Raw genomic sequence first — 113,756 nt, forward strand, 5'->3', positions numbered from 1 at the left:
AGAGGTCATGGCGTGACCGAATCACACAGCGAGATGATATCTTGTCTACATATTTCTGTCACGGTGACACTGGTTTCGGAACTTCTAAGCCGTTAAAGCGATGAAAAAGATAAAATTATTGAAACATATATGTTTTTTCGTTCAACAAATGATCATTAGTTCTTTCTTCGGTGTGAAGAATGTGTTTAATTAGCCTAAAATCACGCTTACCTTTTTAACCCGAAATTCCTTTGAAGGTATGTAAACTGAAGACAATACCACCGCTTTAAGAACTCATACAATAATAGTACGATTATTCTCAGTAGCGATCATGGTTTTTTCATTATGAACAGATATTTCCTGAACTGGACTGCTGAACATCAATGTAAGTATTCAAATGTTGGAGCGAGGCGAACTCTCACGACCAAACAGCTTCTAGGTCATTGCGCGTCACAACATAGCAATACGGCGGGCCGTTCGTGTAATAAATGCAGTTCTTTTAAGAATTTTCGTCTCAAATGTAAATAAAAGTAATAAACAACAATGTTAAAAAGTTCACTGGGAAATGAACTTGGTTGGTACGTGATCAAATCTTCTGAGAAGCCCTTCGGGCTTCACAGGATTTGATCACGTGACCAACCAAGTTCATTTCCCAGAGAACTTTTTAACATTGTTGTTTATTTCTTAAGAAAAACAAACAAACCATTCTCCCAAAAACATGACACTTTGTTGCCACTTATGCTATAAAGAAACTATTTAGAATCTATCTCTAAGGAAGTGGTAACCATGGGTACATTTAGAATACATTAGATGCTGAAAAATGCTGAAAAACGCTCAATATTCACAAATGATAGATGTTACATGATTAAACTCAATCAACAACCTAAGAAAAACAATGAAAATTTTTGACCTTATGTAATTAGGTATTGGCAATATTATTCTAAAAATAACTTTCATGGTTGCCATGGTAACACAGTGGCACCATGCAAAATCTGTTGCTATGATTGTGTTAATGCTACTATCTTGAGGAAAAACAATAAAATTCATGACTGGCACACATACATCCTTAGGACCTTGCGACACCGACTACATAAGAAAAAATCGGATTAATTGTTACTTTGCGGTGTAACCATGGAAACAATGTACTAGTTGTTTAAAGTGATATTTTTTTGCTGCTTTAGAAATTTACTAACCTTTTAATCAAGAAACATATTATTTGACTCACCTTGAATAGTACTTATCTGGTAGAACTAAAGATGAATATCATATATTGATAAAGTTTGTTGAAAAATACAACACTGTTGCTATGGTTACCAAGAAAAGAAAATGTTCGATTTTGTTAATTTTAAGTCAATATTAGACCCTATGTGCCAGCTTTTTGCATCCAGTTAGAGATTGGGTGGTAGTCAAAATTGAAAGTCAGGTTAGTTGTTCACATACATCAATTGTTAAAGTTTTGGGAATCTACATACAAGGGTACGTATCCAAGGAAACAGAATATTTTTTCAGATTTTTATGCATGTTTTTTCGCCTTATTTCCATAGCAACGCACAATTTAAAGAATTGAAATTGAATTTTTGAAATGTGAAAATTAGGGTCACACCAACGCCTTTAAAAATTGATAATCAGTTTTATAGAAATATGCTTTTTAAAAAGATGGGATAAGATTAAAACATCAAGAGAGTAAATTTAAAATCCATTCGTGGTATCAAAACCATGGCAACCATTGCCAACCTAAAAGAAATATCATATTTCGTCATTTGTATATGTTACAAGGATCTCTTGTCTATTATTTGCTTGTATTTCAACTTATAATTATTTTTATTCTTAAGTGTATGACTTTATGAAATGAAATGAAATGAACAAAATTATTACTTTTGAATACTTTGTTTCCATAGTAACGTATGTTATTGTTGATTTACCAAACATGTTTATCATGCATTTAAGACATCAGGCCTTCAACTTTCAGAAACAGTCATGTCCACTTGTTTGCTTTGCTGCAAACGTTAACTGTGGGACTCTGAACATGTTGAAAAATGTCATTTTTTAAACTTTAGGACATGTTGCTATGGTAACCATGACACGTAGCAACCAATTTTTGCCTGATTTGAGTTTACGGTATCAAAGACTTTTATCATAGAGAGTTTGGAGAAATTCTGAGACTATGCGTGCCACAGCTCCTATATAAAAGTTCAAGTCATTACAGAGAATGGCTCTTTAAAACATTGCCCATAACTTTTGATTGGTTGGAACTATGCATGGCTTTCATATTTCGCATGTGTATTCCTTGTGACAAGATCTTTCTTTGGGTACCATCATATTTGACCTTGACCTTTGCAGTTTGACCCAGTTTTGCAAAATTTTACCGAATTTTAACCTTGGCAATAATTTTTTATATTTTCATACTTCACATGTGTAATCCTTGACAAGACCTTCATTTGGGTATCAAGAACTTTGACCCTTTGACCTTGACTTTGGAGTTTGACCAACTTTTGGAAAACCTTAACCTTGGCCATTAACTTCTGAACGGTTGGTACTAGATTTTTCTTACTTCACATATGTATTCCTTGTGACAATACCTTTCTTTGGATACCAACAACTTTGACCCTTTGACCTTGGACTTGGAGTTTGACTTACTTTTGGAAAACTTTAACCTTTGACATAACTTTTGAACAGTTGGTGCTAGGGCTTTCATATTTTACATGTCTATGTTGTGACAAGACCTTCCTTTGGATAACAACAACTGTGACCCCTTGACCTTGACCTTGGACTTTGACCTACTTTTGGAAAACTTTAACCATTGACATAACTTTTGAACAATTGTACTTTTGACAAGAACTTCCTTTGGATACCAAGAATTGTAATCCGTTGACCTTGACTTTGGAATTTGACCTTCTTTCGAAAAACTTTAACCTTGGGCATAACTTTTGAACGATTGGTGCTACGGTTTTCAAATTTCACATGTGTATTCCTTGTGAGAAGGCCTTTCCCTGGGAACCATTAATTGTGACCATTTGACCTTGACCTTGATGCTTGACTTACTTCTGAAAAACTTTTACCTTTTCCATATCAATTCAATGGTTGCTGCTAGGGCTTTAATATTTCACAGGTATATTCCTCGAGACAAGACCTTACTTTGGGTACCAACATATTTGATTTGCATTTGAGAAAGTTTAACCTTTGCCATAAGTTGCCATACGGGGGCATCAGTGTTTCACGAACACATCTTGTTAATCCATAATATACTATGGGTTAAAAAAAATATTATAGAAATAAGTACTTATGACAACAAATTCAAAGTGAAACACTATAAATAACTTTTTTTATTACTTGATATTTTTTTTTCATTCTGAAAAAACATCGCTAGAAACATAACATGTACTAGACCGGCAGTATTCTGCCTTAACATGAAATATTTTATACATGTATCATTTTAAATAAAATCTTATAAAATGTAATACTTAGCAAATATTTCTAATGATTAGTTTATAGACATTGTTGATGAATCTGTAATCAATGTATAAAGAAAATCATCCATCTAAAAACACTCTAATGACAAGGGACAACATCGCAGACGGTAGAGTCTATTACTTAACCAGTCAAGCAGTTCGGGAAAATTAATTCCGGTATGGTTTCAGTTTTATATTACGTAGCTGAGTACATCGATCCCGAAGTTAGTTTAGCGGCGGGAGAAATAACGTTTGGCATGATTAGCAAGAACTGAAAATGAAACGGAAGTAGAAACGAAGAGGTCACAAAGAAAAATACACCGAAACATTGATGCTACATCAATTAGCTGTGTTATGTGCATTGTATAAGAAAAAAGAAGAGGACTGGCGGCCGGAGGGTGGGGTGTATTTTTATGGTTTATGTTAGAAACCCCACTAGAAAACGTAGGCCTAGTATAATCAACATCTACCCCTCTCATTTTTCAATAAAGTTAGCACCCCACACTCTTACACAGCTCCTTATTTTCTTTAGAATTTAGTGAATTTATTCAAAAGTGTGTATATATATATTATAAATGTATAGAAGTTTGAAGACTTTCAGTGCGAGAGTAGGGGAATTATTTTGTCATTTTCGAACGTACAATGTCTTGTATATTTTTAATATGTTGACGGTGCGACCATAAGGGTGAGCGCAGATACCTATATTCAGATTTAATTTAGATCGGGCTCTTCAAAGTTATCAAACTGCACGAGATCGCAGACTGTTGGTTATGGTATGAAAGATAACTCGTGTTCGCCTACCTGTAGCTGTACATTGTACCATCTAGCGTTAACCAGCTGTGACACCCCACCCCCTTCCAAGTCTTCAGTTTGAATACCTATCTCTATATACTTTACTGTCGATAACTTAACCTTTTTAATGAATACAGAATCATTTATGTGACAATTTTCCCATATTTTTCATACATTTTTAACCCAAACTAGATTGATTAAACAGTTTTTAAAAAAAACAAACAAATTTTATATCTTAAATATGTAAGACTTGTTTTGATATTTATTTATCATTTATTATAAAAATAATTATATATATATATATATATATATATATATATATATATATATATATATATATATATATATATATATATATATATATATATATATATATATATATATAATTTTGCATTCCAGATGTTCTCGAATCGTTAATATTACTCTCTGAATAATTTTATATGATTTCATTGATTTCAATTCAAAACACGAAGGGCGATAGCTCATGGTTAAAGCGATTTGGATTGATCCAGACCGGGAAGGGGGGGGTCAGGGATATTACAGTTATAAAATTAAACTAATCCTAAAATGACCTTGTAACCCCCCCACCCCCCACCCCCACCCCCGTAAATAAGTTTCTAAGATGGTTCATAAACATGAAATATAGTGCAATGGCCTATTCATATGTGAAGTGTTGATCCTCTCTCTCTCTCTCTCTCTCTCTCCCTCTTCTTTTTTTTTTTTTTTGCTTGTCAAAAAATAAGAGAAAACAGAAAATAGGTAGGTGTGGATCCCCAATCTATACCCAGAGCTCTCGTTCCCGCTACGCTCCGTAGCGTAATACGCCCTCTGGTGAGAGATCAGGATCCCCCCGGAAAAACTCCTGGATCCGCCCTTGGTGCCCCTGTAGCACGCAATAGAAAGAGAGTATTCTAAATGACTTGTAACACATCACACTAAGTAATGAGAAGTACATTCAAGCAGGAAAAACCTGCTTTTGACCTATCATTATAATTTTCATAATTGAAATATTTCCTGAGTCGTGTAATACATGGGTGAACAGAGTTTAAAAACGGTCATAATTTCAAGTAAAAATCTATCAGTCCCATGGCACATTGAAACCTGTAAAATGATTGGAATGGATACAAGATGTAAAATACCGTTTTAAAAAACTGGTCTGATGTAGCGATCTCTATATACCCAAGAAAAAATAGAAAGTCTTTCAACCAATGAGTAATGTTAAAACTTATGAGAATAGCAATGGCTACTTTCAAACCAGTCAGCCATTTTAGATTCCTTCTCCAAATTTTAATGGATTTTAGAAATAAAATTAGTATTGTTTGATAAATTATATGAAAAATATTAAAAACACCATGAAATGCAACTGAGAATGTCTTTTCTCGTGGAATGAGAAAGCTAACAATTCCTGTTGCGATGATGGCAGAGCAACTTGCGATTAGAGCAACATCATTCAAATCTAGTCGATATCTTGAGGCCAGAATTACAACTTCATTTTGCAATACATAGAAAATGGCGAGAATAAGAATAAATGATACAAATTTTGTCCCTATGAGACAATACACCCATATATGAAATATGCTTTTGAAAAAGGAAACATTTAATATAAATATACCTGCAAAAATGTAAAACGGACCATTCAAAAAAATAACCGCTATTCCTAAAGACATTTTTTGTTGTCTTGTAAAGGAAGTACCTCCCTCCAATGAGGGAATTCTCTGAAATTCTCTTTCTTCATGACGTCGATTAAAATCTGATGAATAAGACACATGGAAAGTTCTCCTTTCACTTGTTATTGGTGTACTAATGACGAGTACCGTAGATAGCACACTAAATTCCATGACAAAGGGTAGTCTGAAAATTTCTGTGTATCGAATTAATGTTTCTAAATTATTTTCTTTTATATAAGTACAGTTATAAATCTTGTTCATGAAATTAAATGTGTCAGAGCTTGCTTTTTCGAAAACACAAAATACTAACCCTGTTAACCAAACAATTAAATTTGTTACGGCCATCAAAGTTATAATACTTCTTACTCTAACACTGTTCACAAAAGAATTCCTATTACAATACCAAACTATGGATGATTGCAAGATCGTGAACAGAATTGAGACATATTTCCCTATGTTTCTCACGATATGATATTCCCCATCCTTTGCACATCTCCATTGAATCTCATTATAAATAGACATAAAAACACATTTGAATATCGCCAGTATCCAAAGAACCCCTATTTTGGTTTTGGTCACACCAGACATGGCAATTTTGTGTGTTATCCATTCTTGCTTCCTACGTAATATCATGAGTGCTGTATACAGCATAATCACAATTCCAACAATCTTCGTCGACATGCAAAGTATCCCCACTACCGCCTCCTTCTGTGACAGAATAGGAGTAAATAAAATCCCCATCAAAGTTGATCCTAGAAAAATGGGGAAAACGTTTCCTGTATTTTGTATTGGTCCGAGGAGTAACATTTTTCAGTTTTGGTATAGCATATTCGTCCACTATATTATTATTGATGACAATAATGAAATTGCAAGTGTTTTTTGTTTTTGTTTTTTTTTAAACAGATCTGTAGACTGTACAACTGTACTTCATTAAAGTAAAATGACACGGTTTTAAATAGCGCTCGTTCGTCACTAGACCCTTCCAACAAATAAGGAAGTTAACAGATGAACATTAATAATAACTTTAACAATATTTAAGGTGATTTTGTCGTTTGAAAGATGTTATGCAGTCTTACTGCCTGGTTAACTAATTTGATACATGAGCTTCCGCAAAGTTCTAGAAGCATCTCAATGATTATATATACCTTGCATTCAAACCCCAGTAGCTATACCCGAGGGTATAAATTCATAGATTAGATGAGTCATGAAGTCGATTTTCCTTGGTATATCCATTACACTGCATGGTAGTTTTGGAGATTATCAGGATCAAATAGAGTCTACGAAATACTGGTAACTTTAATACTGACAATTACTGCAGATCTTGTAATTTGTACAGTTGTATTAAAAAGTTCTTTTTGCATAGTATTAATGGTAGTTTATTTTATTAAATTCACCCCCCCCCCCAAAAAAAAAGAGCATGAAAGATAACAGCTAACAAAAGTGCACATTCACTATTCGATGAAACAGGAAGATATTGTATACCAATAATGCCTATGGAAAAAAGTCTATGCTATGGTTGTAAATTATTGGTTGAAAATGAACAACATTTTGTACTTTACTGTCCTGTGTATGACAATCTTTCAATATTATATTTTGATGATAAATTATACTGTGGTACTGATCCCATTTAAGAAATTGTTAACCCTTGTGATTATAATACTACAAAACGTTTATGTAATTATCTAGATAAATGCTTTGTGCAAAGAAAGCAAATTCAGGGACTATCAAGAATTGTGTAAAATGTCTTGCATGCTATAGCCATTATGTTATATATATTTTTTTCTGTTGTCTGTCATTTGATTTCTTTTTTGACTGTATACCAACATAGTGATGTCAATAAATTGAATTGAATTTATTTTATTATTTTATTTATATATTTATTTTGAATAACAAAGTGACTTTAATCATTTTGATATCTATTCAAAAATATTGGTAATGTACGATTTTTTTTTTGATTTTTTTTTTTTTTTTTTTTTTTGGTTTGGTTTTGGGGTTTTTTTTGTTTTTGTTTTTTTTTTATGTTAAAGAACATCTGATGGTTCAATCATTTGAAATGAAGAATACCTTGAAAAATTATCAATTGGCAAGATATCCTGTCAAGTAGTTTAGTATGACCTTAAGGAAGTTCAAAACACTGCACGCCAAAGAGTTCTAATTGTAGGGTAGTTTTATGCAGTTAGAGTGAACAACCCTTAGATGTAAGAGTAAATGTGAATCTACATTTAATGACACAATTTTTAATGGATTTGAGTATTCTTAAAATCATATTAGAACAAGATTAAGTAATTGAATACTAGTACACTATTTTCCATGTCTTTTCCCAAGGTAAATTTTGATAATATTCGGTCGGTAGATATATCGCTAGAACTTGTTGAAGTGCATGGTGAATTCACCCTAATTGAATACACTATTTCCATTTCTTTTCCCAAGATAGGAGAACAACAGTGATTTCTGTTGATAATACTTCATTTTTTTTTAAAAATAAATTTCTTGGGAAAATATGGCAGGTACCCAAATGAAAATGAACTAGTTATACTCAATATATACACCTTTATATGACAAAATGTTATCAAAGTCCAAAAAAAAAACCCATCAGTGTTTTAGAGCTTCCGTAAGTGGACACAAATAAAACCATTTAACATCCAATGTGTACCATAAGTATTTTATTATACATAGTAATCATGCGTTTGAGCTCTCGACTAAAATCACCTTTAAAAGTATTTTACAGACATATATGTAAAACTCTTGTCCATTAAGACCAAACAGAGTTCAGGACACAGATTTCATCAAAAGACCCTTAAGTGATCTTTGTCAATAAGGTGATAAAATAGCATCAATTTTTGTAAATTGTACAATAGGCATAAAAGGAACCACAGGTTAAAATTTTAATTTCTATATAAAAACACTAATACATATTCCTGAAATATATATTTATGAATGAAAAAATGCATCTTTAAAAAGTCCCCTTCAGATAACCAGACTTAAAATCGATACAACTGTGAAATTGGAGCGGTATAGGAAAATCCTTATCATGGCCGTTGAGAACAGCTGCATGACATGGTGAGGGCAGTTTAAAGTTCAAGTGTATCCTCTCAATCCATTTATAAATGGAAAAAAAATCATACTCAAAAATAAGTGAAGAGTAAATTTTGTCTTATAATCAGAGAAAAGAATACATTCCTATATCAAGCATACGTTTGTTCCTAAAAATATTGAACTATGTCCAAGGGGAATACACTGCTTTGGCAATGTAAAGCTAAAGTTATAATCCCCTTTTTTGTCAAAAGATATATTTTTCCTTTTTTTCTTCAATGCTGAACACTAGAATAACTATATCTCCTTCACTCTTCTCAGGCCTACCTTAGAAATTTCATTCCATAAGCATAACCAGGTTCTGACATGATAAACTATTTATACTTGTAGTAATCATAAAATCTGAGGATGGTATAAAGCTAGTACAGCAACAACCTCATCTCTCAAAACAGCTTTCAGAAGCCATTTCATAAAAAACTATTGTGCTCAATACAATGTGCCGGTATCTAGATAATGATTTTTTTTTTAATTACAATTACAAATAATTCAAGACTTGTTATTCCCTTTAAACTTCCAATTAACACAAAAAGCCAGACATCAAAATAACATCATTTACTAGATTAATTAATTGTAATGCTTGGACATGAAATGGAAATCTATCAACAACTGTACATGGACATAAAATTAACAATACACATATTTACAAAAAATAGTAAAAATAATCACTTCTTGATCAATGATATAGTACTTTCAATCAATTGATGTATCTACAATCATATATATGAAGAATATATTATCCAATACATGTATTATCACTTATGAAAGTCTTCTATTTGCATTCATTTAATTTCATATCCTAATGAGGTAATTCATAGCCTTACAAACATTAAGTATGCCCAGAGTAAAATTTTGTTCTCACAAAATATCTCAGCACCATGATAGATATATTTATGTTTTAAAGTTCTGAATTCTTTTCCAAAAAAAAACAACAAACAAACAATTTTCATATAGATACTGTACATGTGGAAAAGTGAATCAAAGCATTGAGTGTATTTGATTATTATGAATCTAAAGTGAACAAACATTATTGGGTATAAAAGACATTGGGTCATAATGCAGGTTTTTAGCCCCTTTTGGTCATTTTAATACATACATGTACACTGAGTGCTCAAAGCTTTCTAACACAAAAGAAAATTTGGCAGAGATCACAAAAAGACAGCACAAATTTTCACACAATTCTAAATATTTTTTTTTCCAAATGGAAGAAAATGGATTTAGTCCTTACTCACTAGGGAGTGACTCAAAAATAAAATGTGTTCTGAAGGATTTACTGTTTAACTGGAAAATTCTTGCTAAACTAAACTTTTAAACTGGATCCTAATCTGAGTGAGGCCAAAATTGCATATACACTTAACAGCAGTAAAAATTATCCATTATTATGATTGTAGTGTATTTCCTTATGATGAAGATGAAAGCCCTTTTCTGCTTGGAGAATCCATCAATCACCTGACAATATGTCAGATCATTGGGTATTCAGTGTAAAAATCATAAAAGAAACTGATTATTGAAGTATACATAAATATATGAATTTCAACAATTTAAATAATTCTTCAAAAATTGCATTATTTATATGAACAGTGTAAACATTATTCTATCAAATACTCAAAAAATACACACACTATGTCAACTACTTCATACTAAAGATTTCAAAATAAAACCTTTTATCTTTAAAAACACAATCAATCTTCTCTGGTATAAAATATGTCCTTTATCACTGATGTCCTTCATACTTTGTCAGCCACTCCAAACAGATCTGTTGAATAATGGATGACCATCTTCAGCTCCACACATCACAAGAGTAGCGTCCCTTGTTCTGCATCTGTTTTACATAATTGGTTGCCTTTTCTTTCTCCATGTTGCCACATTCCATGATAATTTTCTCTAATGTTTCATGTACATCTCTTGCCATGTTGCGAGCATCACTGAAATTTTTATGCACAATATGCATTTTGACATTTATGACATGCTAAAGAATATGAATGTAAAATATCATAATATGAATACTTCATTTCTAAATATCACACACACTTTGAAGATAAATTAAGTTCCTTTTAAAATACATGCATGCTACATTAAATCTAATACGGGAATTACTCTCTCCAAATGTATATATATTTAGGAACAATACAAAATTATTGACAAGAAGTTGCAAGTCTGTAATTCGCTTAGTAATCCAACCAAATATGCCGTTTTTAAAATAATATTTAATATTTGGTTGATAAATCACTTGAATCTGAAGGTTTCAAAGTAATTCATGTAATCAAATGTTGCTTACCCACACACATATATATGACCACCCTTCTCTAACATCTTCCAAGTTTCCTCCATATTCTGCCTGAGGAGATGTTGTACATACACCTTCTCTGGCCCATCCCGGGAGAAGGCGAGATGCACTTTGGTTAGGGTGCCATCGTTTGTGTATTCTTCCAGCTCCTCCTCATATAAATAATCCTCTGTCTTGTGACGACAACCAAAGTACAACACTGTGTCTCCCACAGGCTTACCTGCAAGAAAAACCATTAACATCTATCCTCACAAATTTTCTTCACAGATGCCTTTTGTAAGTAATAAGCTAGAATTTCTTCAAAGTCAACACAACAAATTTCCTTTTTTCCTAAATGAGTGTAATGTTTTACTAAATTACTACTGGTGTAGGTTTCAAGGGCTTTTAGCTGTGAATTTCCTAAACAATTTAGACATACTTGAGGTTATGTGTACCTAAAACAACTATAAAATATCACCATGTAATAAAATTAGCAATATAACACCCCCCCCCCCCCAAAAAAAAAAATACCATTAATGACAAGTCATAAAATCAAAAGTAATGTTACAGTACAAGAAAATAACTGAATGCAATAATTTAGAGTTACCCTCTTTCCTTAGGAAGTTCCTCTCTTGAATAAAACCCCTAAAGGGAGCTAACCCTGTGCCAGGTCCAATCATTATGACAGGAGTGTTGGCCTTGAAAGGCAGACGGAACTGAGATTTTCTGACGTAGATGGGAACAGTAGGTTTAATGCCATTGGTCGGCCTCTTTAGGGTCAGCCAGTTTGTAGCAACTCCTTTCATAGTCCGATTTGTCTTGGTTTTATATTTGACTACAACGGCTGTTATATGAATACTGGTAGAATTGACCTATAGCAATGACAAAGAATTGAAGATTTTTTTTTACAAATAAAGAATGATAACAAAAAACTGAATGGGTACTTAGTTTGCAATTAACTTTAATTTATCAAAACGCTACACACAAACTTGTGTAATGGGAATGAAAGGTGTATATGTTTTGCAATGAAAAAAAAAATTAAAAAAAAAATTCATATAAAATATTGAAGAGAAAAAGTATTCTTTGACCATTGAAATGATGCAAAATTTTGTGATTGCCATACAAACCTTTGGAGATGAAGAAATGGAATAGTATCTAGCCTGTAACCTAGGTAACAGTTCACAGATATGGTCTATGGGAGGTTTGACTGAGGGGAGGTCCTCCAATATGGCAGTGATGTTTCTCCTGTCCTTTACAACCCAATCACTGTACAATGTCTGTAATAACAAAATAATCCATAAATTTGATTTCTCAATTATTTACAATGTAATCTAAGATTAAAATATTCCTTTTCAGAACTAGCTCAAGCTAGTTGGAAGCCATCCATTACACACTTCAGTGACTATCACATCATCCAACATAGAGCACTACAGAACACTTCATAAAGATAAGGACACCTCTTTCCCTGGATGCATACATGTGATAAGTCAAAGACCACAAAACTGTACAGGAACCATAAAAAAACTGGAATTTGGATGAAAAAACTGTACACTACCTATCAAAAAACGATACAAAAAACGGTATAAATTATTGCCTCAATTCTTCTGATAAGGCACCTTATTTCTAAACCAACAAATATATATTGTTGCAAATGTCTTATTTTAAAAGTTGTAATGGAGAGTTGACTGCTTTAAAATTTCATATATTGTGTTTTATAATCACAATGTTCTTATGAACCGACTATGAATTAAGCTAGTTTAGATGACAGTTTGTTTGCCAGCATTAACGTGAGAGTCATTGTCTCAGCAATGCTAAATAACAGCAGCAAATACAATCATACATAAATTTCAGCGATAAAAACTTAAAACCATATCCTTTATTTCAGCGTAATCATGGTAATAAACATCGTATATTTTCTACCTACAGAGATCTGGGTCAGATTCATGTATATTAAGTCGTGTATATCAACTTTAGAAGTTGGCTTAATTTTTTTCAACCAAGTTACGAAACATTAACAGTTATAATTAAGTACCCCTTCAAAAATAAAGCTACCTAAAGGGGTATCTTGATACGGATTTATAGCAAGATAATTATCCCAGTTGGCAGTTCACACCTTCACACGCGATGGTTTGTGTACACTACACAATTATCAGAAGGTCAAGTGTCAAACACAGGTAACGTTTTCCAGTGTCTCGCGAGAGATCATGAGAGGAAAATGGCAGCATTTAGCGAGAAATTTAAAATACTGTACAAATTTTTATATTCCATGTATTTTGGTGTCCCGTCTGTACACGATGAATGGGCTTGGAAAAACTGTACATTTTCCGTACCGCCGGTACATATCACATGTATGTGGATGGGACAATGTGGAAGTGTGTGATGCACAGCTTCCTACTACCATGGGCTCATGGGTTCATCCTTTAGTTCTATTGATAAAGCCAGGCCTCTAAAATTTAGACACCAGCTGGCGCCTTATCAAACAAAATTAGTCACCAGTGCAAATTTTTAGTCGCCAGGCAATTTTTCTGAGGCACTAATTTTAAAGGTAAACAGAATATAGGGACCCATGTCTTGCCTAAGAAAATATGACATGTCCGTTGCTAAAAATAATTTCCTCTAGTTTTAAATTTCTTTTCGCTTTTTTAGAAAAATTGTTAAAAATGTGAAAATTTCCGGAATTCGACGATTACCAAGTCAATTTAAAATGGTCGCCAATTTGGTGACTTAATGAACAATTTTAGGCGCCAATAAAAAATTTTAGGCACCATGGCGACTAAATTAGTCGTCACTTAGAGCCCTGAAAGCACAGGACTGGCATGCCAGAGGTACATATTCAAACAGAGGCACAACCAGTCACTGTAACCTATATTGTCCACGCAATAAACATGTCGTTCAAGTTTACTTACATCAAAAATAAATGTATGTTTGCCTTCTATTTGGTATCCAGTTTGTTTTAAATACATTCTAGAGTAAGATTTACTCATGATTTTAGCTTTTAAGTGTGTACCTTGCCCTCTGGAGTAGAAGACGTCAGTTTCAACAGGAAATCTTTATCTTTCTGGTCTTGTGCATATTCTGCCAGTTCTCGTAGAATGTGTGTCCTTGGTGTTCCTGTGATATCAAGGTAGTGGGAGAGGGCAGTGCGGTATGTGGTGGGGCACGGGAAAGGGAATTTCTTACTGGCCTCCTCTGTAATAAAATTATTTTTAAGGGAATACAAGTAAGTCTAATATACCAGACTTATGAATAACACTCTAAAATGCTAAGCTTATGAATAACATTAAAATTCTACGATTCGTTACAACTGATTGCATATTTTTTACTCTTTGTTCTGATCAAAATAACTTTACTCACAGTACGGGATAAAATAAAAGGAAATGATCACTAAGCATACAACTCAGAAATGATTACTTTTTTTCAATTAAAATTGTACAGAATGAACATAAAATCAATGAATGAATCAACTTCCCCTAAAACACCAGGTACAATTTAGTTTTACTTGAAATATTAAAGAACAAAATAACCATCCCCTGAAAGAAATGGTGCATTTCATTAATGAAATTGTTGTTTATATAAAGAAAATAAACTTTTATATGCCCAAATAACTTATAAATGTTTGCATCTCAAAGTAAATGCAATGAAAAAAGGTTTTTTTAATACATAACATTATAAATTTACAAAAGGCAACCACATCAAAGCAAACAGTCTGTTTCATAATGTGCACACAAATGTTTACATTTCCTGTATGCCTCAGGTGGAATCAACTATGATTGGCCACAGCTGATCACATTAATGTGTAATTACCAACTTAAGGGTACCTGGTGATTAACTTTTGCTTTGTTAATATAAAACTAAACAAAACAAACTACCATCAACATTTGTGAGGGTGAACATTTGATCTAGATCCACATTTAAGGTCTTTCCTATAAGTTCCACTAGCTCTGGATCATTGACAGGATACACAGCGACATGATCTCCAGCCTCATATCTACAACAATATAGAAGTTAAGTCTTAGTAACCGAGTCAGATATACTGCAGATCAGTCTGATTACAATCATACTTTTACTAGCTCCCTTTTATTTTGATTGTCGCATGAAAATCAAAATAAAAAGGAGCTATTGAAGGTTTGATCTTCATCAGAACTGACTGCAGATCTGGTTTAAATTTGAAATATGCTTTAGATTCCATAAACTGTTTAGATTATATCAGACAGCCTGCTGTGACAAGTAGCTTATAATTATAGGCAAATCTCATTTCCTACAATACTAATTCTAAAATGGGAAATCTGTGGGCAAGAAGTTTAAATATTATCGTATACTGATGACTCACTCATGTAGAACACTGCAGTAATTTTGGTTCAAACATGCATCAATTCATTAAAAAAAAACATGATCATGGTCATTGTTACCTGATCTTTGACCCTGTGATGTCAAACTCAATATGCATACAGGATCTGTCTCCTCCTTTGTGAAGTTCTCTGTTCACATTCACAGGAGCCAAAAATGGGTTCTTAGCATCATATGGTCTAGAAAAAAATATTATATCAATAAAACATACATTTATATTAAATTTACATTAAGGTATTCCATCCCTAGTAACCTCAGATTCAATTAATTTGAATACATAACAGATGTGCACGGGTGGAATACTCAGTGTATTTAGACATAATTCCCATTTATTACTATTAGCATGTAAGAATGGAACGTGTCCTAATTCATGACCTTGACCTTTGTTGAAGAGTTATCTCCTTCTTTTTTTAAGTAATAAAAATCAATTTTAAAAAATCTATATGGTAAAAAGAATGTTTTTAATTGTCATTCTATTTCTAATGATTTAATGCATCTTTCCACCACAGTATGTATTGATATTCTTATTATTTTAATTCTTATTTTAAAAATTCGCTTGTCTCCATAGACTTCAATGCAATTTCTGTTAATTAATTACTGCTTAGTTAATTACATTTTTGAAACTTTCTCTTGGTAAATCCTTTTCTACTGTAAAATGCTTTGAATTAATATCAGAGTATTATATATGTGATGGATATTTAAGGATAGAAAATTAGGTCCTATTAGGGATGGAAAACCTTAAATAAAGTGGTTAGTTACTCATATAAAGTATATGTGATAATCAAATCAAAACCTACGGTTTCTGATTTCCAAATGATCCTAATCTGGCAATTTCTCCCTTGTAGCATTTCTCTATAGAAAGATCATCATGAACAGTAAGGCTATACTGACGTATACTGAAATAATAAAATATTATATAGATGTAAGTTACGGTTTTTATACAAAATATAAAATATGACTTGAAGATCATTACTATTACATGTATATGATGAAATATGGAATTACTAGTATCATATTTTTATTCCCAAAAGTCAATAACTCTATAATGAGCCTATGGACTAAGAAATGGCATCATATTACAATCTGTGAGGTCTTTGAACTTAGGCGATACCTGGTAAACAAATGAAACCTACAAGTAAGATATTCTCCACCCTCACTGACCTGACTTGATCCCCAGTTGGCTGAACACCAAAGTGTTCACACACAGCTGGCCAAAACTTCTCCCTCCATGTTATAAAATCTTCTTCAATACTGAAATCAAAAGGCATACAGGTATTTACTATAATACACAGATGAAATCAGGTAATGGTAGCTTAGTGACATAGCTAGGAGGATCATTCTAGGATTCATTGTGTACATGTATATAAAACTACTATGTGTTCTTAAAATGTCAGTAAATTATATAAATATATATGAATTACAGTATTTCTAGAAAACTCATGAACCAACAGAACCCTGCACAGCAGCATGCTCATGTCAAAACCTAATTACTGTATCACATAAAAGTGTTGACAGACATCAGTAACTCTGACCTTTGGTCAAGTAAGACCAAAATTTAAAAGGCAATTTTACATCCTCTTTTAATCATCCTTCACCTGTTTAGTAATAGTAAGTAAATTATTTCACCAGAACTCAAGTTATTGCCTTACATGACAAGATGTGTTTGTGAAACACTAATTCCCCTGTATGGCAGGTCAAGGCTTAGATTTAAGTTTTTCAAATGTAGGTCAAACGACAAAGTCAAGAGTTCAAAAATGTTCGCAGCTATGTTAAGGCTTCCCGAAGCTTTAAAATGCGCTCTAAACATAATATGTCATTGCGAGGTCGGTTTTGGTTTTAATTTATAAGTATTGAACTTTAGTACTTCCAATTTATATAAAGGGTTTCCTCGGCTATATATTAACATATTTGTTATGATATCACATGACTTTGTTGATCATGTGATGGTCATTTATAAATTTTTGAAGTGTTTCATATAAATCGCTTCAGCGTAGCTGATTAACACAATAATTATTAACATTTTGTTATATAAATAAACTCATCGTATCCTTGTGTATCCGAAATGTGCATGGGAAAAGTCATAGTATTACTTGGGTACAAAATATTTCCTGAGAAATTCAACTTACCTACAAATTTGAGGGTATTTTCCACACAATATCGTAATCTGAATTAAAACAAAGCCAACACACATTTTTTCCCAAGCAAGATTCAGTTAGAGAACAACCTCTTGTTAAAGATTTCCACAAAAATTCTCAGATTAATCCTCATTAATCACCTGCGCCAGATTCTTTTATACAAAATACACATGTATAACAAAATAAATTCTACCTTCAACCACGGGTATAAAACAGAGTACATTTCAAAAGTAAATTTTTCATAAGCATTTTGAAAATGCTGAATTTCAATCAAGGGTAGGTAAGCGGTGTATTTTTAAAATATTCGGACATACAAGACTTAAAAAACATTTAAAGACCCGTGGATTTTGCAGTAGTTATGTAGCATTTTACATGCAGTTTGAAATAAAGTGTAAAGTTCATGACACTCTCCCCGTCATAACACCTCAAGTTTGCAGTGACTTGACGTCATTTTCCATTATGACGTCATATTTTGGTAGTTCAGAGATGTGAAGGCACAGAGTGCACTGTGATATTCTACAGGAAGCCTTAACCTACCTGCATTGGTATCCAAAGAGATAAGGGATACATAAGTGAAATATGAAAGCCCTAGTCCAAACACTCAAAAGTTACAGGCAAGGTTAAAGTTTTCTTCAAATGTAGGTCAAACTCAGCAGTCATGATCCTGAGGTCAAAAATGTTGGTACCGAAAGAAGGTCTTTTCATAAAGGAATACATATGTGACATATGAAACCCCTAGCCCCCCCCCCCCCCCCCCCCCCCCATTCTAAAGTTATGGCCAAGGTTAAAGTTTGGTAAAATTTTGCAAAAGTATGTCAAACTCCAAGGTCAAGAGGTCAAATATGTTGGTCTTGTCACCACTCACAAGGAATACACATGTGAAATATGAAAACCATAGCACCAACCATTCAAAAATAATGGGCAAGGTTAAAGTTTTTGCAGACAAACAGGCAGACCAAAAACTATATGCACCAAATCTTGGTTTATGGGGGCATAAAAATGTCAATGGACCAATTGACACTGTTTAATATTACTATAATATATCTGCATTAGAGATACTGGGCCCTATGAAGCAGTAAGAGAAATGATATTAAAAATTACAGAAAATTGGTATAAGTATGTACATACTTGGCATCATCATCTCCCAGTCCTAAATCATAGATCCTCTCAGCTCCAAGCTCTTCTAATCTTTTGTCTACATATATCCCCATAGCATTGTAATGTTCATATGTCTTATTTCCTAATCCAAACACCTGAAATCAAAGGGTAAGTGCACTATTTATATAATCCCAAACCTAGCACAAATAATTGATCCTGTAACATTAACCTAATAGACGTTAATCTTAAATTATGCCTTATCTGAACAAAAGTTCAATTCTACACCTACAGCAAATTTGACCCCTGTTAGATCGGATTCCCCATTCTGTAGCCAGTTGTAGAATTCCTGAGCATTATCTGTGGGGTCTCCCTCTCCATAGGTAGCCATACAAAATATAGCTAAGGAATTCTCTATCTCTGGTAGACTACTAAGGTTGTCCTACAAAATGAAGTTTATGAGTAACAAACTGAAAAATGCCTATACGTCTGTAATTCATAACGTGAAAATTTAAGGAATTCAATTGTTTACAAATTACTGAGTTAAGAGTGCAACGATAAACCGTTTGACGGTATATTGCAGTATATTTTTCCTTGGTTCAATTCACGATACGCTAAACTGATATCACGGTTCGGTTCAATCGGTCTAGAATTATCCAAATCGTCCGTTTTGTTTCATCATTTACAATTTCAAAATGGCTTGTGTGCAAAACATGAGGTCAACGATATCGCACCAACGGCAATTCAACTCATCTCAAGCATCTTACAGACCTCAGATATAACAGGGTTAAGGACTTTAACTCATTCCTTTTGTGATTAAAAGTTACGCGTGTATTTCCAACTTGTGGAGTAGAATGTGATAACACTTCCAATTTAAAAGGAAGGTTATGAGGAAAGGCCCCTTTCTATAAATAAGTCATATCTGAACTTTGAATCCAGGCTACCTTAGTTCCATGTTTATATTCTTCATTGGTTTAGAATATTGTTGCAACTCAAAGATCTACATATCAATCCAAATAAAGTTAACAAATTGATATTTAAATTATCAAAAAATATAAACATTTGATATAACCCTGTCAAGTTTTAAAAAATTGAAAGACTTCTTTACCTTGTCATGTATCGTGATACGTATCATATCGTGAACTGAATACTGTGATACGTATCATATCGTGAGGTTAGTGTATCGTTGCACCCCTATACTGAGTTATGGTTCTTATAATTATGTTTACCATTTCACACTCCTCTGGATCTGCCACCATGCCCTTCATGCCATATCCCTGGGCATCTTTTGCCAAGCGACCTGCAAACTCTTCTGCTGTGCCAGTTTGTGAACCATAAAACACAATAACATTCCTACCCTGTAAATATGAGTAAATAAGGTATGTACAAGGCATACATTTGATAGGTTGAAGGGCACTCAGAGAGCAAGCCTCTGCAACCATCTACCTTATATAACATCTAATCAATTCTCTAATTTAAGCTACATTGATGCAAAACACTGCAGATCACTTAATACTTAATTTTCGTGACACCTTATTTCTGTGAGATAGTCATTGACTCTTTACAAGTGAGGCAAAATTTTCAAGAAGTGTGATTATTGCTCTATATAATCTTTAGGAATACTTATATACAGGAGAAAGAAATTTCCGCGAGCACACAGTCTCGCGTAATTACGTAAAAATAAAGTTCTCACGAATAAAAAGTGATTTACAGTATTTAGTTTACATACAACCACCATCCAACTCTCATACAAGTTTAACCTGCTTATATTTTTTAAATATTATTTTACAATGATTTTTTTAATTAACATGGAAATACACTGTACAAACATATCTATGGTGGTTAAAATTAAGCTTGAAGATTCACAAAAACATGAGTAAGGAAACATTTAATTGGCTATTCCACGTGTCAGATATATTATATGCTTACTGAAGATTTCATTTTGTTGATGAAGCTAGGATCATTCATTCTTCCTTGAACTGGTCTACAAGTACAAATCAAAAGACTAAATAAATAACCTGGTAATTTTAATTTGATGCTCAATAAATTATAATATAAATATTAACCTCGATTTAAATCAAATTATCTTTCTAAAGAGGGGTATTTTATCTTTGTATATATGCAATGATTTTTTCTTAAACAAAAGTGTATGCCCTTTTAACATCAGGACAATAAATTACTTGTAATAGTGCTAATGCACTTTTAAATTTGATGGATTTTTCATGACCTCAACCAGTATCTGCTCAATAACCAGGACAAAGTGCAAAATATTTCCAATTTACGCAAATCATGTCTGTAAAAAGTCCTCATCTTAATCACGTAGTGTTAATGCATAATTGTATTGATTGGCAAAAAATTCCCAGACAGCATGCCATGTTACCAGCAGTAATACCTAAACTACAAGCGATAATGGAAAAAACTGACTTATAACTGAATCTTTTTAGCCTCCTGCAACTATATCATTCCTTCACTAGGAAAATGCTCTTTTTTTTAGTCTCTTTAGAGCTTTGTACTGAGCACAAAATTGAACCCATTCACATTAACAAAGCATCAATTACCTTACCAAAGCATTACACAAAAGTACAACACTCCTACAACTATCCTAGTTTAGTTATTGGCAGTGTAACAGAGTATGTAATGACTTACTGTACGGTCAGCTTTTTAAAGGTTGGCTGTTCTTGTTTCTTGTTCTTGAAGAAAAACCAGTATGCAGCCATGCCAGCCAGTACAGATAGAATAAAGAAGTCCAGGACTGAGAAAAGTCCCTCCTCTTCCACTGGGACCTCCGAGGCACCACCGTCAGAACTCATGGCTGGGTTAATAACGTGTCAATTCACTATATAATCACTTGAATTTCTTGGTTTCCTTGTATATGTATATTTATAGTACTCTGAAATCTCCAATTATTGCTGGAAAAAAAATTAAAATGATTACAGTTTATAAGCCATTATAAAATATCAGGAGCATGCAATTTCAAATCAAATGTGACCAATTTATATACCGGTATATATTGTATAATACCAGTACAGTCTGTATATGAAAAAGGATGAGAATAAAATAGAAAAATAGCCCCCTTCGTTTTACATGATTACAAACAAAGGTGTGTTCCCCATTGTTTCTTCAATATAAACAAAGCCACTGAGTTACAGCCCTCTTTTCCATTACCACAGAGTTATAATTCACATCCTGTGTATCTAAGACCAAGTTCTCTTATAATAGTTGGAAAAAACTTAAGTACACTGCATTACTATAATATTAAACCAGTCTGTACACTGGAAGACAGTTATGATCAACAGTTCATGTTACGCATATCCACTTCCTCACAAAATTGATAAATCCCTGTGTAAGAAATTTTATTAAATGTTACGTCACTGATTACCAGTATTCATAAAACACTTGAAAATTTTCCCAACAAATTACTTTTTTTTTCTCTATGATCACGGAAAAAAATTCAATTGTACAATAGAATTCTTTTTTAATGGGTTTATCATGTCTATGATGTAACAGGGATAGCTATACATTTACTGGAAAATAATTGAATTGTACAGTAAATTTCCTTTTTAATGGGTTTACCATGTTTATAATGTAATAATTATATATTTAATGTGCAGTTTCAACAAATGCATCAATTTTTTAAAGAATCTTTAGATCTAATTATAATTGACACAATACAGGGATTTTACTATAAATATGTAATTGAATACATGCATGTCATCATGATGGGCTTCTACATAGAAAATGGTTCATAATATAAATTTTACCCAATGGTTACTTTCAAATCACATGCTGAAGGCAATCCTAGGTTTGGCAAGGTGTACGTGATAGCCTCTATAGGGCTTATTTTTTTTTTTTTTTTTTTTTTGGATCTGTGATCCACAATAAATATTTTAAATATTTTTTTCTCTTTTCCAAAATTATTCCAATACTGGCAATATTACTTTTCAGGTATCAACTATCAGTTGGTCATACAATCATTGACCTAAAAAATATACCCCATAATTGCTTTATCTGAATGTAAATAAAAATCAAAAGCCTGAAAGGCTTCAATGACGTCGAAGAAGAAAAACAATTTCAAAAGATCATTTTGAATTTTAAGGTAGCAATAAGTCAAGTGAGTGACTCAGGAGACATAATAAAAAAAATAGTTTAAACAAAATATCACAATTACAGTCTGGGGCCTTATGTCATGGTCCGAATGGAGCAGGGTTCGAATTGACCAGACACCGTCGAACATGTTCATGCTAAATATAATATTTTTTTCTAATTGCCAATGTCAAAGCATTGTATTAGTGATTGCATCTAAACTACAACCAAGCCTCTAGTCTGTTAAAATTACGATCGAGTTACGATCGGGCGTGGTATACGGTATACTGGGAAATGGAGGAAATGGAGAAAAACAGCAATACTGGTCAATATCATCGGTTTTTAGGATAGAGTTGGTTAGAAGATTGTATAAGTAAAGCTAAGATTTAGAAATTCAATCTTTTTAGTCTTGAAATATTCGTGTTTATGTAATTTTGTGATTATTTTACCTCCTGTTGTGTTGTTTTACGGTTATCGTTCCGAAATGTTATTCATGTCATTCAACGCACTCTTTCTATAGAAATTCATCCGCAACAACCATCACGTTTTTCTTGTGTGAGAATAAAATATAATATTGTTGTTTTGCAATAGAATTAATTGCGGATATAATTGATGCAATTTTATTTTCAAGCTATTATTCATTTTGAGCGTTTTCAAAGAAATTAGTTTATACCTATTGCTATTTTCTATTGCGGATGCATCGACTGACACATTCGGTCGCGTACATATCCGGTCGCGATTTCAACTGGGCGCTTGCTAGATGACGTTCGAGCTCCAAGAGCTCGACGTCATAAAAATTAAGGCTAATTTAGGAATTACTCTAATTCTTGGCCAAATTATTCGAGTTTAACCTGGTTTGGGTCAGTTTACGCTGTTTTATAATCCGCGAAGACAGCGTAAACTGACCCAAACCAGGTTATACTCGAATAATTTGGCCAAGAATTAGAGTCATTCCTTATAATTTAATTTCAAAATCATTAAATAACTATGGGTGTAAAATTTCGTTGCTTTTTATTAGTTCAAATTTGCCGGTCAATAATACAACTGTAGTAATGGAAGTAATGGAAGTGATGGGAAGCAAGGGGAGGTAAAAACTGATACACAGGCCTAGCAGCCTTGTTGTTTGTTTACATGTGGTAGGATCGAATTATTGTTTGAAGTTAAAGGTACATTTATTAAATCTGGAATTTTCCATGAATTCCAAGAACTGGAAATGAGAGGATTATATGGATTCAGCTGGGGGGGGGGGGGTCCTATACCAAACCAGTTATACAGAAATAATTTGTGTTCCTTTTTGGATATTAACCAATCAGAGGCTAGAATACAAACAAAATTAATTTTAATGAAATAAAACTGTCATTCCTCATTTTGCTGTGGTGCAATGATTTTTTTATGGATGTGGACACATACAGTAAAATGTATTATAATCTGTATGTTGGATTATGAAACACATTAGGAGTTATTTGCACCAAATAATTTACATTTTTATTTTCAGTACTGTAGTTTGGATATCAAATGGTGTATGCATCCATTTCTTTTTATTGTGTATATCTGATAAATTCCCAGGGTGCAATTCTTTCAAATGATATAATTAAAGTACTCTATTATGTGTTTTTTCTGTTAATTCTGTGTAAGGCAAAACAAAGGTACATAAACAATATTTTTCTTTTATTCACCCCAATTAAATTATTATAAGGTTTTATCTTTAAGGTGTCAATACGATACATTAGGTATGTTACCTTGTGTGTGTAAAATGACATTTTAACACATGTAGATAACATTTCATATTTGACTGTCATTTTAGAATTTATTATATGTTTGAATAATTCCCATCTCTCTGACTGGCTGAGATCCAACAATGTTAGAAAAATACTATTATATATTGACCTGCACATGACCTTCCAGGTCAATATAAGGAATTATTTATTGTACATTGGACCAAAAATAGATAGGGAAATTCCAAATTGATGCAAATAGTTTTGGAAAGTTATTTCACTTGCACCTGACTTCCACTCCTATGAACATAACATTAAGGCACATAGATTCTTGGGTGAGGGGTGGGGTGGGGTGGGGGTGGGGGTTGCAGGAGGCCTGCCCCTTTCCCCACCTTTTGAGAATGTAAAGATTTAATTTAAATTTTAAGGATAAAAAATTTCAATGAAAGCCCCCCTACCTTCGTTTATGGAGCTTTACATCCCACTAAATAAAATTTTGAGTTGGGAGAATTCTTTTCCTTTTTTGGAAGGGGAGGGGGGGGGGATAGTCAAAGACGGCATGGATTGCTTAATGAGTGTGTGTCATTTAATCATTGAATCATATAATAAAAAAAATTATTGCTGCTTTTTTTGGTCAATACGATGATTTAGCCACCTTCGAAGTACAATATTCACCTCGCCCTTTGGGCTCGATGAATATTGTACTCCTCAGGTGTCTAAATCATCGTATTGGCCTCAAAAACCAGCAATAATCATGATAATTGTATAATGTGTTCTGTTCTATTTAAATGATTTTTAAAAAAATGTACAATACAAATAGGGAGATAACTTATTCTAATTAAACATTTAACTTCATATCAAGTTTTAAGTTGATCATAAGGTATTATCTACTCATGAGAACAAGTAATCCAAAAACACATTGAAATTCAAAGTTAGTTGATGCTTAGCAAGTAAATGATTGTGGTTTACATTTTCGAACAAAATAGATTTTTTTGTCCCCTGATAAAGGTAGGAGAAATTAATTTGGGCCTGTCTGTCGACACAATACTTTCTTTTCCAGATGAAATCTCTAAAAAAGTACTCAAGTTTTTGCAATTACATATACATGTAATTAGCTTACTCACATGATTCCAGATGACTTAAAGAAGACCCCTTTTGATTTTGAGGTCAAAAGGTCAAAAGTCAAGGTTACAAATTCACACATTTTGAAAAATGGTTTTCAAGTAATAACTTAAGCTCTCTATAAGATACATACTACCGGTAAATATCTTAGCTTCCCAGGACATGAAGAAGCTAGTTCTTACTGATTTTGAGGTCAAAAGGTCTTTCTTTTTTCTTTAGAAATATGTGGTAGAAAGAGGGTATACTATTCTCTCATTCTCTCTCTCTCTCTCTCTCTCTCTCTTGGTAAATGTTAATGACAATCCAATTCTCAAACTTGATCATGCTGATTGGAGTAATTTGAAAGGATTGAGCTTTCATTAGCTATAAGGAGATATATATACACCAATTGTGAGAAGTGGCAGAATTAGAGATGGTGAATTACTAAAGGAGAATTCATTAACTAATAAAAGCTCAATCTTTGACCTATCTATCTGGAAAGAAGGAAATGCAAATGACCCAACTAGGATTTGAACCCAGGCCCCTTCAACTCTAGACACCAGCAGCGCTCTACCAAATAATTTCTGTTTGCCTTTGATTTCTAAAGTGAAAAACACAAGTTTTACCAAAACAAGAGTTTTCTCTCTTTCTTTTCCCAAATAAGTTTTTTTCTGAAAATTGACACATTAAATATATCTAAATAAAATATGAAAAATCGTTCAAATATGATAAATTTTGAAAATTGATTTGGATGTAGGCGGCAGAACAACACTATCGTTTGCAATTCTTTCTTTTTCACCGACAATTTATTTTAAACATGGCTGATTTGCCAAAGGAAGACATACTGATAGAAGTCATTCCAGAAAGGTTTTTTGGTATTTATACTTTTATCTCTATATTTGGTGACACTTATTTCAAGAATTCTTCAATTTTAATAAGAGGCTCGGACTCTAAATCAATGATTATCATGTTTTAAAATATTAAACAATGATCTTTTTTAATTTAATACTTAGCGATATCTGACCTTTATATGAAATGAGCAAAATCATCATGAGGATAATTGGTTATGATCTCATACTCATCCCCTGAGATAAGTGGTCACTGAATTTTTTTTTCTCACCCTTAAAGTTTACTATACTGATTGCAAAATAGTTTGACCCAGTCACCCTAATCGTTTTACTGTCAGTTCACCATGATCATAAGTTCCAGACAGTTTGATGAAGCTGATTTTTCAGACTAAGATTATTCATTTTATCTAGTGCAAATTGAAGTATTGATCACAGGTGGAAGTCCATAATAATTAATGAAGAATTAAGGAAACCACACTACTCAGATGATTAATGCACTGCAATTTCAGATATTAAACTGAATATGAGTATTTGGTTTATATTTAGACATTAATTCAACTTACCTTTGGTGTTTCTCGTTAAACAAATAGTTTTTCCATCCCCTATATTTAATCATTTGCTGAGGTGCTGAGGTCAAAGTTCATTAACTGGTACAGTGCTACGTGCAAGTTCTTTAAAAGGTGATCTCAAATACTTAACTCAGGGAAAACACAATTATACAAATATGTTTTTCAAATAAATTGCTGGAGGTCACTGACATCTGAACATGCGCTGACCGACAACCACAATATCACAGTTACACAACACTGACCAAAACCTACATCAGCTGTCCTGTGGACAACGTTGATCTATCTACACTAATCTGAAATACAAGTCAAATTAGAATTGAAAGAAATTTTAAAAATAAATACCTAGTCTTAAAGCTCTTTCGGTCAACTTTTAAAACCCATGAAGTCGAAGATGCATCCTTTTATCACATTTATTGCGACACGGTCTCCCTAATATACAGATTGTGAATGACGTCACCAATAGTTGTGTAAATTCTACCGGGGGGAGTAGTCATTAATTATTGTACTGATCACGTAATAATTGAAAGTATTGAATCATTATAATTTATGATTTTTTTTTAAATCAGACTCGGAAAAATTAGATAGAGACCGAAGGGACATGCTCCAAATATATCAACTATATGTATACATGTATGGCATTCGCTGAAAAAATTGGTAGTCCCATGTTTTATTAGCACAGTCAGGCATGCACTTATATTTTGGTAATTTTTCAACCTGGTATAATCATTATGACACAGGTTTAGAAATTTATCACAGAAACAAGTACTTGTGTTTGCAATGTGTTAAAACTGTTTACGAACAAGCAAACATAACGAAAATAACAAAAAATTGAGTGATGTATTCAATACTCTATGCTTTCGTAATCGTGCACTAAAACATTTTTAACGTAAAGGATGACTGCACTTAACGCCTGTTTTGGGGTCTTTTTCGGTTGCTTCTGCTGCTTTTATATCTAAACCTTATTTCACGTCTGTATGTTTATAAAAGAATCCTGTCAATTTTGAACAAAATTTTAAATCTTAAAATGATTTTAGACTGTACGTGATACATGTGTACAATAAAATGATTCAATGTTTTTTGTCCTTACTGCTTTCCAAATATAGTGAATTTACACTTACCTGCCCTTGATTGAACATTAGATATGCATGAGAGGTGGAGCTAACATTGTAAGTAGACTTACAGCGAATTACAAAATACCAGTAAAGTTTTCAATAGCTTGCTGGATAGCTCAATAGGGTATACAATTTGGTCTAATAAGTATCACAATAGTTTTGAATCTAGGTCATGAAGTTACTCAGGTGTATCATTAGATTTTACAGGTAAATGTGAGTTGAATTCAATGTTCAAAACGAAATTTACAATATGAGCACGTCAATGTAATTAAAGCAGATTTTATATCAATGCCAGATGACTTAACGTGTTCGAACACAATGTCCTAGTTAGCACAAAACATGCTACCTTACAAGTCACTTGAAGGAATTTAGTATTCACTAAAAAGTTACCTGAGGTAAGAAATCACGTGGTGAATTATAATATTCAACATGTCACAATCCTTGGTTACAACACAGAGAGCGAATGTAAGAAGAAGCAGTTTTTTCTCTTTTTAACCATAAGCGCATGTTTGTCTATTAATCTCCTTTTGACACATTATTATTTATGCAAATATACAACTACTGTTAAACGTAGAACAATAGACAAACATGCGCTGACTATAAAGTCAGTGAAAAAGTGGGTGTCCTCATTATTGAACGGAGATTCAAGAAATTTTGATGACCCCTGCCTTTGAAAACAGATTCGAACTTCGTAAATACACACTTTTATTAAACGTAATTACATACAGTTGTAGATTGGATGTTGACCGTTCTTGCAATGAAACGAAAAATGCTTGTTTTAAAATTTTATTTTGTCGCAAATTTCGCATGTCCTTAAGTGCAGTCATCCTTTGGGTTTTTACTAGAGTCTACGATGATATATTTAAAATTGCCCCTACCCCACCCACCCCACCCCCATTCCCCTTCAATATTTAAAAAAAATCGGATTTTTTCTTTCAAATTTCTAATCTCTGACAACTTTATTTATATGTCTCTGTTTGAAAATCACATAAATATATCAATCATATGCAATTTCTATTCACACTTGTTTCACGTATATGTATTTAAAGAGAGAAGAGGAGGGGGAGCAACTCCCCCCCCCCCAAAAAAAAAATCTGACAAAAAGAAAACAAAAAACTTACCAAAAGTGGGGGTGGGGGCAAATTTCCAAAATTATCTGACAAGCAAAAAGGGGGTAATTTACCGTCCAAATACGTGAATTTGCCAGTGCTCGACATACATCAAAAGGAGGGATCCAACCTCTAAACAAAAATTTACTATAGCAAAACACCATATACTCAGAAAAAAGTGGGGGATCCCCCCCCCCCCCGTTCTACGGGACTGCGTAATATTTTTTAAGTTGGTCATTCCAACTTTAAAGTTGGCTTTTTTCAACTTGAAAGTTGGTCATTCCAACTTTAAAGTTGGCTTTTTCCAACTTTAAAGTTGGCCATTCCAACTTTAAAGTTGGTAATTCCCACTTTAATGTGGGCTTTTCTAACTTCTAAGTCGAAAATTTCAAATTTAAACCAATGGCCAACTTTAATCTTGGCCTTTCCAACTAGATCTTGGCTTTTCTATCTTTGTACGGCTTTAATTATGCGTTATGTTCAGATACTTTGTAGCTGGACTCGTGTTGTCGTTTTAATACATGTAATTACAATGGAAAGAATGTTAAAAAAACACTGCTGTCATAACAATACAGTAGATAATTAATTACTCATTCAAAACGATGTCAATAGTCAATATTAATAAAAAGAAATAAGGAAAATCGCAGCACTGTGTCGGGTCCACTAAATTAAGAATTGCGTAGCTGATGGGTGTTAATTGCCTAAATGCACTTGGAAAAGCCAACTTTAACGTTGGAAAAGAAAGAACTAAAGTTGGCATTTCCAACTTAAAAGTTGGAAAAGCCGAGATTAAAGTTAAAATGTCCAACTTTAGAGTTGGAAAAGCCAACTTCAAAGTTGGAAAAGCCTAAAGTTGGAAAAACCAAGATTAAAGTCGGAATTTCCAACTTAAAAAGAACTTAGGTCGTGTCTTCGAGGGCGAAGTCATTTTAAGGAGGGAGGAATGCAATGGTTTGGGCCGTGGATATCGGCCTGGCCATGGGAAGCTCAGTCGGTAGAGCACCTGACTAGTGATACAGTCCCGGGTTCGATTCCCGGTCCAGCCATACATTTTATCCTTTCCTGTTACACATGCCTGATCCTTATCCAACAACAATAAACTGGGAAAAAAGTATGGGTGTTATTTATCATAGACCAAGCTACGATATATTTAACACTTATTAACGAATTATGTAAGTACAGATAATCAGAGATATCTCGGTCGGATTCCTAATTTAAAAAAAAATGGTAAAACTCCATTTGAAAAAAATCAAAATTTCATCTTAAAGACATTTTGGGTTCATAATAAAGCTTCTAATTTAGCAGTTGGAGTAGAGTTTGGTGCACTTCCCATTATTTTACAAACATGTATTTACTATTACAGATTTCAGAAAATTGTTTCAGATCAGGAGAATTCAAACTTGCTTTTGAAACATACATATTTATATAGAGAATGAAAAATTTCCAGGAAAGGGAAAAAAAAAACATGTTGGCAAAACTGTATACGAAGAATACTTGATGAAGTTATTCGTTCAAATTGCAATCCATTATCTATAAATAATTTTGAAAAGAATTGGAAAAAGTATTATGAGAATATAGTTTTCAGGGACATTAGAATTTCGAAGAAAAAGGTAATGGAAAATTGTCATTCTACAGTCAGTTAATAAGTCCACAAAATCTAAACAAGCTTGAAATTCAACCATATTTAACTTTTTTCATTTCCAAGAAGCTTCGTTTTTTTTTTTTTTTTTTTTTTTTTTTTTTTTTTCTCAGTTAAGAATAAGTGTCCACAATTTACACAGAGATTGGCAGATATTGTAATCCAATTGTACCAAGAGGTGAAAGATGTCATACTGTTGTTGAAGATGAACGTCATTTTTATTTGTATGTCCTCTTTATAAAATACTACGAAGTGAAAATTGTACACTTTTTAACAATACTTTCATATCTTATGAAATTTTTAATCCAGCAGATCTTTGTTAAATCAACAAGAAATATTTTTTAACTTCATACGTGATGTATTTAACATAAAAAAAAAAATCTATGTGACTGTATTTGTATACTGTATGTATGACTTGCGCCACATGTGGTTTTCGTCAATAAATAAAATTAAAAAATTAAATTTATTATGACCAGAACCTCCCATAAATAAGATTAATGCCTAAATCTATCAAAAACTGAAAAATTAAAATAATATTTAATCATGCCAGACAGGACGGTTGGCAGGTTTCTGGGAGGGGCACCCTACTTTCATCGAGAAAATTTTAAATAATTCATTACTGGTTACCATTATGACAAAATCGGGTGTAACCCTACAAAATCGGGTGAGTTGGCAAAGTTCTATATTTTCATTGAGTTCTAGTACATTCTTGAACTGTTGAAGTCGCTTCTTCTAATCTAGCAGCCCACCCCCCCCCCCCACCCCCCACACACAGTTCCGATTGCTTGCACAGACTGAGGGTTTCAGGCAGTTGATGTGTTAACATATCTCTTTAGTAAGAAAAAAAAATTATATTTATTTTAAAAAGAATTAAATTATTAAATATCCGAAAAAAATGTTTATAAAAGGTCATTTGTTTTTTTTTAATTAGCATAACCTAAACCTATTCCTTTTACTAATATATACAAATATAGTATATACTGTTAGTGTAGGTCCCTGCATGTACGTAGGTATTGTATAAGACACTTTAAATATTTTTATGTTTAATAACTTCTCCCCATTTCATTCTCAGCGCCTCCTTTCGGATACAAGGGAAGTTACTCGCCAGGAACGTGAAAACAAACATGTCGGCAATCAAAACGCTCAACCCCAAAGCAGAAGTTGCTAGGGCTGCACAAGCTTTAGCCGTTAATATAAGCGCAGCCAAAGGTCTCCAAGATGTTCTTAAATCCAATCTAGGACCCAAGGGTACTTTGAAAATGTAAGTAATTAAAAGCAAAACGAAAAACCGAATGTTCCAGAACACGTGGTTTGTTCATGTTTTGATTTGTTTCGACCAGTTACCATTTAAGTTTTGTGACAACTGGAAATCAACCGTTGACAGAGTACATATTTTTTCGTGATTAAATTTTTTAAAAATGTGTACTTAACAGATGGATGACTAATTAATCAATACCCCCCCCCCCTTATTTTTCCCGTTGAGGTATAGTATATAAATTGCCTTATCAGCCTATTGCTCTATGTGATTGTCCTCTTTGTTCAGTTCTATTCTCTTTAGAGAAGTGGACAGGCTTTCGCCTACATCCACTGGATGTGGATGTAGGGGAAAGCCTGTCCACTTCTCTAAAGAGAATATGTTCAGTTCTTGTTCACAATATAGGAGACCCAGGTTGAAACCTGATCTTATCATCACATTTTAAACTCTTCATCATTCATGTTACACAAATCTAAATGAAAGGATTAATATAAATATTACATGTTGTCTAAAGATTTTTGTTATTTAGAGTAATTAACTCTCTTTTCATACCAGGGATCAAATTTTTTCAAAAAAAAAACTAAAATGATCAGTTCAGAAAACTTGTGATTTAAACTAATAAAGAGAAACCCCAAACCTGAATCATTTATACATCCAAATAATTGTACTGAACAGGTTGGTGTCTGGATCTGGAGATATCAAACTGACCAAGGATGGAAATGTTCTCCTCCATGAAATGGTTAGTATTATTGAATCATTACAGAATTTAATAGCTGAAATAATTATAATGAAAAAACAATGTGTTCATGCAGTGTTGACATCAATCTGAAATACCTTTTACTTTTCCAATGCAAGAAAGCTGTCATTATGCAGTCTACATTTAAGTAGTCTAATGACTATTTATTTTTCTTGACCATGGCCTGATTATATACTGGCAGAGTTGATATTTTTTTATATTAAGAAATCCTGTGAAATGTTCTTTGAATAATTTGTGATGCACATGGATCATCTTTCATTGTTCACTCACATGATTTTGAATTTTGTAGCAAATTCAACATCCAACAGCCTCTCTGATAGCTCGTGTAGCTACTGCCCAGGATGACATTACAGGGGACGGGACCACATCTAATGTTCTGATTATTGGAGAGCTGCTGAAACAGGCAGATTTATACGTCTCAGAGGTACCTGTTCTACAAAGGGATTTATACACATGTAGAGAGCAAAAACAGCTCTTTTAATGTTTCATAGATACACTATAATTGAGACCTTTCCTGTGAATGACACAAACATACTGAACAGGAAAAGACATAGACCAATTATCAACCATGAATATACAACATTTTATTTAAATTTTTTTTCCAAGAAATTTTGCGTTAATTTTTTTGTAGATGACTTTATAATAAGATAATCTAGATGAAAATTTTGTAGATGTTTTGCAAAATATATCTGAACTAGGAAAAAATTGAAATTTCTAAGTAAACTGTTATGACTGTAAAATTGAAAAACTTTTATGATGATTTGCAGGGTCTTCATCCCCGGCTGATCACAGAGGGATTTGATTTGGCTAAAAGCAAAGCTTTAGAGGTACAAGATGTTTAGAATGTGTAAATGGCTTGTAAATGTCTTCATATTAAGTTTAATATTTCTTGTTAAATGTGATATTTGATATATTAAATTGTCTCCCCCTCATGTCAGGTTCTAGAGGAGTGTAAAATATCCCGGGAGATTGACAGAGATACGTTGCTACAAGTGGCCAGGACTTCACTTCGTACTAAGGTGCACACAGAACTAGCAGATCTGCTGACTGAGGTAGGCATAACAAATCATCAGTACAAAGCCAGTACTGGTGTATTCATCTTGCTAAAGGTTGATTTCAATAGCAAAATGCATAAAAGTACTTTTGTTTTGCATTCAAGCATAATCCAATCATAAATACTAATGTTGATGAGGAATTGATATTCTAAAAGAAAATTGTACATGTATAATTTTTGTAATGATATGTTTAATTATAAATTAAGAGATGAAAATGGGAACTAGGATATTTTTTATAGGCTGTATCAGTTTCACTGTAAAAGGATAATGTTCTCAGTACTGAATGCCTAAGAGACAGACACGTACATTGTATGGAAAGGGTTGAACATGAGGGTTTCTGATTGATTGTTTATTGTAGGAAGTTGTAGATGCTGTCCTAGCCATCAGAAAAGGAAATGAGCCTATTGATCTACACATGGTAGAAATCATGGAAATGATGCACAAAACTGACATGGACACTACGTAAGGAAATATGTAATATTTCTTTACAGCAAGCCTTTTTTAGACAGATTTGTATGTAGTTTGTATCAGGAATAAGCTAATTACTCCCTGTTGCAGTGTTTGAAACAACCATGCTCCTGACCGCTAGGGCACGAAAAGTTTGCCAAACAAACAAAAAAATGCAAACAAGTTTGTCTGTATCGATGCCCAATTGGATGGGTTTTAAAAAAATTTCTGCTTATTTAGATTTAAATTAATTTGACTAATCATACCAGTAGTGAGGTTAAACCTTACCAAGGGACAGAACTTTCAGATATGGTGTCGGAGTCGAAGTCATAATGATTAATCAATCTAATAATGAAAACTTCAAACTTGGATCAAGATTGTCATTAAAGTAGGTTATGATTTGAGGTAAATCTGTTACACAACTTCTTAGGGTGCAGCAAATGATGAAACAAAGAAAAAACAAAATATATGACAATCCCCCCCCCCCCAAAGTTTATAATGAAGACAGTTTTTAAAAAGAGAATTATTATCGGGGCTAGTACATGTAGATCTCTGGCAGGGCTGACAACTTTTACTAGCAGCAGTCCTGCAGTGCATGTCTAGCAAAATTTCAAACACTGCTTGTTGATATATAAAAAAGTATTTTGCAGAAACTTTGCACATGTGTAATTTGAAACTTTTTGTATGTCATTGTTGATGCAAAATTCAGTTTTTAATTAAATTAATTTAAACGACAGCTTGGTGAAGGGTATTGTAATGGATCATGGAGCACGTCACCCTGATATGAAGAAGAGATCAGAGGATTGTTATATACTTACCTGTAACGTTTCACTGGAATACGAGAAAACGTAAGTATTCACTGTAATGTTTCACTGGAATACGAGAAAATGTAAGTATTCACTGTAACGTTTCACTGGAATGCAAGAAAACGTAAGTATTCATTGTAACATCTCACTGGAATACAAGAAAACGGAAGTATTCATTGTAACATCTCACTAGTGTACAAGAAAACGTAAGCATTCATTATAACTCACTGGTGTATGAGAAGATGCCAGTTTTCACTGTAGATTGAAAAGACGTAAATATTCATTTTGACATTTCACTGAAACATGAGAAGACTTTAATAGTCATTGATTGAAAACAATTATTCGTTGTATCTTTCTCACTGAAGTATGCTAAATATAAGAATTAATATCTAACGTACCAGTGGAGTATGATAGTATTGTACGTATGAGAGTCAACTGTCTCAGTGAAATAGGAGAACACATAGCTATTCATTGCCATTTCTCAATTAAATAATAAAAAAAAAATTGTTTTCACCTGTTATGGAAGAAAACACAAGTATTTATCTTCAACATTCAATGACAATGTCAAAATGAATATTTATGTCTTTTCAATCTACAGTGAAAACTTGTATCTTCTCGTATTCCGGTGAGACACAAGTATTTATCCTCAACATTCAATGAATAGCACTAAGCAAAAAACATTGTGTTAAATGGTCCTGTCCTTTGTAGTGAAGTCAATGCTGGATTCTTCTACAAAAGTGCAGACGAGAGGGAGAAGTTGGTGAAAGCAGAGAGAGAATTCATTGATGAACGTGTCAAAAAGATCATTGCTCTGAAGAAGCAGGTCTGTGATGGGAATGACAAGAGCTTTTACGTCATTAACCAGAAGGTATGGATGTCTGATAATAGTGTAAGGTGATTATAAGGAAGCACTGTCTATTCAATTAAAGCAGATAAGAGTTCATAGCATGTGAAAGAGCTGTGTGTCAGTATGTTGAAAAGAAAACACTCGATGATGAATTGTATATAACCAGAACTTGGTCAAGTTTATAGAGACTCTATTGTTTCCTTCAATTCCAGGGCATAGATCCCATGTCTCTTGATATGCTGGCAAAAGAAGGAATTGTTGGACTGAGAAGAGCAAAGAGGAGAAATATGGAGAGGTAAATCAAATTAATTAGGCCCCGCAAGGATTTGCGGGTGCCCTATAGTAATCACTCTGTCTGTCTGTCCGTCTGTCTGTCCGTCTGTCATTCTTCCGTCCACAAATTTTCTGTTTTTTTCTAATAACTTTTTTTGTAGTTGACCAATTGAGTTCAAATTTGGTATGTTGGTTGAAGAGGCAGTAAGACATATTTTGATGCTAAGTTTGGTTCTCTGTGTCATCCAGTTTGGAGCTGGGGTGGTGGGGTAGATTCCTTAACTTTACATTAGAATGAATGCCAGGGCAAAGAGAGATAACTGCTGAGAATGTTCCTATTGTAAACTATGAAAGCTGCAACTAGTCTCATGGGATTAATCAACTTTCCTCTTGAAGAAAATCCAAAGCATTATCTGTTGCTGTCAAATTGAGATTAATTAACACCTCTGTCTGCAAATAAAGTTTGTTTTGAAGTTAAGGTCAATTCTGAATGATGTTTACATTCTCTGATATGTGGATTTAAATAATGTTCATACTTTATTTTGGTAAAATATACAATGAGTTATGAATTTATTGAATTCTAAAAACAAGATATACATAAAGATATGTTTGTTGTTTTTTTTTAAATTTTTTTTTTTTGTTTTTATTTATTTATTTATTTTTTTGGGCTGCTATATGTAAATTCAAGAATACTATTAATTTTAATGGGTAGTCCAATAATAAACTCATTCTATCATTACTGAAAGACATCTTATTGGAAATATGGAAGAAAAGGATGAGAGAGCAGTACAATTAATCCCTTGCTATTAATTATCTTAACTGGGGCAGAAAATTTTCCAGGCTTATCTTTATTTGTCATTTTAAGATAAATTAACCTTTGTCTGCAACTGATGTTTGTTTTGAAGTTAAGGTCAAGCCTGGGTGATATTTGTATTCACTGAAGGCTGGCATTTTATAAAACATGCTTTATTCTTGTTTAAATATACATTTAATTGAGTTATTATAGATATGTTTTTTACTGCCTTACCGGTATGTAAATACAGGGATACTCTTTACAGGTTGTTGGATATTTAGGAATTATCTTGAAATTTTATAAATACAGTTGTTATTGCATATTCTCCTTCATATATTTTTGTAATCAATTAAAATTCTCATTCTGTAAGCTGCACCCTTATATTTCTACCCCTCGGCGGGGCCCTTGCTGACTGGTCAGTTTTCTAGTTCTCTTTAATATCTAAGCAGTAGATTTTAATGATAAGGGATGTGAAGAATTCTTTTTATGCTTTTATGCATATCCTTCATAAGTAGCCAGCACTTATAGTAGGTGTGGATAGGCTATATAAAATTGAAATTACGGTTCTCAGGCCCGTGCGCATCCGTTATGAGGTAGCCGCATTCCAAATTTTATCGTATTTTTGATAAAATAAAATGTTGGTAATGCAGAGACCAATCCTGAAAAAAAGTTCTGCCCTCATTTTCTCGTAGTTTAGTACTTGAATATTGCTTCCGGTAGCCATTTTGAAGAAAACTTGGCTACTTCGTTTAAAAATACACTTGAAGATAATGCTTACGATGTTCACACGTTGATAAGCAATGGATAATGCAAACCTATTGATCAGACATGGAAAGTATATCATGAACAAAAAATTTTTATCATAACTGTATAGAAAATTTGGTTATTAAAAAAATACCTCCCTCATCTACTTTATCGTCAATAAAATGATAAAAAGAAAATAGAAGCAAAAAGAGTTCATTTAATCTTAAATGGAACCTCTGATCACATGTTTGTGTGAAAAAGTTTTCAATGTACATGTACATACATGTACTTCTATTCTCTATTAATCTCCCCCATTTTTTTCTCAACACCTAGACTGACCTTGGCCTGTGGAGGAATAGCCATGAACTCTGTAGATGATCTCACTCCTGATTGTTTGGGCTATGCTGGACTGATCTATGAACATGTTCTGGTGAGAATTTGGAATAATGCATATAGAATGCAGTTTCATGGTCTTTGGCATTATCATAATACATGAAGTAGTTTCAAGCAGTGAAAATGGGTTTACCATTTTTTTTTAAATTTTTTGTATAGGGAGAAGACAAATATACATTTATAGAGCAGTGCAAGAACCCCCTGTCTGTCACTCTGTTGGTGAAAGGCCCCAACAAGCACACACTGACCCAAATCAAGGATGCCATCAGGGATGGACTCAGAGCTGTCAAAAATGCTATTGAAGATAGTAAGTAATGTTAGATTCACCCTCATACATATACAAGTACTTGAAGTCATTTTCAGATTTTAATTTGATTTTATTTAAGGATGTTAAATTCAGGATATTTATTGAGTATTACAGGCCACCGGCCCAAAGTACAATCATATATTAAAATGATAGATTTACAATTTCAGATCAGACTCACATATTTAAACATATATATAATGTGGGAACATATGAATTTATGCTTTTCATTTGTCACATATTAAATTTTCAATGAACTTTTCTCTCTCTTTGAAAGCTAAAAAAGAAAATTTTGCAATATCATTTAAAACTACATCATTTCCATATATAAACATATTCACAGTGTTTTTATAAAATCTCAAGTGTTTCAAAATATTACATTTTACTCTAATATCCATATATAATTCACAATTTTCTACAAAGTGCTCTTCATCCTCAATACATGTTTTATTTGCTATTTGACAAAAGAGACAGTACCTGTTTTCTCTAGGAATACCCTTAAATCGACCGTGTTCTATTTCCAAACAGTGACTAGAAGTTCTTAATTTACAAAGTGATTCTCTAAAAGACGTATTGTTTATAACATCTATGTACCTTTCTGGTTCAAAAAGAATTTTGAATTTACAATAAAAATCTAATTTACTATAGGAGCTCAATGATGAGTGCCATTCCTGCATATAGTTATCCTGTACTCTTTGTACAAACTCTTTTAAAAATAATACATTATCACCTACACCTTGATAAAGCCATACATAATGGAAACCATATCTAAATAACATTGACTTCACTTCTGATGCCCAGTTACCTCTAATTCTACCAACATTGTTTAACTGAAGTAAAAATAAGTAACATCTTTTTGGGTATCTATTATCTTCCATACAAAGTATCTTTAACCAATATGCAATAAATTTCTTAAAATAGTGTACCATAAGGGGATATCGCCCTAGTTCTCCTAAGACAACTATTTCAGGTGTATTGTTCTTGAGTCTTAAGGAGGAGAAGGACACATGGTCACATGATTCTGTTAAACTACGTCATAGTCTCCGTTTATATAAGTGCAAAACGTGTAAAGCGTCAGTTCTTGTATAAATTTTTGACAATGTTTTAACTTTAATTACCATCTTGTTTAAAAAAAAAAACTAAAAAGTTTCAACATTCTGGTAAACATTAACAAATTATGAAAAAGATTGATCCACTCCTCTGTTTCCTTAACTGCGCGTCCAACAAGTCGGTGACGTCATACACGATCTGTTATTACAGCAAGATCATACTCGGTGAACACAGGGCGGTATTATTATGTAAAAACAGGTCATAATCGGTATATGATGAAATATTTCGAGAAACGGGGAACACAAAAATTATTTTTGCATGGCTGATGACGGAAATCTTATGTAGGTATATCTTATTTCGCTTATTTAGCTTATGTGCAACGTCACAGTTGGTTTTTCCCGTACTCGAGAAATGTAACATGATACGTTTTTTGTCATGCTTATGTCCTCTTTAACGATGTCCTGTGAAATATTGAGGTCAGCTTCATCATTCGAAATTTTTACAGTTCATCAATAATTTGAAGGATTTGCATTTCAACGTAAATAAAAAAATATTGAATGATAGAATTTTTTGTAAATTACGTTTTTTATTGTTTAAGTTGTCTTAAAAAGTGCGTAATTTTCCATATCCAGATGCAGTGTGATAGACAAAACTTGCTTTTTCGAATTTTCAATCTATTTATACTCTGTATTATTTTAAAAGATACATGTCCACTTTAATATTTTTTTATATATGCTTAAAAAATCCCATTATGGACAGAGTGATGAGTCCGGAAACATGGAGAATTAAAACTCCACTTAGATACTATAGGGCATAGTATTTGTCAATCAATATCTCCAAAATAAGGTAAGAAACCTAATGATATAACTGCTTTATGATATGTGGGACATACTTAATAAGAAATATACAAAATATGAAAAAAATTGAATGACAGGTATTTTTTCAGCCCAAGGTCCTTCTCCTCCTTAATACTCTTCTACAAAACTTCGTATGTATAGATTCAATACATTTAGATAACTCAAACCCCCATATTTCAGCACCATAAGTCAAAATAGGTACAATCATTCTATCAAAGATGCAAAAGATTTGTTTATATGATGCATTGTACATCTTCATAAATTATATACAGTAAACAATGCTTTTTCCGCTGACACACACAGAGACTTCATTGTCAATTCCCATGTCATTGTACTTGTGAAATATAACCCTAAATATTTGTAAAATGGTACAATTTCAATTTCTTTTCCATCAAAAAACCATTTCTCTGTACTTTTTGTTATACCTCCACGTCTAAACACCATGATCTTTGACTTCTGTAAATTAATTTTCATGCCATATTTATAGCAAAACTTTTCTAATACTTTAATTTGATTTTGTAAATTAATAACTGTATCTGCAAAATTTACTACATCATCAGCAAAAAGTAACTGCATAATGTTAGGAAATGACTCATCAATGTATATACCTTTACATTCCATTGAATCTAATAATTCTGTAAGTTCACCAATAAACATGATAAATAAGAGAGGACTTAACATGCAACCCTGTCTAGTGCCTATATTACACTGGAAAAAGTCTGAAATATGATTTTGATTTCTAATACATGATGTTAATTGGGAATACATTGACTTTAAAATCAATAAAATTTTTGTACTGACTCCTTTCCTGAATAGTGTATACAATAATATATTATGTTGTACACAGTCAAAAGCTTTTGAGAAATCTATGAAAAGGCAATACATTCTACCTTTGCTCTTACTAATATATTTATATGTACTTGCTTGAAGAACAAAGCAATTATCAATAGTAGACCGAGTCTGTCTAAAACCAGATTGTTGTTCAGACAACACTTCTCCATATTCTGCCCAACATGTCAATCTATTATTCAAAATTTTGGTAAAAATTTTACTAATAACATTCAGTAATGATATTCCCCTATAATTTTCTGTAATATTCTTATCTCTACTCTTATACATAGGGCATATGATAGCCTTACCCCATTCGCTTGGAAAAACACCTGTCTCTAATATAATGTTAAATAATTTTACAAGGTATTCTGATAATTGATTGAAAGAATTTTTATAAATTTCTGTCACTAAACCATCGATTCCTGGAGCTTTATTATTCTTCATTTTACTAAGTGCATCATTTGCTTCCCACAGTTCAATAGGTTTATCCAATTCAATTACTTCATTTTTTACTTTACCTTCTTCAAGTTCTGTTAGAAAACTGTTGGCCTCTGATTCAAAGACACAATCTATCTCAAACTTAGCAGACTCTAGTAGGGTTTTAAAATAATCTATCCACTCGGTATTTGAAATATTAGTTTTGAAGGTACCTCTTGTCAATTTCTTTATAGCTTGCCACATGTTTCCTGTATCATGTTCACTTAAACACCCTTCAATCTGTAACTGGTTAAACTGAGATTCTTTAAAATTATATAAATCTTTAAATCTTTGTCGTTGTAATTTATAAATATTCAGATCTTCTGATGAATTTGTTTTCCTATATGTATTTAATGCACAACTCTTTTTTCTCTTAGCTTCTTCACAGTCTTTATCCCACCATTTAGGCTGCTCTAGTTGCATAGGTTTCTTTTCCCGTTTCATTTCTAAAGCACAATATTGTAATATATCTGTCATTAACTGTACAGCATTATTCACATTTCTATTTCAATTTGTATCTACTGTGGACAAGCATGTTTTTACATAATCTGAGTTAAATTTTTCAATAAAATCTGATCTCTTTTCTTCTTTCCATCTAAACCTTACTAGACCTCCTCCACTTGACTCTTTATTTATGTTCACTAGGTTCGGCACTTTAAAAATGCAAATCACTGGAAATGGTCGGATATGTCTGATTCTTTTACAATAAGGTCTTTCAAAAAGGGAAATAACTCTACAGACAATAAAAAGTAATCAATAACACTTTTACCATTTGTAGATATGTATGTATAATGCCCTTCAGAATCACTTTCAGATCTTCCATTAACGAAATATAATTGTAGTGACTTACATACATTAATCAGTGCTTTTCCAAATTTATTTATGCCTTTATCACGTGATTTTCTTGGTAGGGAAAAAGTACCCTGTTCATCTATGTCTTCACCAATAACTGGGATATATTTTTCATTCTCATCAAAATCCAACATGTTACCTACATGTGCATTAAAATCCCCTGTACATATTACACAGACCTCTTCTTTAACGTTACTCTAACAATTCACTGTATAGTAAGTATACACCATTTGTATCATCCTTATCTTCATAAAAACTAGAATTTTCTGGTGGCAAATAACAGGCAACCATAACAACATCCTTATCAGTTCCAAACAATTTTTTATCAAACACTAAAATAATAGACATCGTATTTTTTACCCATCTTTTTACAAAAATTTCAATTTCTCTTCTTACATAAATTGCAATACCTTGTGGAGTTCTTCCATACACTGATCTTTTAGACCCTATATTACAATATTCAACAAAACCTGGAAAAACATTTTTACAATCTTGAGTACTACTTGCCCAAGTTTCTAGCAGACAAATAATATCATTTTGCATTATAAAGTTAGAAGCCTCTTGTCTTTCTAATAATTTCCTAATACCACCAATATTCCATGTAAACATTTTCACCTCTCTTACAGGGCATCGGCCTTCTTGTTATTTCCCATCAAACTCATCTGTAGAAGTATGCGTTGTGAATAATGCTTTGGATGCTCCCTCTGTATACAGTTCCTCTGAGCGCGGGTCATATCGAAATGTTTTTCCATCTGCCACGATCTTATCATAGGTCAACACTACATTTTTGTATTTACTGCGAATGTTGTCAATATGCTTTAGCAGTCCTTTTCTAACCCCTCTTGATTCTATGCTGAAGTCTTCACTTATCGAGATCGGGTTTTCTGGTTCGTCTTTCTTTTTCTTAAGCTTTTCCCATGCAGCTGCAAGGACTTGTTGTCTGTTTTTCCATCTACCAAATTTTACGATGATGCCCCTTGCTTTCGTACTATTTCTTTGTTTCCTTCCCAGCCTATGTGCCCTCTCTATGACCATTTTGTCCTCATCGTTTGCACTCTGAATACCAAGGGTGTCTTTAAATAATTGTCTTACTTTTTCTTCACAGTCAACCCATGTTTCTGCTTCTTCCTGGTCTTCTTCTATCCCCCATATGATCAGGTTATCTCTTCTACTTCGATCTTCAAGCCTCCTCACTTTGGCTTTGAGTATCCCATTTTCTTCTTCAAGCTGCTTCATGTTACTCTCCAACCTGTCGTTTGTGTCAATCACTCTGTCTAGCTTCTGGTTTAACTTTGTTATTTCTGTCTCTAATTTACTGTTTATATTTTTAAGCTCTTCTTTTAACTCATCCTTTAATTCGCGAATAATTTTTACCAAATCATGTGACTGTCCGCTTGGCGATGATGGTGGCTGTTTTTCAAACGGTAACTTTCTTTGTGTCGTATTTCTTGTAAGCCTTTGTTCCTCGTTCCCATGGCCATGGCCAGTCGGACCTGGATTAGCTTCAACGTCCCCCGACAACAGCAACAGACTAGATAGTAACAACGCTATACTCAATAACCTCCATTTCCGCCATTTTTGAAGCCATGCTGTCCACGTCAGCGGGCAAGAGTCTTTTCGTTTTACTCTCTTACAAGGGTGAACAAATAATCCGATACGTATTCGCCAACATTCGACTCCTATCATCTTCAATGCCTAAGCAAAGCCCACTATTCACTAACAATTGAATAATTTACCAACTTTGTGGCGTGCCTCAATTTTCCCACCATACTCCTCGGAATCCCAAGCCCGATCCCCATTTAAGGATGTATCAACTAGAGATTATTTCATGTACATGTATATTGTTTCAAAACTCATTTGTAAATGTTTCTGATTTCAAAGTGTGTCTACATTGTAGACTGTGTACTGCCTGGAGCTGGAGCTTTTGAAATAGCAGCATACCAGGAACTAATGAAGTACAAGAATGAGGTCAAGGGCAGAGCTAGGCTTGGTAAGGGCAGATAATCAGCATAATTCTTAGATCTCCCGGAAGGTCTTTCGATAAGAATGTCATTTTATGCATAATAATTGTGGCGGTCAGATGGATTCCATTGCTGGTGGCCAGATATCTCAGTTAGTAGAGCCTGACTACTGATTCAGGGGTCCCGGGTTTGAATCCAAGTCTGGTCCGTCACATTTCTCTCTGATCCTGAAACATAATTATATTAATAGAATCTGTAAACTGGTTCAATTTTCAAATTTTACTAAAAGTTGCATGAAACATGCTACTTATGTCACCTAATGTAAAAAATGTATAGCGGACTCAGTGTTTTTCCTCACTCTTTAAAGGTGTTCAGGCCTACGCTGATGCTCTCTTAGTCATCATTAAAACCCTGGCTCAGAACTCAGGTCTCGACCCCCAGGAATCTATTGTCAAACTCCAGGAGGAATACACAGGCCCAAAACAAGCTGTTGGCCTGGATATTAAAACAGGTAAGATATATTCATTTAACTGCAGTATTTTGCATTCATCTGGGACATTAATTTTATCATAATGATAATAAAATACAGAGTAGAAAGTCAATTGTTAAACTACAGTTAAACCTTGTTATCTTGAAGTCGATGGGACTGTGAAAAAACTGAGAGATATAAGAGGATTCGAGATATCGAGGGTAAAATGCTTAAAGAATAAGTGGTTGGAACTTCCAAATTATTTCGACATATCCATGGTATTCAAGATACCAGTGTTTGAGATACTGAAGTTCAACTGTATGTCTACATATAAAGCACAGTATCTCTTACATTCTGTTATTTTATGTATCTTTGAATGATAATGAAAGCAGAAAAATAATATTTCTATTCATCACTATGATTACATTATATATGAAGTTTTCTTCCTGCACAATGTAAATTCATAATTGGATAATTGTTTTTTCTGTATCAGGAGAAGCAATTCTACCATTGGATGCTGGGATTTTAGATAATTATAGAGTCAAAAAACAGTTACTCCACTCTTGGTAAGTATGAAAAGGATGCAACAAGAACAGCAAGTTCTTCAGGAGTTTAAAATAAGTCACAGATCCTTATTCTTCTGACCATTGGTTTTGTTATATGTAGCAAGTGTTTCAATTTTAGCCAAAAAAGGGGGATGGGGGATTTGGCATTTTGGAGTGAGAAACTTGACCTTTTGTTGTCCAATATTAATACAAGTATTAGACATCGAAGAAAATTATTTTTTTAACTTGAAATTGATGATCGTTGCACATGTATTAAAGATAACAATTAGGATATAATATTTCAATGTATTTCTATTTTACAGTACTGTTATAGCGACAAATCTTCTACTAGTGGACGAAATGATGAGGGCAGGAATGACGTCATTGAAAGGATAGCACTAAACATTAAACATAGAATGCATCAATTGATTTATCAGACTGAAATCCTGTGAAACTGAACAAGTATACCCCTTTGTCATTAAATGTTTGAACAAATTCTGTCTTTGTTTTTTCTGTTCCCTGATTATTTTAGATTATGTCTTCCAGGTCCGTAGGAAGCAGTTTCACTTTGAGGGGGCACAACCATACATTTTCAGTTGAGGGGGACCTATCAACTACCAAAATTCCTTGACAAGCAAAAATAAAAAAAAAAAGGTCATCAGATGTTATAATTGAGGGGGCACAAGGATATAGTAGCTATGTTTTCTTGTTTTCTATACAGGGGTTGAAATTTTCCTGGAAAACCCACTAGCCCAGGGGCTACTGATCAGTAAAAAACTAACTAGCCCAATTTTTTTTTTATGCAAAATGAAAACATAAGTTAAATTAAAGTTTCAAATGCTGTGGTGACAGAAACAAATTAAACTACAATGTAGTTCTCATTCAAAAGAAACCAGTCTACATAGATAAGCAAAAGTAAACTGACGAGAATTTTTTTTTCTGTTTTGCTAGTCTGACGGACTTATAATCATTACATTTGAATTAGCTAGCCCGAGTCTTAAAATGACTAGCCCCGGGCGTCGGGCTACCGTATATTTCAACCCCTGCTATAGTATTCTACATATCAGAACCCCCCCCCCCCCCCCTGGTTCCTACGGCCATGTCTTCTATAAATAAATTATACATGCATAGAAAATTATACTGAAATGGATTTATTCTCTTTATATATGTAACCTGCTTTACCCAAAAAAAAGTGCTACCAGTGAGAAGAATGTTCATGAATGCTTCAAGCGCTTATGAAAAATTCCAGAGGAGAGAATATTTATCTCAAATGTTGGAAGGTTATTCAAATCTTGAATAGCTAGAGTGTTCCAAGGAACGCTTGTGTTGCCTGCTATATAGCATCATTAAAGATGCAAATAAATCTAATAGAGGTCAGCTATTTAGTATTTTTTTGCTTCTAACATAACAGTTCATGCATTTGCCTTGGAAAAAAAAAACATCCATGGATAGTAAGGCTGTGATAGAATCAGAAATACGATTCTCCAACATCAAAGCTAAAATGAATAATAAAATTGAAAGAATTAGAAATAATTATTTATCATTTTACTATGTGTTTAATCCAACAATCCTTCAAAAGAGATTTCAGTCTGTCTTTACTGCAATTGTCGGACTACAACCATTAATTTTGGTGCACTGATCCTGATTTATTTACATAGTATTTAAAGTTCAGTTTGTGTGGTAACCATATCATACTGTTGAAAAGTACAGTGTCATGAGCTCATGAACATAAAATAAGGCTAACGCACAGCTCATGGCTTGGTCAATCGAGTGATTTCTATTGACTGTATTGATAAAATTGCGAACTCCTGTGCCTTCGTTGAGGTGAACTATGTAATCTTTTATTACCTATGTTTTGCTTGTGTAATGGTTTGGGCCGAGGATATCGGCCTGGGTAACTTAGTTGGTAGAGCACCTGACTAGTGAAGCAGGGGTCCCGGGTTCGATTCCCGGTCCAGCCATATATTTTCTCCTTTCCTGTTACACTTGATTGCTCATTTGGAAAGGATAAGTCACATCTGGGTGAATTAAAAAAAAATGACCAAACAAAATAGATTTATCAATTACAGGATCTGTCTGTGCTTCAGATCCATATTTCTATGGTCAGGAGTGCAACACATTTTTTTAAAGATTCAAGTTGTGTGACGAAAAGATTTCTATTCATGCTTAGAAGTATTCATTAATTAATAATGATCTTTTTGTATAATTTAATGCTAAATTATTGACAGTTTTATTATTAAAATCCTTCCTTTTTCAATTTTATCAATTCAGATGTGTTTTTATCTTTTTTGTGATTTTTTTAATGAATGTTAAAAATAAACACACTAAAACATTGTCATAAAATTCAAGTAATTCCTCCTCAACTTCACTGAAACAACAGAACAAGTTCTTATGTAATTTTCGCTTCACAATTCTACTTTAAAGGCCCCAATGCTTTTGGTCAGGAGTGCAACAAATATGTTAGAATTATAAATCATCCAATAAGAATAAAAATAAAGAAAAAAATGATGAGTAGAATTTTTCTGGTGGGTTACTGTGTTTGTCTTTAAGGGAAAATATGCTTTAAAATATATTTTATCTTCTAAATATACATTTAAGCTATAGTTTTTTGGCATAAAATAGGGTATAATTCCAGATAAAATGCAAATTTTAAATACTTTCATCTGTTTTAATTATGAAGTATTGGACTATAAGTATTGCACAATTTCATTACCACTTGATGTTGCCAACACTTTATGAATTTTTGTGTTCTGTGGTTTTAATTTTAAACTTTACTGCAGTCAGGAGTGCAACAAAACTGCTTCATAATTACCAATGCTTTTTAACTATCTTACTAAAACATAAGTTGAAAAAAAAATCTTTGATAGTATTTGATGTTCAAAACACAGTCACTATATGTCTATCAACAAATTACAGAAATATTACAGTCAATTTGGGGAATAGTTTTCATCATTTCACATATATTTTAAATACAATTTATGTATATTACACTTTGCAAATAATCATGTTTTAAGGTCTTCAAAATGTGAAAAACCTGCTGTAAACGATGAAAAATATCAACACAACAAATTGATTTACAAAGTAAGAATGGTTTATTGTGTGTTATAATTTTTAAAACAATGTTAAATAAAATACATATCAGATGTCAGGAGTGCAACACAATAATGTAACATAGGGTCACTTCAAAATCTAGTATTTTTTGTAAGAGAACTCATATATAACAATTCTTTTTTGGCTTAGATTTAAAGAACTGACTTGAACGGACAAAAAAGTGAATTTTGGGGAATTTTATTGCTTCATATTTTTTTCATATTAAAACTTTTCAAACCAGAATTGAAAAAATAATGTAAAATAACAATCAAAAAGCCAATTTTTTGTCACATGTACAAGAGAAGATACTCATTCAAGGTCTAGATTTAATCATTTATACCCCTTTTACCATTTTGAAGCATAAAAAACTATAATTTCTTGTGATTATATATTTTAGAAAGTCTTTTAATGCCCTATTCATGCCCTGTTCACACGGAGAGTTTAATTCGAATTAAACGTAAGTTACTGCGAATTAAATTTGATCCGCGTTCACACGGAGAATTTAATGCGAATTAGTTTAATTCGAATTAGTTTACTGCGCATTAAATTACTTCGCATTAGCTCCGTGTGAACGCTAAGCGAAGCTAATTCGAATTAAATTTTGACTCATGCGTAAGGGCAGAATTAAGTCACAGGCCACATGTCGATGGTCAAATATAGGTACTTGTGCTATTTTTGAGTGGAAAACAAAGGAAAATTATGTTAATCACTAAAATGTGTACAGACACTATGACATTATGTCAAATGTATATCTGCTCTGCACAAAATGACGTGATTTGTAAATGACGTCATAATAGCCTTACTGAAAAGCCTTACTGTAGAAATAAAATTTTAAAATTCGCATTAGTTTACTTCGCATTAGCTGTCGTGTGAACGCAATTTAATTCGCATTAGTTTGATTCGCATCATTTTACTTCGCATTAATTTACTGCGAATTAAACTCTCCGTGTGAACAGGGCATTAATTCGCATTATTTTAATTCGCATTATTTTACTTCACATTAATTTACTGCGAATTAAACTCTCCGTGTGAACAGGGCATCACACGGAGAGATTAATTCGAATTAAACGTAAGTTACTGCGAATTAAATTTGATCCGCGTTCACACGGAGAATTTAATGCGAATTAGTTTAATTCGAATTAATTTACTGCGCATTAAATTACTTCGCATTAGCTCCGTGTGAACGCTAAGCGAAGCTAATTCGAATTAAATTTTGACGCATGCGTAAGGGCAGAATTAAGTCAAAGACCACTTGTTGGTGGTCAGATATAGTAACTTGTGCTATTTTTGAGTGGAAAACCAAAGAAAATTATGTTAATCAATAAAATGTGTACAGACACTATGACATTATGTAAAATGTACCTGCTCTGCACAATGTGACGTGATTTGAAAATGACGTCATAATAGGCTTACAGAATAGCCTTACTGTAGAAATATACTTTTAATTCGCATTAGTTTACTTCGCATTAGCTCTCGTGTGAACGCAATCTAATTCGCATTAGTTTAATTCGCATTAGTTTACTTCGAATTAATTTACTGCGAATTAAACTCTCCGTGTGAACAGGGCATAAGGTGTAATGATATTTTCTTTTTTCAAAAGAAATTTTACTAATAAAAATTCTGAATTTTTTAATCCAATTGTCTATTCTATTGCCACTTCAGGATTTTGAACTAGAATGCATTTGCAATATATGATGATATAAGTGAAAAATATGTTATAAGTAGTTGAATTTTGCCAAAAAAATTCAGTTTGGTGGTCATATTTTTTTTAATTCACCCATCCAGCATTAATGCAGTGTCTACACTGAAGTGGGTGTTCAATAGTCACCCGCACATAGTGAACTTACTGCATTAATTAATACAAAACTGGGGCATTACTTAACCCCAAACACACACACATCGTTCGACTAATATTATTCCGGATATCGTAATGCTAACCGGACGATTGTACTTTTAGATTTTTCTTCACTTCCGGGAAGAATAAAAATGGCGACATAAATTTTCTTGAAAAATAATGTCAGGACGCCCTCCAAATGACAGGTATAATAACTTGCTTGAGAAAGTACACTTAGATAATTGCATCGTAAATATCAATTTTACGACATACAGATAAAGTTCGTGCTTTCATTACATGTTTGAGATAGCATACCAAGTCCACAGGCATAGTTCTGTATCAGAAAACACGTCTTTATTTCATAGAACTCTCTCCTACAATACAGAATCTTCAATGATTTTGTCTTAATCTGCCATAAAAAATAATTCCTCGGTATAATTTGTTTAAGTATTTTTGTTATCAGGTCAAGCATTGAAATTTTCCAATGGTACAGTGTATAATTATGTATGGCAAGCTTTATGGGTTTGTAGTCAGACTTTGAAACCGTAATTGCTAGGGCAGAAACTTTGTTAATAAATTGTACACCTTTCAAATGATAGATCCGCCATTTCATTTTTGCATACTTTTCGACATTGACAGAGTTATGGCGCATCAAAGGAACAATATTAGATTGAACGTTCTATCAGTAATGATATTGTCCTAGGGACCCGGTTTAATGATACAATTCGTTCCTTGTATTGGCAATGTAGCAAAATAAACACGGGCAATAACTTGAACTTAGTGCATTTACTATGATCAATCCAAAGAGTTTCGAGGCGAGAAAAAACATTGAGAAAATGAGTTGAATTTTCATCTTCATATGGATTATTTTTTTAGGTTAAAAGACAGATACAATCTCAGAAAGATTTGTTATGATTAATTTGTAGTTATTTTCAGTGCAAATCCTTTTATATACTTCAAAATCATTTCAGAGTGGATTCGCTGTGATTTGCTACATTGCAAGTATATGGGACGTATTCCAACCATGGTGAGGGCTTGTCCCGAGACACAGTTAGATTATTCTAACTAGAACGATATCTGAGGCAGTTCAAGTTTAATCACTACGTTTAGCTACTTAGCTTGAATATTACCTATGCACCTTTATTCAGCTACTCAAAGTAGCTTGATTTATCTATTTTACTGCAAGTTTTCACAAGTTTGCTTTTATTTAAAATAGACAGAAATTTACTACTATTAAATAGACATATTTCATATTTGTACTAGTTAGTTCCCTTTGTTAGCATAACAGCCATTTTTCTCAGAACTTACCTGTAGAAATTTTACATCTTTGAACATCTTTTGACAATTTTATACCATGCCTATATTGGCAAAGTATGGGGCGACAAAGAAAACATAGTGAACATCATACACATAGATTTTATTTATCAGATACTACCTCATAAAAATGGTAACATTATACAGTAAAACTCTGTTAAAGCGAAGTTCTGGGGACCTGCAAATTTACTTTGCTATATCCGTAATTCATTTTATCCGTATAACGAATTTGTTAAAGTATAAATAGCGAAGTCGCAATATAGAATTTTTCCTTTAAGTATGACTATAGAATGTATTTAGGGAAGAATAAAATACAAAATTTATCGTGGAGTTCAAAAGTTTTCGGTAAATAGAGTTTCAAATATATATACTTACAAAATTAATGTCAGTTCAATATTTTAAAAATTGATATTTTTGAAAATTTGCTACAAAAGATGTAAATTTTGTTATTTTTAACTTCTAGGGGACAGAGAATCAGTTCGCTATAACCGTAAATTTGCTATATCCTAATTGTTATATCCATAAAAAAATTTTGAGGAATTGTTAAGAAATTCACCGGGGATTGCAAAAAACTTCGCTATATCCGTAAATTCCCTATATCCCTGTTCGTACTAAACGAGTTTTGCTGGACAGTAAAACTCTGTTATAGCGAAATTCTGGGAACATGTGAATTTGCTTTGCTATATCCCTAATTGGTTATGTCGGTATAACAAATTCTTTAAAGTATACTTAGCAAATTCACAATATAATTTTTTCTTCCCCTCAAGTATTACCAAATGTATTTACTGAAGTGTAAAATACAAAATTTACCTTGGAATTCAAAAGTTTTTGGATGAATTGCGTTTCTAATATAAATGCTTACAAAATTAATGTCAGTTCAATATATTAAAAATTGAGATCTTTGAAGATGTAAATTTAGTAGGGATGTCAACGAGTACTCGGTTAACCGGGTACTCGATCGAACGTCCGAGTATCGAATACTAAAAATGGTACTCGGTTACTCGGAAGTGTATTTTTTTCTTATTTCAAAGTACATATTTTTATCAAAAACTTATGAATAACTTAAATATGCATACGGTAATTGACGTGTCGTCATCTACACCTGTAAAACACCCGTTATCGCCTGTGGCTGTGTATATACAGTAATTAGTGACCAATCACCTGGTACACAGCTGTTCTCACCTATATTGTGGTCCTTAATTTTTGGATGGCTTCAATGATTGTTTTCAGTGAACATAGTTTAAGTATGGTCTCTAATCTTAACTCGTTTTTTAAATTATTTAATTGATATGCGGTAGCGAAATCGGACATGCATTAGAAATGCCGCTACCCACTTCAAAAAAGAAGAAATATTTAGAAACAACTAAAGTTTAAAAAAATGTTGAAAGTCAGTCTGCGTCGTAAGTTTAGTGTATATGGGGGAAACAACCAACATATGAAATGATATTAGAGTAGCGATCCCAGCAACGTCCGTTCCTTCCCTTTCGCTAGTCTAATCACCACAAACCTGCATAACAGATTGTCTTCCTTTTGTGTTGATGAAATAGATCCTAAACAAAAACTGTAAACCATTTGTAATTTTTGATGTATTAATTGTGTCATTTGTGTTTATTTGGTAAGTAAATTTAATACCAAAAAATCATTTCCCTTTGACTCAACTGTTTATATACATTTATAAACGTGAAAAAAAAACAGCTTTGGGGTTTAACAGAGCTTAACTGGGCTCAAGAAAATGAACACACTTGTATGTATTTTCCTTTTTACCGAGTACCCGGATACTCGATCGGAAAAACGTCCGAGTAACCGATTATCAAAAATTGACCGATTTGACATCCCTAAAATTTAGTTATTTTTAACTTCTAAAGGACACAAAATCAGTTTGCTATAACAGTAAATTTGCTAAATCCATTTTTGTTTTATCCTTAAAATTTTACAAGGAATTGTTAACAATTTCACCGGGAATTGCAAAAAACTTCTCAATATCCATAAATCTGCTATATCTGTTTTCATACTAAATGAGTTTTACTGTAGAGGGAAAACAGTACCTTTCACTTGTTGACCCTACATTGACCCCACATTTGAAGGGAAATAACTACTGGAAATGTGAAACTCATCTGTTATCTATATATTTGTACTATGGACTTTGAAGGAGATGCATCTTGGAAAGTGGTTATTTATGCACTCATTGCACTGTTTTCAGAACAGTTCAATTGAAAATTACACCAAAGTGATTTTTTTTTTTTAGAAAAATCCTCATTGAAGAAAAAAGTATGATTTAGTAGCTAAATAAAGCTATTTTGGGCAACTTTGATATAGGAAATTAGGTAATTCAAGCTACATAGCTAAATGTATTGATGTACCAGACCTGTTTGGATAGTGATTGGTATTGCTGAGATAATGACACCACAATTTTCAGTTAACTTTTATATCCTGATTTTATTTGCATGATCATATAATGTAATTTTTTGTCATAAAATTTTCCAACTTATTAAAAAAAAAAGGATTTTTAAATTTTAAGGACTCCTCATAAATCAGGGATTCCAAACTTCTCATTGACAGATAATTCTCAGACAATTTTGCTGATTCCTTTTTCCTGAATTATAATATTCATTTATCTTGAGTCCGAAGTTGGGCCCCAACTCGGAGAGTTTTGTTTTTCAAATACTTAAAATGCATTACATCTTTGGAAGTTTTCTGTTTTACTCATAGACATCTAGCAAGCAAACTGTTATCATGATAAATATGTTTGATGATGTGACTGTTGGGGCAAGTGCAACTATGTATTTATTACTGGAATTGGATATCACCAAAAACTTTTACATTAACAAACATTTTTAACTTGGATCCACCTCTTCAAACAGCACCACACGAAGGTTGGACTTATTTCTAGACTGCGATGTCACATTATTTGTGTCTTAGCTGCGATTCAATATTAAACTAAGTGCAAATTTTTAAGACAGAGTGTTAATCTACAATTTATCTGTTATTTTCATTAAATCAAGGTAACTTTCACTGATTTGTAATCTTTTGTTAGTTATCGCGAGAACTTAGTTTATACAGCCATTTGCAATTTATAGGGAGATTGTGGGTACTGAAGATACTGCATAAAAATTCTGTTGAATCAGTGTGCAACTGCTGAGTCATAATTTTTCTCTTCACCAGTTTGTCAAAGATTGAAAATTCATGAAAGCTAGAAGACAAAGTGTTTGCATGATTATTATGATTATAATATTTGATAAACTGTCGTAAATTCTAACATTTATTTATAATGATTAAAAGTAAGAGTAAAGACATATTTTAAAAGTTTTTTTTGTTGGTGTGTTTTGGATGGGTAAAGTCATTGTAAGTCAATGTCACTCAGTAACACTTGTGCATGCATGGATTAAAATCTAAATTTTTTTTTTCATATTTAGATGTCACTCAGTAAATATTTATGATGCTGTACCATTTTGAACATCCATGATAGTGTTAATCAAAAATGTTTGTTTGTAAACCATTAAGACTTATTATTGTGTTATGTATCACAGGAGTGGTATTGTGCATATACACTCTATAACACATGAAGCTAAGACATTGGCTTTGCAGTGGTTGTTTTCAGTTCTTGGTCATCATGTTTGTTTCTTTGTATATTTGGAGGACGAATGATATGAAAAATTTTCTTATCTTACTGGTATTTTTATAGTAAGAGTTATGGGCCTTAGCCTTTAGAATTTTTGTAGCTTGATAAAGTGTGTTGTAGATGATAAATATTCCTAGAATTAAATAGAAAATGATAAAAGGTAAAGGTTTCATGTGACAGATCTTCACAAAATGTTTGTCATTTATTTATGTAAAGCATTGTTTTTTATATGTCTTGCATAATGTATGGCTAATAAAAAAAACAAAAAAAACAAGGCTTTACATAAATTAATATAACATTTCTTAAAAGAACATAGCTGCAGATCTGTAGCTTGCTAGTCTGAACAAATTGGGTTGGATGACCAGAGAGCTACAAATGTATATTTACTGCGCACAAAAAAGTTGTGCTAGATTCTGAACTAATTCCTTCAAATTCTTACTTCAACTGTACAAAAGCTCAATTTCAAAAACCCTTATCATCTACTCTCGTAGTCGACATCTGCATGAAGAGAGTTTGACCAAATTATCTTGCCACCCAAAATTGCACTATAAATAGGCGAAATTTTCGATGGTCTTAATTTCAGGCCCAGGAGGGCTATTAACAATGGTAATGGGGAATGTTTTGTTGTGGAAATATTTAAAGATTATGTTAGGAACACATGGATACTAGTATTTTAAGATGGTGGTTTGAAAAACATGGAGAAATAAATGGAGAAATGGCACACTTTTTTGTGTGCAATAAATATATACTTTTTTCAATGGGTGGCACTGTAGCTCTCCAGTCTATTAATTTTTTTTTTTTTCGGAGAACTACAGTTCTGCAGCTAAGTTGAAAGAGCACCTGACTGAAGATTCAAGGGGCCCAAGTTTGAATCCTGTTCTGGTCCATCGCATTTTACTCCTCTCTCGTTAAATATACATGCATTATTATAAATGATTATATGTTGTTCTGTATGTGTCTTAATTTTGCATTAGTTTACATTGAATTTCTGATGTCCAGAATTGCAAGGCTTGCAGTTTAACTAAACTTGCCTCAAAACATCTTTAAATGTCATTTACTCAAGTTCAAAAGATGGACATGATCTCTTCCAGTGGGAGGAATTGGAAAATAATGAAAATAGGTAGAAGTTATATAAAAATGCTATTAATTGGGTCAGAAAAGACAAATTTTAAAGATTTAATTCATTTAAAATTCAAATTTGTTCAAATCATAAGCCATAGGGCTTGGATGGGGCCACAGTAGGAGGCTTAAGTTTTTATCTATTTTAGTAAACATATACATATGTATAGGAATCTTAAAAACTCTTCAAAAGAGTAGGACATGCAGGCTACATTATTAATCAAATGAATAAGCAAGCATTGTCATGTAGTGTTGATTCTATAATTCATAGCCCCTTAAATAAAGGTAAGACCAACATTTGTGTAACTTTTTAAAAGGAATCTATATGGAAAATCTCAAGAATAGCAGGGCCACAGTAAGCATCTTTTAGTGGTGTAGATTTAGGTTTTCTTAAAACAAGGCCCCTTGATCAGAATTGGGCCTTTCTAGGTAGTCATATTTTATGTATGACTGTGCACCGAAAATCTTAAAAAAAAAACATGCAAGAACAGGAGGACCAAAATAAGTCGTATATAAACATATAATTTTATTTATGAAGCAGATCAGTGTATTGAATCATGTATATGTAATTAATGGACATTGTGATTAGGATAGGGCTCCAAAAAGGGGTGGGGTGTCAAAGTTTTACTTAAAATTTTAATTGGAAAATATGTTTTAAAAAAAAACAAGCAAACAAAAAACAAGCCCCCTTACAAGGGGAGATAATCAGGAACAGACAAAAATAGGGTGGGGTCATTAAAAAATCTTCTCAAGAATCATTGAAGCATTATTGTACTATATGGTTTGAAATTATTCAAAATGCGGCCAGTAAGGGGCCTTAGAAAGGAGTTTCTTTTAAGTGTATTTTGTACTTTAGTAATTAAATGATTTTTATGAGCATTGGGATCCATGGATGTCATTTAGTGTATTTTTTTTCTCTCTCTTTTCCTTTTTATTCTTCATACAAGGAATTCATTTATATTTTGAAAAAAAAGACTAGAAACTGAATCAGACAATCTGAATGATAATGGAAACCAGTACTTTATGCTATTAAGATGTTCAGGGCAGTTCAGAAAATGAATAAAACATTCAATGACGTGTAGAGGTTCAAAAAGGCATTCTGAGGAACATGTACATAGATGTGTATTGTTAAAGGCTATTGACCATCATTGCTAGGGTTTGCCTCTCATTATTACAGATATGTATTGGACTTCATTGGTAATTTCCTTTATAACGATTGCATTGTGATGATGTACTGTTAGAGCCACACCCTTCCTCACTCAAAGGTCAAGGATGTTATAACACAAGGGCAACAGATTGTCAGTAAGAGGGTACTAATGGGAGGGAAGGAGTTAGGGCATGGGAGACAAAGTCAGGGGGCTATCATGAAATAATATAAGCATTAGTAATTTGACTGTCAGTGCAAGTATTACAGGGGACTGACACTTGTATTGTCTTATCCATAGGTTTAAAATGGCTTGATGCACTTTGGGAGTATGCTCAAAGACATATAATGTCTTTTTTACTTTGCCTTTTGAATCTTAAAATTATCAAAATCATGATGACATTCAAGTGAAAATTATATTTTTTTTTATTAGAAAGTAATTTTATGAACTGTAACATATTGTTATTTGTGTACTAGATAGGATTTACAGATGTCATTTAGTACTGCCCATGTCCATCCACTCATTAAGAATCATCTTCAGTTTTAACATTTAGGTGTTAATGATGTTCAGTTTTCTCTCTTAATGGAGAAAACTTATTGGGTCTTTCCTTTATATTTTTCATTTATAATGTCATGCCATTACATGATGATGTTCAAATATCAGCAAACTGTTGCAGTTTATTATCACCCCACAGTGCTGTTAATTGCTTGTTGACAAAAAAAAATTGATCATTATCATTGCTCAGACGCTGAGTTCTCAGAGAAATCTCAAGATCGAGAAATCTAATTAGTCACATCTAGTATGTTTTAATACATGTAACAATGATGCTTTTATAATTATAATGTGATACTCCTTGGAAACAGTCGAATGAATATTATGGAAAATGATCAATTTGCACTAACATTTCTGCATAATACATGTATCATAAAGTGACTTTTACTAATATCAGAGAGGAATTCTGTGAAATTTCAATGCTTAAAAAAATTGCGCAATCAGAGAGAGAGAGAAAAAAAACACTTTTGGAGGTGACAGAAGCAGATGAATATGAAGAAAAGTGACAATGGAAAGTCTGATTAAGTTTAGAAATCGTGGTCGTGTATAACAGGAATAGCAGACATTGTCACCTCGCAGATGCTAAATCTGACAGCTATTGTATACTAACAAGAAAGGTTGGTGATACGAAGGATAGTGACAAAAGCAAGAGATAACCATGTGATTAGGTTCTTCGTACCTTGTAGGCACCATCAGTATATCTAGTATTGACTTTTCTCTCTCAGAGCTATGGAATTTTAAATGTCGCTGGAAGGAAAATTTTTAAGAATTTTTTTTTTTTGGCGAAAATGTTTTTTTCTTGGAATGAACTTGACTAATGAAAGAGCTGGTTGTTGACCGGGTATGGTCATTGCAATCAACAGTTCTAACAGGATTACAAAGGATTATACAATCTGAAATCGGAGACACAACTGTCATTACAGTGTCTTAGGCCTAACGATTCTCAAACTTTGATATTTTTTGCTATTGGATGGAATTAAAAAGAGATTTGAGCATTTTGATGTTTGCTATTGAAATTTAATCAAGTTCCTGATGACAGTTGTCAATGCGGGTTTATTTGCCTGGAAAGTTCAATAGCACATATCTCCTCTAATTGTATACTTTTTCTAAAGAAATATTGATGCTGCTTTGGCACAGGAGAACTTACACAAGCCATGAGCAGTATTGTTCTAGTTTCTGTTCTATGCTGCTGTGATGAGTTAAAGCAGAAAGACTTGTTACCATGTGGAGGACTAATAAGATGATGTGATTTTGGAAAACTGTCTTTGTATACAAACTTAAAATGCTGAAGATGCTTACATTTTTGAACCATTTTTCCATTATACTTGGTGCTTTGATTTTTGTTGGATTCTAATTGGTGCTTTGTGTTCTTATCTTGCCAAACAAGGTGCCTTATTTTGAATTGTTATTTTAGCCAAGGAACCATTAAGGATACATCGAAAAACAACAGTACCTCAAATAACTGTTTCATCTTTTTCTTCATTTTTCCCCTAATACCGTTATGTCAGATATCATCAACTAATGGTGCCTTAAAGATGGAGAATAGAAGAGTTTGATTTTAGGCTTTTATAGTTTAAATGGTACTTTTATTGCCAATTACTTTGCATAGTGAGTGCTCAAGATCTCTATGATTAAGACAGATTGAGACATTGTGGACATAAAAAGAGGCCATGTTCAATAATTTTGAGTATCGTGTGCAGCAATTGCAGCAAACTCAAGCACAGCATTTGGTACATGTAACTCCAGCCATGACAGCACAATCTGCTGTGCAGCAATGCAGCAACCAGGCTGCTCAGGTTCAGCTTTCACAGCAACAACAGTGGAATGCTCAAGTTTATCAAAATGCAGTTCATGCCTCTGCTTTCTGGAGAAGGTATAGGTCTGTAAAATTTAACTTATGTTTATTGTATTTTTCATACAAATTGTTAGGCCATTATTTACACGCTGAATTGTCTACAGATTTTTCTGTTTGCCCTGTCATGGCAAGGTGCACACGATGGATGTGACTAGTTGACTGGGGATGCTTACTCTTCAATGGCATCCGATCCCACCTCTGATGTTTTTAGAGGTCTGTGTTTGCTCTGCTCCCACTTTGCATTGTTTCAATGGACTGAATGAGCTTGATTACAGTTTGTTATCTCCATCATTCTTTTATTTAAGATATAAGTCCTGCCATAAATTCTTTTGTTAGAAAATTGTTACCATTATGTACCACAGCAATTGTACAAACTCTTGCAAATGAACTGACCTGTGTATATATATATGTTAAAAGAATTTAAGTTTGAATTGTGTTTTAGTTGGCCCACAATTAACCACTTATTTTAAAACTGAATAACATGCAGGGGACAAGGGCAATAATTTCATCTATGCAAACTGCATGGAACATGCTCTATTCAGTTCAAAATGCAAAGAGGAAACATTGACACAGGCTTCATAATGGGATTGCAACCCTTATTTTCTGAAAAATGCATGTCTGTATGTGCACAGTTGTAATCATGATTGTATACAAAAAAAAAAAAAAAAAAAAACTGTGGTATTTGTATTCATTGGTTTGTTTGGGACAGAAATATACAAAAATTTTCTCACTATGTTTCCTAAGATACTGGAAACTGTTCTGCACTTATAGTATGATATTTATTCTTTTAAAAAAAGATTTCTAGACAATTTTCTAAGGTCTTTAAGAGAGCTTGACCAGATAAGTGCACTTTTATATATTTCTTTTTATAGCTTTTCATTTTACTTTGACAATGTTTTCACCCCCCCCCCCCTTCTCAGTTTGGACCTTTCTCTATGCATGCAGAAAAGGAGTTGAATTTTGGTATGTCATACATTCTATAGTACTCATGTTATGATGATAATGCAGAACTGAGTCCGAGTTTTTTTAGTTTTCGTTGATAAAAGTACACCTCATGAACTATGAACATTTCATTAAATTAGTTCAGGTTCTTTGCTGTTGTTTTGTTTTGCTTGCAAACATTTAAAGCTGGTCAGTTGTGTTAGGCATTGGTTACATTGATGAGCTGCAGATTTGGGTTGCATGAATGTTGAGCTACTCTGCTAGTTGAAGTTGCTTGTGTGGCTACATTGAAATGAAAAGAAAACAATTAAAGCAGTGTTTGCTAAAGTTACATTTAGCTATAGGAAGTGATAAGAGATTTGAAACTCTAGTGCTCCTGTGAAATCTGTGGCTCCATTTAAATGAAAATTGCAAACTAGCATGGTTTGCTATAGCCACATAAATTTGCTAAGGAAGTGATAAGAGATTTGAAATATTAAATAACTGTTGGTAAAAGCATCTATTATTGACAATTTATATACATGTAGACATCTTTTGCATAATACTTATTAAATTTGGATTTGGTCAGGAGTAATCTTTAAGAAAAGTGATACTTAAATCAGGACAAATATCAAGATATTTGATAAAATGATAAAGCAGTTGTCTAAATATTGCTAAATTATGTTTGCGATTTTACTCTGAAATGAAAATCCAGATAATCAATTTATCTGATGGATGGCTTATTATTTGCAGGGATTCCATGGGTTTTGGAGAGCATATTACTTCCTGGCATTGTCATTTCTGATATTATTGCTTATTTGGTTTTGGCATCTGACACTTTCTGAGAAACCATATAATTAGTTCACAGTGTATTTTTAAAATTATACCAAACGGCATAGTGTAGGTAATGTGTGTAGTCGAAGCCATCCTTGATAGTGAACAATTGCATGAACCATGTAAATATGATATAGTGAAGTTGGCACCATACTGGATATTATTAGTTATCCAGGTTCAGTCAACATGAAGGGGTTGTTAATCTGCTGAAAATGATCAATTGCAATGTATTGGGTACATTTATTCAAAAATATGAACTTATGACAAAATATAAAATCTAGGGCTCTCAGTTTTTATTTTCTTTTTAATTAAATTGGATTTCGGACAGGCAGATGTCTGTGATATATTGGGAAAAAAAATGTCAGATTCTAAAATAAAATTATTTAATAAATGCAAGCTTGATCAGTTTGAACTATTAAATGGTTAACCATGGGTTTTGCAAAAAAATAATAATTGAAAGATTGTGTTAATTTAGGATTACTGCATATGTGTAATAAACACAAGTGGAGGTATATGATTCAATAAATGGTTTTCAATTAAAATCAAAGGTTGTTCATAAGAAATTAAATGTTCTCTTATTTTACTTAAAATGTCAGATAATGTTTAAGGAATTTTTTTCAGCTTGGTGAATGTCATTGGTGTATAAATCACACAGACTTGTCACATAGGCATATTTCATAAATTCATAATTGAGTCCATATTAAATTTTTCCCATATAATTAAGCCTGGACACTTAGAACACGCCATTCTATTACACCTAGATCATAGGTTTATAATCAGTGATGTCATATCTACCTTAGACATAATAAATTCATGAAAATCCCCGAATCCCCCCCCCCCCCCCCATACACACTACAATGAACAAATGGTAAATGATAAATGACAAAATGCATTCATCATGGAGTTTCTGACATTATGTATGAGAGAGAGAGGGGGGGGGGGTCACAAATAGTAGCTAGACCTGAACTGCTTTTCTGTTTGAATATAAATTTTAATACATGTGTGTATATGTTTTTGAAATAATGAATGATATGCTACTGAATCATCCTGTGGTAGATATCAGTTATAAATTTTTAGAAATACCTGTATATTTGAGGCAGGTTGGCTGAACTTTTGTACATATATATGGAATTAAACATCAACCAATGCACAATATTTATCTATCTCTTCAGAGGGCCGGCAGGCAACCCTCATGATGTGTCTTCTCCATATAAAAGGCCTCGTCCCCAAAGCCCTGTACAACAGAGACCTGGATACCCATACCCACAGGACCCTCAGAGCCACAGAAACTACCCTGGGGTGCCAGCAACTGCATCAGTGTATCCAATGTATAGACAAGACTTCCAGGTAAAGGCACATTTAGAATTATCTGTATGCTGCAGCATACCGGTAAATGGTAATAGAACCTGAAACACATGAAATTTTATGACTGAATATTTGTAGGTCACATGGTTGACCTTTTGTTATCTGTTGCCATCCATTAAGCATTAATCGTCCTATAGTCTCCCTTTGCTTGAGGGGTGAGACAAAAACCATCAAAATTCATCCTTTAGGTACAGAATTCAGGTCATTTGGTGGGACTCAGTTGATCATATATTGAAAATTCTTATCAGTGTACCTTTGTAAATTTTATTTAGCAAGCAAACTTTTTGCATGGGGCAATAATTTAAGCAAAGGTTAAGCTTTATAAGGGACAAATATGTGTCCCAAGAGCTCTGGCCCAAGGGTTGGGCTACATTGATCACATGCAGTCTTGCCTATGTGAAGCAGTTACCTGAGGGAGCCATTAAAAGTGACCTTTCAGGGATTAAATTTACCCATATAATTTAGTGGCCATGTGGGCTACTAAGCTTTCAAATTCTTTTGCTAGACCATATAGAAATAGAACATTTTTGTAATTTTATCTTATCATTCACACATGGGCATTTGCACAAACATTTTTTGCCACATCATGTGACAACAGGAAACAAATTATGCCATGTAAATGTGAGAACCCAAATGTACCAATCAAAACTCCATAATTTATTATATACGGCGTCATCTTACTGGGTCATAACCAGATTATCATGTACATATCTATTCAGCCGAATTTGAAATATTAGTTTTATTTTTAAAATCTTTAATGAGAAACCATTTTAACAATAACAATGTAATTACTAGGTAAACAACGGAAATTCTGGTTGCATTCAGGCCTGTGCCCTTTGAAGTTTTGTCACAATACTACCATTTAGTCGTCTTGGGTTAACATTGATTTTAATCCATACCTTTATTAAAGCTGACCTTTAAATAGAGATTCATGTTTTCTTAATAAATTATCTTCTGATTAAAGTGATTTTTATCTGCTGTGTGCTTTACAGTACTACATCACATCAAATTTTGAACATTTTAATTCATTCAGTAAATGACATATTTTCCTTTGGTGCATTGTTTCTTTATCTTTGAGAATTTCAACTTGCTGTTTTATTGATTACTGTAGATCACTAAATTACTGTGACACTTTTTTTCTCGAGATAGACATTTGCATTATATTAGCGAGACAAAATTTTCACAAATTGTAGTTACTGCTCTATACAATCTTTATGAATACTAATATACACGAAAATGGTATTTTTGCGGGCACGTTATCTCACTTATAATTACACAAAAATAAAGTTCTTGCAAATAAAGTGATTTACAGTAGTAACTTGCTTTTTTCTAATGCCTGACTTGATTGCAACAAGCATCCTTGCGACAATTTGTAAAAACACAACTTATTAAATGTTAATTTCTTCAGTAATTTATTTGCTTATAAGCCACTTCAACATTTGATGTAATTAAGCAGATTATTTTGCACTGGAACTTGCCACACTTGACCAGTTGTTTACATTAGTATAGTGAAACCTGTCTAATCCAAGATTGACTGAGGCACAAATTTTATCAGAATAGACAGGTTGTGGGATTGCAAAGTGTAAAGAATATTGAAAATGGTAAAGTGAATAAAAATAAAGGCCAGAATTCACAGTGAAACAGAATGCACAGATGTCAGATTAAACAGTTTTGACTGTAACAAAACAATTTGAATTTACATGACTGAGACTTGATATGATAAAACCTGGATATCGGTTATGTGATTGGCTAAGATGGCTGCAACAGGTGGTCTCACATGAAATTTGATCACCGACTAAATTACACAGATGACTGCTAAATAGAATTACATTATATAGGGAGGATTTATATATATTTTTATAGGGAGGAGTGACCAATCAGGTAACCACTGGATAAAGGTGACAGCTGTGACAAATGTAACTTGACTTAGAATTCACTTAACTCATTCAGCCCCAGCCACTCTTATCTACACTGTGCCTCAGCATCTGTTATCAGCATGTGCCCCAGAGAGATTTCAGGAGGATGCTTAGCGCTTGATGTAAACATGCATATGCTTTGTATTTACCTTTATATCTCAGTTATTATCCCACTTACATCCATGAAATTTTCACACAACAAAGAAAACAAAATTTAGAATTCATTGGTGTATTTTTTTTCACAAAGTAACAAATACTTTTACTGATAATAGTCCATGAAAAAAAAAGTTTGTGTTTGAAACCACTTATTGTCACAAATTTATGAAAGTTCTGGAAACTTTTCCAAGTGATAGGGCTTAAAACATTTTAAACACAAGTTCACATTGCATTTGTCACAGCCAGAGGTGGGTTCGGATCTAATTTTTTTGGTTGCACACTGCTTGCATGTTTTCTTTTTTGGCATAATGGTCGGCCAGTGAGTTTGAGTTATTTCTGCTGGTGCTTGGACCTCACCCTGCCTTTTTCTTTTGGAAGTGAATCCACCAAGCATTTGATGGGCTAGCTGCATTCTAAACTCCATCTGAGTCCTTTGTCTAGTCTTGTTCCCCTTTGTCTTGATTTCATGATTAGTTGATTCTCTCATGAGCAGGTAGGAGTTGACAACTGACACATCAAACAGGAAGAAGAACAAGTACTTCCACCACTTGAGAGCTTTTCTTGCTGTATTGTATGTAGACCTTAGTTGGTCAGCATGGTCTACTCCATTCATGTACTGATTGTACAGTTTTATGGACTCTGGACATGGTACATCTGTGGTGTTTCCATCCTTCTGTTTGCGCCCTACCGAGGTTGCTTCACCATCACTATTTGTTTGTAGGATGGTAATGTTTTTCTTGTCCCTCCAAACAGTGACTCTCATACTTCCTTTCTGCTTAGTTATACTTTTTCCTTGTTCCTTTAGTTTGATCTGTCCAATGTCTTTGGGTAGTCCCTTCCTATTGGCCCTGACAGTTCCACACGCATAGGTATCTTCCCGCAACAGCTCAAGGAATAAGTCTGGCGAAGTAAAAAAACTGTCGCAGTACACATGATGTCCTTTATTCATTATTGGTCTGATCAAGTCCAGAACAACACGTGAACCCAGGTCCTTTTCAGGTGCATTGTTTATTCGGCCAGTGTAGACCTGAAAGTCATTTACATAACCATTGTGGGGGTCAGCTCTAACCCATACTTTGATACCCCTCTTAGTTGGTTTCAGGGGGACGTATTGTTTGAAGCCAAGTCTTCCTGAATAACCAATCATCGCCTCATCAACTGACACTTCCCTATGCGGTTTATATTCTCTAAGGAAATTCTCTCGTAGTTTTTCCATTATTGGTCTAACGTGGGCCAATTTATCATGTCCTGGATTTCCTCGTCCCGGATTTGTGGTTGTGTCGGCAACATGAAAATACCTCTGTATATTTTCAAACCTTGTCCTGCTGAACTTTCCCTCTAGACATGATGGATGGAAAAGTTTGTCCTTATACCAGTACATGTCTTGGGCTGGTGCAGGAAGGACTCCCATAACAATTGCTGCTCCCAAATACGCTTTTATTTCCTCAGCATTGGTAGGGTACCATGCTCTGTTTGGGTTCAGTATCCGTGCCCTCTCTGCGTAAGCATTTGTTTGTTCAGCAATTGTTTGGTAAATGTCCTCTGTGAATAATAAATGAAAGAAATCAATTTCTTTTCTTGTTGTGTCCATCAATGTTAATGGTCCTGGATTTGGTCCTGAGAAGTTTTTTACGTTGATAGGTCTGAGGTGTATTGACCATCTCGCAATCTCGGCCAGAGGCTGGTCGTCATCGCTTGACGCTTCAGATTCAGAGTCTATATCCGAGTCACTGTCCGATATATCGGATATACTGATGTCAGAATCAATATTAGCTATTTCAAGCTGCTTTCTTACATTCCTTTCTTCAGCTTCAGTTATTTCTTCCACTGTAAATCCCAGAAATTCTTCATCATCATCGCTAGAACTAAAGTAATCCGCCATTGTGTTTGTAAAACCACGCTTCAATGAAACTCTATACTTTCGTTTTCCTTTGTCTCCTTATTTATGAATATTTATTAGGTAAAAGTTGACAAAGACTTCTAACAACCTTTCTGATTGGATATATTACAGCAGTTCTGCACCAAATCCCTATTATTTAGCCAATCAGAGGCCTTTTCTTAACCCTATGTTGGGACCGATCACAGTCGGCATCGGCCATTGAGAACATCGTAAACAACCCGAGCGTGGTCGGGATCGGCCAATAACAGTACGATAAATAGCCCGAGTGTAGTCGGCATTGGGGCTGAATGAGTTAAAAGTCTTTTCAACCAACCTTTCATGAAATCATAGTGTATGTCAAGTCCTTAGCAAATTATAAAATTCATGTCACAAGCTATTGACAAATAAGTTGATGAAACAAAATAAGAATTCACCTAAAAGTCTTTTTGACTAATCATTCATGAAATAATAGTGTATGTCAAGTCCTTAGCAAATTATAAAATTTATGTCTCAAGCTATTGACAAATAAGTTGATGACACAAAATATTTTCAGTTTTGTTTAAAATCAACATTTCACAACTTCTATGGTCAATATAATGACCTTTTCAGCAAATACAAGGTATCATTAAGTTTAATGTTGACTGATTTTTTTCATACAAATTCTTAGGCCATTATTTTCACTGAATTGTCTAGAATTTTTCCTTTTGCCCAATTATGACAAGGAGCACACGGAGGTATGACTGGTTGACAGGTGATGCTTACTCCTCCATAGCACCTGATCCACCTCTGATGTTCTTAGAGGTCCATGTTTGCTCTGCTCCAAGTTTGTATTGTTTCAATGGACTTATGAGCTTGATTACTGTTTATTTTCTTCATATTTCATGAGTCAGACCTGAGTTCCAGATCCAGGTGGAGCTGAGTTGGTCATGAGAAATCATGATACTCAGGTTACTGTCAAAGCCCATGGGCCTCTTGTTTGAAATATTATTATTAGTCCCCTAATGGTGAAACCTGAGAAATGAGAGATTTTATCTTTACCTGTGTGTTCGTATGTCAATAAAGTATTGAAGGAAAAAAAGAATATTAATTAATTTTATGCAAAATCCTGTGGTCCAAGAATTGGAAGTCAATTGAAAATGGAAAGCAGTGGTCTACAATAAGGGCTATTGGTTTGAAACATGAGTAGCACAATTATCTGCTCACTAAGTTTATATATAGTTTTGCAGAAAATTATCTTCAATATGTAAATTATAGTTTTTATATTTACGATCATGTATATGCATGTAACAAAATACATGTGGTCTTATTTTATCTGGAGAAGTTTTCAATATCCTTGTTATTGTATCTTTAAAACTCTAGAGATATATACATCTATTTTTTTTATAAATGATATGTGTAATTATCAGCATGTCTCTTCCCATCTAATTCTGATCTACTTTCTATTGTAATTATGTGTTCTCTATTGGCATATTTTGAACTGAGCTTCCAGGTTATTGAAATGGTGAAAATTACAAACGGACAGGCCAACTGCCACTTGAGTACATCATTTGTCTGGATGAGGTCTCTGACAGTTTTCAAGATTTTTACAGATCATTTGTACACGTACATGTATGATGATACTGTATATCAGAGATGAGCATGGTATTTGGATTTTCATTTTTGATAATTAATGAGAAAAATACCAGTTGTTGAACTTAGTCACTTTTTATGCAAAATATTGTTTATATAGTACATGTACATCATTTGTCAGGATACAGTTACTCCTCCTACAGTACAGTGTTCAAGATGAAATTTTTTTTTTTTTTTTTTGAGATCAGTTGAACATATATCAGAGATGTGCAAAATTGGTACTTGGATTTTCATACCAGTCGTAAGATAGTTATTTTTATGCAAAATTTGTTCATAGGGTAAATCAATATTGTTAGGATATGCCACCTCCTACGGTTTTCAGAGTGAAAAAGAATTTAGAATTTATGGGAAATTACCACTACTGGTCACAGAAAAGACAGCTTTGCCCTTTGCTCTTATTCTAATATATAGATGATCTATTCATCAAGGGTGCTTTTTTTTTGGGGGGGGGGGGGGGGTGAACCATGTGCTAAGATAGTATAATTAGTATTTGTCTAAATAAATATATAAGTTCAAAACTATTCTTTCTTTATTATCTGTTAATGAAATGTATGATATCAAAGAAATACATATGTAAAGTGTATGTGATGATTTCAGTAACATAATGTTCATTTAACCTTATGCATTTACATGACATTCCTTAGAAAAAAGTTCTAAAAATACAGAAAAGGTTTTTTTCAGTAATCAGATTTTTAAATAGTTAGACAATATGTGCTAGATATATTAATGTCCAGTCCTATTCTGTGATGTATGACTGGAGTGATTGACAGTCAACAAGCCAAGCTTGACCTCTCTGGGCATTCTGACCATCTAGGTCAGCGACTGCTCTGTGTAGTAAGATATTGCTCTACTGCCTTATGCCCTGTAATCAAAAATTCTAAATAAAGACAAGGTGAAGGTCGCTAGGTAGAGTGAAACAACACACAGTTTTCTGCTCATACACAATAAGTCACTTCAAGACTATGCAGACATTAAGCTGACAGGTCAGTTAGTTTACTATTCCATTCTGTGAGCAGTCTCATTCACTTGGGATGTATATTACATAATGTATAGAAAATATGTAGGTCACCTGAGAGGATTTCACTCTCTGACCTATTTGTACTGTGTTTATATATGCATTTCAGGGTGTGCTTTACATGTGTGTAATTCCTGTTTAGGCTGGTACATTATAATTAGCTCTTAGAGTGTGTGCACTCTGCTAGTCACCCAGGGGTACTGTCTTTTTTATCCTTTTTTCTGTAGGTTAATGGTCTACTTCGTTGTTTGTATGTTTACTTAAGGTCCGCTAAACATCACGGACTAAAATCCAAAAACACTGTTAAACTGCAGCTGACCTTATTCTTTAACTTTGCCATGTTAATGACATTTATAGTTTTACACGATAACTATTAAATGTCCTTAAAAGTTTTCTGATTCATTGAGAAATTTGGTTCAATGCATGCAAAATTTAATTACCAGTTAATTACAAATTAAGAATTGAGACATTCTATATAAAACCAATAAATGATCTATATTTCATTTTGGTTTGTTATAGGAAAATAACATGAGATATATTCATTGACCAAGAAATGTACCCTATCATGTTAGCTCGTAACCTTAGGGTATTTAATGTTTGAACTACTTCTCAATAGTGGACAGTGGTCAATATTGAGGTCACATTAGAATATTCAGTACAGAGGACTACACAACTACAAAAGTGCCTCTGAAATATGGGTGGATGATAAAAAATATGTATAAATAAAAACTTCACTGTGATGTCAATATGAAGAATTTCAGAAAGAACAGATTCAAGTAGAATTCAAACGGTATGATTAAATGTCAGAATTCTAGCATGAATGGCAGTGGCCATTTCAACCATCAGCATACTTTAGTAGAATTCATTATGAAAGAATAAGCAGGAAATGTGTGCATTAACATTGGCTTGTAAAAACCTGTTATTATGTGAATGGCTAAAAAAGAGAGAATTCAGGGAAATAGTTTATTTCTAGAATTAATATTAAATCAGCTAGGTTAGAAATGTGTACTAAAGTGACACAGCCTTATATTGTACAGTTAATTCTATCAAATATTTTAATATTTGAATAAAAGATATTCTTGATTGACCCTATATAACAACTGATCTTTTATCATTGCAAAGTTGGGAAGGGGGGTGAATGGGGGGGGGGGGGGTTAATTTTACAAGGTAGTGGAATATGAGTTATTGTGAGTTAGTCATGTTTTGAATGTTATTTTTGATAAATCTAACTGAAATATAGTAATCTGCAGGCATTTATTTAAAAAAAAAAAAGCACTATAATAATATATGTAGGGCAGCTCTTCAGAGTTTGTCAAGATTTTCCTGATTATACTGTGAAGATTTCAGTTGGAACCAGAGAAACAGGAGAAAAAGACACCATATCTATAAAAAGTTACAAAATTGGTCCAGGATTATATGTGACATCTAAAAAATTTAACTTAAAACAAAAATGATCAATATAGAAAAAAAAAATTGGTATTTTTCAATGTTTCTGTTGATTTCTCATATTACTGGTACTTTTAAAGTTTGAAGTGTAAGTTTTGTGTTTAGTCTGTGAAAAAAGAAGAACAGTTTAAGAAGGAATTCAATTAGTACATGCAAGACTTGCACAAACTTATGGAGAAGGCTTATTTAGTCTATGCTTGCTGTCTCATCTATTTATGTTTTATACATAATAAAATATGTTCATATCAAAACAAATCAAGACTTATATATAACTTAATATATGAAAGACTTGTACATGTGTAAATTTAAATAAAGAAAAAATCCTGAATACTTTGGAACAAAGAAATAAATTTAAGCCTTAAGAATTGATGTCATAGTTTCATCATATGCCATAACTATCAGTAGATTGTACCAGTGTATTTAGTTACATAAACTTTATCAATGCTTGATACAAAACCTGGAACACCCTAGACAATAAGCTCATTATTATACACTTGTATATGTATGACACTGTCACTTTTATTTTTGTCAGGGAGCTGATCAGCCGGGGAGGGACCGCTACAGGGAGGAATACCTTCAGCTTCCCCGCCGCCCAACCCTACTTCATGACTTCCAGGCACACAGAGCCAGCATAGACAGATTCAGGTAAATGCTCATATCTCTACATCTCTAAACACCCCACCAAATCCCACCCCACCCCCACTCCAATGGGAAAAAATATCAAAATCAACTCAGAAACTTGAAATAGTTTGTTAATGTAAAACATTTTCAGTAATTTTAATATTTATGATATATTTGAGATATTTTAATGCCTCCTTATATCAGCTTTAACAACAGTGTTAATTAGGTGTCAGACTAAAAACAAGAATTTTTTATGATTTTTTTTTTTCCCACTTGGAAAGGAAGCTATGATTTATTATATAACCATTAAAGGATCCAATTTCTGTGATAGAAACAAATATAAAGCTGATGGTGAACTCTGTGTGAACTTGGTACCTGTAGATTTTTTTGCATACCCTTTATTTCATCAGCTTATGTTGAATATGAAACAGATGTATGTGTCATAGACTCTTGACTTCTTGATTCAGTTTTATGTAAACATGACACTATCGTGATTAAAAGTTCACTTGAGCAGGTGTATTGCTTATATATGCACTGGCTCATTTTAAAGTAGGTCAGTTAAGGACATGAAAGAGGTATCCTCTGATAAAATGACATGTATTAAATGGACTAGGGCTATAGAGTACAAAAACAAATTAAGGTACATGTACTAGGGAAGTACAGTATAGCGGGAATTTTTAGTGGGGTGCTAACTTTGGTTTATTTTAGCGGTTTTCAAGCAGCCTGCTAAATTTAAATCACTGAATTTGCACCCTTTTGTATAACAATTTAATGAAAAGAAGTTAACTTTGATTTGTATGTTGTTTAACAATGTATCTTTCATTGTGTTGGTTTTACTCAAACTCTTTTATAAATCGATATCGAATGTAGATTAAACATACATGTACATGTACTACAGAAAAGTCATCTAAAAGATGAATTTTCTTTCTTTTACAACATCATGGAACTGTGTATCCGCCAAAATTATTGGCATACCTTTGAGCAAGCAAAACGCCAAATTTTGCACCCCCTAAAGAAACCTAATATATGGTAGTTGTTGAAATGAAGACAGGCTTGTTATTGTTAAGACGATTATTGAATTTTTTTTGTTTATTGTATTTTTCCAATACAATTCATTGCAAAAAATCCTTTAAATCTTCTTTCAATTAACAGAATTGAGCATATATAGATTATTGAATTTTGTAAAATATTTTTTTTTTTTTTAAAAAAAGAAATAATCTTAAAATAATGAAAAATACAATAAATAAATTGAAATTTCAAAAGAGATATATTTTCCCAAATAGAAGATGGGATGAGAATAAGTTGGTTGGTCTTGTCTGTTTATCATGTTGATGATTTTGTGTGTAAATTACTTCACTTTTGTTGTGCATATAAACATAACTATTATAGGATATGAAATAAAAAAATTATATTTTGTCATAGATAATTTCTAGTAGAGCATAGGTTCATATATAATGTTATGTTAAGGTCAAGACTCATATGGATCAAATTTGAAAAAAAAGGAGGAATAATGTGGAAAAAATTTTCTTCACATATATATGATGATGGAAATGGTTAACATGCATGTTATACATGTTATATGACAAGTCCTGTGTTAAAAATGTGTATGAAAGAAAATTTGTGAAGTCATGTCTACATATAATCCAACAATTATCAGTGAGAAGAAAGTATCAAAAATTAAGTCTATAAGATATCTACATACATTGGTTCTGTACTATGGTACTATGTAAACTTTAATAGCTGTATATTATATTATAAAGTCTGATCATATAGTGACTACATTAGTAGTACATTTAATTTTGTTGTAGAACTAGAGAGGCTTATAGTGGCTACAATCAAGATACAATGGGAAATATCCAGGTATCCCAAGGAGGTGGGGACCCAGGCCCCAGTACAAGCCAAGTGAACCCCACATCTGCAGGCCCTCAGACCCCCAAACGACCACGCCTTGTCATGGAAAGGCCAGAGTTACAGCCTCTACAAATAGACATTAAAAAGGTTTAGTTAATTTGCTTCTTTCAGTGATACCATGCTCTCTCAGCAATGGTTCATTATCACAAAGTATTTACAGAATTATCATTTTTTTTATTCATTAATTTCTGTTTTATTTGATGTCTTGCAAGTGAATCAAATATGTTAATACATACATCTGTTAACTGTAAGCCCCCCCCCCCCCCCCCAGCAGATGAATTTGGAGGTTTTCAGTAAATTCTAGGTCTGTCTATTTCTTAGGAACCAACCTACAACCCACAAGTAGAGGCAATATCACCAACCCTCCCTCCCGATGAGACAAGCCAGTCCTCTAAAGATCAGCTTCTACAGGCCATCAGCAAAGTGGACAGAGAAATCAGCAAAGTGGATAGAGACATACATAAACTCAAGAAAAAACAAGTATCTAACATTATTCTTTTGTTAGGATTTCCTTCATTAATTGTAAAAACTGTGTTTGTGTTTGCTATGTGGGAGAAGCATTAGAAGTACGTTTTATATTGTAGGAGCAGCTGGAGTTGGAGAAATGTAAGCCTCCAGAGGAAAAACAGAAGGTCAAGGACATTGTGATCCCAGAAACTAAACATCAGAGCATAGCTCAAATCATCTATGCTGAAAACAGGGTAAGCAGAAATTGTACAAATTGAAAACAATAATATTTATTTAATTAAAAAAAAAAAATAAGTTCAAGTCATTTATGTTTATGGAAAGCTAAAATATACATTTGATTTATGGTATTAAAAAGAATGCTTTAGTTGTAGTCAGCTGTAGCAAAGATAAAAATGACAAATTACTGCATACAGTGAGGCAAAATTTCTTCATGTTAATTTTTTGACTGAATTTATGTATCAAAAAAATATGACACAATCTATTTTTGTTAAGTGATATTTTGCTACCTAGAGCTACATGTATATATGGAAAATTAACCCATTTTAGAATTAGGCCATTGGGGATGGGAATGAAATGAGGCAAAAGTGTTCAAGTAAACAGTCTAAGATTTAGAAGTGGACAAAAAAAAAAAATGATGCATTATCACTTGTACATTAATTCATCATGTCTTTAGTTAGATTTAAAATTAAAAAATCTCAGGTTTCCTATTATTGATCTTAAAAAGATATAGTTTTTTTTAGACACTTGGGGTTTTGTAACCACCCACTCCTTGTCACAGCAAACCAATTAATCAGAGTAATCAGGAAGTTAAAAAATGACATTGGTTTTTATTGAGGGAAAAACTCCAATTTTAAACTAATTATTGGTTTCAGTGGACTCTGAAATTAAGAGTTGACTATAAGACTGAATATATCAAATGGCATAGATAAAATTGGGGGAAATGTTTTGATTTTGGGTTCATGGTTAAATTTTTCCATTATAATTTGCTCTTCTTTAAGAAATTTAAAGAGTTTTATTATTGTCATAAATATTCTGAGATGGTAGACGTTTATTGACTTTGATGAAGTAATATTTATCCCCTCCATGTCTGGTAGACTTGTAACCTGAAGAGACAGTCAGTTTATGTAATTCAGGATATGAACTCGGGAGACTGTTGTTGCTCATTATTTTTAATTGAGATTTGGCATTGTTATCGAGATATTTTCAGATTAATATAACATTTTTTGCAGAAAAAGGCAGAGGAAGCCCATAACATGTTTGCCAAATTAGGGCCGAAGATAGATCTGGTATGTGTTAAATTGGTAAGACAGCATTGGCTCCTATGTGCATCAGCTCAGTAACTAGGATGCTATTTCCGACATATTTTTTTGGATTCGCTGTTCTAATGAGTGCAATATTGATTTTTGTAGCCTCTGTACAACCAGCCATCAGATACGACAGTGTACCATGAGAACAAGAGAAAGTAAGGCCTCACAGTCCTTCAGCCTGTTGTAATCAGAGAAATAATGAATAGTCTGGCCTTCTGGGTTTTCTGTTTCAAGAAACATACAGCTGCCATGAGAATTATTCTTTTCTTCCAAGAAACTCTGAAAAGAAGCCAGGGGAAAAAAATCTATTTTGTTTAAAAGGGTTTTTTTTTTTTTGTTATGTTAAAATCAAATTAGCTTGTAATTCTATGAAGTCCTTTTTTCTTTTTTGAAGGTATGCTGAATTTAAGCCAAGGCTTCTTTTGCATTTTAAAAAGAGACAGCAAGAAAAAAGGATAAGGGTAATGGAAAGGCTTTCATTTCAATGTTACAATGATTGATAGCATTGCTAATACATGTATTAGAAGCATGTGAATTTAATGAATATTTAATGAGTCTTTCATCAATTTCTGCACTACATAACCCTATAGTATACTCAACTTTGATACCATGGAAATTTTTAACTCTTAAAAACTTCAGTTTCTATTGTGTAAAGCATCAAACAAAAAAGGAGAGAGAGATTATATTTTTAGGAAAAAGTATGATTTGTAAATATCTAAAACAGAGGAAAATGATGCTGTTTACTTATAGGAGAGGTATCTCACAGAAAGATATGATCAGTTGATGCAAGTCTGGCTGAAGAAGATAGAAAGAATTGAAAGTAGTGCTAAGAGAAAGTAAGTTTAAATGCAAAGAGCTAGATTTGAATTGAAATGTACATCTTTACATGTGCTTTGTTGCAATAAAATTATTTCTGCAAGGATAAAGCTAAAAAGAAAACAAAAAATAATGCAATAAAATCTTGTGCTTTGTTAAATAAAATCATTTCCACACAAAGATTACTGCGATGTTTAAGTTCAAGATTGTCATTAGCTTAAAAAAATATATATATTTAGCCTGTTATAAATTTAATGGAAACAATATTTTGTTCTTTGTTGAAATAAAATCATATCACAATTTTTTAAAGTCAACATTGTCGTTAGCTTAAAAAAAAAATGTATAATGCAAAAAATATTTTGTGCCCTTTGAAATTTAATTATTTCTATGAAGAATACTGCCATACATAAAAATCTAGAGTACTGTAAGCTCACAAAAAAAAACCCAGTATGAAAAGTTACCATGCTTATTTTCAGTACATTATTTCCACAAAGATTTTAAGCAAAAATTACTGCGATGTAAAAAAACAGATTACTGCCTGGTCAATTTTTTGGACTGCGTATAATACAACTGAACTGCGTTTTTTCCCCAAATTTTGAAGCCCCGAAAGGGGGGGTGCATATTTTACACCAATGTGTTTTATATTCAGCCAAATACGGTAGATAATTTGTTGTATTAGAATTCACATGATACCAGGTTAGTCTACATAAAATTGAAATTACGGTTCTCGAGCCCAGGCGCATGTTTTGAGGTAGCTGCATTGCAATTTTTATCATGTTTTCAATAAAATAAAAAGTTGGTGATGTGCAGACCAATGGGGGGAGGGGGGAATTCAACCCTCATTTTCTTATAATTTTGCTCTCTATTTTTAGGTCACCTGAGTCACTCAGGTGACCTATTGCTATCCGTTTTTGTCCGTCGTCGTGTGACGTGCGTCGTGCGTTAACATTTAAACATTTTCAGCTTCTTCTCTGAAACCGCTCAACCAATTTCAGCCAATTTTGGCATATAGCATCTATGGGTGAAGGGGGACAAAAATTGTGAATTTCATGGTCCCTGCCCCCCTGGGGCCTGAGGGGTGGGGCTAAAACCACCAAAATTAATGCAATCTTTAAAAATCTTCTTCTTTACTCCTGGACATCAAGCAGTCAAACTGTTGACATGATTGTAATAAGCATTGAGCCCTCTACCAAAATTGTGAAATTCATGGCCCCAGGGTCAGGGGTTCTGGTGCTAGGGCAGGGCTATATAGATCATATAGTGAAAGTGCATTATTTCTTTGAAAATCTTCTTCTCTACCCCTGGGTATTATTGAACAAAATTGAATACATATTTATGATAAGCAAGAGTGACTTTATCAAAATTGCGAAATTCATGGCCCCAGGGTCAGGGGCTCTGGTGCTAGGGCGGGGCTATATAGGTCATATAGTGAAAGTGCATTATTTCTTTGAAAATCTTCTTCTCTACTCCTGGGTATCATTTAAACAAATTGAATACATAGTTATGATAAGCAAGGGTGACTCTACCAAAATTGTGAAATTCATAGCCCCAGGGGCAGGGGTTCTGGTGTTAGGGCAGGGCTATATAAATCATATAGTGAAAGTGCATTATTTCTTTGAAAATCTTCTTCTCTACTCCTGGGTATTATTGAAACAAATTGAATACATAGTTATGATAAGCAAGGGTGACTCTACCAAAATTGTGAAATTCATGGCCCCAGGGTCAAGAGTTCTGGTGTTAGGGCTGGGCTATATAAATCATATAGTGAAAATGCATTAATGCTTTAAAAATCTTCTCTACTCCTGGGTATTATTTAAACAAATTAAATACATAGTTATGATAAGCAAGGATGCCTCTTCCAAAATTGTGAATTTCATGGACCCTGGATCAGGGGTTCTGGTGTTAGGGTGGGGCTCTATTTATTATATAGTGAAAATGCATTAATGCTTTAAATATCTTCTCTACTCCTGGGTATTATTTAAACAAATTAAGTACATTGTTATGATAAGCAAGGATGCTTCTTCCAAAATTATGAAATTCATGGCCCCAGGTACAGGGGTTCTGGTGCTAGGGCGGGGCCATATATATCCTATAGTGAAGGTGAATTATTTCTTTAAAAATCTTCTTCTCTGCGCCTGGGTATTATTTAAACAAACTATTAGTACATTGTTATGATACGCAAGTATGCCCCTTCCAAAATTGTGAATTTCATGGCCCCAGGGTCAAGGGTTCTGGTGAAAAGGGGGGGGGGGGGGGGGGCTCTATTGATTATATAGTGAAAAAGCAAAATTTCTCTGAAAATATTCTTTTCTGCTTCTGGTTAAAAAGCAAAGAAGCTAAGTGTATAGTTATGATGAGCATGATTACTTCTTCCAGAGTAGTGAATTGCATGACCCCTGGGTCAGATGTGCTGGTGTAAGGGTGGGGCTCTTGATAATGTAGTGAAAATGCATTAATTATGTTAAATAATCCTGTCTGCTCCTTAGTGTTAATCAGATAAACAAAGTGATTACTTACATGTATGATGAATAAACTTCTGGTCCCAGGGTGAGAGACTCTGGTGTTTCTCGGTGGGGATGGGAGGTGGGGGGGGGGGGGGGCTGGGGGGCTCTATTGATAATGTAGTGAATCTGTAGTAAAAACTGCATTATTTCTTTGAAAATCTTCTCTGCACCTGGGCATATCAGAGGCAAAAAGAGTAAAAGTTTTAATAAATATTTTTGAACATCTGGGCCATTTTGTCAAGTGTTCTGGTCCTGGCCAGGGCTCTATTAATTTGTATTCTACTGAGGGGAGTTATTCCCCTTTGCCATTTACTTTTGATAATTAGTCACTGTAAATAATGTACTTGAAAGGTTAATAGAATAAGAGAATTTTGCAAGATTTTTTATTGTATAATACAAAAAGTACTTTCATAGTTTTAATGATCAGGTAGACTTGTAAGTAATAGATAAATAAAAATGAGACAAAAATAACTTGTCTTATTCAATGTTCATCAAAGACCAAGAGAGTCCAATGTAAGAGATTTCAACAAGGAATTAAAATAGTACAGAAGTATTGATAGTTTGTTAATATACTGTATGGTGATAGTGATAAATGGGGAACAGATTAGAACCTAATTTATGAACTGTTAATGAACACTAGACTAATTATTTTGTTGAACCTGATCACCCTATTTTTCTTGCTTTTGGGCAACAAAGCTTCACTTTTCAGTTCATTTTATACTCTATGGATTCTCTAAATTGTTGTATTATACTCAGGTGACCGTTAAGGCCCTTGGGCCTCTTGTTGTTTCCTGTAACCTTTTTGTATTAATGTAGACATTGACGGTCATTTGACATGGACACTTTGTTCAAGAAAAATGAAAAATATGCTTATATTTAGTATTTTGTGAGATGTTAAATATGTCTTGAAAATGACTCCAGTATAATTATTAAGTAAAAAAAAAAACTCATGCCCACATCTGTGTTTAAGAAAATTGGCCTGAGCATGGTAATATCAATTTTTTTCTTAGCCTTATTATTGTTGATCAAAATACCAGATTTTCATTTTTTCTGTTATAATTTTTTTTTTGACATGATACATTGCTTTGTTTTTCAGAGCTAAAGATGCCAAAATGAGGGAGTATTTTGAAAAGGTATTCCCAGAGATCAAGAAAAACAGAGAGGATAAAGAAAGGTTTTCCAGGTAAACATGTCTTTGATAAAAATATGAAGGGAGATAAACTGTAATTATATCAGGAGTGTCAAGGCCATGTTAATTAAACTTTATTAAAGGATGTTGAGTACCAGGGTTACTTTCCTCAATGAACCCATTTTCTCAACTGATCAAAAATGAACATAGCCCTCTAGTGTATTTTGTGTGGACATATCACACATGCCAACTTTCTCATTCCAGAGGGTTCTTCCAAGTTCACCTCCCTTTAAATTAACTGACATGTAGTATATGTACCTAAACTGTTTATTAGATGAAAATAAAGCAGTGGGGTGGAAAATCTTGTATGATACTGTATGTGTATTTAAAATAAGCAAGCTTCATATTTTAGTAGCTTTGGCATGGACAACGATGTGCTAATTCATGATTACAGCTAAGAAATTATTTATGAATACAATACACAGCTTGGACATGTGTAGCACTAATTTATGATTATGCCAACAATTCCATACCCAGTGATTGCACTAAATTTTGAATTGCCAATTTATGTACAAGGACAGTATTTCTATACATACATATATAACTTACTCCTGATGAGGTGCTGTAAGGTGATGATATAATAAAGGTAATGATATGAAAATGAGTACCTTTTGTTGTCTGCAGGGCAGGGACTCGTGGAGGTAACAATGGAGTGTATGCTCGGAGTGAGGCAGAGCTGGAGCAGATCATGGATGGACTCCATGAACAGGAGGTTAGTTATTACATATACAGGATTAACTTGTTTGTGTAATAGAAGGACAATTCGTTACAGGTGTTCTTGTAACAGGTAATTACTGATCACAGGAGTCACATGTTTACATGTACATGTTATACATGTATATAAATGAAATGTAATGTGATAATGCTAAATATAGAATAAAATATAGTCAAACCTTGTTAACTCGAACTCGAGGGGACCAAGAAAAAACTTCAAGATAACCGAGGATTCAAGATATCATGGGTAACATACATAAAGAATAAGTAGTAGGGATTTCCAGATCAGTTCGACATATCCATGGCAGGGATTTATCAGTACCTTCTCAGGGGCCAAAATTCGGCCCCATTCCCAATTGAAAATGAGTTCAGTTTTTCCCAATTTGGCAGTGTTTTTTCCCAATTGGTGAACAATGCTTTTATATTTAATTATCTTGGAAAAACACAAGGAAAATTGTCAGATTGTCTGTAATTTTCATCTATTTAAGTCATTTAGCAAAGCTACAGTCATAACACATGTTTAAAAACATTGTAAAAACATCGCCAACTTTGAATCCAAATTTCCTCCGTTTTTCTGAAAATGGTGATATTGTGTAATTATATAGATTTATTAAGTTATTTCTACATACTCAATTGATCTACGAGTGAATGGTAAGGACTGTAGGCATTATTTCAAATAGAAAAATATATTTTCAATGCATTTATACATATTAAAAGAGGACTTTGAGAAAATATATACTTGCAGGAGGTTTATATTTTCCAGAAACAGATTCTGTAATGACCTAAATTGGAATCTCATACACACATGTACTACCCTAAGTTGTATAAACACTTTATACTCATTGAAGTCAATTTTACTTTTATTAATCTGTTATTCATAATTGATCTTGTATGAAGTTGGATCATATATAATTGTCTGTTTGGTTGCCCAAATTAGAGTTCATGCTGAAATATTAAATGAATTGCACCTGAATACATGATTTAAGCAACATTTTTAATTTTTCCCAATTTCATCAAAAAGCCGATAATTTTTTCCCAATTCCCCAAAAATGGCATTTCCCAAAATAGGCTGATAAATCCCTACATGGTATTTGAGATAACAGTGTTCGAGATACCGAAGTTAAACTGTTCATGTATGCATGTATATAATATCTGTTTAGGAAGAGGATAAGAAAATGAGAAGTTATGCTGTTGTGCCCCCTATGATGTTGGATGCTCGACAGCGTAAATTGCGATACATAAACAACAATGGTCGTGTAGATGACCCAATGGCTGAGTATGAAGAAGGGAAGTTCATTAATGTCTGGACAGCACAGGAGAAGAACATCTTCAAGGAAAAGTATTTACAACATCCCAAGAATTTCTCCTACATAGCTCAGTTCCTCGAGAGAAAGGTATTTGAACAGAAGATTTACTTTCCTGGCAAAGAACAGAGTATCAATTCTTCTTTGTTTGGACATCTGAATAGAAGTTCAAGTCTAATTGTTGAAATTGATTTCTGTAGAGCGTTGCAGACTGTGTACAGTATTACTACCAGACCAAGAAAACGGAAAACTATAAAAGTCTCCTCCGTAAACAGACAGTCAGGAAACAAAAATGGAAGAAACCTCAGGTAAGCACATGAGAACCAGATCAGATGAATTTTTCCTTTACTTAATCATCAGATGCCACATTGAATTAACCAAGTACCGGTAATTGAAGAAAGTAATAAACAAAAATTGAAAAAAAATACTTTTAAAAGTCAGATACATGTACGTTTAGGTACAGTGGACATCGTAAAGAAATTACAATCACTAAAAAGATATTAGCAGATTCAATGTACATGAGATGGTGTGAATAGATATACCATGTGTATATAAAATATGCTTATTGATTTTTTTCCCAGCAAACAGCCACCCGCCCCCAGGAGGATGGGAACAAGGACCGACCTGTGGAAGGGGAGGATGAGGTGGTGTCTTCTGCCACCTCAGAGCAGCAGGCGGAGCCCTCAGACAGCTGTGCTCCAGCTTCCTCCTCAAGTGAAGCAGATATCAAGATCAAGGAAGAGGAGTTCTCCTCAGATGACAATGAGGCAATGCCTGCAGTTACTGCAGGTGGAGAAGGGGATGGTGAGTGTGTAGTATTAATTGAAGTGGTTCACCAATTTCAAAGTAACATGGACCTTTCATTGTCATCTTCTTGCAAACTCACTGTCAGCTACTGCCCTTTATAAGTAATCTGTCCACAATTGATACCATAACAATAAAAATTTCAAGTATTTTTGGTGTAAAAATACATTTTTGTGTATAGTAAATAGAATGTATTGAATTTGTAGGTGGTGCCCATAATTGTGCCATTTGTGATATGCTTTTGGAGCACTATGGTCTGAGTCGACCTTTGACCCAGAGTAACTGTGACCTTTATGGTATGAAGGAAGAGAATCTCAAACCTGACATGAGAGTCTGCAGCAGTTGTCGCTGTAAATCGGTGCGGCGCAGATACACACAGTAAGAAAATAATTTTGTTCCACATAGCAGCTTTTGAAAACATGAATGTTTAATAAATTTTTATGATTTATGTCTTTTTTTTTTTTTGCATATTATTATTTAAAAAAAGAAGAAACAATTAATTTTGTACACCTTAGTATAAGTTGGACTGTATTTTAGGTGCCCTGTTCCTTCATGTAAAACTCCAAAGAGGAAGGTCAAGCGTCTGAGACCCCTGCCTCCTAAATGGTCAGAGCTGACAGCAGAGGCAAAGGAACCAGTCATAAAAGAACTGCGTAAGTGCAATACCAAACAAGTATTTATGTTGAATTTATATGATGAGAATGATACTTTTCAATGTTTATTCTTTCTCCAGAACTTACTGATGAAATCACAAAGTGCTGCTCAGCTTGTTTTAATCGGATAGCAAGAAAATTAGGAACCAGCGCAGTACCTGGAGACCAGAATTCACAAATGGCCCCCGAAACAACAGAAGCCACAGGTAATTAGGTCTGCCTTGTAGAAAAGTAAATACTCTTTTAGCCTGACTGTCTAGCTTTATATATGACAGGGACATCATAATTTACATGCTCTGATAATGCATTGTTGGAGAAATGTATATGTACATTCATAGGATAATCTTTAATAAAAACATAGACGTATTTCATTTTTTCGCAAAATTAATTAAAATAAACATCTTGTGCATTGAATTGGTCTTTATAACAGAGAGTGTAGAAACATCACGCTGGACAGAAGAGGAGATGGAAATAGCCAAACAAGGTCAGTTTTTACCTCTTTTATACAAGTGTGTAACAATTACATGTACATGTAAATATGTATATAGAGTGTGTACTGCAGGCAATTATTCAACCTAACACCATTAAAAGTGCACTGCTTTTTTTTATTTTACAAAACTTCCATGTGTTACGTGTACATATATATATAAATGTATATTCTCAAATATTGAGTGTCATTGATAGTATTATTTCTTCCTTCAGGACTAAGAAGTCATGGCAGAGATTGGGTAGCCATTGCCAACATGGTGCCCACAAAGACTGAAGCTCAGTGTAAAAACTTCTATTTCAACTACAAGAAAAAGCTCAATTTAGAACAGATTGTACAGGAACATGCCAAAGAAAAGGTAAAATAAACTTCTGATTGTTTCCCCTGTACACATGTATAAAAAGCTTGTTTGGTTAAATCTCACTTTACAAGCATGCTGAATTTTCTATTCTTAGAAATCCAGCACAGTGATATTTACAGCTGTGGGTAATTGTAAAGGCACAGTCTGTTTTGACAATAGTACAGTGTTTGTTTTCAATAATCGGTACCAATTTTAAAAAATGTTCTGTCAGAAGAAACATACTTTATCTTAATGATAATTAATTCCCTTTGCTCTCTCTCTCTCAGTAAACCCTTGCACATGACCAACAGCTTATTTATAAAAAATTTCAAAATGTTGTCAGAAAGATAATACACTACTTTTTTCCTATACCTACACTTAATATTAATTTTGTACTGTGTTAATTGTAATAATGAATTTTTGATTTGTAGAAATATTTCTGTAATAATTTACATGAGCTGTTATTTATTCGGTAACCTTTATTATCATCAAACAGGTTCTGAATTCTCAGGAGGTCGACAAGAGGACAACTTCTATTTGTGAGAGCATTGCATCCACTGTGACTGCCCCCTCAGATGTTGAGGACATGTCCTCAGGAATGGAGGATAATGATGAGGACAATGATTCTGACACCACTAGTGCGCCTAGTCCTTCTGTTCAGAGGATTGAGGAAGGTAAGGAAATAGCTAGGATGTGAAAAAACCTTATAGAAGATAACTCTTCAGATTTAAAGTTTTATTCAGATTTTTATATGTACACAGATATATTTCATTTGAAATCATTACTAGTTTGAATATTTCTTCGGGGTGTACAAATTACAAAACAGACTAAAATGTTCTGTATTTAGCTGAGAGAAAATGATATTTTTAAAGTTTATTAAAGCACATTATTTTTCATAGTTACCATGAAAGAGGACAAACATGAGGGGAACACAGGGACTGAGGTGTCTTCAAACTTCCAAGGCCCTACCACAATGGGTCTCCCCCAGAATCTGACTTCTAACAAGCCTCTGAGTGCCTCCCAGGGAAGCCTGAGGAGTGTGGATAATGACAGTAGTGCTACTATGAGTGCTGATGAAGCCCCTCCTCCAGGAGGTCAGCCCCCCAGGGAACAGCAGAGTATGTCAATTTTGTTAAATATGGTCATTTAATATCTTATCAAAGTGTACACATGTACGTGATTCATAAGTGTCTATGAAATTAAAAAAAAAGATATTGTATTCGAAGTTGGATCAATCATCAATTATTAATAAATAATTATGACCTATCATTACTCTTTAGATGAGCTAAGAGACTCCTTTAGTCCAAGAACTTCAGGAATACCTGCCTCAAAATTACCTATCCAGCAGCAGAACACTGGTGGCTTCCCTCATCAGCCCTCCCCAACAAGTCAAACACACATGCAACCTTCTCCAACAAGTCAAACTCACCTGCAGCAGATGATGCAAGGGGCCCAGTTAGGGGTTCCCACTCAGCCCAGACCTTCCACAAGTCCAGGATTACCAATGAGAGGTGGGCCACTTCCTCATCCGTCAGCAGTCAGACAGAGCCCAGTACCCGGCAGAGTGGCTTCAAGTCCAGCTCTGGAGGTGGATCACAGTCACCCATCCCGCCCATCCAGCCGTGACATCAGGGAAGTCCAGCCAGTCATGGGCCAAACAGGGAATCCAGCAGTATTAGATTATTCAGGCAGACAACCACCTCAGAGTCAACAGGGAAGAAACAGCATATATAATATTATGTACCAAGGTGAGAATGCTCAACACAGACCCTCTAGTGCCATGTCAGAGCCAGGATTTGTCAACCAGGGCCACCTCAGCAGAAGTATGTCACCAGTTATAACTGGTAACAAAAGTAACCAGTGCCAGAGTGATGCCAAGCGCATGTCTTGTGTCAGGGATCTCATCCACTCTGCTATTGAGAGGAATTTGGTCCAGTCTGATCGTCCTGCAGAGAGACCTCAAGAGAAACGTAAATATTTCTCACCTATTCTTTGAATGGCTTTAACCAAATTGTTACATGTAAATGCACAATTTTATTCTATTTCAAAATCAGAGTGAAATTACGTGAAAAATTAAGCTTCATGTATATATCGTCCAGAAATTTGAGAATAGTATTTATTGGATAATGCTTTAATTTATTTGACTTGTAGTGTATATTTATTACATAAAATATTGCTAGGTCCTGCCTCCTCAGAGCCAGTGTACAGAGGTCCGCCAATGGTCCCAGGTGCCGGTCAGTATAATGTACAGGATCTTCGTAAAGAAAAGCCCGAATATGGTGGACGGCATTCTGCATCTCCGTATCACATGCCACCAGGCAGAATGGAGAGAGAACCCCCAGACAGCAGAGACAGAGGAGGGGATCTCCCTCAGGATCTCTCAAAAGCTCCATCTGGCTATAGGGGAAATCCCCGTGATTTTGGTAGTCAACCACAGTATGAGTATAGAAGACCTGCTGAGGACCCATTGCCTAGATCTTCAGGACCTCCACCTGCCCACTCTCAGAAACCGTATTTTCATAGTGAGGCACTGCCATTGACTAATAGACCTCCATCTGTGGAACAGAAATCTCCACAGCCATACCTTCATGACAGACAAGCTGTGTCTCCAGCCATCAACCGACACATCCCACCAAGCACTTCCCCTTTCACAGGAATGCCTCCTAATATGGACCCACATGCACGTGGACAGCCCCGCCAGGCCATTCCACCACCCCCTCCATTGATAAATAGCAAAGGACCATCTCCAAAGCTGAATACAAAATCTCCCCCATCAACAGGTCATCCTTCTATAATGGTGTCTGGTTCTGTCATGCATTCAGGCTCTGGATCAATTACTCAAGGTACACCTGTAAGAACAGTTGCTCAGAGTATAAATCCAAGTCAGTTAGCTAATATGGCACAGCGACAAGAGGCAATCCACAGACAGACATTGCAAGTCCAACCAAGGATGCCCAGTGGATCAATAACAAGTGGCACACCTGTAAATAGAGAGATGGGGATTCGAGGTGCCCCTGGAAGCATGGAGGGACCTAGGATGCAAATGCAGTGGGAGCAGCAGCAAAGAATGATAATGGAACAGCAGATGATTAGGCCTCCACAGCAGTATGCCCAGCCAGGGATGCCTTTTCACTATCAGCCAGAGAACAGCACAAGACAAACTATCAGGTGTGATTTTGAAACTTCTCGGCAGATGGGAGGACCCCACAGGAAGCAGGAAAGTCAACCCTCACCAAGAGGGGGAAAAGAGACAAAGCCAGGCCCATATGCAGGAGCTTTAATGCAAGGATACCCTCAGACCAGTCAAGGACTGATCTATCTTCAACCAGGTCAGATACCTATGCAGCCTGATAGGAGGTTGTCACCACATCCATCCCATAATGCACCATCACATGAGGAGAAACCTAGTGCTTGGCCCAAACAAGGAATGCCTGGTCCAGGACAAGTTCCACATGATCGTCCAAGTATAACTCATGGCACAGGGCGCCCCAGTGTGATCACTGTAAATGATAGGCCAGACTACCCAGGGGATAGTATGCGGGGGACTCAAGGTGCTCATTCCCCTAGATATGATCCACTTTTACGTCAACAGCAGCAACAGCCAAGGTCCAGCATACCAGCTACTACTTTAGCAGCTCAGCAACAGGAGTATAACAGAAGACAAATGCAGGAAAAGCAGGAGCAGCAGGAGAGAGAAAATATTAACAAAAACAAGGCATTTAACTTGGAGGAGCAGATTAGGCGAGAAATAATGGAATCCCCGAAACAAGAGGAGAGAAGTCTTAGAGGTGACACAGATTCCAACAAGAGCTCCTCAAACAGATCCTCCCCAGGATTCAGGAATGCTACAAGTAACATCCAAACTCCAGCTGAATTCTTTAAAGTTTTTGCACAGGACCCAAGTGGAACAAATCGCTCTGGAAGTGAGAGACAGGCTTCCTTAACAGCAGCAAATTTAATTGATGCTATTATCATCCATCAGATTAATAACTCAACGGAGGAAACTTCCACTACTTCCAAACCTGAGGCATCTTCTGGTGTCTCTGTGGTATCTTCAATGCCTCGCCCAAAACAGGAGCCACCAGATTCAGCACCACAGCCAGTACCACACTCCACTCCCCCAGACCAGAAGTCACCACCAGCCATGCATGGCAAGAAACGTTGGGTCCATGAGTCCCAGCAGAGACCTGTGCAATCCTCGCCAATGCCAAGCACACCACAGGTATACATTATAAACCTAATTTAAGATAAATAATCTAATGTGATATGAAGAGGTGATTGTGTATAGAACCCATAATATGTTTTCTGTTTTCAAGTCTGTCGTGTTCACTTACCTAGACATGATGATCAACAGAATTTTTATCATGAATTTGCTAATAATTGTCGAAAGAATTGTAAAAGAATCTAACTTGGCTGCTGTCTGTTGGTAGAAAAAAAATAATGAGAATTTATATGTATATCTTGTTTCCTTAGAGTGGATCGGGACAGGTGTCTGATAGCGAGAACAGTCCAACCACATCCAGTATGGAAGCTAGGACCCCCAAATCTGAAGGCTCTGGTGGGGAGCAAAAAAGTAGCATGACCTTGGGGGAACACATCACCTCTATCATAATGATGGATTATGGCAATACCAAGCCTTCTGCAAAAAACAATGTTCTTAGTCAGATTAACGGGAGTCCAGATGATTCTCGTAAGTATTCCCTTGAGTAGAATTTATCATAGAATAAAGAGTAAAAGATGTACAAGTATAGAGGCCTTTTTAAGGTGACATTTACAACAGTGCATTAGTGTATAAACACCTGTCTTGTGTTCAAATTTAATTTTAGTTGATTTAACATAGATTTGGCCAACCTTTCTGAAAATCTGCAGAAATAATCTAAGTTATGGAGGAGTGTATATATATGTATTTAATAGATGCTAAATTAGCTACATGAAATGTACTGTATGATATTCTTCATTTATGTCATCATAGCTAGCCAGAATTTCAGACTCTGATTACCTCCCTTTAAATGGCAGCAGACTTGGAAAATCATCACTAGTTACAGTCATGTGTCTATAATATCTGAAGTACTGCCTAACAACTATATTTTGGACAATTTTGTAGCACCAGTAAGTAAGTCAGGCACCCCAGTCAGTGCTATTCCAGATCAATCATCCCCAGGAAAACCTCTGACATCCCAGGGTCAGTCTGATGGGGTGTCACAGTCCACCGACTCCCGGCCTCGAAGTTTTTCTACAGGTGCCACAACTCATCCAGGGTTTGTGCCATCAGTTCACGGTCACAAGTGGAAGAAAGCCCACATGCATGTAAGTATTATTGAATTCTGCTCATAGTTGACTAAAAGATTATTAAAAATTGTCTTAGGAAATCATTGTTGAAACTATTTCTTTATTATCCATACTCAAGAGAACAATTCAAAATTTCAGATTGAGAGGGATACTATTTTTTTTCAAAGAAATTTAGGAACTGAAGAGTTTGCAAAATCATTCATTTTCAAAGAAACCATGACTCTTCAGTAGTTAAATTTGTTTCTAGCAGGAAGCTGTAGGATCTAGAAGTTCATCCTCAGGCTCAGGAGAGATCTATCCAGACAGTATGACACCACACCCTGGTGAGGGGGACCGAAGTCACCACCCTGACCAGTCGCGCTCCCCTCACATCACCAGTGGCACCGAGCCGGTCTCACCACCCGGTGGGTCTTCTGTTAGATTTAAAATGTAGCTGTATTGGAATATTAGTAAGATGGAGAATCATTAATGTTGCAAAAAATAGGTCTTGCATGTACATGTTGTTTCGACAACTTTTCTGTCTGAAAAGAATGTGTAACAAGAAGAAAGATGTGCCATGAATCTTTTTCTATTTGTCAATATACAGATGTTACCTGTCTCTCTGTTGTTTTGTATCAAATAATGGGTACATGCAATTTCATAATGAACATTGCTGTGAAAAAAATACTTTTTCTTCAGAAAGAAATAATTATAAAATTTCTTTTCAAACAAATGAGGCTTTATAAAGAGAAAGTAAACTATGAATTGATAGCATGTAGAATAATTGTTATGTAAATACCTGTCCAGACTAGTACACTGTTGAATGTGTTGCATGCTTGTTATTGTATATGTGTCGTTTTGCTCCCATAGGAGCCCCAGAAAGTAGTGAGGCACTGCCTGCCAAGACTTCTCCCCCTCCCTCACCTCGCTCTCGATCTGGTTCACTGAATATTTCTTCAACCGTAGCTGCCAATCACCAGCATATTTCCAGTCTATTGTCTAGACCAAACACTGCTGGTATGTCTAAAGAATTACTAAAAACAAGGTACCAGAAAGACTTTATTTTATTTACTTGATTTTGAAAGAATATAAGCATTACATTGCATTTGTTTAATAAGCCATCAGCAAAGACTTCCTGCATTTTATCTAAATTTCCCATGTTTACAAAATGCATGTAATGCCAAGACTAAGTTAAAAAAAACTAAAACATTTTAAACTTAGATTCTGTATTTGTGGTTAAATATCTACTTCTGTTTATATTTCAAGGTGTCAAATTGAATGTTTCCTTTAAAAAAGCTGAAATGATGCACAGAATTGAGATTGTTATAAGAATTAGACATGAAAACATACTCTGGAAACATTTCTATAATATTGGATGAGAAATTTTGCAGCAAATTTTGTTGGTTTAATGAAAGGTTCCTAATGCAAAGCTGTTGTAACCACCACCATTTGATGACATTTTGCAAGGAATATTTGTAATTTGAAAACACAGTTTTTAAAATTGATATCATGAATCAGCAAAGAGGTTTAATCAGTATTTGAAAAAGCAAAAAATGATATGAAATATTTCAAAATTCTAATATGATAAAATAAATATGTTTTACTGTGTACATGTATGTACATGCTGGCACTTACTGTATACAGGGTTATTTTCGCCCCAAGTTATTTTCGTCCTTTTACACTTGAAATCAATTTTACCCCATTTTAAATTCGCCCAGTCACAGTTCTGTTTAAGAAATTTAACTGTGTTCTTTGAATTTGCCCCGTTTTAAATTCGCCCAACTGAAAGTAGGGCGAAAGGGGCGAAAATAAAACGGGGTGAAAATTTCCCTGTATACAGTATTGTTTATGTACTAGATTTTCATGAGGACACTGTATGTGCAGGCAGTTTGAATTTCTTTACATATGTCTTGTCAGATTTAGTTATACTTACATTTAATCATTTGGTTAAGGATGAAGTCTTTTTGGTACCTAGTTTTCTTGATTCTGACAAAAATTCTTTTAAAAATATCTTTATCTTTACTTGCATGTATCTTCTGGACTATCATTATTTATTTTTAACTTCTAGTAATTACTTAACATAACCAAGTTTTATTTGCCTATGTATAATAGGATCAATTGGGAGCAGCAAGAGAAGGGTCTATGGAGAAATTTTGAAAAAAAAAACAAACAAAAAAGTATACATTGTGATAAAAAGAAAAGTGATGGGGGGGGGGGGGCTTATTTTAAGGGAAGAATTTTTTGAAAAAATATTCATGGTTTTCAACTATAAAGACAAATTAGCTAGCGACTTCAAAATGATAAGAAGAGGAAGTGTTAAATCAGTAACACATTGAAGTGTCTTTTTTGTTATTTAATTTCATATTCTTGTCGTAGATAGGATAAATTACCAAATGTTGCATACATGTATATGTGTACTTAAAATATGCTACATGTATATATATTTAAAGTTGCAAAGCATATAGAGGTACAGTGTACTTCATATTTGCAATATCCAAGAATAAAAAAAGTGATAGTCATAATATTTTTGTGTGCAATTTTAGAATATAAACTTGCATCAGAGTAGCACAGGAAAAATTGTGACATAAAAGTTCTAGAATTTTTATGATGTGAGCGAACGCAGGAGCTTCATTGAACTGAGAGAAATATGTTTTGAAGTGCCTTTAAAATTGAGATTTACACAATTCTTTTCAACCAATTACAACTTACTGCTAAAATAATTTATGAAATTAAGGTCCCTTTTGGCCTTACTTTTTATTATGTCAGAGTGATCCCTACATCAAACTTGTATCAGAATTCTTCACACAGAAAAATGATCAAAGTTCATTGTAATAGTTCACTCTTTATTGATTGCCTTCAAAAGGATGTGAAAATGCATACTTTTTATGTACATCTATATATATATGTATCATGTAGGTGTTCACCTTATGTGGACAGTTATGGTATACAAGATGTTCACATCATATTTTTTTCAAGATGAAGTTTATGTTACATTGATAAAAAAAATGCCACCATTGCTAGCCACTGAGTTTTGCAAACATATAACATTATCTATAGAATAAAATTAAAATGATAAGAGAAAAGTACATGTTGTAAATTGTGTCATGTTTGATATCTTTATATGTTGTAATTTGCATGTTATTTATGTTTTATTTCATATTCACATGCATTTTTCAATCATATTAAAACATGTTTTTTGTATTTTACAGGTGGACATCAAGCTGAATGTTCTGTATCCTCCCCTCAAGTATCTGAAGTGGCTTCTAGCTCCAAGCCTGACAACAGCCAGCTAGGAAACCTATCACCTCTAGATTATGTTAAGAACAAGATTGCAGAGGTTCTGCGGGATGAATATGATACCAAATCACAGTCTGGTGTGTCTTCCATGCATCAGAGAAGCCATCAGCAGAAAATGGCACAGCCAGGCATAGGTCATCTACAGAGTTCTACAAGTGCAGGAATGAATCGCTCCATGTCTCCAATGGCAGGAAGTCACCATCAACAGCAACCCGAGCCTGAGTCTACTCAGCAACGAGGCTGGGAGAATCAGCAGAGAGAGATGCACTCTCAGCAACATGGGGACAACCAAGCAACATCACAGCAACATCAGCATGAAATCTTTCCATCCAGTACCTCTTCCTCAAGTGAACAGCATCAGTATCAAGACCCCATCAGCAAGCATCTCAGCTCCAGTGATGAAGTTAGTGATAGCTCCAGCACATCCTCACAACCTGTCTCACAAATGTCTGCTGCACATGCTAAGAAACGCATGTTTGCTCGTGGAAGAGTCAAGTATGGAGCAGATGATGCACAGAGCAAATATTCTCAGCAGAAATCAGCACCATCTTCTATGTCAGAAGTTCAGAGAGCATCAACAACAACAGACAAGAAGGGTCCTAGATCAGAGTACGACTTCCCAGATAGTCCAGATGATGATCCAGTGGTGAAAGGAAGCTACATGGCTCTATCTAGCACAACCAGAAGTCCTCGTAGAGGAATTGTGGATAGTTCTGATAATCGCTCTTCAGACCGTGGTAATGACTCACAAGTCCAAAGTTCAGACTCAAGATTTGGTATGGACCATGGAGAGGCACAGAGTTCAGAAGCTCAGTCATACATAAGACCAGAGCAAAATATTGACAGTCGCTTCATAAGGAAGTCAGCAAAACATGATACCTCAGAGGTGGATGAAAGTTCTAATGTGTCACATCCAAGTATAGACAGCACTCACTCTGACAGAATGATTATTGATGAATCTGTAGGTGCCATTGATAGCTCCTCTGCAGCAGATGTGACCTCTGCATCACCTCAGCGAGACAGGTCAAAGTCCTCAAGGTCATCTAAAGACAGCGAGAACAGCCCACGCAGTAGTACTGACGTCCAGGACGGAGGAGAACGCATGTCACAAAGTCGCACCCCAGACAGTGCTGTAGGGTCATTCACACATAGATCTAGGTCACCAAGGGGAGGGGATTCTCATTTTCCTGTTCTTGATACAACCACTCACCCTCACTCTAGTTCAGAATTGCCAACTTCCGCTGGATCCAATATCCCCACCAGTACCACTGCTGCTTCAATGCCATCTCCCTATTCAGCAAGCGGGCAGCAGGTGGGGTCGTCAGGGGATGGGGAACTTGGATTTCAACAAAGGAACCATGAACCAGCTCTTCTTCTGTCATCACAATATGAAACTCTGTCAGATGATGATTGAAGGTCAAAGAAAACAAACAAAATGTTCAAGGACAAGGATATTACATGAAAAAGCTGTGTTAATCTGTATTATTTCTTCTTCAAGACATGTGGGCTAGATTTCAAGGTTAAAGATTATGAATGTTACCCCCCTGCATTTAGTGTCATTATTCCATTCAGGTTTCCATGCTTTACATGTTACATTTAATGTTTAGAGTATCACTTGTGCCTGTGATGACTTTTTTTAGAGTAGATGTCATACATCTGTTGTACTCTTAGAATATTTTTTGTAGTTTCAGAACACACAGCCACAAACTTGATGGCATGTGCGTAATGACTGTTGTATTTTAATGTGTTAGAATACTAGTGTGTATCAAAAGGAATTTACACAAGCAAAAAATTGTTGTGTTTTGTTTTCTAGGTCAAGTTGGAGCCAACTCTCAAGTTGTGGTGTATAGTTTTGTGTTTGTATGGATATTGTGAGATTATTACATGTTAATATCTGAGTAAAAAACAATTCATTTAAGGGTGATTTTGTATAATGTAGGGGGTGGGTGAAATAAATCTCATTTCATTTTTTTTTTTTTTTTTTGAGAAACACTGAATTTGTTTACATGTACCTGTATCAAAAAGTGGATGAAATTAAATCTCAGATGGCACTGCCTGTGTTGTATGTATGTTCACACATGTTTACATGCATATTTTGTTCATGTATCATTGTCAAAATATTGTGTGTGTGTTTTAGTTATCCTATGTATAAATATACATTTAAAACTGTCAGTCTGTGTGTGCATTTTTCAAAAAAAAAAAAAGGTTGAACACGGCTTTAGAAAGAAATGTTTATTTATTCAAAGAAGTGGTTTTATGAAACTTCATTGTGGTTAAATTCAAAACACTTTTTTTGGTTCATATTTGTAATCTTGATACACAGGTTTTAAAAATATACAGTGCAAGATGATATATCACTTAAAAATCTTTAAAGATATTTGCTTAAATAAAAATAACTGAAAGAATTTTGTTTTGAAGTTTTATTTTATAAAGCTCATTTCCACAAAGACTAGCTCATACTATACCTACAGATCCTATTTTATGCCATTGTTTTAAACGATCGAAGATATTATTTCCATGCAACTACAGAATAAGCCTTATCTTAATCAGTCTTGCAATGATGATATACATGTACATGTATTTAGAATATATATTTCTCATCATGCTTTTATTGCTCATAATGAATGGATGAGTGGCCAGAAAAATTTTGGAACAAGTCTATGTGTGGACTAGCTGGAATAAAGCGTTCTACATTTACTGGTAATCGTGCTTCAGATTCTGCATCTGATCTAGTCAAAAAAAGTAACCAGGGAGATTCCAAAAAAGTATTCAGGGAGATTCCAAAAAGTAACGAGGGAGATGGTCCATTTGAGCTTGCGAATTTCCAAAGTAGTGACCAGACCAAGGTCCTGGGAGATGGTCCATTTCATAGTGACATAATGGTATCTGGATAGAACTTGCATAGATGATACATTAGAGATAAACGCTACCGTGCTTTATATGCTGCATTTGGCTTTATGTGGATGCGGTTCTCGTTTAGGACGGGCCCTTCTTTGACCAAACGCTATAAGATTTAATTATGGATTCATACTTTTATATTCTAGAGACTGCAGCTGACTGATTGAGACTTTACCTGCAAAAAATTTGCTATGATGCATCTATTGCTGTCTTTTGTGTCCGTGGTGTATGGTTTTCCATTTTTCATTCCCAACTCGACCACCACGTCATAACTATACTGGTCGTTTAGGTACACGGCTTTAGGTGTGGGTTTTGTTTGATTGTCTCACATCCCAAATGCCGTGCTTCTGGAATTTCCTCTGGAGATACATGTAAATAAAGAGAACCAAAGAATAAGAATTAAAACTAATATAGTACAAGGATATGCAACAATGACAGCAAAAAATATCATTATAAAACTTGAATTTTTATTACAATACTATGGTGGCATATTTCTGCCCCCTGTATGTAAGTTATTTTTCCGTCAAATATGTCGACATGCAAGATAAATATGTTAACATGCAAGATAAATATGTCAACATGCAACATAAGTATGTTGACATGCAAGAAAATTGCAATCAAATAAGAATTATAAAAAATTTTTAAAATATCTCAAAAATTGCCCACATGTGACTTCCAATATGCTAGATGCTACTTATTTATGTCGACATGCAAGTTATTTATGTTGACATGCGAAAAAAATATGTTGGCATGCAAGTTATTTATCTCAACATGCAACTTAGTCATGTCAACATGCAATTTGTTTATGTCAACATGCAACTTAGTTATGTTGACATGCGAGATAAATATGTTGACATGAAAAGGAATTGTGAAAAAGTTTACAGTGAATATGATCGATTTGTGATTTCATTTTGGATATATACTTTTTTTTAAAAATATGATCGATTTTCAAAATGATAAGATTTTGAACTATGTGATTAAATTTAAATGCAAAAGAAATTATGTGATACACAATATAAACATTGCGAGCGTGCAGATTCGTTACTATCCAAGACATGTGCAATGAGGCACGGTTCTGTTTTTTTTCTGTCATTAAAATTGAAGTTGATTTTAATGATCGAAAATTTATTTAAGCAAATGTTGCAATTTAAATTATTTTCTATAATATGACGTGGACAACAAAGTATGAATTGGATTTCCTTAGATAAAATGTCCTGGCGATTCAGAAACGTGACCGTAGATTATAAAACGTTTTTAGGGCTCCTCTCTGCGGGCTACCTATAGTAATTAATGTGTCCGTCCGCCCATCTGTTCGTCCGAGGTCTAAGGTTAAGGTCATAGCAGAACTGCATCTGAAAAATGCATGTAAACTTAAATAAATTGCATGTCGACATAAATATGTTGCATGTCAACATATTTATCTCGCATGTCAACATTACCAAGTTGCATGTCGACATAAATAAGTTGCATATCAACATATTTATCTCGCATGTTAACATAAATAAGTAGCATCTAGCATGTTGGATGTCACATGTAGGCGATATTTGAGATTATTGAAGATTTTTTATAATTTTTATTTGATTGCAATTTTCTTGCATGTCAACATAGTTATGTTGCATGTTGACATAACTATCTTGCATGTCAACATATTTATCTTGCATGTCGACATATTTGATAGAAAAATTACTTGCACACAAGGGGCAGACATACGCCACCACACAATACCTTTTTTTCGCTACTATTTCATGCTAAAAATTTGAACACTGGAAACTCCTTAACATTAAAAATGTTCATGTTTAATTCAATAAAATCAAGATGTTAAGTTACAATTCTTTATTACATTTATTAGAAACACAATTTCTCTCAAGCAATTTTTTCTGTTAATCCTTATAAATTGTTTTGTGCATATTTCTCGGAGATACTGACCTTTGCTTGTCAAGCTGTTGATGTACTTCACAAGGAGTGGAACAATGTAGAAATCAATAACATCCATCTTTTTGCAAAATACTCAAGTCGAAGCATAGAAATCTGTTTTAATGAAATAAGAAAAATTATCCAAAAATTTGTAGTAGATGAAAGAAAAATGAATTGATATCATTAAAAAATTTAATATATTGCATACCTTAGAATTTTTGTTATAGACAACACACTATTTATCGAGTTTGATTGTGACGTCACCTAATGAAGAGGGGATGTGACGTCACATCTCAAGTAGAGGCGATGATTGTGACGTCACACCCTTTTTATTTATCTAATGATTACATTGATCTAGTTTTGTTTTTCATACTTGAAAGTTTCATACATGAACTTACATAGTTTTTTTTGAGTGTGTGTGTTTCGCAAGGTGTTATGAGTTTGTAATTTGAAAAATAAACTGCTTTGTTTGTTTATACGGAGAAACGGTTGCGACAATGCAGAAAAAAATACATAGCCCGAGTAAATGGCTTATATAAGTTTTTCTGCGATAGTTGCAACCGTAAATCGAATTAACAAAGAAAGAAATTTTATTGTGTATACTTATATTTGTTAATATTATTATTCGCATTAAGAGGGTGAAAGTACGTAAAATATTGTATTATTGATCTGTACTATACATTGATGCAAGAGCTGTCGTATTTGGCTGTCGTATATTATCCATCGTGTATGACTAACCCTCTTTCTTTGTCAGATTGTTTTAGCTCGATTGAAATTTGTACTTGAAATTGCCTTTCTTGAAAAAGATTTGGATCCGCCCCCGGAGGACATAGTTTGACAATCCTCTTTTCGTCGGTAACTCAGATATTGTAAATACTGTTGACTCACTTCAATAAATATCAAAAAGTTGAAAACGTTTTAACTAACGTACATTTCTAACCGACGAAAGGTCAAGAGGTTAGAAAATTGATTATGATTATTTTCTGTGGAACAATGATTTAAAATCTAATAAATTTTGTTTACAGATGAGCTAAAATAATGATAAATATCAGTCATACTGAAAGGAACTCTATATGATAGAATTATATAGATTGGATAAAATCACTTTAAAAGGTACCCTTTTTAAAATGATTTGTGGAATTAGGTGGAAATTCAGAGAACTCTAAATCCGGGGGGGGGGGGGGTGTACGCTCATATTATTGTTTTTTATTATCATACAGATCTAAGCTTAACCTTATATGAATTTACGCTTTCTTTTTATCATACACGTGGCCATAGGTATTTTAAATGCACGAAATTCGTTTATCGATCCTGCACTGAACTATCCATACAATGAATCGATAAAGTAAAAATAAAATGGAATAAGGCCTTTAAAAAGAAGATTTTTTAAAAGAGCTTAAACAATTTGGCTGATAACTTCGGAAGGGCGATTGGTTCCTTTTAAACCTATTATTTCACACACACACTGAACTTTGCTTCCGGGATTGTGTTTTATACATATAGATAAGACACTGCAATGCAGTGGAACATATTTTTTTTACAATGCTGACATTGATTTTGGTTTGCGCTTTTATTTCCTTAGGTAAGTACATGTACCTATTACTAATATTTACTTTTTTCTGAAGATTTTTTTCTTTTCTTTTTTTCTTTCTTTTTTTTAAAATAATTTCTAATTAACTTCATCAGTGTTTGGTCACGGAGACCATCAGCATTCCCTATACTACCCGGAAGTATCCGAGCATGAGGCCAAATCATTCCTACACAAAAGACATGCTGGACATACTGCTCTGAGTTCTACCGCGTCTCCGGACCCAGCCTACTGTACACAGCTATTACCGGGATATGAAACTTGGTGTGAACTTCACATACCCTATTGTCAAGTAAGACTTAGATAAAGAGTATTTTTTCAAAGGATTAGAGTACTATATCAAATAAGAGCAAGAAAATATAATGTGCTGTTACATTTTTGTCGAAATGAATATATAGAAATGTTCTTTTGTACAAAAGCTCACACATGAACAAAGTGATACCCGTACAGTTTACATGATTCTCTTATAATGATTCTTCAAAACTACAATGTTTCAAGAACGCAAAAACATTCGTTGAAATTATAAGTTGTTTCTGGTCATACAAGATATCTGTGGTGCCTGCGTTACTCTAAAATGTCAATTATTACTACATAAATAAGGAAAGCTGACGATGGAAAAACTCGTTTGTCATACAATATGATGACCTTATCGTCTATAGTCATTAAAAGATCCAAATACATGTATGAAACAAATGTAGCAGACTCTGTGGTGTTTTTTTTTCTATTTCGAGTTCACTGGGTTATATTGAGTCGACCTCTGAATGAAAGTAACTATCGTTAATTGATAAAACGTCGTTGATATTTCTGAATGTGGTTTTAAAGGCTTTAAAGTGTTTTCTTATGTAGAATTTTTTGAATAAATTCTGCTTCAATGAAAAATAATGATAATTTTAAAAAACAGATCAGCTATTAAAGGAGCATAATTTCAGACCATTAGAATTCCAACAGTTTGTCCTGGTCTCCGAAGACTACAAAGATGTTGTCAATGAGGAACTCCTGCATTCTTTTCATTATCAACATCAGAGTGATTGTATGTAGAATATGAGTGGTTTTTAACAAAATAAAATCGTTGATGACCAATCACAATGTATGACAATTTCTGATTTCCGTTTTTCTTGAAGAAGCATGCAGTTGTCTACGATATCAAAAAAGCCTAGTTTTAATTTATTGTGAGGAACGGTTGTATAAAGTGTAGAAAATTAAGTCGTGCGTTTTGAAATTACAGACTTTGGAAAACTTAAATTTGGAAATTTAAATTTACTTAAAGTTCTTTGGAGTTTTTTTTTTTACAACACTTCTAGAATATGCTGTAGCGCAGTACGTCTGAAGTTTATCATTTACAGCAGTTAATATTTTTCGAGGAATAGTCAGAATAAGGCTTGGTAGAGGCTTTGCTATACTCAGCAAAGTATCTTTGTTTGTAATGTGTAAAGTGAAATAATGTTCACACGCATTTTTTAACAGGTAACAGGCACGGATCTAGAGTGGTGTCGATTGGGGGGGGGGGGGGGGGGGTCCGGACTTCACTCCCCGGAACTTGCGGTGGTATTAAATGTACATAGGAAAATAACTCAAAAATGACCTTTGAACCCCCCCCCCCTTAAAATCGTGAACCCCTCTTAAGTTGGGAGGAAGATTAATGCATATTAAGCTTAAGAAGTGCTGGAAACGACTCATCACCCCACCCCACCACCACCACCACCACATATACACCACGAAATCAGTTTTCACGTTAGGTAAAGGATTTTTTTTTTTTTTTTTTTTTTTTTTTGGATTTTCAACAAATTTCTGGGTTGGATTTTTTTTGACTGGGGTGGACCCAACCCCACCCCAAACCCAAAATATCCTGGATCCGCACCTGGGTAAATAATAAAATTTAAACATGCTATTAAATAAAATCAGGTAAATTCCCTGGAAAATAATCCCAATTTACCGACCCAGATTTTTGGACTGTTCCAGAAAAAAAAAAATAAAAATTTAAGCATTTTTTCAAGAATAGCGGGAGGAGTAAACTCATGATTTTCTTCATTCACCAACAATCATGGCAATGCATTTTAATATTGCGCATAAAAAAGATAAGCATGTGTTTTAATTAATCCCTGAAATCTCAGTCAGGGCAAAATGCAATAAAAAAAAAATTACCGCTCTAACATTTATTCACAGGTAACAGGTTTATAAAGTGAATTCAGTTTTAAAGAAAGAAAAAAACCGAATACCCGACCGTGGACAGCGCTGGAAAAAAATGATTCTAGATTATCTTTGTTCCAACATCCGGGAAATATATAACATGACTCGTGTCTTTAAGTTCTAAAATATGCTTTTATTGAAATTCTTTTGCTGAATTCTGTTAAACTTTATACACAGGACCACAAGTTGTCGAATGACTAGGGTATATATAAAACTTAAGTTTTTCGGCTCTAAGATAAATAAAAAAAATAGGTAAAATACATAAGTAGTATAAAAGCTTGAACCACCACCGTTTCTTTTTTTCCTCCCTCTTTCTCTTTTTTTTTGGGGGGGGGGGGTTACTTATAAATGGTCAGAACAACTCTATATATAGAAATCGCGTCATCATTGGTTGATAATTGCCAGGCCTATGGCACTTAACACATGGGTCAAAATAATATATTAAACATTATTTAAGGTGATACGTGTTTATCCATAGGGAGACAATCACATGATTCTCTTATAACAATTCTTCAAAACTGCCACCTTTCAAGAGTGTAAAAATATTCGTTGAATAATTTGTTGTTTCTGATCATACCAGATATCTGTAGTGCCTGCTTTCCTCTAGAGATATCAATTTTGATATCCAAGAGAAAGTTATTTACAGGTATTTAAATGCGTTTATTTTAAGGAACAACAAGAATATACAAGAGAACAGAGGTGTGCAACCTTGACAACACCTTGTGCACCAGGCCAGTTCTGTATGTTGACCACCCCCTGTCCAGCGCACTTCGCGCATGCTTGTGTTGGTAAGGCTGATTATTGTAGACCGTCTTAATACATGAAATTTGTAACTTTTTCGATATGTTTTTATGATTTATGTGGTTATAGACATAAACGAATGTGACAGCAACCCTTGTCAAAACGGAGGGACGTGCCACGATGGTATAAGCAAGTACACGTGCACGTGTTTACCTGGCTGGACAGGGACCAACTGTGAGATAGGTGAGGGGATCAGAAATAGAAACTGATGTAATATCTATACATATACATGTATACTGATCACAGATTGTGAAAACTTAGATCAGAAATCAAAATCCTGAATAAATATTTTTTTCAGTACAAACATTTTATTTTTCTAGATATTGACGAGTGTTTGAGCTTCCCCTGTATGTACGGGAACGACTGCATTGAGGATAGAATCAACAGCTATAAGTGCGTCTGTAGTGAGAGATACGAAGGAGTTCATTGTGAAACAGGTAAAGTGCCTGAGGCGATACAGTTTCAACTTTCTTGGCTTATTATTTAAAAGTTGTTTTCCTTTGCATTTATGGCTTACAGATTGCAGACCAGGTCCTGTTGACGTCATGTTCTTAGTTGATACGTCATGGAGTCAAAGTGAGGCCATGAATAGATCCATTGCTTACATGACCAAATTCATAAAACATGTTCCCATAGGATCTTACGACTTTCAAGTGTCCCTCGTGTCTTTTGCTTCCAAACCAGAACTGGTCTTTAATTTCACAGCTTATCGGAGTAATTCAAGTCTCCTTGATGCAGTTTCTTTCATAAGGAATGAAAGGGGAGCGACTAAAACATCAGATGCACTTTCGTTTATTTCACAGGTATCTACCGTTTAATGAAAATATGTACAAAAGCATTTTTGACTATATTTCTTCATTTTGTCATTATGTGAATAATCATATTAAGTAATATGGTGTGCATTTAAACAAGATTGATTAAAATACGGCAGCCTTCTAGGGAATAAAATTTGATTTTATAATTTCTTGTAAATTAGTTGAAACTGATTCGTCGAGAAATATTTGTATTTAAAAATCTACGCCCTCCAGCGTAATAGAACGTAGCAACAGTCGACATTGCTTGACGATGGGTGATACTGTATTTCAAAAAAATTTTGACTGCGTAAAATTTATGCGCACACGGTTCACCGTTATCTATTAAACATTCAATATAAAGCAATAGGGCCTATTGCATTTCATTGAGGGTAACATTAAACATTTTCACCCCTCTACTAAACTGCGCATATGTTGACATTGGTTTTCTTTTATTGAAAATTTTCAATATTACTCTCAACTGCGTGCAATACAGGCCCGTAGGAAGCAATTTCACTTTGAGGGGCACAGGCATACATTTTCAGTTGAGTGGGCACTATCAACTCAACTACTAATTCCTTGACAAGCAAAAAAAAAAGGTCATTGGGCCTTATTATTGAACGGGCACAAGCATGTAGTAGCTATATTTTCTATGGTATTCTATATATCGGTAAAATTTTTGAGAGGGGGCACGGCCCTCCGTGCCCACCGGTTCCTACGGCCATACAATATTTATATAATACTAACTCCATATGTATCCTTTCTTAACGATTTCAGGAAATCCTAAATCCAGCAAATGGCGCTCGTCTGCTATCTAACATCAGTCACTATGTAGTACTTTTAACTGACGGACTGTCAACAGATCGGGCCCAAGCTATTCAAAGAGCACAGATCCTGAAAGCCACATATTTAGGATTCAAGATCTTTGTGGTAGGTGTCGGTGAAGATATTGGTCATGAAGAACTAGTGCAACTCTCTACGGACCCTTCGTACACGTTTGCCCCTGATAACGACGATCTCTTGTTCGCGATGTTAAAAGATGCAACGGACTACGGTTGTACAGGTAAACTTATTTGATGATTTTAGGGAAAGCTACCGTATTACGTTTTCATATTCATCTTTTGAGGGGATTCTGGACCTTAAGAATTGTTGGGACAAGTCTTGTTTGTTAATGGTTTTAAAACGCGTTTTGTTGGGATAAGTTGGGATTTGCTGGCACGTAACACTCTTGTTTGAACTTTTCTTCAGATTGCAATAGTTCCTCTGTGACTGATGTTGTTATCCTCTTCGATACTTCGAAAGACTCGAGTCCACTGGTGGAAAACTCCCTCCATTCGCTGAAAGTGGTCGAAAAACTGTTTGATTCCTTTGACACAACGAATACAAATGTTAGCGTGGCAATGATGACGTATAGCAATGATACTCAAATACAGTTCGACTTTCATCAAAGATCAATTCCAGACACTAAGGCTAAATTGTACACAGTCTCCATCGAAGACAAGAAAGGAAACACAGCTTTCGCTCTATCGCGTTTGCAAGACGAATTGTTTAACAGAAGTTCAACAGGCAGCAGACCCAATGCAAGAAAAATTTGTTATCTATTCACAAATGGAAATTGGGCAAAAACTGATATATTACGCATAAAACAACAAATAGTGAATTTGCATAATGATGGAATAAGTGTTAATATAATGGTACCTTTTGAGATTACAGATTCAGGGCTACACAGAACTTTGGAGAATGCTAAAGAAGCAGCATTTGACCCGTATAGGGTTTATATGATAGAGGATAATGGGAACTCTATATCCATGGCAGTAAAATCAGCAGCAAGAGACACAAAATATGTGGAATGTCCACCTAATATTTTCGATTTGAAAAATTAAAAATGATAATATATCATTATAATATTTAATAATAGAAGAACAGTTTGTGCCAAAAGTACAGAAATATTAATTATAATTATTCTATAAAGAGTTTATTGCTTTAAAAACAAACCTGATCTTGTTGAATCCACACTTTTCAAAAGTTATGTCCCTTGGCCGCCATCTTAGGGGAAAAATCCATAGAATCCTCACTGTGGCCTTTGTAATTTTCAGGTTTGTAACTTTGTTATTTGACTGGTAAAAGCTTTGCATTTTGTGTACTGATTGCCCCAAGATGGGGCCCCAAGACGCATTGAAAGATAAAAAATTAAACAGAGTGGTTTCAACAGAGCACGCCCAAATGTTTGGTAGCATAAAGAGGAGAAATGTTGATTCTTTCCCTTTTGAGCTTTTGATTTTCATTCATACGTTACTTTCATACATCTCACGGAACTCGAAATAAAATACAAAGAATCTGACATATCTGTTTCAGATTTGGATGTTTATTAGAGAGATTCATTGATGGCAAACTAACAACTAATCTTCATGATAAATATAATCATATCAACTCTTCTATCGTCAACGTTCCTTGTGGATGTAGCAATTTACCATTATCACCTGCAAATGGGTTATGTCCTATGGTTGATTTGATCTGATAGAGCATGTTCAGCGTACGATAAATTTCTAAATCGAGTCAGGGTACTGAAAAATAATTCATGTTACAAGGGTAAACTATCAATAATTGCGTTTAAAATCAACTCTTCGCACATTCTTTGTTGTTGCAATTTATTTGTAAATATAACCCGTTGTCAGGTGGAATGTTAACTAATGTTTTCAAGGCGAATTATTACGCCATTATTTTCATATAAAATTTTGTCTACCGATTACTTAGATTCCCTGATCAAAATAAAACGAAACGGGCGACAGAGGATTTAATTCTTAATGGCACCTGATCCGATCTACAATGTTTTTAAGGGTCCGTCTTCGATTTTTTAATTTTTAATTAATTGGATTGTTGAGCTTGGTTACTGTTTGTTATCCTTAAATTTCCATTGGCAACCCTAATTAATATACTTATGGCAATGTTTCTATATCTAACAAAAGAATGATACCTTGTTTTCTAGCTAATCAGTTGAAAAATTTCTGCTGAAAGTCGAAAACGTTCTTTTTTTTTAATTCTAAAAACTCCCGTCATCTGAAAACAATCTGTGGTCTGCTTTATGTGCATTCAACAAAAACGTTGTATTAATGCAATACTGTGTTCTATAATGTTAAATTTGTTTGATACTTATTTGGGTACCATGATCTATCCTTGCTATTCAGTTCAGTAGATGACATTTCCTTATATCCAACCTCTCTATAGATATCAATACAATTTTTGTCAATAAGACGACAATACTTTGCTGGAATTTTCTTCATCCATCTGAATGCATTGACAGTTGAATTTCCTCTCTTTGTACAATATTCACAAGGTACAATTGGTCCAGATGTTAAAGATTTGACATATTTCTCAACATTTTCATCGAAAATTGCAAACAAGAAGTCATATAAACGTTTGGTTACATCTCTTGGGTTGATAGCGAGATTTTCATATACAAGTCTTCGAATTCGATGAGGATAATTTACCAACAACTGTTTTTCATACTGAATATTTTCACTCATTCTGTTACAAAAACTCATTGAATATTTATCAAAATTTACCACACTTGCTAATTTTGTCACCAGTTGTGATTGTAAAATAGCCCTTGGATCACGGACTAAATGTACCACTTTTAAAGATGGTAGCCGCTTAAGCAAGGTCTCCACAGCGGTCATAGGAAACCGAATTGTCTTCAAGGTCCTTGTTTTCGCTTTGATACATTTCTCTTGTAAATATGGTAAACATTTGGTTACGTATTCATTTAGTGGAGTTCTTTGCCGAGAGTTCTGTATGCAGTTATAATATGCATCGTGTTCTGGTGTGAAGATATGAATAAATTCATTGGACAAACTGAGTAAATCTATTTCACAGAGATTGCATGTAAACCAGTTGTATAACAAGTCAACCATCATATCAGTAACAGTCGTATCGGTTAGAGTCAGTCTACAAAAAAAAATAAATGGATGGAAGAAGATTATTTCAACTTTGCAGTTCTTTAATGACCAAATATGCTAATAAAGATAGACACTAAATTGTTGAATGTTAATTATCATCGTCATAATATGGTGATGGATATTTCAAATAAAGATTTAAAATGCCACTTAGTGTCAATATAGAGAATATTCAGGTAATTTCTCTGATGAGTTTGTAACCTAAATGTCGATGTCATGTTAACTACATCATCTCTATGACATCATAACAAATGTCACTATGTAAATTAGATATTACATCCTACCGTCTTGATGTTCCGTTCAGAAATCTAACTGGTATATCTTTTTTGATTGCTAGTTCGATCAGTCCGTGTAGGGGTTCAAAAATGTAAAATTCTCCGTGGTTATAACGAATTATGTCACCAGTTAAAGATGATCCGCCCCTCATATAACCAAGCACGAGCGTCATGGAAACATTACTGTCTAATAAAGAATAAAAAGATAAGAGATATTTTAGAAAAGTAGTTCTAAAATGAAAGTGATTAGAATATAATGCTTAATTCAACAGTTGTAGCAGAAGAGGGAACGTTTTTATAATGGAAAAGGGAAACTGCCTTTATGTAAAATACCTGACTTTATGTAAATCATTTATGGTATGGCATCTTTGTATGAATAGCCATGATTTTTATAATTTTTCGAGAAATGTTTATTCATAAATACTTTTCAAAATTTCATTACCATTATTTTTCCTTCCCGTGGCTGATTCTCTCTCATTCTCACAAGTGTAATGAAGCTCCATTTTCACTGTGTTAGGCATGACATAAAAAGACACAAATTGTCATATGAACAAAAGTTATTTGGTAGAGGGAGGACTTTCGTCCTCTTGTTTACCTGATTTTAGAAGATCTTCAGATTTTTAATGAAGAAAGAACCTCTGAATAAGATGAAATAAAAATGGCGGATAAGTAAATAAATAAATTGAAAAAAAAGGCTAAATTGTTAATAAAACATACATGTAATAACACAATCTATTACAAGAGAAAGCACCGCATTCAATACATCTTATGTAAGCCATATTGAAACAGGTACTTCTAGTTTTCATCTTTTGTGTCGTGCTAGGTCTTTCTATTATTCATACGGTGAGGATATAATCATATGACTGAAAGAGTATGGAACATAAAATCTTACAACCAGTTAAATATGTAAGCTTTTTCTGGATTTTAAAAATCCTAAGGAAAAAAATCAAAAATATGTTCTCTTTTTTGGGGGGGGGGGGGGTTACAATAGAAAAGGTTGAATACTTTTAAAACGGGGTTTCTCAGAAAGCATAGAACTGATAAAAATGTATAATCAAAGTTTCTATTTTATGTACATGTATTTCATAAATAAATATCTGAGGAAAAAAAATTGAAATTGTGTGCGACAATAGGATTAGGAAACCATATATTAATGTGATATTTATGCCAATTATATTGAAGATTTCAAATTAAGATCACGTTGCTCTTAAAGATTGTATTTTGATTAACATTAATTTTTAAAGATATATATATATATATATATATATATATATATATATATATATATATATATATATATATATATATATATATATATATATATATATATATATATATATTAGAACGTAAACTACTTATATTTTATGAAATACACTTTGATACCAATATGACCGTTACCTGACATATTCGTTATCCGTGGTGTTAATCTTGCAATATTTGTCACAGTGATAATTACCATGATAGATACTGTCAGTATGATGTTTCTTGCTTTTACCATTTCTTTTCCCAAAATAATTTAAAACGCGGTGTTTTGCGTTTAAAAAAAATCATTTAAATATTTAATCACATGAGAGGAAATTGTGCAACCAATCAAATTGAAATCTTGATGTCATACCTGTTAACAAATCGTGATCCCTTTACAATTATAACGGTCGTATGATGATCATAATTCGCACGATTTTTTGTGATGTTTACTGTGTGCTGAGACAAATAAAATGGATGGTCTAATAGTAACGACACTGAAAAGGCACATTGAAAATCTGACTATAAACACTGGCAGAATTTTAAAATGTGATTTTAAAAATCATGAACAAAGTGCTTATTTTAAAAAAAAATCGGTCACTCTGATCCAAGAGATTTTGAATTAATTTGTATGAAAGACTTTTTAAACGATTTAAGTCATTGATATTGCGTACACCCAGCTAATATCTAAAGAAGGAAAAACATATTTTCCATCTTGAAAAGGGTGACAACCTTAAAACAGCCAAAAATTAGCAATGTTTTTTCTGAGTGCCAATTTAATATTCATTTCTAAAAAGAGAACTTCATAAAATTGAAAGTAAACTGAAATATATAATATATATAATATATATATATATATTAAACTGAGTTTTTATCATTATCATTTTCTCTCTGTCTTTGAGTCTAGTTTTATTTTTATGATGAAAAAACACGGAGGTAACAAACAAAGATCAATCTTACATTTCCAGAGAACTTTATCGAATATACAGAATCTTTCAAAATCTGAAATATCTGCGCGTGGATCTAGAGGGGGGTCGGGGTTCCGGACCCCCCCCCCCCTGGGAATTGCAGCGTTATTAAAAGTATATACTGAAGCAAATAAAAATAACTTTGGACCCCCCCCCCCTAAGAAAACGTTGACCCCACCACCACCACGAAATATAGTTTTTTCACGTTGGGAAATGAATTTTACTTGTTTAGAATTGTTCTGGGTTTGATACGTTTAGGAAAGGAGTTAAGTTTGGGTTTTTTTTTTCTTTGCTTGTCAAGAAATTTCTGGGCTGGAATTTTTTTGACTGGGGTGGAATCCCCCCATGGAAAAAAATCCTGGATCCGCGCCCTGTCGACAGGTCATATCCGCCGTGAACACTCCGTATTGATCAGATAAACGAAATAACCAGTAGCCAAAATTAGCATAAAAATAATTGCTTAGAAATTAGTATTACATTCGAAACAACGATATGCTTTATTTAATTGCAAATAAGACCGTTATACCGACCTAAAACTTGTGAAATGCTGACTTCGAACGAGACTTCCATACAAATTTATAGTCAGAAAAATATCCAAATATGAAACAGATGTGGAAATATGAACATAAATACTGTATTATTACGTGCTAGAAAGTCGTCAATACATATCTAAATATCGAATTAAATGCCACAGCAAGATTTTTTTCTCATGTAGAATTTTTTGAGAAAAAATATGTATCTTAGGAAAATATAAACAGGTCATCCTCTTTACGAGTATTATAGAGTTTAATTATTAACTTCCCATACAATCTACAATCAGCAAAACATAGATGTGGCAGACTCTGTGGTGCCTTTTATTTCGAGTTTATTAGGGTATATCAGAGCACAACTTCTGTCTATCGGAAATCCAATAAATTGTTGGAAGATTTGGTCTCCAAATACTACAAAGACATAGTTAATAAATAAGGAACTCAAGCATCTCTTCCATTTAACTTCAGAGTACTTTTCTGTCGAATCAGAACAAAGTTAATTTGTAGATGAACAATCACAAGATATGAAAATCTCGAGTTTCATTTTTTACTGAGGAATCAGTTAATATCCATGATGTAAAAACTTGCTTGGTCTTTAAGTGATCATTAATCGTGAGGAACGGTTGTATAGGTTTAGAAATGTCATCGGCGTTTTGCTGATTTTTAAATAAACGTGTTTTTTTCCTCACATTTTCCAGTTATTAAAAGATTTATAATTGATTTTCCACAAGATTTCTGTGAGTCTATGAAAAAAATATTAATGCTTTATGACCACGGACATGAACTTAGTTTCAAGTAAAATATCGTTATTCATCAGAAGGATTTTAGAAGTGACTTTAAGATTAAAATATTCAAGGGTGAATTTAAAAAAAATGACCACCAAACTGAATTTTTTTTTTTGGAAAAGTTGGACTACTTATAACATATTTTTCACTTATATCATCATATTGCACAACATTCTAGTTTAAAATCCTGAAGTGGCAATAGAATAGACAATTGGATTAAAAAGTTTCAGAATTTTTATTAGTAAAATTTTTTAAAAAAAAAAAGAAGAAAATATTATTACACCTTAGAAGACTTTCTAAAATACATAATCACAAGAAATTATAGTTTTTTTATGCTTCAAAATGGAAAAAGGGTATAAATGATTAAATCTAGACCTTGATTGAGTATCTTCTCTTGTATATGTGACAAAAAATTGGCTTTTTAATTGTTATTTTACATTATTTTTTCAGTTCTGGTTTGAAAAGTTTTAATATGAAAAAAATATGAAGCAATAAAATTCCCCACAATTCAGTGTTTTGTCCACTTAGGTCAGTTCTTTAAATCTAAGCCAAAAAAAAAAAAAAATGATATACAAGTTCTCTTACAAAAAATACTAGATTTTGAAGTGACCCTATTTTACATTATTGTGTTGCACTCCTGACATCTGATATGTATTTTATTAAACATTGTTTTAAAAATTATAACACACAATAACCCATTCTTACTTTGTAAATCAATTTGTTGTTTTGATATTTTTCATCATTTAAGGCAGGTTTTTCATATTGTGAAGACCATAAAACATGATTATTTGCAAAGTGTATAATATATATATATATATATATATATATATATATATATATATATATATATATATATATATATATATATATATATATATATATATATATATATATATAATTGTATTTAAAAATATATGTGAAATGATGAAAACTAATCCCTGAGTTGACTGTAAAATTTCTGTAATTTGTTAATAGACATAGTAATTTGAACATCAAATAGTATCAAGCATTTTTTTTCAACTTATTTTTTAGTAAAGATAGTTAAAAAGCATTGGTAATTCTAAAGCAGTTTTGTTGCACTCCTGACTGCAGTAAAATTTAGAATTAAAACCATAGAACGCAAAAATTCATAAAGTGTTGGCAACATCAAGTGGTAATGAAATTGTGCAATATTTATAGTCCAATACTTCATAATTAACACAGAGGAAAGTATTTAAAATTTGCGTTTTATCTGGAATTATTCCCTATTTATGCCAAAAACTAGCTTAAATGTATATTTAGAAGATAAAATATATTTTATAGCACATTTTCCTTTAGAGGACGAACACAGTAACCCACCAGAAATTTTCTACTCATCATTTTTTCTTTATTTTTATTCTTATTGGATGATTTATAATTCTAACATATTTGTTGCACTCCTGACCAAAAGCATTGGGGCCTTTAAAGTAGAATTATGAAGTGAAAATTACAAAAGAACTTGTTCAGTTGTTTCAGTGAAGTTAAGGATGGATTAATTGAATTTTATGACAATGTTTTAGTGTGTTTATTTTTAACGTTCATTAAAAAAATCACAAAAAAGATAAAAACACATCTGAATTGATAAAATTGAAAAAGGAAGGATTTTAATAATAAAACTGTCAATAATTTAGTATTAAATTATACAAAAAGATCATTATTAATTCATGAATACTTCTAAGCATGAAAAGAAGTGTTTTCGTCACACAACTTGAATCTTTAAAAAAAAAATGTGTTGCACTCCTGACCATAGAAATATAGATCTGAAGCACAGACAGATCCTGTAATTGATAAATCTATTTTGTAAAAATGTTCTTTGTGTCTTAATTTTCCAAAATAAAAATCAGAAAATCATATAATGATAACAGTTTTTTCATGCTTGGAAGCAAAACATCAAATGTTGCACTCCTGACATTATTGGGTATGCACATATACTTGACTCTCATTAATGCTGCTTGTGATTTATTTAACATTTTTAAGTTTTAAATTGTATGTCAGTTATTGTTTTACACTTCGAAAATTCTTTTTTGTCTTAATTTTCTTTCAGAATTTTACAATTGATGTTTTTTTGGCAACACTACATTTTTTTCTGTTGCACTCCTGACATGGTATAACATTTTTTTAAATATTAGCCATGACCACAACTTGAATAAACAAAAGTTACTACAGTCCAAATTTGAAGCTCAATACTTTGGATATTATCGGGAAAGTCTTTATTTTCAACATAAACCATTATTATTTATTTAACAGATCTCCAAAATGTCACAAAAAGGTGTTGCACTCCTGACAATTTTAGCATCATTTTTGGGCATAACTTTTTTGTTAATTGAAATATCAACGAGATATTTGGCAGGTATTTAGACACTATCTAAAGACATATGCTGAGACATAGAAATTTATTTTCATTGCCTGTATTTTTAGTGTGGATTGATAAATATGCGTTTGGTCATTTTTTTTTTTTGATTCACCCTTAAGTAGGATTCGATTGCGCTAAACAAAATATAGATTTTCAACTCATCATGGAAAACTTGATATTTTTAAAGGTGCGAGAAAAGCAAAATATGATAATTGAGTAGTTGTAAAAAGATATCTTATTTTTTCATTGCGATAAACAGCAAGTTTATTCATTAATCGAGATTTAAAACATGACAACAAATAAAATGAAGCAATGTTTTATTTCGAATTCTAGAGTAAAACGATATCAATTTGCGTTTGCATACTCAGA

At 33.6% G+C, this 113,756-nt stretch overlaps 5 protein-coding genes across 8 annotated transcripts; 3 read left to right on the forward strand and 2 right to left on the reverse strand.

Annotated features, from left to right (window-relative positions):
* Positions 1-8,533: 8,533 nt before the first annotated feature.
* On the reverse strand, positions 8,534-27,565 carry LOC133171895 (NADPH--cytochrome P450 reductase-like). Its single transcript, XM_061306692.1, has 15 exons — positions 27,479-27,565; positions 21,467-21,729; positions 20,750-20,804; positions 20,050-20,178; positions 19,113-19,262; positions 18,854-18,978; positions 16,752-16,841; positions 16,388-16,486; positions 15,653-15,769; positions 15,113-15,231; positions 14,251-14,432; positions 12,371-12,520; positions 11,851-12,115; positions 11,256-11,484; positions 8,534-10,902 (listed from the first exon to the last, which is right to left on the reverse strand). The coding sequence occupies exons 2-15, from the start codon at positions 21,628-21,630 to the stop codon at positions 10,758-10,760; spliced, it is 2,019 nt and encodes a 672-aa protein (XP_061162676.1). The 5' UTR covers positions 21,631-21,729; positions 27,479-27,565; the 3' UTR covers positions 8,534-10,757.
* A 4,513-nt stretch (positions 27,566-32,078) lies between these two features.
* Positions 32,079-46,207, forward strand: LOC133205341 (T-complex protein 1 subunit zeta-like). The gene is made up of 15 exons (XM_061341131.1): positions 32,079-32,257; positions 32,927-32,990; positions 33,298-33,432; positions 33,776-33,835; positions 33,947-34,060; positions 34,422-34,525; positions 35,248-35,358; positions 36,025-36,184; positions 36,376-36,458; positions 38,307-38,403; positions 38,526-38,673; positions 44,635-44,727; positions 45,066-45,209; positions 45,661-45,733; positions 46,036-46,207. The coding sequence occupies exons 1-15, from the start codon at positions 32,121-32,123 to the stop codon at positions 46,106-46,108; spliced, it is 1,596 nt and encodes a 531-aa protein (XP_061197115.1). The 5' UTR covers positions 32,079-32,120; the 3' UTR covers positions 46,109-46,207.
* Positions 46,208-50,789: 4,582 nt separating this feature from the next.
* LOC133171890 (serine/arginine repetitive matrix protein 2-like) lies at positions 50,790-95,256 on the forward strand. Of its 4 annotated transcripts, none has more exons than XM_061306680.1 (29): positions 50,790-50,842; positions 63,168-63,342; positions 71,934-72,046; positions 73,831-74,020; positions 74,255-74,413; positions 74,518-74,634; positions 75,631-75,702; positions 75,811-75,863; positions 76,103-76,169; positions 76,459-76,544; positions 80,125-80,211; positions 80,842-80,929; positions 82,092-82,325; positions 82,436-82,543; positions 82,817-83,039; positions 83,246-83,417; positions 83,577-83,692; positions 83,773-83,898; positions 84,123-84,176; positions 84,395-84,537; positions 85,016-85,193; positions 85,419-85,637; positions 85,800-86,489; positions 86,700-88,741; positions 88,993-89,209; positions 89,624-89,826; positions 90,056-90,212; positions 90,658-90,804; positions 92,997-95,256. In XM_061306680.1, exons 1-29 carry the CDS (start codon positions 50,817-50,819, stop codon positions 94,496-94,498), a joined length of 7,764 nt encoding a protein of 2,587 aa, XP_061162664.1. In that variant the 5' UTR covers positions 50,790-50,816; the 3' UTR covers positions 94,499-95,256. The 4 variants fall into 4 exon arrangements, with proteins under 4 accessions (XP_061162664.1, XP_061162665.1, XP_061162666.1 ...); XM_061306681.1 differs by having other exon boundaries at positions 90,059-90,212; XM_061306682.1 differs by having other exon boundaries at positions 75,631-75,687.
* A 4,161-nt stretch (positions 95,257-99,417) lies between these two features.
* Positions 99,418-105,168, forward strand: LOC133205393 (collagen alpha-5(VI) chain-like). The gene is made up of 8 exons (XM_061341196.1): positions 99,418-99,478; positions 99,583-99,776; positions 102,342-102,459; positions 102,542-102,655; positions 102,793-102,909; positions 102,992-103,275; positions 104,041-104,326; positions 104,512-105,168. Exons 1-8 carry the CDS (start codon positions 99,439-99,441, stop codon positions 105,144-105,146), a joined length of 1,788 nt encoding a protein of 595 aa, XP_061197180.1. The 5' UTR covers positions 99,418-99,438; the 3' UTR covers positions 105,147-105,168.
* Positions 105,169-106,330: 1,162 nt separating this feature from the next.
* On the reverse strand, positions 106,331-107,987 carry LOC133206339 (carbohydrate sulfotransferase 2-like). Its single transcript, XM_061342293.1, has 3 exons — positions 107,934-107,987; positions 107,501-107,678; positions 106,331-107,208 (listed from the first exon to the last, which is right to left on the reverse strand). The coding sequence occupies exons 2-3, from the start codon at positions 107,662-107,664 to the stop codon at positions 106,389-106,391; spliced, it is 984 nt and encodes a 327-aa protein (XP_061198277.1). The 5' UTR covers positions 107,665-107,678; positions 107,934-107,987; the 3' UTR covers positions 106,331-106,388.
* Between the last annotated feature and the right edge of the window lie 5,769 nt (positions 107,988-113,756).

The sequence above is a fragment of the Saccostrea echinata genome, unplaced genomic scaffold (genome assembly GCF_033153115.1).
Source record: "Saccostrea echinata isolate AGI-Se365-2 ecotype Australia unplaced genomic scaffold, CSIRO_AGI_Sech_v1 ptg000054l, whole genome shotgun sequence".
Taxonomy (NCBI): domain Eukaryota; kingdom Metazoa; phylum Mollusca; class Bivalvia; order Ostreida; family Ostreidae; genus Saccostrea; species Saccostrea echinata.

Coding starts and splice junctions, on each gene's coding strand:
- LOC133171895 (XM_061306692.1), bottom strand. CDS start 21,630: ATGAGTTCTGACGGTGGTGCCTCGGAGGTCCCAGTGGAAGAGGAGGGA. Junction 16,487..16,751: donor CCAACTGGGGATCAAGTCAG/GTCAGTGAGGGT, acceptor TTATTATTTCAG/TATACGTCAGTATAGCCTTA. Junction 15,770..16,387: donor TCATTTGGAAATCAGAAACC/GTAGGTTTTGAT, acceptor ATTTTTTTCTAG/ACCATATGATGCTAAGAACC.
- LOC133205341 (XM_061341131.1), top strand. CDS start 32,121: ATGTCGGCAATCAAAACGCTCAACCCCAAAGCAGAAGTTGCTAGGGCT. Junction 32,258..32,926: donor CCCAAGGGTACTTTGAAAAT/GTAAGTAATTAA, acceptor TGTACTGAACAG/GTTGGTGTCTGGATCTGGAG. Junction 32,991..33,297: donor ATGTTCTCCTCCATGAAATG/GTTAGTATTATT, acceptor TGAATTTTGTAG/CAAATTCAACATCCAACAGC.
- LOC133171890 (XM_061306680.1), top strand. CDS start 50,817: ATGTCAGGACGCCCTCCAAATGACAG. Junction 80,212..80,841: donor GATAAAGAAAGGTTTTCCAG/GTAAACATGTCT, acceptor TGTTGTCTGCAG/GGCAGGGACTCGTGGAGGTA. Junction 85,194..85,418: donor TGTTCAGAGGATTGAGGAAG/GTAAGGAAATAG, acceptor TATTTTTCATAG/TTACCATGAAAGAGGACAAA.
- LOC133205393 (XM_061341196.1), top strand. CDS start 99,439: ATGCTGACATTGATTTTGGTTTGCGCTTTTATTTCCTTAG. Junction 102,656..102,792: donor AGGGACCAACTGTGAGATAG/GTGAGGGGATCA, acceptor TTATTTTTCTAG/ATATTGACGAGTGTTTGAGC. Junction 102,910..102,991: donor AGGAGTTCATTGTGAAACAG/GTAAAGTGCCTG, acceptor TATGGCTTACAG/ATTGCAGACCAGGTCCTGTT.
- LOC133206339 (XM_061342293.1), bottom strand. CDS start 107,664: ATGACGCTCGTGCTTGGTTATATGAGGGGCGGATCATCTTTAACTGGT. Junction 107,209..107,500: donor CTGAACGGAACATCAAGACG/GTAGGATGTAAT, acceptor TTTTTTTTGTAG/ACTGACTCTAACCGATACGA.